Source organism: Ranitomeya imitator, chromosome 2 (genome assembly GCF_032444005.1).
Source record: "Ranitomeya imitator isolate aRanImi1 chromosome 2, aRanImi1.pri, whole genome shotgun sequence".
Lineage (NCBI taxonomy): Eukaryota > Metazoa > Chordata > Amphibia > Anura > Dendrobatidae > Ranitomeya > Ranitomeya imitator.
The window spans coordinates 286658378-286802556 of record NC_091283.1 but is presented as its reverse complement, the minus strand read 5'-3'; the positions used below and the strand labels follow the sequence as shown (position 1 = coordinate 286802556).

Sequence of the window (144179 nt, the reverse complement as noted above, 5' to 3'; positions counted from 1 at the left end):
GATGGAATGCTCTGTGGGCGTCACGTTGCATTTGCAGAGCCCCTGATGTGGCTTAACAGTAGAAACCCCCCACAAGTGACCCCATTTTGGAAACTAGACCCCCAAAGGAACTTATCTAGATGTGTGGTGAGCACTTTGAACCCCCAAGTGCTTCATAGAAGTTTATAATGCAGAGCCGTGAAAATAATAAATACGTTTTCTTTCCTCAAAAATAATTATTTAGCCCAGAATTTTTTATTTTCCCAAGGGTTACAGGAGAAATTGGACCCCAAAAGTTGTTGTCCAGTTTCTCCTGAGTACGCTGATACCCCATATGTGGGGGTAAACCACTGTTTGGGCACATGCCGAGGCTCGGAAGTGAAGTAGTGACGTTTTGAAATGCAGACTTTGATGGAATGCTCTGTGGGCGTCACGTTGCGTTTGCAGAGCCCCTGATGTGGCTTAACAGTAGAAACCTCCCACAAGTGACCCCATTTTGGAAACTAGACCCCCAAAGGAACTTATCTAGATGTGTGGTGAGCACTTTGAACCCCCAAGTGCTTCATAGAAGTTTATAATGCAGAGCCGTGAAAATAATAAATACGTTTTCTTTCCTCAAAAATAATTATTTAGCCCAGAATTTTTTAATTTTCCCAAGGGTAACAGGAGAAATTTGACCCCAATATTTGTTGTCCAGTTTCTCCTGAGTACGGTGATACCCCATATGTGGGGGTAAACTACTGTTTGGGCACATGCCGGGGCTCGGAATTGAAGTAGTGACGTTTTGAAATGCAGACTTTGATGGAATGCTCTGCGGGCGTCACGTTGCGTTTGCAGAGCCCCTGATGTGCCTAAACAGTAGAAACCCCCCACAAGTGACCCCATTTTGGAAACTAGACCCCGAAAGGAACTTATCTAGATGTGTGGTGAGCACTTTGAACCCCCAAGTGCTTCACAGAAGTTTATAATGCAGAGCTGTGAAAATAATAAATACGTTTTCTTTCCTCAAAAATAATTATTTAGCCCAGAATTTTTTATTTTCCCAAGGGTTACAGGAGAAATTGGACCCCAAAAGTTGTTGTCCAGTTTCTCCTGAGTACGCTGATACCCCATGTGTGGGGGTAAACCACTGTTTGGGCACACGTCGGGGCTCAGGAGGGAAGTAGTGACTTTTGAAATGCAGACTTTGATGGAATGGTCTGCGGGCGTCACATTGTGTTTGCAGAGCCCCTGGTGTGCCTAAACAGTAGAAACCCCCCACAAGTAACCCCATTTTAGAAACTAGACCCCCCAAGGAACTTATCTAGATATGTGGTGAGCACTTTGAACCCCCAAGTGCTTCACAGACGTTTACAACGCAGAGCCGTGAAAATAAAAAATCATTTTTCTTTCCTCAAAAATGATGTTTTAGCAAGCATTTTTTTAGATTCACAAGGGTAACAGGAGAAATTGGACCCCAGTAATTGTTGCGCAGTTTGTCCTGAGTATGCTGATACCCCATATGTGGGGGTAAACCACTGTTTGGGCACACGTCGGGGCTCGGAATTGAGGGAGCACCATTTGACTTTTTGAATACGAGATTGGCTGGAATCAATGGTGGTGCCATGTTGCGTTTGGAGACCCCTGATGTGCCTAAACAGTGGTAACCCCTCAATTCTAACTCCAACACTAACCCCCCCACACCCCTAACCACAACCCTAACCCCAACACACCCCTAACCCTAATCCCAACTGTAGCCATAACCCTAATCACAACACACCCCTAACCCTAATCACAACCCTAACCACAACCCTAATTCCAACCCTAGCCCTAAGGCTATGTGCCCACGTTGCGGATTCGTGTGAGATATTTCCGCACCATTTTTGAAAAATCCGCGGGTAAAAGGCACTGTGTTTTACCTGCGGATTTTCCGCGGATTTCCAGTGTTTTTTGTGCAGATTTCACCTGCGGATTCCTACTGAGGAACAGGTGTAAAACGCTGCGGAATCCGCACAAAGAATTGACATGCTGCGGAAAATACAACGCAGCGTTTCCACGCGGTATTTTCCGCACCATGGGCACAGCGGATTTGGTTTTTCATATGTTTACATGGTACTGTAAACCTGATGGAACACTGCTGCGAATCCGCAGCGGCCAATCCGCAGCCAAATCCGCACCGTGTGCACATAGCCTAATTCTAAAGGTATGTGCACACGCTGCGGAAAACGCTGCGGATCCGCAGCAGTTTCACATGAGTTTACAGTTCAATGTAAACCTACGGGAAACAAAAATCGCTGTACACATGCTGCAGAAAAACTGCACGGAAACGCAGCGGTTTACATTCCGCAGCATGTCACTTCTTTGTGCGGATTCCGCAGCAGTTTTACAACTGCTCCAATAGAAAATCGCAATTGTAAAACCGCAGTGAAATGCGCAGAAAAAAAACGCGGTAAATCCGCAGCGGTTTAGCACTGCGGATTTATCAAATCCGCAGCGGAAAAATCCGCAGAGGACCAGAATACGTGTGCACATACCGAAACCCTAGCCCTAACCCTAGCCCTAACCCTAGCCCTACCCCTAACCCTACCCCTAACCCTACCCCTAACCCTAACCCTAACCCTATTCTAACATTAGTGGAAAAAAACAATTTCTTTATTTTTTTATTGTCCCTACCTATGGGGGTGACAAAGGGGGGGGGGGTCATTTATTATTTTTTTTATTTTGATCACTGAGATATAATCTATCTCAGTGATCAAAATGCACTTTGGAACGAATCTGCCGGCCGGCAGATTCGGCGGGCGCACTGCGCATGCGCCCGCCATTTTGGAAGATGGCGGCGCCCAGGGAGAAGACGGACGGGACCCCGGCAGGATCGGTAAGTATGATAGGGTGGGGAGGGACCACGGGGGGGGTCGGAGCACGGGGGGGGGGGAATCGGAGTGCGGCAGGCGTGGAACAGAGCACGGGGGGCTGGAACGGAGCACGGGGGGGGTGGATCGGAGTGCAGGGGGGGTGATTGGAGCACGGGGGGGTGATTGGAGCACAGGGGGAGTGGACAAGAGCATGGGGGGGAGCGGAGCACTGGACGGAGGGGAGCCGGAGCAGTGTACCGGCCAGATCGGGGGGCTGGGGGGGCGATCGGTGTGGTGGGGTGGGGGCACATTAATTTTTCTAGCCATGGCCGATGATATTGCAGCATCGGCCATGGCTGGATTGTAATATTTCACCCGTTATAATAGGTGAAATATTACAAATCGCTCTGATTGGCAGTTTCACTTTCAACAGCCAATCAGAGCGATCGTAGCCACGAGGGGGTGAAGCCACCCCCCCTGGGCTAAACTACCACTCCCCCTGTCCCTGCAGATCGGGTGAAATTGGAGTTAACCCTTTCACCGGATCTGCAGGGACGCGATCTTTCCATGACGCCACATAGGCGTCATGGGTCGGATTGGCACCGACTTTCATGACGCCTACGTGGCGTCATGGGTCGGGAAGGGGTTAAAAACATTTAAATAAAAAAGTTATATACTCACCTTCCGTCGGTTCCCGTGTCCAGCCCAGGTGTTTACTGATGCTCCTCGTGACACTCCGGTCCCAAGAGTGCATTGCGGTCTCGTGAGATGATGACGTAGCGGTCTCGTCATCATCTCCCGAGACCGCAATGCATGGAGCGGAGCGTCGTGAGGAGCGGGAAAGGTGCAGGAAGGTTAGTATATAATGATTTTTTATTTTATTATTTTTAACAGATCTTTTTACTATTGATGCTGCATAGGCAGCATCAATAGTAAAAAGTTGGTCACACAGGGTTAATAGCAGCATTAACGGAGTGCGTTACACCACGGCATAACGCGGTCCATTAACGCTGCCATCAACCCTGTGTGAGCGCTGACTGGAGGGGAATATGGAGGGGGCACTGACTGCAGGGGAGTAGGGAGCAGCCATTTCGCGGCCGGACTGTGCCCGTCGCTGATTGGTCATGGCCGTTTGGCCATGACCAAGCAGCGACTTGGGATTTCTGTGACAGACAGACAGATGGAAGTGACCCTTAGACATTTATATAGTAGATATATATATATACTAGCTGTACTACCCGACTTCGCCTGGGTTAATAACTGCTGTTAGTAAAATAGAATGTTAACAAAAATTTATTCTGCACACAAAAAAAACAAAACAGATAGAAATGTAATTATTAAAGGGCAAAAACTAAGCTAATAGAAGCATTTCACAACATACAGTACAGACCAAAAGTTTGGACACACCTCATTTGAAGATTTTTCTGTATTTTCACGACTATGAAAATTGTGCATTCACACTGAGGGCATCAAAACTATGAATTAACATGTGGAATTATATACTTAACAAAAAAGTGTGAAGCAACAGAAATTATGTCTTATATTCTAGGTTCTTCAAAGTAGCCACCTTTTGCTTTGATGACTGCTTGAAGCTCATCAAGAGAATGCCAAGAGTGTGCAAAGCAGTCATCAAAGCAAAAGGTGGCTACTTTGAAGAACCTAGAATATAAGACATAATTTCAGTTGTTTCACACTTTTTTGTTAAGTATATAATTCCACATGTGTTAATTTATAGTTTTGATGCCTTCAGTGTGAATGTACAATTTTCATAGTCATGAAAATACAGAAATATCTTTAAATGAGGAGTGTCCAAACTTTTGGTTTGTACTGTATATTTCAACACCAGAGATAATCAACACAGATTTAACTAAATTGGCCAAGTAATGTAGAAGATTCACTTCCCTCTCCTCAGAAAGTTCATTGGCTCTTGAGGAATCAGCTCTTGTTTTCATGTCTGCAAGCCTAGCTTCCCTCTCCTCAGAAAGTTCATTGGCCCTTGAGGAAGCAGCTGTTGTTCTCATGTGTGTTAGCCTTGTTTCTCGGTCTTCACATTTCTCATTGGCCTGTAATATGTTACGCCGCCACTGCCGTCACCCGCTTCTCCCTGCTTTACTTACCTGTCCTCGGCGCCCCGGCGCGGCTCTGCTGCTGCAGCGTCCCTCCAGCGCTCGCTCCCGGCATCAGCTGATCGTCGGGTGCGCACGCGCGCCGTCTTCCGTTCTGCGCGTGCGCACCTCTAGTCTCTTCTATTCTGCCTGCCCGGTCCTCTCCGTGATCCTGGAGGACCCTCGCCACCCGGAAGTAAGCCTTTGCTCTGCTATTTCTTCCTGTCTCGTTCCTGCCTCTGTGCCTGCTGATCACTTGTGCTTTGCAAGTGCTCCTGGTCGCACATTATCTCTGTGCATCTTTTGTGCTCTGATCTTGTGTATTGTTTGTCTTTCCGCAGTCCAGCGTCTGAGGCTTTCATTCCTGCTCTTCCAGTCTCGTCTCCGTTCCTGCGTTTCCAGCCCTCCCTCTGTTTCCAGTGTTCCTGCGTCAGTCCTTGGTTTCCTGTAGTTCCTGTCTCGTCGTTGTTCCTGCGTTTCCAGCTCTCCTTCTGTTTCTTGCGGTATTTTGTTCCTTCTTGTCCCTGTCTCCCTGCGGTTCTCTTGGTCTTCCCCTCCTCTTTGGTCCTCCAGCTTCCGTGGCGATAGTCCCTTGCGTTCCTGCCCCTAACACTCCCTGTATAGGGGGTGGTCCACCTGGTCAGCTCGTCCGTAAGGGGTTCGTCGTCATGGTCTCAGTGGGTCCACCTCTTTCCCCGAGATTCCTCACAGTATCAGCAGGCCATGGACCCCGCTGGTGTCTCTTCCACCCAGAAGGAATTACTTTTCCTGCGGGAAAATCAGACCAGGATCATGTCTTTCCTTAAGAGCATGGAGTCTTGTCTTGCGGCCTTACAGTCATCCGATCCTGTTAACGCCACTCAGCTAGCCTCTCTCCAGCAGGAGCTCGGTCAACAGCGGGATACTCAATCCCATATTCTGAATTTCATGGCCTCAGTGGATGATCGGCTTAGCTCTCTCCAAAATGTCACTTCTGCCCCTGTCCAGGCCTCCGCTCCCCAACCATCGCCTCGTTTAGCCAGGCCTCCTCGGTATGGAGGGGAACCTAAACTCTGCCGCGGATTCCTTAATCAGTGTCAACTGCACTTTGAATTGTCTCCGCTACTCTACCCCACAGACCGGGCTAAAATTGCTTTTATAGTTTCTCATTTGGAGGGTGAGGCGCTGGCATGGGTTAATCCCCTTTGGGAACGAGTAGATCCGTTAGTCACCCAACTCGCACCATTCCTTGACACCTTTCGTAAAGTTTTTGACGAACCTGGTCGCCTGGTCTCTACTACTGAGTCTCTTTTCAACCTTCTTCAGGGGACCCTTTCTGTAGCCCAGTACGCCATCCGTTTTCGTACGCTGTCCTCTGATTTAGGTTGGAACAACGAGGCATTGGTGGGTGCTTTCTGGCGTGGTTTGTCCTCTCGGATTAAGGATGAGTTGGCAGGACGAGATACTCCCACCTCTCTGGATGATTTAATCTCTTTGGCTATACGCATAGATTTGCGCTTTCAGGAGCGCTCTCGTGAGCTTGTCAGAGAGAAGAAACCCCTCCGTCAGTCAACAACCTCTCGTGGATCTTCTTTTCCTCTAGTTAGCTCTGCTGTGTCCACTACCTCTCCTGAACCCATGCAAGTGGATCGCCTCAAGCCTGCTGATCAACGCCGCAAGGAGAGACTCGCTCAGGGTCTTTGTTTTTATTGCGGCAGTGCCTCTCACCTCCTACGTTCCTGTCCTATGAGGCTAGGAAACGCCTCCGCCTAGGGCAGGTAAGAGAGGTCTCCCTAGGTAGCTTTGATTCCTCTCCCCCCCTGATTTTGTCCGTTATTTTACATTTGGGTTCTCGTCGTTTTTCTCTAGACGCCTATGTTGATTCCGGTGCTGTGGGTAACTTTGTTCAACTTAGTAAATAAACTTGGGATACCCGTAAGACCTCTGGAGACTCCTAGACATATAGCTTTTGTTGATGGTCAGCTTTTGCGGGAGACCATCAATTTGGTCACGGACGAGGTTGAACTTCAGATTGGAGCCCTTCATCGTGAGAAATTGTTTTTTTGGGTTTTACCGTCTTTGTCTCATTCTTTTCTTTTAGGTCTTACCTCGCTAAGAGATCATGAGCCCACTCTGGATTGGCGTTCGGGGGATATTTTACGTTGGGGACAGTCTTGTCAGAACAGATGCCTACTCTCCGTCTCGCCACCCGGCTCCCCTCGAGCCTCTCCGGAACCTGTGAATATTCCTTCTGCCTATCACTCTTTTTCGGATGTGTTTAACAAAAAAGAGGCGGAGATCCTACCACCGCATCGCCCTTATAACTGTCCAATTGACCTGGTTCCTGGATTTACTCCTCCTAGAGGCCGCATTTATCCTCTATCGCCTGCTGAGACCCAAGCCATGTCAGATTACGTCCAAGAAAATCTGGCCAGAGGCTTCATTCGGAAGTCTTCTTCCCCTGCTGGAGCTGGCTTTTTCTTCGTTAAGAAGAAGGATGGGTCCCTTCGGCCATGCATTGACTACCGGGGCCTCAATGCCATTACGATTAAGAACAAGTACCCAGTTCCTCTTATTCCCGAGCTTTTTGACCGTCTACGTGGTGCACGAATCTTCACCAAGTTGGACCTATAACTTGGTCCGAATCCGTTCTGGTGACGAGTGGAAGACTGCGTTCAACACCAGGGACAGCCATTACGAATACCTAGTCATGCCCTTCGGGTTATGCAATGCACCCGCAGTCTTCCAGGAACTGGTGAATGACGTATTTCGGGAACTTCTTTACACCTGTGTAGGGATGTACTTGGACGATATTCTCGTGTTTTCTCCTGATCTGCCCTCCCATAGGAGAGATGTTCGATTAGTGCTTCAGCGTTTGAGAGAGAATCGGCTTTACGCAAAACTGGAGAAGTGCGTTTTTGAACAATCATCTCTACCTTTTCTGGGTTTTATTATTTCCGATGCAGGTCTGTGCATGGATCCAGGAAAAGTCTCCGTTGTTCTCAATTGGCCACGTCCGCTTGGTGTTAAGGCAATTCAGCGATTTCTTGGATTCGCCAACTACTATCGGCAGTTTATCCCGCACTTTTCTTCTCTGTCGGCCCCCATCTCCTCCATGATTCGTAAGGGTGCCAACCCTCATCAATGGACTTCTGAGGCCGAGGAGGCTTTTCTCTTAAACAAGCCTTTGCTTCCGCGCCCATACTTCAACATCCAGTAGCCAGTAAACCTTTCATCCTAGAGGTTGATGCTTCTGCTGTCGGTGCTGGAGCTGTGCTCTCCCAAAGGTCTTCTTCTGGTCATATTTTGCCCTGTGGTTTCTTTTCCAAGACCTTCTCCTCTTCTGAAAAGAATTATTCCATCGGAGATAAAGAACTATTGGCTATCAGATTGGCACTGGAGGAATGGCGGTATCTGCTAGAGGGAGCCTTACATCGCTTTGTGATCTACACGGACCACAAAAATCTAGCTTACATTCGTTCTGCACATAGACTGAATCCGCGACAGGCCAGATGGGCTTTGTTCTTCCTTAGGTTCGATTTTGAGCTTTGTTTCCTACCTGGAAGTAAAAACTCCTAAGCCGACGCTCTGTCTAGGTCTTTTCAGTCGGTGGATATGGAGGAGGGGCCTGCACACATCATTGATCCTGCCAGAATCATCACGGTTGCTCCGGTGTCTTTCTCATCTTTGCCTCCGGGTAAAACCTTTGTCGCAGTGGAGAACAGAAGACGTGTCTTACTGTGGGGCCATGCCTCCAAACTGGCTGGACATGTCGGTTTCAAGAAGACCCTTCGTTTGATCTCACGCTACTACTGGTGGTCTACTTTGCCTAAAGATGTCCGAAGTTTCGTCGCCTCCTGTCCTTCCTGTGCCAGGAATAAAATCCCCAGGCGATTACCTTATGGTCTTCTCCATCCTCTACCGGTACCTTCTTCTCCGTGGCAACATTTGTCTATGGATTTCATTACAGATTTGCTTCGTTCCTCTGGCTGCTCTTATTTTTGTGGTAATGGATCGTTTTTCTAAAATTGCTCATTTTATCGCCCTTCCTGGATTACCTTCTGCACCTGAGTTGGCGAGAATTTTCGTTCATCATGTCTTTCGTGTTCATGGACTTCCCCAACATATTGTTTCTGATCGAGGAACCCAGTTCATCGCTCGATTCTGGAGATCTCTCTGTAGATCTATGAACATCTCGCTTGATTTCTCTTCAGCTTACCACCCTCAAACCAACGGCCAAGTGGAGCGCACTAATAATGTAATGTAATAGATAAACCATTATTTCTTATTTTTAGGGACTCTATAGCGACGGGGTCTGTTCCGCAGGACTGGCGCATAGCAAATGTGGTGCCAATATTGAAAAAGGGCTCTAAAAGTGAACCTGGAAATTATAGGCCAATAAGTCTAACCTCTATTGTTGGTAAAATATTTGAAGGGTTTCTGAGGGATGTTATTCTGGATTATCTCAATGAGAATAACTGTTTAACTCCATATCAGCATGGGTTTTTGAGAAATCGCTCCTGTCAAACCAATCTAATCAGTTTTTATGAAGAGGTAAGCTATAGGCTGGACCACGGTGAGTCATTGGACGTGGTATATCTCGATTTTTCCAAAGCGTTTGATACCGTGCCGCACAAGAGGTTGGTACACAAAATGAGAATGCTTGGTCTGGGGGAAAATGTGTGTAAATGGGTTAGTAACTGGCTTAGTGATAGAAAGCAGAGGGTAGTTATAAATGGTATAGTCTCTAACTGGGTAGCTGTGACCAGTGGGGTGCCACAGGGGTCGGTATTGGGAACTGTTCTCTTCAACATATTCATTAATGATCTGGTAGAAGGTTTACACAGTAAAATATCGATATTTGCAGATGATACAAAACTATGTAAAGCAGTTAATACAAGAGAAGATAGTATTCTGCTACAGATGGATCTGGATAAGTTGGAAACTTGGGCTGAAAGGTGGCAGATGAGGTTTAACAATGATAAATGTAAGGTTATACACATGGGAAGAAGGAATCAATATTACCATTACACACTGAACGGGAAACCACTGGGTAAATCTGACAGGGAGAAGGACTTGGGGATCCTAGTTAATGATAAACTTACCTGGAGCAGCCAGTGCCAGGCAGCAGCTGCCAAGGCAAACAGGATCATGGGGTGCATTAACCCCTCTGTGACCTTAGACGTACTATCCCGTCGAGGTGCCCTGGGTTTATCTGACCCTGGACGGGATAGTACGTCATAGCGATCGGCAGCGCTCACGGGGGGAGCGCCGCCGATCGCGGCCGGGTGTCAGCTGCTTATCGCAGCTGACATCCGGCACTATGTGCCAGGAGCGGTCACGGACCGCCCCCGGCACATTAACCCCCGGCACACCGCGATCAAAGATGATTGCGATGTCCCTGCGGGCTTCCCTGAGCCCCCCGCAGCAACGCGATGCGATCGCGTTGCTGCAAGGGTCTTACCTCCCTCCCTCCCTACTCCAGGCTCGGATCGAAGATGGCCGCGGATCCGGGTCCTGCAGGGAGGGAGGTGGCTTCACAGAGCCTGCTCAGAGCAGGCACTGTGAAGCCTGAGGTGCTGCATGTCAAATCAGTGATCTGACAGAGTGCTGTGCAAACTGTCAGATCACTGATCTGTGATGTCCCCCCCTGGGACAAAGTAAAAAAGTTTAAAAAAAATTTCCAAATGTGTAAAAAAAAATTAAAAAAAATATTCCCATAAATACATTTCTTCAACTAAATAAAAAAAAAACAATAAAAGTGCACATATTTAGTATCGCCGCGTCCGTAACGACCCGACCTATAAAACTGGCCCATTATTTAACCCCTTCAGTAAACACCGTAAGAAAAAAAAAAAAACGAGGCAAAAAACAACGCTTTATTATCATACCGCCGAACAAAAAGTGGAATAACACGCGATCAAAAAGACAGATATAAATAACCATGGTACCGCTGAAAACGTCATCTTGTCCCGCAAAAAAACGAGCAGCCATACAGCATCATCAGCAAAAAAATAAAAAAGTTATAGTCCTGAGAATAAAGCGATGCAAAAATAATTATTTTTTCTGTAAAATAGTTTTTATCGTATAAAAGCGCCAAAACATAAAAAAATGATAGAAATGAGGTGTCGCTGTAATCGTACTGACCCGATGAATAAAACTGCTTTATCAATTTTACCAAACGTGGAACGGTATAAACGCCTCCCCCAAAAGAAATTCATGAATAGCTGGTTTTTGGTCATTCTTCCTCACAAAAATCGGAATAAAAAGCGATCAAAAAATGTCACGTGCCCGAAAATGTTACCAATAAAAACGTCAACTCGTCCCGCAAGAAACAAGACCTCACATGACTCTGTGGACCAAAATATGGAAAAATTATAGCTCTCAAAATGTGGTAACGCAAAAAATATTTTTTTGCAATAAAAAGCGTCTTTCAGTGTGTGACGGCTGCCAATCATAAAAACCCGCTAAAAAACTCGCTATAAAAGTAAATCAAACCCCCCTTCATCACCCCCTTAGTTAGGGAAAAATAAAAAAAAATGTATTTATTTCCATTTTCCCATTAGGGCTAGGGTTAGGGCAAGGGTTAGGGCTAGGGTTAGGATTAGGGCTAGGGTTAGGGCTAGGGTTAGGGCTAGGGTTAGGGCTAGGGTTAGGGTTGGGGCTACAGTTAGGGTTGGGGCTAAAGTTAGGGTTAGGGTTTAGATTACATTTACAGTTGAGAATAGGGTTGGGATTAGGGTTAGGGGTGTGTCAGGGTTAGAGGTGTGGTTAGGGTTACCGTTGGAATTAGGGTTAGGGGTGTGTTTGGATTAGGGTTTCAGTTATAATTGGGGGGTTTCCACTGTTTAGGCACATCAGGGGCTCTCCAAACACGACATGGCGTCCGATCTCAATTCCAGCCAATTCTGCGTTGAGAAAGTAAAACAGTGCTCCTTCCCTTCCGAGCTCTCCCGTGTGCCCAAACAGGGGTTTACCCCAATATATGGGGTATCAGCGTACTCAGGACAAATAGGACAACAACGTTTGTGGTCCAATTTCTCCTGTTACCCTTGGGAAAATACAAAACTGGGGGCTAAAAAATAATTTTTGTGGGAAAACAAAAAGATTTTTTATTTTCACGGCTCTGCGTTATAAACTGTAGTGAAACACTTGGGGGTTCAAAGTTCTCACAACACATCTAGATAAGTTAATTGAGGGGTCTAGTTTCCAATATGGGGTCACTTGTGGGGGGTTTCTACTGTTTAGGTACATTAGGGGCTCTGCAAACGCAATGTGACGCCTGCAGACCAATCCATCTAAGTCTGCATTCCAAATGATGCTCCTTCCCTTCCGAGCCCTCCCATGCGCCCAAACGGTGGTTCCCCCCCACATATCGGGTATCAGCGTACTCGGGACAAATTGAACAACAACATTTAGGGTCCAATTTCTCCTGCTACCCTTGGAAAAATACAAAACTGGGGGCTAAAATATAATTTTTGTGGAAAAAAAAATATTTTTTATTTGCACGGCTCTGCGTTATAAACTGTAGTGAAATACTTGGGGCTTCAAAGCTCTCACAACACATCTAGATGAGTCCCTTAGGGGGTCTACTTTCCAAAATGGTGTCACTTGTGGGGGGTTTCTACTGTTTAGGTACATTAGGGGCTCTGCAAACGCAATGTGACGCCTGCAGACCATTCCATCTAAGTCTGCATTCCAAATGGCGCTCCTTCCCTTCCGAGCCCTTCCATGCACCCAAACGGTGGTTCCCCCCCCCCCCACATATGGGGTATCAGCGTACTCAGGACAAATTGGACAACAACTTTTGGGGTCCAATTTCTCCTGTTACCCTAGGGAAAATACAAAACTGGGGGCTAAAAAATAATTTTTGTGGGAAAAAAATTTTGTTTTATTTTTATGGCTCTGCAGTATAAACTTCTGTGAAGCCCTTGGTGGGTCAAAGTGCTCATCACATATCCAGATAAGTTCCTTAGGGGGTCTACTTTCCAAAATGGTGTCACTTGTGGGGGGTTTCAATGTTTAGGCACATCAGTGGCTCTCCAAACGCAACATGGCGTCCCATCTCAATTCCTGTCAATTTTGCATTGAAAAGTCAAACGGCGCTCCTTCCTTTCCGAGCTCTCCCATGTGCCCAAACAGTGGTTTACCGCCACATATGGGGTATCAGAGTACTCAGGACAAATTGGACAACAACTTTTGGGGTCCATTTTCTCCTGTTACCCTTGGTAAAATAAAACAAATTGGAGCTGAAGTAAATTTTTTGTGAAAAAAAGTTAAATGTTCATTTTTATTTAAACATTCCAAAAATTCCTATTAAACACTTGAAGGGTTAATAAACTTCTTGAATGTGGTTTTGAGTACCTTGAGGGGTGCAGTTTTTAGAATGGTGCCACACTTGAGTATTTTCTATCATATAGACCCCTCAAAATGACTTCAAATGAGATGTGGTCCCTAAAAAAAAAATGGTGTTGTAAAAATGAGAAATTGCTGGTCAACTTTTAACCCTTATAACTCCCTAACAAAAAAAAATTTGGTTCCAAAATTATGCTGATGTAAAGTAGACATGTGGGAAATGTTACTTATTAAGTATTTTGTGTGACATATCTCTGTGATTTAATTGCATAAAAATTCAAAGTTTGAAAATTGCGAAATTTTCAAAATTTTCGCCAAATTTCCGTTTTTTTCACAAATAAACGCAGGTACTATCAAATAAATTTTACCACTATCATTAAGTACAATATGTCACGAGAAAACATTGTCAGATTCACCAGGATCCGTTGAAGCGTTCCAGAGTTATAACCTCATAAAGGGACAGTGGTCAGAATTGTAAAAATTGGCCTGGTCATTGACGTGCAAACCACCCTTGGGGGTAAAGGGGTTAAAAGAGCATTATACTGCCTCCGTACAAATCCCTAGTTAGACCGCACATGGAGTACTGTGTCCAGTTTTGGGCACCGGTGCTCAGGAAGGATATAATGGAACTAGAGAGAGTACAAAGGAGGACAACAAAATTAATAAAGGGGATGGGAGAACTACAATACCCAGATAGATTAGCGAAATTAGGATTATTTAGTCTAGAAAAAAGACGACTGAGGGGCGATCTAATAACCATGTATAAGTATATAAGGGGACAATACAAATATCTTGCTGAGGATCTGTTTATACCAAGGAAGGTGACGGGCACAAGGGGGCATTCTTTGCGTCTGGAAGAGAGAAAGTTTTTCCACCAACATAGAAGAGGATTCTTTACTGTTAGGGCAGTGAGAATCTGGAATTGCTTGCCTGAGGAGGTGGTGATGGCGAACTCAGTCGAGGGGTTCAAGAGAGGCCTGGATGTCTTCCTGGAGCAGAACAATATTGTATCATACAATTATTAGGTTCTGTAGAAGGGCATAGATCTGGGGATTTATTATGATGGAATATAGGCTGAACTGGATGGACAAATGTCTTTTTTCGGCCTTACTAACTATGTTACTATGTTACGCCGCTGCTGCCGTCACCCGCTTCTCCCTGCTTTACTTACCTGTCCTCGGCGCCCCGGCGCGGCTCTGCTGCTGCAGCGTCCCTCCTACAGCGCTCGCTCGAGGCGTCAGCTGATCGTCGGGTGCGCACGCGCGCCAGCTTCCGTTCTGCGCGTGCGCACCTCTAGTCTCTTCTATTCTGCCTGCCCAGTCCTCTCCGTGATCCTGGAGGACCCTCGCCACCCGGAAGTAAGCCTTTGCTCTGCTATTTCTTCCTGTCTCGTTCCTGCCTCTGTGCCTGCTGATCACTTGTGCTTTGCAAGTGCTCCTGGTCGCACATTATCTCTGTGCATCTTTTGTACTCTGATCTTATGTATTGTTTGTCTTTCCGCAGTCCAGCGTCTGAGGCTTTCGTTCCTGCACTTCCAGTCTCCTCTCCGTTCCTGCGTTTCCAGCCCTCCCTCTGTTTCCAGTGTTCCTGCGTCAGTCCTTGGTTTCCTGTAGTTCCTGTCTCGTCGTTGTTCCTGCGTTTCCAGCTCTCCTTCTGTTTATTGTGGTATTTTGTTCCTTCTTGTCCCTGTCTCTCTGCGGTTCTCTTGGTCTTCCCCTCCTCTTTGGTCCTCCAGCTTCCGTGGCGATAGTCCCTTGCGTTCCTGCCCCTAACACTCCCTGTATAGGGGGTGGTCCACCTGGTCAGCTCGTCCGTAAGGGGTTCGTCGTCACGGTCTCAGTGAGTCCACCTCTTTCCCTGAGATTCCTCACATAATGCAGCTTTTCTTTTCACACCAGTTGACATTCTTGCCATGGAATTCCTTTTCTTATGAGGCATTATTGTGGTAAAAATAGTCTGTAACTGGCAGTTTCTATATCCTCTCACATAGAGGTAATGTGACTGACATCAGCCTTTCCACCATCACACCCTGACTGACATGCTATTACCTCACACAAGCTTTGTTATACTGAGAATGTCCTTTGTTGCCTACATTAACCAATCAGAGCTCAGATTAATTAACTGTAGCAAAATAGAAGCTGAGCTGTGATTGGTTGCTATTGGCAACCTGATAAATCCCCAGCCAACAGGAAGCCCTCCCCCTGGCAATATAAGCTCACACATTCACATAATAGACAGGTCATGTGACTGACAGCTGCCGTATTTCCTTTATGGTACATTTGTTACTCTTATAGTTTGTCTGCTTATTAATCAGATTTTTATATGGATAATACCAGACTTGTGTGTGTTTTAGGGCGAGTTTCATGTGTCAAGTTGTGTGTGTTGAGTTGCATGTGGCGACATGCGTGTAGCGACTTTTGTGAGATGAGTTTTTTGTGGCGACATGTGTGTTGCCTGCAGCAACTTTTTGTGTGTCAAGTTGCATGTGACAGATTAGTATAGCAAGTTGTGTGCAGCAAGTTTTGCGCATGGCAAATTTTATGTGTGGTGCGTTTTGAGTATGTGCAAGTTTTGTGTGAGGCAACTTTTGCATGTGTTGCAGCTTTTGTGCATGTGGCAATTTTTCCACGTGTGCAAGTTTTGCGTGTGGCGAGTTTTCCAAGAGGTGAGTTTTGCACGTGTGGCGAGTTTGCGTGAGCCTAGTTTTGCATGTGGCGAGTTTTGCATGTGCCGAATTTTGCACGTGACGAGTTTTGAGTGGCGACTTTTGTGTTTTGACTTTTGTGTGGCGAGGTTGGTGTATGTGTGGTGAATGTGTGCTTAGGGTGGTATATGTGTTCAAGCACGTGGTAGTGTGTGGCGCATTTTGTGTGTGTGTTCATATCCCCGTGTGTGGTGAGTATCCCATGTCGGGGCCCCACCTTAGCAACTGTACGGTATATACTCTTTGGCGCCATCACTCTCATTCTTTAAGTCCCCCTTGTTCACATCTGGCAGCTGTCAATTTGCCTCTAACAATTTTCTTTTCACTTTACCCCATTATGTAGATAGGGCCAAAATTGTTTCGTGAATTGGAACGCGCGGGGTTGAAATTTTGCCTCACAACATAGCCTATGACACTCTCGGGGTCCAGACGTCTGACTGTGGAAAATTTTGTGGCTGTAGCTGCGATGGTGCAGATGCCAATCCCGGACATACACACATACATACATACATACATACATACATACACACATTCAGCTTTATATACAGTTATATGAAAAAGTTTGGGCACCCCTATTAATCTTAAGCTTAATGTTCTATAAAAATTGTTTTTTTTGCAACAGCTATTTCAGTTTCATATATCTAATAACTGTTGGACACAGTAATGTTTCTGCCTTGAAATGAAGTTTATTGTACTAACAGAAAATGTGCAATCTGCATTCTAACAAAATTTGACAGGTGCATAAGTATGGGCACCCTTATCATTTTCTGGTTTTAAATACTCCTACCTACTTTTTACTGAGTTACTAAAGCACTTTTTTTGGTTTTCTAACATCATTGAGCTTTGAACTTCATAGCCAGGTGTATGCAATCATGAGAAAAGCTACTTAAAGTGGCCATTTGCAAGTTGTTCTCCTGTTTGAATCTCCTCTGAAGAGTGGCATCATGGGCTCCTCAAAACAACTGTCTAATGATCTGAAAACAAAGATTATTCAACATAGTTGTTCAGGGGAAGGATACAAAAATCTGTCTCAGAGATTTAACCTGTCAATTTCCACTGTGAGGAACATAGTAAGGAAATGGAAGAACACAGGTACAGTTCTTGTTAATGCCAGAAGTGGCAGGCCAAGAAAAACATCAAAAAGGCAGAGAAGAAGAATGGTGAGATCAGTCAAGGACAATCCTCAGACCACCTCCAGAGAGCTGCAGCATCAACTTGCTGCAGATGGTGTCACTGTGCATCGGTCAACTATACAACGCACTTTGCACAAGGAGAAGCTGTATGGGAGAGTGATGCGAAAGAAGCCGTTTCTGCAAGCACGCCACAAACAGAGTCGGCTGAGGTATGCAAAAGCACATTTGGAGAAGCCAATATCTTTTTGGAAGAAGGTTGTCACGAGGCTACCGCGACAGAGAGGTTCCAGAGAACCGCAGCGCTCTGGGCCTCGTTCACACACAGTGAACAGAAGCTCTTCACCTGTATTCTGACCTAGCTGCTTTGTGCCAGCAGTGCAGGAGTTAACCTTATTGTTAGGTTGCTGAGAGCTGGGTCTCTCAGCTGAAGTGGATTTTGTAATCTGATCCTCTATATAGACCCAGTCCTGACTTCAGCTATTTTCAGTGATCAGTTCCACTGCCTGGCTTGGAGGTTGAAGAAGCGTAGTGTTGGTGTTGGAGGTTTATTTACAGAGATTGGTGTCTGCAGTTTTGGTTGCATGTTAAACCTGTTTTCCTTCCTAAGTTTATTCCTTCTCTTCCCTTCTCTGTGTTTCCTCTGTGGTTGTGTGAGCATTTGGTGAGTTTGAGACTTTTAGTTACCTTGTCTGTATACCCTGTTATTTGTTGTATTATTACACTGGTGCAGTCCACCTCCTTTGGGGGGAGAGGGGGCCCCTGATAGGGCCTGCACAGGAGACAGGGATACGCTGGCGGCTCGGGCCTCCTAACCATCATAGGTACCCCCGAGATAAGGGAAAGCCAGGGCCCCATTTAAGTGGTAGGGACAGGTGTAGGTTCCAGTACGCTGTCCTGCCCCTTTATCGCCGTTTACCGCGTGACAAAGGTCCTGTGGACTGAGGAAACCAAGATTGAGTTGTTTGGTCATACAAAAAGGCGTTATGCATGGCGGCCAAAAAACACAGCATTCCAAGAAAAACGCTTGCTACCCACAGGAAAATTTGGTGGAGGTTCCATCATGCTTTGGGACTGTGTGGCCAATGCCGGCACTGTGAATCTTGTTAAAGTTGAGGGACGCATGGATTCCTGTCAGTATCAGCAGATTCTTGATAATAATGTTCATGAATCAGTGACAAAGTTGAAGTTACGCAGGGGATGGATCTTTCAGCAAGACAATGATCCAAAACACTGCTCCAAATCTACTCAGGCATTCATGCAGAGGAACAATTACACTGTTCTGGAGTGGCCATCCCAGTCCCCAGACCTGAATATCATTGAATATCTGTGGGATCATTTGAAGACGACTGTCCATGCTCGGCGACCATCAAACTTAACTGAACTGGAATTGTTTTGTAAAGAGGAATGGTCAAAAAATGAAATACCTTCATCCAGGATCCAGGAACTCATTAAAAGCTACAGGAAGCGACTAGAGGCTGTTATTTTTGCAAAAGGAGGCTCTACTAAATATTAATGTCACTTTTCTGGTGGGGTGCCCATACTTATGCACCTGTCAAATTTTGTTTGAATGCAGATTGCACATTTTCTGTTAGTACAATAAACCTCATTTCAAGGCAGAAACATTACTGTGTCCAACAGTTATTAGATATATGAAACTGAAATAGCTGTTGCAAAAAAAACTATTAAAACATTAAGCTTAAGATTAATAGGGGTGCCCAAACTTTTTCATATAACTGTATTAGATATACAGTACTAGATTGTGGCCCGATTCTAACGCATTGGGTATTCTAGAATATGCATGTCCCAGTAGTATATGGACAATGATGATTCCAGAATTCGCGGCAGATTGTGCCCGTCGCTGATTGGTCGAGGCGATCTTTATGACATCATCGTCGCCATGGCAACCATTATGACATCATCGTCGTTGTGCCCGTTGCTGATTGGTCGAGGCCTGGCGGCCTCGACCAATCAGAGACGCGGGATATCTACGTCCTTTATGACATCATCGTCGCTGTGCTCGTCGCTGATTGGTCGAGGCCGCCAGGCCTCGACCAATCAGAGACGCGGGATTTCTACGTCGATGCTGTGCCGGTCTCTGATTGGTCGAGGCCTGGCGGCCTCGACCAATCAGAGAGCCGGGATTTCCAGGACAGACAGACAGACAGACAGAAAGACAGACAGACGGAAAAACCCTTAGACAATTATATATATAGATATATATATACTGTCACAATATTGTATGAAATATAATATGATTTTGTAGCTTGGCCTGTCAGACCCATGCTGCGGGCTAAAAAAAACCTTCTTTGTGTGTTTCTGAATGTGTGGGTAGAAGAGATTTTATTGCTTCCAGCTCTGGGAGCAAAGGAATTTTTACGATCAGTATAGCTGCATAGACAAAGGTACCAGCTGAAACTGGTCTGATCTCTCTTTTAAAACATGAGGCTCTTTGTCTTAATCTTGTAAGATTCTGGGCCAACGATTTGGGCTAGGAAAATAATAAGTACATATTGCTAAAGTCCATCGGCGCATCTATCAACCACTGTAAGCGTTAGCCTCTAATTCCAACAGGTAAAAAAGTACGGATTTCTCTGGAACTGTGTGTCCTACTAGCCCGAATTTAGTATCTATAGAGAGCAAATCTTAATACAAGATGGATGAGGGGTGTGTTATGACTCTGCCAGATTCTCCAGCGAAGATATGACAATCATAAGAATGGTTGGAGAAAACTGTACAGCTGAGGAAAGGGGAGGGTGATCTTAACTCAACCCCTTTACTGATGTCACAAGGCTGGAGTTTAAAAGTCTTTACACCTAACCCAGCCTGAATTCAGCAGAGATTTTACTTAAGGAGCTGTTTCTATCCAGACCTCCTGATGCACTGGGACATTTGGGGTCCCGCCTACCAGCATGGTTTTGCCTGACATGACCTGAGAACATGTGAGTTTTACCTTTTCTCATATAATCCCTTTATTTTATAATTGCTTGTACATATTTCCAATTGTCTCATATTGTAACATCTTTATATACCTTTGTAAACACTGCCTTAATCTTTTGGAGTAAAATATATAAATTACTAGTTTTGTTCTTCCTGCTCTAAAACTTACCCCAAGTCTTCTAAAGGGAATTACGCTACTGTTTTGGGTTAGCTTCAGACCCGTTAATCGAAGCTGGTGGCAGCTTACCGTGTGCTGTGCCTTTGGGAGTCGTTGTAGCAACGGCGGCGTTGATAATTACTGGTCCTGCCTGAGTGGGAGTAGTGATATCGCCTCGCTGCAGCGTGCCCAATAGCCAGTACATAGCAGGCAGCCTTACTGGCGACTAATTACCCTAGGTGCCGTACCTAGTCTGACCTGAGGGTGAGGGGGGCGCCAGAGAGCTGCAAGTTTTCAAGCGGAACTGTAAAGTGGGATATTCATAAATCCCTGCAGTTCGTGGTATATTGAAGAGCAGTGGGATACCTAAAATAAGCCCCTGCTGTAAATTAAAAGGTCAATAGCCTTGTGTGTGTTTTACCATCACATTGTAGCAGCGGAGGGATAACTAAGATAAGCCCCCTACACATGTGATAGCCGTCTGTTGGCCTAAAGTCACCCCGATCCGTGACGTAGGGGTGACGGTCACGGTGTGATCGTGACATATTGGTGGCAAAGCGGTGGGATATCTTAGAGCATTAGTGATTTGGTTTGAGTGATCATTCCTCTCACTAAAAGCTTGCAAAGTTCTTCCGAGAACTCTGCGCAAATAAATTTGGAGAACGAACTCAGTGTTTATAAGTCCTGAGACAATTGTGCGTACTGGTAATTATCCCTTCCCTTTCTCTTCGTTTTTCTGTCCTATCTTTTATTTGGCAACCATGGTTGTGCTGGGAGAAACCTTTTATAAGCAGCAGACCAAAGACACCCTTATTGCCTTATGCAGGTCACAGCACATTGACTTTGCAGGCAAAAACAAAGCCCAACTGGTCTCAGATCTGGTGTAATGGGAAGCCGATCTAGACCACTCTCAGAGCCCAGTGGCCGCAGAAGCCAGCACAAGCGAACATGGTGCTGCAACAGAGGTCCAACCATCGAATGCCGGCCCTATTAGCAATCAGGGCGAATTGGACCCCCACCTGCTGGCGGCCTTGGAAGAACTCCCCACTGATGACCATGATGGACATCTGCAGCTGATTCAGCAATACCGGCAGGAGGCCTGAGCCGAGAGGGAGGCTGAGAGCCGAGCGAGAGGCCCAGGCCCAGCGAGAACATGAACTGGAGATGCTCCGGCAAGGGGGGATGCCCTCCACCGCCCGGAGCCGTGAGCCCAGCAGCGCTCAGATACCGAAGCCCCGGCCCGATCACATTCCCGTTATGGAACAGGACGGGGACTTGGACACTTTTCTGCGGGCCTTTGAGAAAGCCTGCAGACAGTACCAGCTGCCTACAGATGAATGGGCCCGATACCTGACACCAGGGATGAGAGGCAAAGCTCTGGAAGCGTTTGCTGCCCTCTCTCAAGAACAAGATGGTGACTATGAGGCAATCAAGCAGGCCCTGATAGCCAAGTACCAGCTTACACCCGAGGAGTACCGTAGAAAGTTCCGGAACCTCCAACGTGGCCCACACGACAGCTACGGCGACGTGGTGCATGGACTCAGGACCCACGTGAACCAGTGGATCCAAGGACTGTCAGTGACCACCTTTGAGCAACTGGGAGACCTGATGATCAAAGACCCGTTCTTACATCTTTGCCCAGCTGAGGTGTGACAGTTCGCGATGGACAGAGAACCCAAAGACGTGACGAAAGCAGCGCAGATTGCCGATGCCTATGAGGCCAACCGTAGATCGGAAGTGCGGAAGCCAGTCCCCACCAGATGGAGAGGGGGTAAGCCTGCAACCAACGCCAGTACCCCTGCCAGCCAACACACCAGAGGTCCTGTCCCCGTGGCCAACAGCACCAGACCTACCACCGAACCTCGCCAGTGTTTCTTCTGCAAGCGGACTGGCCATATCAGTCCCTACTGCCCAGACAAGCAGAAAAAAACTCCAGCCAAGGCCCCAGGGCCTAACGCAGCAGTTCTTTTGGTGGGTGGGGTGGCTGGGAGGGTGTGTGACAACGTACAGCACGTCACTGTGGGAGGCCATGTTGCTACAGGCCTCAAGGACACCGGGGCTGAATGAACCCTCATCCGACTCGAACTGGCGGCCCCTCAAGAGATCATTCCGGGGAAAACCCTAACTGTCACTGGGATTGGGGGCATCAGCTGTTCCTTGCCAATGGCCCGGGTTTATATTGATTGGGGTGCCGGGAGCGGGGTGAAGGAAGTGGCGCTGTCTGATAATTTGCACACTGATGTTTTGTTGGGGACTGATTTGGGGAGGATGGTTGCATACTACGTTCCTGACACCCCTCCCCAATCTGCTAATGAGGGTAACGTTAACCCTGATGATGATGATGATGATGGGAAATTGCGTGTGATACCGGACCATGCTTTATCTTGTAATGATGCATCTAATAGCCATTTTTTCCCTAGGATTGATGGTAACATAGTAACATAGTTAGTAAGGCCGAAAAAAGACATTTGTCCATCCAAATGTTCTACCTGTGCCAACTGACCCTGATAATGATTTTTCTGCAAAGGTTAATGTGTCCATAGGTACAGGCGTGCTCAGCCACGTCGCTCTGTGGAGTGAGACGGCTGAGGAACCCTAGCAGGGGCAAGTGTCGGTGCTACAGGAAATGGGGAGAAGCATGGGAACCATGAGAAAGGTGATGCCATGAAATTGACCAGTGCCACAGAGGAAGGCAACAGGCCCATAAGTAGCACTGCCCCTGGAGTGTTGGGGGTGGATGGGGAGGTAGAGCCCATAGCAGCGTCGGCTGATGGGTCTGTAGAGATCCCCGGGGAGACAGCCTACGTAGTTGCTGTCACCCGCAGTCAGAGTGCCCGGAACGCAGATAACTGCCTGCCTTCCGGACCCTCCTCAGTCATCATTGTCACTGAACCAGAGGTGGACCCAGAGCAGGTCCAAGAGGGTTCCCGTGGGGAAGGGACCCTGACATCGCTTCTGGCTTCCCCTAGCCAGGAGTTTCAGGCTAGAGCGTTTGAGACAACTCGCCGAGACGCCCACCTCCGTGACTGAGAAGAAGAGGGTGTTCTGGGAATGAGGAAGGTTGTACCGGGAGTCAGTACCCGGGAAAATCGCAAAAGGAGTGGTTGAGGGTGTGATGAGGGAGCCGCCGCCATCTTGGACGGGCATACTAACAGAGATTGGCGTGACTCCATTTTGTCTCCTGGTCACAGGTCTGCAGAGATGAGTGCTCCTGGCCCCCACCTATTCTCATGAATAAAGTTCCTTTTAAGGTACCTTCACACATAACAATATTGTTAACGATATCGTTGCTTTTTGTGACGTAGCAACGATATCGTTAAGGAAATCGTTATGTGTGACAGCGACCAACGATCAGGCCCCTGCTGGGAGATCGTTGGTCGCTGAACAAAGTCCAGAACTTTATTTCGTCGCTGGATCTCCCGCTGACATCGCTGGATCGGCGTGTGTGACACCGATCCAGCGATGTCTTCACTGGTAACCAGGGTAAACATCGGGTTGCTAAGCGCAGGGCCGCGCTTAGTAACCCGATGTTTACCCTGGTTACCAGCGTAAAAGTAAAAAAACAAACAGTACATACTTACCTAACGCTGTCTGTCCCCGGGGCTGTGCTTCTCTGCACTCCTCCTGTACTGGCTGTGAGCACAGCGGCCGGAAAGCAGAGCGGTGACGTCACCGCTCTGCTTTCCGGCCGCTGTGCTCACAGCCAGTACAGGAGGAGTGCAGAGAAAGCACATCGCCGGGGACAGACAGCGTTAGGTAAGTATGTACTGTTTGTTTTTTTTACTTTTACGCTGGTAACCAGGGTAAACATCGGGTTACTAAGCGCGGCCCTGTGCTTAGTAACCCGATGTTTACCCTGGTTACCGGCATCGTTGGTCGCTGGAGAGCTGTCTGTGTGACAGCTCTCCAGCGACCAAACAGCGACGCTGCAGCGATCCGGATCGTTGTCGGTATCGCTGCAGCATCGCTTAATGTGAAGGGGCCTTTAGCATGGTAATGGAATTAAGCTCAGTGTAGGCAGAAGGTACTTCAAAGCTTAAGGTACCTTCACACATAACGATATTGTTAACGATATCGTTGCTATTTGTGACGTAGCAACGATATCGTTGATGAAATCGTTCTGTGTGACAGCGACCAACGATCAGGCCCCTGCTGGGAGATCGTTGGTCGCTGAGGAAAGTCCAGAACTTTATTTCGTCGCTGGACTCCCTGGAGACATCGCTGGATCGGCGTGTGTGACACCGATCCAGCGATGTCTTCACTGGTAACCAGGGTAAACATCGGGTAACTAAGCGCAGGGCCGCGCTTAGTAACCCGATGTTTACCCTGGTTACCATGCTAAAAGTAAAAAAAAAACAAACACTACATACTTACCTACCGCTGTCTGTCCTCCGGCGCTGTGCTCTGCTCTCCTCCTGTACTGTCTGTGAGCCGGAAAGCAGAGCGGTGACGTCACCGCTCTGCTTTCCGGCTCACAGACAGTACAGGAGGAGAGCAGAGAAGCAGAGCGCAGCGCTGGAGGACACACAGCTGTAGGTAAGTATGTAGTGTTTGTTTTTTTTTACTTTTAGCATGGTAACCAGGGTAAACATCAGGTTACTAAGCGCGGCCCTGCGCTTAGTTACCCGATGTTTACCCTGGTTACCGGCATCGTTGGTCGCTGGAGAGCGGTCTGTGTGACAGCTCTCCAGCGACCAAACAGCGACGCTGCAGCGATCCGGATCGTTGTCGGTATCGCTGCAGCGTCGCTTAATGTGAAGGGGCCTTTAATGAGGAAGCCACACCAGCAGGGGGCATGGAGATGCCTGAGGGATCAATTAAAGCATGCATGTCAGGTGGCTCCAGGAGCCTAAGTCTATTATCTGCCCAGCTGGACCGTCTCCGCCATGAAATTATGAATTATGGACGCGTCGTCTGAGGTACAGGCTCATAAAAAATATCCTCATGGCCCTGAAGAAATTTCGCATCTGACCATGCAACTCCCGGGTCTGTGAGAGTTATGAAACCTGAGATATGGAGATCAGCCTTCCACAGCGGCCGAATGGGTTCAGGTTTGATCCCTATACGACTGGCAAAACAAACCTCATGCGCTGGCACCGCCCGTGTACTGATCCGACCACCCTGAGAGCAGTTATTCCATATATTAGATATTGGGCACAGATTTTGCAGTTAAGCTGAGGGGTGGAGATTGCTAGCCCACCCAGTTACAGGGGGGGGCATAGAAGGTTTAAGAGCTGAGGACACTTGGAGAGTGGCGCTCACTCAACAGAAGAAGATGATGATAAACTAAGGAACAGGGTATGCCAGCCAGAGGGGAGCAAGCACACCCTTTCTGGGGGCTGCCCGGCAACTAAGTCTTGGACCTGCGTAATGCTGAGCCCCCCGGCTTCCACAAGCGACCTTCAACCTGGTAAATTGACCTCCAGCTGTATACCTTTAAGCCCTGTATTGTGATTGTTATATTTTACTCTGACTGTAATTCTTGATATATTTTGTCTGTCTATTGTAATTACCTAGTGCGCCCTTAAGGAAATTAAATCATAAATTAATTTTAGGCTGATCCTTTTACTCTGATTGCGAATCTTAGAATACCAAGCGTGGGTAACAGGGCAGTCTCCCCGGCGGCCATTTGCTCTAGGTGCAGTTCCCTTATTGACCTGAGAGACCAAGGGGGCGCAGGAGAGCTGTGCCTGTGTAGTGACGTCATGGATTGGTGACGTGGGAGGAACCTGGGTTTCCTTCACATTGGTGGTAGCGTGTGGGATCAGAGTAATAGTGTGCGTGGGACCCCTACTCCCAGACACTAAAGACTACCAGCAGTAACTTTCACTGTTGGGGTCTTAAGGTCAGCCCAGCACTAGACGGTCAGAGTGTGGATATAATAAGTTGGTCCAGTAATCCTGCCCGGACTGTAGCATTGCACTTAGAACCATGAGGACGGTAGTTGACTCTGAGATGGTGTAGGGTGAAGTATTACCAATACGCAAGTGAGGCATTGTACTATTAGCCTGTTACCCTCAGGATAGAGGGAAGCAAATTTGTTCAAGTTTGTGCCCTATGACACTCTATATGAGAAATCATGGACGTGTCCACAATACTGGGGTTCACCATATATACTAGGGCATTTGGTTCCAGCATTTCAATAGTCTAAGACTGAGTGTACCACACTCTGAGCCGTTGTCTCTTAGGTGGCTTTTGCGTACCCTATGGACCACTCTAGTCCACAATGAATGGTTTATATTTGTAACTAAGTGCATTGAAGTAATAGGGAGTATTACACTGAGTTCTCCTGTATCTAATAATATTATACAGTCGGGCATTGTTGTTATTATTAATATATACCATCATATATTATATGTAAATGGCTTGGATCTAATCTATTGTTCAATGTGGAACAAGTTTTAAATGTTTTTAATAGTGTGTATTGTCTGGTTTTTTCTTTGGTGTGTTAAATAAAATTTGAAATTTTCTTGAATACTATCTTTTTTGTCTTGTGGTGATCCTACAACTATATGCATGTACCTGTCTCTTCAATGGTTTCTGTAAAGACTACCAGCGGTAACTTTCACTGCTGGGGTCTTAAGGTCAGCCCAGCACTAGACGGTCAGAGTGTGGATATAATAAGTTGGGTACAAGGTCAGGGTTACAGCTGTGTCAGTAACCAGAGGTTCCAAAGATGGCGGATGGCACCAGGAGTGCAGTGAGGGGGCAGGCCAGTGCTATGGTCTATGAGGATGTGGTGGTGGACGATACTGTTCAAGGTGAGGGGGAGCTCAGCCCAGACTCCCAAAGGAGCCAGCCACCCGTGCTTAGTCCGGCAAGTCACTACCCACCACCTACCCGCCCCAGCCTGTCCACGTCAGAGGCCCTTGTTGCAGCGGCAGTGGCACGTCTCGAGGCGGGTAATGAAGACGCCTATATGAGACTCATGGCAGCTGCAGAGAAAGCAGCGGAGGCCGAGCGTGCAGAACGCCGTCAAGCAGCGGAGCGGGCAGAGAGAGCTGCAGAGTGGGCAGTGGAGCAAGCAGTGGCAGCAGAGCACCAGCACTGACTGGAGATGGCTCAACACGGGCTCCTGCTGGACGCCCCAGCACCACCAGAGTCCAGGGCTTCCAAAGTCCGGGCCGAGGACTTCCCTCTGCTTGAGAAGGATGGAGACCTGGATTCTTTCTTGCTGGCCTTTGAAAGGACCTGCCTTCAACACCATCTGGCCCCGGCTCAGTGGGCAAGATACTTGACCCCCCGTTTGAGGGGTAAGTCCCTGGAAGTTTTGGGGGACTTACCTGCTGGGGCGGAGCAGGACTTCAGCAGCATCAAGCAGGCCCTGATCCAGCACTACAACCTCACCCCGGAGTCCTGAGAGACCAAGGGGGCGCAGGAGAGCTGTGCCTGTGTAGTGACGTCATGGATTGGTGACGTGGGAGGAACCTGGGTTTCCTTCACATTGGTGGTAGCGTGTGGGATCAGAGTAATAGTGTGCGTGGGACCCCTACTCCCAGACACTAAAGACTACCAGCAGTAACTTTCACTGTTGGGGTCTTAAGGTCAGCCCAGCACTAGACGGTCAGAGTGTGGATATAATAAGTTGGTCCAGTAATCCTGCCCGGACTGTAGCATTGCACTTAGAACCATGAGGACGGTAGTTGACTCTGAGATGGTGTAGGGTGAAGTATTACCAATACGCAAGTGAGGCATTGTACTATTAGCCTGTTACCCTCAGGATAGAGGGAAGCAAATTTGTTCAAGTTTGTGCCCTATGACACTCTATATGAGAAATCATGGACGTGTCCACAATACTGGGGTTCACCATATATACTAGGGCATTTGGTTCCAGCATTTCAATAGTCTAAGACTGAGTGTACCACACTCTGAGCCGTTGTCTCTTAGGTGGCTTTTGCGTACCCTATGGACCACTCTAGTCCACAATGAATGGTTTATATTTGTAACTAAGTGCATTGAAGTAATAGGGAGTATTACACTGAGTTCTCCTGTATCTAATAATATTATACAGTCGGGCATTGTTGTTATTATTAATATATACCATCATATATTATATGTAAATGGCTTGCATCTAATCTATTGTTCAATGTGGAACAAGTTTTAAATGTTTTTAATAGTGTGTATTGTCTGGTTTTTTCTTTGGTGTGTTAAATAAAATTTGAAATTTTCTTGAATACTATCTTTTTTGTCTTGTGGTGATCCTACAACTATATGCATGTACCTGTCTCTTCAATGGTTTCTGTAAAGACTACCAGCGGTAACTTTCACTGCTGGGGTCTTAAGGTCAGCCCAGCACTAGACGGTCAGAGTGTGGATATAATAAGTTGGGTACAAGGTCAGGGTTACAGCTGTGTCAGTAACCAGAGGTTCCAAAGATGGCGGATGGCACCAGGAGTGCAGTGAGGGGGCAGGCCAGTGCTATGGTCTATGAGGATGTGGTGGTGGACGATACTGTTCAAGGTGAGGGGGAGCTCAGCCCAGACTCCCAAAGGAGCCAGCCACCCGTGCTTAGTCCGGCAAGTGACTACCCACCACCTACCCGCCCCAGCCTGTCCACGTCAGAGGCCCTTGTTGCAGCGGCAGTGGCACGTCTCGAGGCGGGTAATGAAGACGCCTATATGAGACTCATGGCAGCTGCAGAGAAAGCAGCGGAGGCCGAGCGTGCAGAACGCCGTCAAGCAGCGGAGCGGGCAGAGAGAGCTGCAGAGTGGGCAGTGGAGCAAGCAGTGGCAGCAGAGCACCAGCACTGACTGGAGATGGCTCAACACGGGCTCCTGCTGGACGCCCCAGCACCACCAGAGTCCAGGGCTTCCAAAGTCCGGGCCGAGGACTTCCCTCTGCTTGAGAAGGATGGAGACCTGGATTCTTTCTTGCTGGCCTTTGAAAGGACCTGCCTTCAACACCATCTGGCCCCGGCTCAGTGGGCAAGATACTTGACCCCCCGTTTGAGGGGTAAGTCCCTGGAAGTTTTGGGGGACTTACCTGCTGGGGCGGAGCAGGACTTCAGCAGCATCAAGCAGGCCCTGATCCAGCACTACAACCTCACCCCGGAGTCCTACCGCAAGAAGTTCCGGAGCCTGCAGTGGGGCCCAAAGGACACCTAGACCGACCACATGCGGGCGTTGCTGAGAGCTGCAGAGCAGTGAACCTCGGGTCTAGCGCTCACCACCCGCCAGGAGGTCCAGGAACTGTTCATCATGGAGCAGTTCTTGTGGAACTGCCCAGAGGACCTCCAGCAGTTCCTCCATGACCGGAAACCGAAGGGGGCTTCTGCTACAGCCGCCCTGGCAGACGAGTATGCCAATAACAGGGTGCCTGAGCCGAAGAAGCCTGCCAGCAGCACCTGGAGAGGGGGTAAGCCTAATCCTGTCCCTGTTTGCCCAGCCCCCAGAGTGCAAGCGGTGTACCCCCCTGCGGCCCTCTCCAGGCCAGGCGCAGAACCCAGACGTCATCACTGCAACCAGCTGGGACACTTCAAGGCTGTATGCCCCCCTGCGTCTTAGGGCCCCATCCCTGTCCCCGGAACCGTCCACTGTTTTATGTGTGGGAGGGGGTGGTGGGAGGTCCCTGGACAATTACCAACCCGTCACCATCGGCCGCTCAGCGGTCATGGGACTGCGGGACACAGGCGCTGAACGAACCCTGGTACGTCCTGAGGTGGTGTCCCCTCAAGATTTGGTACCGGGGAAAACCCTTTCCGTCTCTGGAATTGGAGGCGTGGAACCGGCGCTGCCTGTCGCCAAGGTGTTTTTGGACTGGGGCACCAGGAGGGGAATGCGGGAGGTGGGAGTAACGTCAAATATTCTTGCCAATGTATTACTTGGGACCGATTTGGGGCGGCTAGTGTCTGAGTATGTGGCCACTGAACCCCCAAGTTCAGCTCCCCAAGAATGTCATGACTCTTCTGTGAATGTTGATCTGTTGAATGTGCCTTCAACAGTGGAGGAGGGAGTGAAACCTGAGGGTAGTCCATGCACTGACACCACACACACAGGGCTCACAGGGAAGACAGGTGAGGAGACTGTAGGGGAGAGCTCAGAGGCCCCTAAGTGAATCCAGCCTGCTGTGTCTAGGGCCCCTGCAGGAAGAGGAACAGGCCATGGGGGGAGGGGGTGTTCCAGGAGAGGAGCCACCAAGTAAGACCCCAGGGCAGGAGTTCCCCAAACCCGGGATGTCAGGAGGGCGGGGAAGTCTGCCTGACCCGGCGACTTGGCCAGGAGCCGGGGGGAAGCAGGCGCTACCCGTGGGCACAGCGGTCGTGGCCGCTGTCACCAGGAGTGGGAGTGCCGGAGCCCAAGGAGCCTTGCAGAGGTCCGACGGCTTCCCCCTCTCTGACCAAGTGGCTGCCGAGTCAGATCCCGGGGAGCTGACAGCGGATGTGGCAGTGTCATCCAATCTCACCACATCAAGTCAGGGATTTCAGACAGCGTTGGAAGCTGACGCTAGCTTGAAAGCTCTCAAGAAGCAGGCGGCACAGCCTCCCGGGGAGTCAGACCGCAAGCGGGTGGTCTGGGACCAGGGACGGCTGTACCGGGTAATGGTCCAGCGGGGTTCACCGGAGGCGTGGCCCAGGGACCGACAGTTAGTGATACCCTATCCGTTCAAAGACAGAGGGAGGCAGAGACAGCATCAGAGAGAGAGAGGAGGGGGCAGAGACAGCCTACAGAGAGAGAGGAGGGAGCCAAGACAGCCTCAGAGAGAGACAGAGGAGGAGGCAGAGACAGCCTCAGAGAGAGGAGGGGGCAGAGCCAGCCTCAGAGAGAGAGGTGGGGGCAGAGACAGCCTCAGAGAGAGAGGAGGGGGCAGAGACAGCCTCAGAGAGAGAGAAGGGCAGAGACAGCCTCAGAGAGAGACAGAGGAGGAGGCAGAGACAGCCTCAGAGAGAGAGAGAGGGGGCAGAGACAGCCTCAGAGAGAGACAGAGGAGGAGGCAGAAACAGCCTCAGAGAGACAAAGGAGGGGGCAGAGACAGCCTCGGAGAGAGGAGGGGACAGAGACAGCCTCAGAGAGAGACAGAGGAGGAGGCAGAGACAGCCTCAGAGAGAGAGGAGGGGCAGAGTCAGCCTCGGAGAGAGAGGAGGGGGCAAAGACAGCCTCAGAGAGACAGAGGAGGGGGCAGAGACAGCCTCAGAGAGAGGGAGGACGCAGAGACAGCCTCAGAGAGAGACAGAAGAGGCAGAGACAGCCTCAGAGGGAGAGGAGGAGGCAGAGACAGCCTCAGAGAGAGGCAGAGGAAGAGGCAGCGACCATGGTAATGCTGATGGGTTGTCCCGGCAAGGAGAAGGTGCGGATGGGCGCATGGGGGAACACAGGAATGTGATGCCCCTAGCGCCCTCTAAAGCAGGGAGGTGTGATGAGGGAGCTGCTGCCATCTTGGACGGGCATACTAACAGAGATTGGCGTGACTCCATTTTGTCTCCTGGTCACAGGTCTGCAGAGATGAGTGCTCCTGGCCCCCACCTATTCTCATGAATAAAGTTCTTTTTAGCATGGTAATGGAATCAAGCTCAGTGTAGGCAGAAGGTACCACCCTGAGAGCAGTTATTCCATATATTAGATCTTGGGCACAGATTTTGCAGTTAAGCTGAGGGGTGGAGATTGCTAGCCCACCCAGTTACGGGGGGGGGGGGGGTTGGGGGGCATAGAAGGTTTAAGAGCTGAAGAGACTTGGAGAGTGGCACTCACTCAACAGAAGAAAATGATGATAAACTAAGAAACAGGGTATGCCAGCCAGAGGGGAGCAAGCACACGCTTTCTGGGGGCTGCCCGGCAACTAAGTCTTGGACCTGCGGAACGCTGAGCCCCACGGCTTCCACAAGCGACCTTCAACCTGGTAAATTGACCTCCAGCTGTATACCTTTAAGCCCTGTATTGTGATTGTTATATTTGACTCTGACTGTAATTCTTGGAAGATGACATACAGGCATATGCTATAAATAGGGGACATGACATACAGGTACATACTATATACAGGAGGAGATGACATACAGGTACATTCTATATACAGGAGTAGATGATACAGGTATATACTATATACAGGAGGAGATGACACAGATATATACTATATACAGGGGAGATGAAACACAGGTATATACTATATACAGGAGGAGATGAAATACAGGTATATACTATATACAGGGGAGATGACACACAGGTATATACTATATACAGGGGAGAGGACACACGTATATACTATATACAGGGGAGATGACACACAGGTATATACTATATACAGGAGGAGATGAAATACAGGTATATATTATATACAGGGGAGATGACACACAGGTATATATATATATACAGAGGAGAGGACACACAGGTATATACTATATACAGGGGAGATGACATACAGGTATATAGTATATACAGGAGGAGATGACACATATATACTATACACAGGCAGAGATGACACACAGGTATATACTATATACAGGGGAGATGACACAAGTACATACTATATACAGGAGATGACACACAGGTATATACTTTATAACGGAGAGATGACACACAGATATAAACTATATACAGGAGGATATGACACACAGGTATATGCTACATACAGGGGAGATGATACAGGTATATACTATATACTGGAGGAGATGACATACAGGTATATACTACATTCAATATTCAATGAAGCTTTATTGGCAGGACCAAATAAACATTAGTTTTGCCAAAGCATCTGTACAGTAGGGATTAGGGACTGTGGGGATAATGGGTGGGGATGATGGAAGGAGTACAGGGTGGGGGCTAAGGAAGTCCATGGCATATCATGGTTGCCTTTCTCGCAGTCTATGGCACGCGCTCACATACTGCGCTGCTATCTCCACTACGCTGTCTTCTTCCCCCAGCAGGATATATGTTTTCTCTTCCTCCTTCATGGAGCTGAAATTCGGGAAGAGATCGGAGAGTGTCCTGAAGTGAGTGTCCCTCACTGCTGAGTATTTGGGGCAGTGTAGCAGGAAGTGGGTCTCATCCTCCAGGGCCTCCAGGTCACAGTGTAGGCACAGTCTGTCTTTTCTGGGCTTGTAGCTCTGTCTGTGCCGGCCAACCTTGATGGCCAGATTGTGGGCACTGAGTCTATACCGGCTCAGGATCTGGTGGTCTCTGGGATGCGAGAGTTTCTCCAGATATGGAGTCAGTCTGTAGTCTCTCTGTAGACTCTGGTACATGGTCAGTTTCTGTGAGCTGCTGATCTCGTTCCTCCAGACACTGACATACTTCTCCTGTCCCTCCTCTACCATGTTCCTGATTGTGGCTTTTGTCAGGTTGTTTTGGTTGACGGTTCGGTCAGGTTGGGTTTGGGTTAGTTGTTTTGGGGGTCCTGGTTTGTGGGGACCACCTATATGTAGCATGGCTTTATGGTGGTGGGAGCTTGGGTTGCTACTCTGTATGTGAGTCTGGAAGGATAGCACCCTCTTCAGGACTGCTAGTTGCAGTGAGAATCTGCCCAGGTCAGCCCGACAGGCACTGTTGGTGGTGCTCCGATGGACATGGAGAAGGTGTTTACAGAATTCCAGGTGGAATATTTCTGTTGGACTGGAATCCCACTTTGACCAGTCTGGGTATGTGTGAGGGCCCCAAACTTCACTGCCGTACAGGAGGATTGGGGTGATTATGGCATCGAAGATTTTTAGCCAGACCCTCACTGGCGGCTTCAGATGGTAGAGTTTCGTTCGGATGGTATAGAAGGTTTTGCAGGCCTTGTCCTTCAGGGTCTCTATGGCTTGTTTGAAGCTCCCTGACTGGTGAATTTCCAAGCTCAGGTAGGTGTATTTGTCCATTTCTGTAAGAGCACAGTTGTTTAGCACAAATAGAATGTGCTGGTTCGGTCGTGGCTTTCTCTTCTGGAACACCATAATGTTGGTTTTCTTTGCATAGATCGGCAGTGCCCATGTGGAGCTGAATTTCTCCAGGATTTTCAGATTTTCTTGGAGACCTTTCTCAGTTGGTGACAGCAGCAGTATGTCATCTGCATACAGCAAGAATTTTACCTGGGCATCATGGAGTGTGAGACCCGGTGTCGGGGAAGATTCCAGAGCGGTGGCCAACTCATTAATCTAAATGTTGAAGAGCATTGGGCTTAGGGTGCAGCCCTGTAACTCCGCGGCTCTGCTGGAAATCAGCCGTTCTTCTACCATTCACGCTCACGCTGCAACTGTTCTCGATGTAGGAGCTTTTGATGACATTGTAGGTCTTTCCTCCTATTCCGCTCTCCAGCAGTTTCAGTAACAGGCCCGGGTGCCACACTGAGTCAAAAGCCTTTCTGAAATCCACAAAACAACTGTACATCTTCCCGTGCTTTGTGTTGTGGACGTGACTCTGAATGAGGCTGTGGAGGGTGGAGATGTGGTCGGTAGTGCAGTGGTTTGGCATGAATCCCGCTTGACTTTTGCTGGGGACGTTATGCTCGGTGAGGAAATTAAGGATCCTTTTGTTCAAGATGCTATTGAACAGTTTACCCAGGTTGCTGCTGACACATATTCCTCTATAGTTGGCAGGGTCTTACCTGTCCCCACTCTTGTGAATGGGTGAGATGAGGCTTTGATTCCAGGTACGAGGGAAGTAGCCAGCACTCAGCGCAATATTGAACAGTTTAACCATTGCTGCCTGTATTTCCGGTGGGCTGTATTTCAACATTTCTGGTGGGATTCCATCCATGCCACTGGCTTTTCTACACCTTATGGAAGAGATTCTCTCTGTAACTTCCTGAAGTGTGATTGGTGTATCCAGTGGGTTTTGAAAATTTTTGACTTTTTCTTCCGTAGCTTTTAGGTTTTCCGTTATGTTTTTCTGTTCTTGGTTTAGTTCTTCCTTCGGAATGTCTTTGTAGCGGTCTCTGAAGTACTGAAGCCTGATATTGCCATTTTGGATATGGATGATGTTTTTCTTGTTTTTTGTGTCCATGTGGTTCCATAGTTCCCAGAAGGAGCTGTCATGGAGGGCGTCTTGGAGTTGGTTAAGTTTGGTGGAGATGTAACTTTGTTTCTCCCTCTTGAGGATGGTTTTGTATTGCCTTTGTATGGTGTCGTAGGCATTCCTCAGACCCAGATGGTTGGGGTCTCTGTGTTTCTTGTTTGAAGCTGTTCTCAGGGTCTTCCATATGGCTTTACATTCTCTGTCGAACCAACCATTGGCCTGTTTTTCTTTTGGCCTTTTATTGTTAACTTTTTTAAGGTTGGACAGTTCGGCCATGGTGTAGAATATATTGTTGCGGTCTTTTGCAGCTTGGTTCACTCCTTCTTGGTTAGGCTTGTACTCGTAGTTGTAGAAATGGTGGAAACTTGAAACACGAAATTTGAACTGCATTACTGCACTAGAAATATGAAAAATGAGAGTGTTTAGCGCATAAAAATGGCCAATTTTATGTGTACCTGGTAGCCCCTTTACGGCATCTCTCTTATACCAGGTCCTAAACTTGTCTTACCTCGCTGAGAATAAACGTCTCCATCTGAATGGGTACATGTGAAACCTCTTCCTAGACTAAAATTCTCTCTCTCTGTGGAGGGGTATTGGAACCTGCTGTAATTAAAACACCTGTGGCTAGGAGGCGGAGTGCACGATCAGAAGGCCAAAGAATACATTTCAAAAACCTGACCGGCACATCAAAACATAGACTAAGTGTGAACAGGTGCTGAACCTAGAGTCGCCAACTCGTATATAGTTAAGTAAATAAGGCAGCACACTGCAGCGCTAGAACATGCAAACTTGAAACACGAAATTTGAACTGCATTACTGCACTAGAAATATGAAAAATGAGAGCGTTTAGCGCATAAAAATGGCCAATTTTATGTGTACCTGGTAGCCCCTTTACGGCATCTCTCTTATACCAGGTACTTAACTATATACGAGTTGGCGACTCTAGGTTCAGCACCTGTTCACACTTAGTCTATGTTTGGATGTGCCGATCAGGTTTTTGAAATGTAGAAGTGGTGGAGCATCTCCTGCATTCTGGGTCTGCTGGGAGCCTCTTGATATTTTATTGCCGACGTCTGGGACCATTTATAGGATGGGGGCAGGTTGAAGAGGCCGCTCTGCTGAGGCTTTTGTGCCAATGGTTTCTCTGTAGATTTTGTGTACAGAAGAAGTGTTGTTGTTCTGGATGGTGTGGCTGGATATAACCTTTCTTGGGAGCAGAGATGACAGAATAATTTTGCTGTCAGGGAATTTTAGTTGTGCCGTCCTTGCTAGTTGGGTCAGTTGTCCTGAGATCTGCTGGTGCTGGTCTGGAAGATTGTTTATGCCAGTGTGTATAATGATATGGCTTGGGTTATTAAACCGTGATTTATTGATGACCGCTGTCACCTGCTCAATAGTTGTACAGCTGATTTTATTGACCCTTTTTCCTGGGAATAGCCGCCGTGTATTCAGGTATTTCCCATTTGAGTCCATTATGAGGATGGTATCAGGACTGTGTAAGGTTGTGGATGGGTGATGTGGCTGCTGATGGGGGTCTGTGCTGGAGATTGTGCTAGTAGCAGGTTCTCTTCTCTCTTCTGTGGGTCTTATTTCTGTCTCCCTTTTATTAAACTCAGTTTCCTCCATATTGGGGTTATTCAGCCTCTCGTCCTCCTGGCCAGTGGAGGTCATGTCTTCTGCATCCATGTCCAAGGGTTGGTGTCTGTAACTTTTCTATCTCCTGCTTCAGTCTGGCATTTTCTTGCTGCAGTTCACACATTGCTGCTCTTATTTCCTGTAGAGCCGACCTGTATTCACATTTAAGTTTGTTTATCTCATTAATTGCTGGGTCATTAGCATTTCTGTCACCAGTGTTTCTCTGATGTTCTTCCTTAACTATACAAAGTCTCTTTCTAGTTGAGATAGACAGTCTCTGAGGGTCTGGGGTGAGAAGCATTGGGGGCAGTGGTGTCTATGGAGGTCTCTGTAGTGCTGCTGACACCAGAGGTGGCTGGGGTTTGTTGAATTTGTGAGTTTGGGCCTGGAGTTTAATATAAGGGAATCTGTCTTCAAATTGCTCCAGATTGTCCTCAGTCCCTTGTATCAGGACGGTGCCATTGTTATACAGAGTGATGGTAAGTGAGCTGCATTCATCATCTTCATGGTTTCTGACTCTGATCTGCCGGCCATTATTGATATCAGACTTGCTTGTATATTTATAATGTTTGCACAGGGCGGTTTGCCAGGCCAGGAGATGTTCTGTGAAGAATAACACATTGGTTTTTTTTTATCTTCCTCACTAGATGTAAAGTCAGCATAGAGGGTCTCTGGGTTTTCTTTAATTGTGGCAGTTTTTATGGTTTTCTTTGCTTGAATGCTCTTCTGCCCTTCTGACCCCCAGGAGGCTTGTGTCACCGGCTCTCTGCTATCTGCATTTAATTTGTACTGCTTGTTTTGATCCAAATTTACATTTTCCATTTTTATAATTGTAATCCTTATTTCTGATAGTTGTAAGTTCTAGCAAGTCTATGAGTGTGATGAGGCTGAGGATGGTCCTACCTGAGGGTGCTGTCCTCTGGATGCCAGACCTGGTGTTGTCTGCTGTCTGTCCGCCAGGAGATTCTTGTTTTTTCCTTTAAAACTTATTCATAAAGATCTTTAGTCCGGCTCAGTCCAGCTCACTTCTGTAATCCACAGGGATGAATTTTTCCAGGTTGTGTCCTAAAGTTTCCTCATTACAAGGTATAAAGTGATGAAAGTTCAGGAGCTCATGTTCAGTGCTGCTTACTCCTGGAATGGTGGGCAGGTATATACATACAGGTATATACTATATACAGAAGGAGATGACATACAGGTATATACAGGAGGAGATGGCACACAGGTATATACTATATACAGGGGAGATGACACAGGTATCTACTATATACAGGGGAGATGACACCAGGTATATACTATATACTGGGGAGATGACAGAGGTATACTATATACAGGAGGAGATGACACACTGGTATATATTATATACAGGGGAGATGACACACAGGTATATACTACATACAGGGTAGATGACATACAGGTATGTACTATATACAGGGGAGATGACATACAGGTATATACTATGTACAGGGTAGAGGACACAGGTATATACTATATACAAGGGAGATGACACACAGGTATATACTATATACAGGGGAGATGACATATAGGTATATACTATATACAGGGGAGATGACACAGGTACAGTATACTATATAGAGGAGATGACATACAGGTATATACTATATACAGGGGAGAGGACACACAGGTATATACTATATAAATGGAGGAGATGGCATACAGGTATATACTATACACAGGAGGAAATTACATACAGGTATATACTATTTACAGAATAGATTACACACAGATATATACTGTATACAGGGGAGAGGACACACAAATATACTATATACAGTAGGAGATGACACAGGTATATATTATATACAGTGGAGATGACACCGGTATATACTATATACAGGGGAGATGACACACAGGTATATACCATATACAGGGGAGATGACACACAGGTATATACTATATACAGGGGAGATGACACACGTACATAACATATACAGTAGGAGATGACATATAGGTATATACTATATACAGGAGATGACACAGGTATATACTATGTACAGGAGGAGATGACACAAGTATATACTGTAAACAGGCTGATTTGAGGTTGGAAGCATTTCACTACAAACCAATTCAAGACTATAGGTCACATCAGAAAGTCATAATTGGTAAAATGGACATAATATGCAAACATTGTCAAGCAGAGAGGTGTAACTTGGAATCGCCTGGTATGTGCTGCTCCAATGTCAGTCCGTTTGCCGCCTTTAGATCTACCTCCTGAACCACTTCTTTCATACATGTGAGGAACAACTCCCGAGTCCAAGCATTTTCTGAATTACATTAGGAGATACAATTCATCTTTCCAGATGACATCCTTTGGTACGACAGCTGGACCATAGGAAGCAGGATTTATGCAACTTTTAAAGGCCAGGGACAAATGTATCACAAAATCGGTTCAATACTTCCTGTAGCAAATGAAGATCCAAAGTTTTTACAAATGTATTTTTTGGGAGATGAACAAATGCAAGCTGATAGACATTGTGAAGCTATACTTGAGACAAGAGATTGTGTTGAATTTGCAAATATTTTTCCATCAGCACAATCAGTTAGTAAACCTTCTCAAAATAGCCTTAGAAAGAATGCCAAGTGCTGAATATCAGGGTGTAATAAGTGCACACAAGACAAGCGGTTGGCGAGCATGAAAGGGGATTTAGTTCTCCACTGATAACGAAGGAGCTATTGGTTGGACAGAACTTTCAAAGCCGAGATAGAATTATTCAGCGATGAAGCCACAATCTTCAACGTAGTGCAGAAACAGATAGATCATATGATGCTCTGCAATATCCGATAATATTGAGGAATGGCCAAGATGGTGATCACTACAATCTAACACAAACTGATCCCAAGACTGCTAGGCTAACCAATAAAGAATATCTAATGACCTCAGGTTAGCATCCTCAATAATCAGAACCTCCCACTCCCGTCTCCAAGACTTTACACGTGCTGCACCGATTCTTTGGAATGCACTTCCTAGGTTAATACGATTAATCCCCACAGTTTTAAGCGTACCCTAAAAACTCATTTGTTCAGACTGGCCTACCGCCTCAATGCATTAACCTAACGATCCCTGTGTGGCCTATTTATATAACAAAAAAAAAAAAAAAAACAGGTTCCTCGCATCATGTTCTAATTCACTTTATGCAGTTAATAGCCCTCTGTGTCTGTACTGCTACATACTTAGGCAGTTAACTGGTTCATGCAGCTTTACATGAACACCCGAGCCTTACACTATGGCCGGTCCGAATAACTAAAGCAATTGTTACCATCCACCTCTCGTGTCTCCCCTTTTCCTCATAGTCTGTAAGCTTGCAAGCAGGGCCCTCATTCCTCTTGGGATCTGTTTTGAACTGTATTTCTGCTATGCTGTAATGTCTATTGTCTGTACAAGTCCCCTCTATAATTTGTAAAGCGCTGCGGAATATGTTGGCGCTATATAAATAAAAATTATTATTATTATTAATATCAGCTATGGACTTTTATGCCTACAAAATAATGACCAGTCCTGGGTCTTCTAACCTCATTTTACAATGTAGCCAACTTCTTTCATTTAAGGGATGCTGCTGCTAATGATGGCAACGTAGATGACATTGGGCATATGTTTATTTTACTGGAAGTCCCAGATATATGCATGAGCATGCTCAGGACACCATGACACATGTTCGGATATATGGTCGCCCTGATTTGTTTATTATAGTTATGTGTAATCCAACGTGGCCAGAGATAAGGGAAGAGCTTCTGAATGGTCAGGGCCCCTCTGATCGACATCATGTAATAGCAAAACTCATGGACGTAATTACAAAGTGTTACATTTATGGTGAAAGTCCGTGTTGGATATATTCAATTGAGTGGCAAAAAAGAGGTCTTCCACATGATAATGCTAAACGATAAGATACGACCTGATCAAATGGACAGTGTTCTGCTGAGCTTCCAAATCCAGAAGAGGACCCATTAGTTTCTTAAAGTATTGTCTTCAAGAAATTACTTAAAGCATTGCAATGTAGATAATATAAAAAAAAAAAAAAACCTGACAAAAGGAGGGGGAGGGGAAGAGGAAGGGGAGAAAGGGAAATATTTGTACAAACAATGTAGGAGACACAAATATAGTAGAATAACTAAAAAATATCTGCAAAAATTGATAAAAAATGAGCAAGGGTGACCAAACTGTGTCAGACAATAAGGTGCAAGTGCAAAAAGTGGAAGCAGAGAGGAATAGCAGCACTGTTTTAAGAAAACTGTGCATAAAAAACATTAGTGAAAAATAATGCAGATAACAAATATTTAAGATTAGATAGGTAGTCAGCTGGCTGGGAATAATAAGGAAAAAATTCAGCTCAGCCCTGAGATGCTATTCCAGTCTGGGAGGAGCACAGCGTCCCCGCTGCTCTACAAGGCTGTAGTTGAATGAGGAAAATAGGGGTGGAACCAGCTCAACACACCGGAAAATGAAAAAAATCACAACATTTTTATTGAAAATCCTTTAGAAATAAAAGTGATGACAAAATGGGCATCTCAGACAACAAAGCAATAAAGAGGGGTGGTGTGTGATTTGTTCCCCCATTCACTATCCTGCATGCGAGGGCTCTATAACACCCTTGCCCAGCCAGTTGACTACCTATTGCAAACAATCCTTCATTTTCCCCCTCCATCTTTGCACTTGCACTTTATTTTGAGGCATGTCTACAATAGGATTGCTCGATCCGATCATGTAAAATTAGAATTATACCGATTTTCACTATGATCGGAATTCCGAATCCCGATTCCGATCTTTGAATGTGATCGGAAATCGGAAGTGCGTATTTTTTTTGCACAATGCTTGTGATTGACACATGAACCACCCAATGAAGAGCCTGTGAAGTGTGGGCACATCCTGAAATGCTTGTAGGCATTTTAACTCCTGGCATGGCTGTGATCAGGCATTATAATGTGGGCAGAGACTGTGTGTGCGGGGAAGATGTGCGTATCTGTGTGCGGGTGCCAAAATAACTTTAAATAAAATATTAATTTCTAGTACTTGGTTGAACACCTTTTGTTGGCAATGACTGCCTGAAGTCTTGAACTCATGGACATCACCAGACGCTGTGTTTCCTCCTTTTTGATGTTCTGCCAGGCCTTCACTACGGTGTTTTTCAGTTGCTCGTTGTTTGTGGGCCTTTCTGTCTGAAGTTTAGTCTTTAACAAGTGAAATGCATGCTCAATTGGGTTGAGATCAGGTGGCTGACTTGGCCATTCAAAAATATTCCACTTCTTTGCTTTAATAAACTCATGCGTTGCTTTGGCTTAATGTTTTGGGTCATTGTCCATCTGTAGTATGAAACGACGACCAATCAGTTTGGCTGCATTTGGCTGGATCTGAGCACACAGTATGTCTCTGAATACCTCAGAATTCATTTGGCTGCTTCTGTCCTGTGTCACATCATCAATAAACACTAGTGACCCAGTGCCACTGGCAACCATGCAATGCCCAAGCCATCACACTGCCTCCGCCGTGTTTTACAGATGATGTGGTATGCTTTGGATCATGAGCTGTACCACGCCTTCGCCATACTTTTCTCTTTCCATTATTCTGGTAGAGGTTGATCTTGGTTTCATCTGTCCAAAGAATGTTCTTCTAGAACTGTGCTGGCTTTTTTAGATGTTTTTAGCCTTTTTATTCTTGACGCTTATGAGTGGCTTGCACCGTGCAGTGAACCCTCTGTATTTACTTTCATGCAGTCTTCTCTTTATGGTAGATTTGGAAATTGATACGCCGACCTCCTGGAGAGTGTTGGTCACTTGGTTGGCTGTTGTGAAGGGGTTTCTCTTCACCATGGAGATTATTCTGCGATCATCCACCACTGCTGTCTTCCGTGGGCGACCAGGTCTTTTTGCATTGATGAGCTCACCAGTGCTTTGTTTCTTTCTCAGGATGTACCAAACTGTAGATTTTGCCACTCCTAATATTGTAGCAATTTCTCAGATGGGTTTTTTCTGTTTTTGCAGCTTAAGGATGGCTTGTTTCACCTGCATGGAGAGCTCCTTTGACCGCATGTTTACTTCACAGCAAAACCTTCCAAATGCAAGCACCACACCTAAAATCAACTCCAGGCCTTTTATCGGCTTAATTGAGAATGACATAACTAAGGGATTGCCCACACCTGTCCATGAAATAGCCTTGGAGTCAATTGTCCAATTACTTTTGGTCCCTTTAAAACAGGGTGGCACATGTTAAGGAGCTGAAACTCCTAAACCCTTCATCCAATCTTAATGTGCATACCCTCAAATGAAAGCTGAAAGTCTGAACTTCAACTGCATCTGAATTGTTGTTTAAAATTCATTGTGGTAATGTCTATAACCAAAATTAGAAAAATGTTGTCTCTGTCCAAATATATATGGACTTAACTGTATATACTATATACAGGGAAGAGGACACACAGGTATATACTATATACAGGGGAGATGACACACAGGTACATACTATATACAGGCCAAGATGACACACAGGTATATACTACATACAGAGATGACACAGGAATATACTATACACAGGAGGAGATGACACAGGTATATACTGTAAACAGGAGGAGAGTACACAGGTATATACTATATACAGGGGAGATTACACACAGGTATATATTATATACAGGGGAGATGACACACAGGTACATACTATATACAGTAGGAGATGACATACAGGTATATACTATATACAGGAAGAGATGACATACAGGTATATACTATACAGGGGAGATGACACACAGGTATATACTATATACAGTGGAGATGACACACGTACATACTATATACAGTAGGAGATTACATACAGGTATATACTATATACAGGAGGAGATGACACAGGTATATACTATGTATAGGAGATGACACAGGTATATACTATATACCGGGGAGATAACACAGGTATATACTATATGTATGGGGAAGACATACAGGTATATACAATATACAGGGGAGAGGACACAGGCATATACTATATAGAAGGGAGATGACATACAGGTATATACTATAAACAGATGACATACAGGTATATACTATAAACAGGAGATGACATACAGGTATATACTATAAACAGGAGATGACATACAGGTATATACTATATACAGGGGAGATAACACACAGGTATATACTGTATACAGGAGGAGATGACACAGATATATACTATATAGGGGGATGACATGAAAATGTCCGCATATGACATATGCGATGTGTGTAAAGATGTAGGCAGGCTGATTTGAGGTTGGAAGCATTTCACTACAAACCAATTCAAAACTATAGGTCACACCAGAAAGTCATAATTGGTAAAATGGACATAATATGCAAACATTGTCAAGCAGAGAGGTGTAACTTGGAATCGCCTGGTATGTGCTGCTCCAATGTCAGTCCGTTTGCCACCTTTAGATCTACCTCCTGAACCACTTCTTTCATACATGTCAGGAACAACTCCCGAGTCCAAGCATTTTCTGAAGAACATTAGGAGATACAATTCATCTTTCCAGATGACATCCTTTGGTACGACAGCTGGACCCCAGGAAGCAGGATTTATGCAACTTTTAAAGGCCAGTGACAAATGTATCACAAAATCAGTTCAATACTTCCTGTAGCAAATGAAGATCCAAAGTTTTTACAAATTTATTTTTTGGGAGATGAGCAAATGCAAGCTGATAGACATTGTGAAGCTATACTTGAGACAAGAAAAGAGATTGTGTTGAATTTGCAAAGATTTTTCCATCAGCACAATCAGTTAGTAAACCTTCTCAAAATAGCCTTAGAAAGAATGCCAAGTGCTGATATCAGGGTGTAATAAGAGCACACAAGACACCGGTTGGCGAGCATGAAAGGGGATTTACTTTTCCACTGATAACGAAGGAGCTATTGGTTGGACAGAACTTTCAAAGCCGAGATAGAGTTAATCAGCGATGAAGCCACAATCTTCAACGTAGTGCAGAAACAGATAGATCATATGATGCTCTGCAATATCCGATAATATTGAGGAATGGCCAAGATGGTGATCACTACAATCTAACACAAACTGATCCCTAGACTGCTAGGCTAACCAATAAAGAATATCAGCTATGGACTTTTATGCCTACAAAATAATGACCAGTCCTGGGTCTTCTAACCTCATTTTACAATGTAGCCAACTTCTTCATCAATGTATAGTTGATATGTATGCCAAGGTGGAAACTGAGCGTCTTCTGTACATACGATTGAACCAACAAAACCTTAGAGTGGATGAATACATTCATTTAAGGGATGCTGCTAATAATGGCAACGTAGCTGACATTGGGCGTATGTTTAATTTACTGGAAGTCCCAGACATATGCATGAGCATGCTGAGGACGCCATGACATATGTTCGGATATATGGTCACCCTGATTTGTTTATTATAGTTACATGCAGGGCCGGCTCCAGGTTTTCGAGGGCCCCGGGCGAAAGAGTCTCAGTGGGCCCCCCACCCCTTTAACACATACCCCGATTTATGATGCACAGATACGGCAGAGAAATGTATAGTACAATGCCAGATTTCACTTCTTACATGAGTGACAGCTATTGTAGATTCTGCAGTGTATATATACAGGAGGAAAGGTGCTGTGCAGTGTATATATACAGGAGAGGTGCTTTTCTGTTTTGAGTTTTTCTGTGAAACAAAGACTTTTCTACATAAACAACGTTGTTTGGTTTTGCGGCCCCGACAGATCTGTGCTACAAAGTAACAGGCGGCTCGGGAATTAATGAGGGACCTGATGCTGAATCCTTTCCACAAACCCTAATGACCCAATTAGTGCCCCGTCATTAGAAGCTCATTAAACGCCTCCTTGTCCCGAGCAGTCATGTACAGTATGGGGGGATCCTGCAGCCCACCCCCTGACTGCTCCATACCATACACTGCCCTCTGTCGCTCTCACTATTATCCTGTGCATTTCTCCGTCATCGTTACCCCATGTTACACTTGTCACCCCCCACTACAGAGTAGCAGGGCAGCCAATGTCACCCCGTCCCCGGACCCTAATGGCAGCAGGAAATGTCTGCTCCTCTATTGGGTTGGAACCTGATTTAATCAAGGAATAATGTGGATTTGTTGCCGGTGGCTGCAGGGGAAGGGTTAAGTGATGCCATGTCCTTGGTGGGAGCAGTGGCAGCTGCTGGGACCTGGACAGAGACAACCAATGTTGCTGTGACTGCACAGTGTGACCTGGAGGAGAGAAGCTGAGACTCTGGAGCAGAAATCACCTACATGCCAGCACTGGGCAGAGTCCCTCCAGTCACCAACCTGGGTCCACGGGGCCCCAACCTACAGCCCACAGCTCAGTTTTATCCATGGCAGCAGCTCCCCTTCCTCCTGGCATCTGGTTAACCCCACTTATGCGGGTCGGATTGTTATCTTTAAGGTTCAGCAATAACCTTCATACAGATGGGAAGGGGTTAAGCTTCTTCCTACCCCACTGGTGCAGGTTTGGTGCAGCATGCATGTATTCTGGGTGAGCTGGGTGGCTGCAGGCTGCACCCCACCAGCTGCTCCTCCAGACATCACCCACACTTTTAGGCAGCGGAGACAGACAGCAGCAGACTGAGCCACAACTGCAACCACTGCTGGATACCATAGCACTCACTCAGGCACTGGTAGGACGGAGCTCCTCCAGAATCTGCCTGATAAACTTCAGCACTGTCTGCAGCCACCCAGGGGGGAGAGCAGAGAACTTGCTCTCTCCGCCCACAATGTCACACTGGCTGCCTTCTGTTAACCCCTATGTGTGCCTGCCTGGCTGCACTGACTGAGTGAGAAGATGCTTGTGTCAGAGCTGGCACATAGGGGTTAAGAGAACGCAGCCAGCAGTGACTTTGTGGGGGGAGAGAGCATGTTATCTCCTGCTCTGCTCTCCCAGCTGTATCTATGACAGCATTAGTGGGCCCCCCTCTCTCCCCAGGGCCCCGGCATTTGCCCGCTGTGCCGGGTGCTGACGCCGGCCCTGGTTACATGTAATCCAACGTGGCCAGAGATAAGGGAAGAGCTTTTGAATGGTCAGGACCCCTCTGATCGACATCATGTAATAGCAAAAACTCATGGACGTAATTACAAAGTGTTACATTTATGGTGAAAGTCCGTGTTGGATATATTCAATTGAGTGTCAAAAAAGAGGTCTTCCACATGATATTGCTAAAGGATAAGATACGACCTGATCAAATGGACAGTGTTATTTCTGCTGAGCTTCCAAACCCAGAAGAGGACCCGTTAGTTTCAAAAAGTTTTGTCTTCAAGAAATTACTTAAAGCATTGCAATGTAGATAATATAAAAAAAAAAAAAACCTGACAAAAGGAGGGGGAGGGGAAGAGGAAGGGGAGAAAGGGAAATATTTGTACAAACAATGTAGGAGACACAAATATAGTAGAACTAGATGGTGGCCCAATTCTAACGCATCGGGTATTCTAGAATATGCATGTCCACGTAGTATATTGCCCAGTGACGTATTATATTGTCCAGCCACGTAGTATACAGCAGAGCCACGTAGTATATTGCCCAGTCACGTAGTATATTGCCCAGCCACATAGTATACAGCAGAGCCACGTAGTATATTGCCCAGTCACGTAGTATATTGCCCAGTGATGTAGTATACAGCACAGAGCCACATAGTATATTGTCCAGTCACGTAGTATATTGGCCAGCCACGTAGTATGTTGCCCAGCCACGTAGTATGTTGCCCAGCCACGTAGTATGTTGCCCAGCTACGTATGTCACAGGTTAAAAAATAAAAATACTCACCTTCGGATCCGAGGGCTGCCGCCATCTTCCGTTCCCAGGATGCATTGCAAAATTACCCAGATGACTTAGCGGTCTCACGAGGCCGCTAAGTCTTCTGGGTAATTTCGCAATGCATCGCCGGGAATGGAAGATGGCGGCCGGCTCTGCGGACAACGGAAGGCGAGTATAGCAGGTTTTTTGATTTTTTATTATTAACATTATATTTTTTACTATTGATGCTGCATATGCAGCATCAATAGTAAAAAGTTGGGGACACACAGGGTTAATAGCGGCGGTAAGGGAGTGCGTTACACCGCGGGCCGTTACCAATGCCATTAACCATGTGTGAGCGGTGAGTGGAGGGGATTACGGAGCGGGCGCCGGGCAGTGAGTGCAGGGGAGTAGGGGAGGGAATAATCAGACTGTGGTCGTCGCTGATTGGTTGCGGCAGCCATGATAGGCAGCTGCCGAGACCAATCAGCAAATGAATAACCGTGACAGAAGGACAGACAGACGGAAGTGACCCATTAGACAATTGTGTATATAGATAACTAAAAAATATCTGGAACCAGCTCAACACACCGGAAAATGAAAAAAATCACAACATTTTTATTGAAAATCCTTTACAAATAAAAGTGATGAGAAAATGGGCATCTCAGACAACAAAGCAATAAAGAGGGGTGGTGTGTAATTTGTTCCCCCATTCACTATCCTGCATGCGAGGGCTCTATAACACCCTTGCCCAGCCAGTTGACTACCTATTGCAAACAATCCTTCATTTTCCCCCTCCATCGTTGCACTTGCGCTTTATTTTGAGACATGTCTACAATAGGATTGCTCGATCCGATCATGTAAGATTGGAATTATACCAATTTTCACTATGATCGGAATTCCGAATCCCGATTCCGATCTTTGAATGTGATCGGAAATCGGAAGTGCGTTTTTTTTTTTTGCACGATGCTTGTGATTGACACATGAACCACCCAATGAAGAGCCTGTGAAATGTGGGCACATCCTGAAACGCTTGTAGGCATTTTAACTCCTGGCATGGCTGTGATCAGGCACTATAATGTGGGCAGAGACTGTGTGTGCGGGGAAGATGTGTGTCTGTGTGCGGGTGTTCGTGTGTCTGCGGCGATCGCGAGGGTCTGCGGGAATCACAGGGCTGTCGGGCATCTGTGCGGGGCTGCTGGGGGTCTGCGCCGGGCTTTTGGGGGTCTGTGGCGGGCTGTCGGGGGTCTGCACCAGGCTGTCGGGGGTCTGTGCCAGGCTGTCATGGGTCTGCGCCAGGCTGTGGGGGGTCTCTGCCAGACTGTGGGGGCCTATGCCGGGCTGTGGGGGGTCCTTAGGGGTGTGTGCACGTGCAGGCATCGCCTGATGGGACTACAAGTCCCATCGGGCTATGCTTGCTACAGTGACAGTGATTGACACATTAGCCAATGATGGGACAGTAGTAGTCCCATCATCCGGCTAATGTGTTGAATGTAAAATTAAAAAAAAAAAAACACGAACATACAACAGAACATACGACATATGACAGAACATACAACATATGACAGAACATACAACATATAACAGAACATACAACATATAACAGAACATACAACAGTACATACAACATATGCCAGAACATACGACACAACATACAACACACCATACAACATGACAGTACATACAACAACATGCAACATATGACAGTACATACAACATATGACAGTACATACAACATATGACAGTACATACAACATATGACAGTACATACAAAATAAAACATATGGAAGAACATACAACAGAACATACAACATGTAATATACATATATAGACATACATGTACAATACATACATACAGTACATTCATATATTACATACAATACATACATACAGTTCATATAACATAGAGTACAAACTCACCATCACTTTTACTTTGCTCCCCGAAGCCAGTGTCACCTGTAAAAATATTAAAATAACAAACAAACAATGTACTCCCTGATCCGCAGAAATCCACGAGTGTCCCTCGACGATCTCCCGTGGAGAGCAGCAGCATCAGCTGACGCGACCGCTCTCTAGGGGCTCCAGGAATACAATGACAGGAGGGAGGTATCCTTCCGCACTGTATTCCTCCGCCACTGTAAAAAATAGTCCCTAGTCTCACTTTTGGCACTGCTGTGTGAGAAAGTTCCCACGCAGCAATGGCATAGAGACCCTGTACTGAGGTAACCTCTTCAGTGATGCACTGCAGGAGCCATTGTCTCCTGTCAGTGTGTCACTGGAGGTCCTATAGAGCAGTGACATCACCCGATGTCACTGTTCTATAGGGGAGATCGTCATGGGACACTCATTATTAATTGGACTACGGTGGACAGGTAGTATACGGTTTATTATTTTACATTTTTTGCAGGTGATCGAGTATGGTAAGTATGGTTGAATTAAGAATAATAAAATACTTTTTTCTGGCTGTGTCTTTATTTTTTAACTCTTTCACTACTCTAGGATTAATAATGGATAGGTGTCTTATTGACGCCTCTCCATTATTAACCCCGCTTAATGTCACCTTACAATAGCAAGCTGACATTAACCCCTTATTACCCCATATCCCACCGCTGCAGGGGAGTGGGAAGAGAGGGGCTAAGTGCCACTTCTGGGGCGGCTGCGGACTGGTATTTGTATCCGGGGGGAGGGCAATATCCATGGCCCGTCTCTAGGCTATGAATATCAGCCCGTAGCTGTCTGCGTAGCCTTTCTGGCTATAAAATATAGAGGGGCCCCACGTAATTTTTTTGGGGGTCCCCCTATTTTAATAGCCAGCAAAGGCTACGCAGACAGCTGTGGGCTGATATTCATAGCCTGGAAAGGGGCCATGGGTATTACCCCCTTCGCAGGCTACAAATATCGGCCCCCGGCCGTCGGGATTCCCCCTCTGGCGCAGAAATTGCGCGGGAGGCCACACATTTATTTCCCATTTTTTTCTTTATGTTCATTAATCAACATTGGCCTATCTATGGATATATCTATCTATAGATATATTTATAGATAGATATATATATCCATATATCTATCTGGCTAATTTCACACATCAGGTTTTTGCCATCAGGCACAATCCGGCGAGTTTTGAAAAAACAAGCAATACCAGCAAGCAAAAAAGAAAAGGGCACACAGCAACAAGTGACCGCAAAAAGTACAGCCAAGAAGCAACAAAGAGTGGTGGTGGTGGGAGACTCACTACTGAGAGGCACAGAAGCAGACCGGACATAACCGCAAGAGAAGTATGCTGCCTTCCAGGTGCGATAATCAAGGACGTGACCGATAGGATACCAAAGCTCTTCAGCTCCAAGGACGTCCACCCATTTCTTCTGATACATGTTGGCACCAATGACACGGCAAGGAAAGACCTACCGACAATCTGCAAGGACTTTGAAGAGTTGGGGAAGAAAGTAAAGGAACTGGATGCACAGGTAGTTTTTTCTTCTATCCTTCCAGTAGACGGGCATGGCACCAGGAGATGGAACAGGATCCTTGATGCGAACAACTGGCTAAGACGATGGTGCAGACAACAAGGATTCGGATTCCTGGACCACCGTGTGAATTACTTGTACGATGGACTCCTCGCCAGAGACAGACTACACCTCAACAAACCTGGGAAACACACATTTGCCAGAAGACTCGCTACACTCATCAGGAGGGCGTTAAACTAGAAGAAGAGGGGATGGGAAGAAAAACATTAGACTCGAACAAAGAAGACCCAGGAAAACATACTCAGAAGGGAGGTAAGAACATTTCTAAAACAATCCACAGCGAGGAGATTGGAACAAAACAAAATCCTCTAAACTGCATGCTCGCAAACGCCAGAAGCCTGACAAACAAGATGGAAGAACTAGAAGCAGAAATATCTACAGGTAACTTTGACATAGTGGGAATAACCGAGACATGGTTAGATGAAAGCTATGACTGGGCAGTTAACTTACAGGGTTACAGTCTGTTTAGAAAGGATCGTAAAAATTGGAGAGGAGGAGGGGTTTGTCTCTATGTAAAGTCTTGTCTAAAGTCCACTTTAAGGGAGGATATTAGTGAAGGGAATGAGGATGTCGAGTCCATATGGGTCGAAATTCATGGAGGGAAAAATGGTAACAAAATTCTCATTGGGGTCTGTTACAAACCCCCAAATATAACAGAAATCATGGAAAGTCTACTTCTAAAGCAGATAGATGAAGCTGCAACCCATAATGAGGTCCTGGTTATGGGGGACTTTAACTACCCGGATATTAACTGGGAAACAGAAACCTGTGAAACCCATAAAGGCAACAGGTTTCTGCTAATAACCAAGAAAAATTATCTTTCACAATTGGTGCAGAATCCAACCAGAGGAGCAGCACTTTTAGACCTAATACTATCTAATAGACCTGACAGAATAACAAATCTCCAGGTGGTCGGGCATCTAGGAAATAGCGACCACAATATTGTACAGTTTCACCTGTCTTTCACTAGGGGGATTTGTCAGGGAGTCACAAAAACACTGAACTTTAGGAAGGCAAAGTTTGACCAGCTTAGAGATGCCCTTAATCTGGTAGACTGGGACAATATCCTCAGAAATAAGAATACAGATAATAAATGGAAAATGTTTAAGAACATCCTAAATAGGCACTGTAAGCGGTTTATACCTTGTGGGAATAAAAGGACTAGAAATAGGAAAAACCCAATGTGGCTAAACAAAGAAGTAAGACAGGCAATTCACAGTAAAAAGAAAGCATTTGCACTACTAAAGCAGGATGGCACCATTGAAGCTCTATAAAACTATAGGGAGAAAAATACTTTATCTAAAAAACTAATTAAAGCTGCCAAAAAGGAAACAGAGAAGCACATTGCTAAGGAGAGTAAAACTAATGCCAAACTGTTCTTCAACTATATCAATAGTAAAAGAATAAAAACTGAAAATGTAGGCGCCTTAAAAAATAGTGAGGAAAGAATGGTTGTAGATGACGAGGAAAAAGCTAACATATTAAACACCTTCTTCTCCACGGTATTCACGGTGGAAAATGAAATGCTAGGTAAAATCCCAAGAAACAATGAAAACCCTATATTAAGGGTCACCAATCTAACCCAGGAAGAGGTGCAAAAACGGCTAAATAAGATTAAAATAGATAAATCTCCGGGTCCGGATGGCATACACCCACGAGTACTAAGAGAACTAAGTAATGTAATAGATAAACCATTATTTCTTATTTTTAGGGACTCTATAGCGACGGGGTCTGTTCCGCAGGACTGGCGCATAGCAAATGTGGTGCCAATATTCAAAAAGGGCTCTAAAAGTGAACCTGGAAATTATAGGCCAGTAAGTCTAACCTCTATTGTTGGTAAAATATTTGAAGGGTTTCTGAGGGATGTTATTCTGGATTATCTCAATGAGAATAACTGTTTAACTCCATATCAGCATGGGTTTATGAGAAATCGCTCCTGTCAAACCAATCTAATCAGTTTTTATGAAGAGGTAAGCTATAGGCTGGACCACGGTGAGTCATTGGACGTGGTATATCTCGATTTTTCCAAAGCGTTTGATACCGTGCCGCACAAGAGGTTGGTACACAAAATGAGAATGCTTGGTCTGGGGGAAAATGTGTGTAAATGGGTTAGTAACTGGCTTAGTGATAGAAAGCAGAGGGTGGTTATAAATGGTATAGTCTCTAACTGGTTCGCTGTGACCAGTGGGGTACCGCAGGGGTCGGTATTGGGACCTGTTCTCTTCAACATATTCATTAATGATCTGGTAGAAGGTTTACACAGTAAAATATCGATATTTGCAGATGATACAAAACTATGTAAAGCAGTTAATACGAGAAGATAGTATTCTGCTACAGATGGATCTGGATAAGTTGGAAACTTGGGCTGAAAGGTGGCAGATGAGGTTTAACAATGATAAATGTAAGGTTATACACATGGGAAGAAGGAATCAATATCACCATTACACACTGAACGGGAAACCACTGGGTAAATCTGACAGGGAGAAGGACTTGGGGATCCTAGTTAATGATAAACTTACCTGGAGCAGCCAGTGCCAGGCAGCAGCTGCCAAGGCAAACAGGATCATGGGGTGCATTAAAAGAGGTCTGGATACACATGATGAGAGCATTATACTGCCTCTGTATAACTCCCTAGTTAGACCGCACATGGAGTACTGTGTCCAGTTTTGGGCACCGGTGCTCAGGAAGGATATAATGGAACTAGAGAGAGTACAAAGGAGGGAACAAAATTAATAAAGGGGATGGGAGATCTACAATACCCAGGTAGATTAGCGAAATTAGGATTATTTAGTCTAGAAAAAAGACGACTGAGGGGCGATCTAATAACCATGTATAAGTATATAAGGGGACAATACAAATATCTCGCTGAGGATGTTTATACCAAGGAAGGTGACGGGCACAAGGGGGCATTCTTTGCGTGTGGAGGAGAGAAGGTTTTTCCACCAACATAGAAGAGGATTCTTTACTGTTAGGGCAGTGAGAATCTGGAATTGCTTGCCTGAGGAGGTGGTGATGGCGAACTCAGTCGAGGGGTTCAAGAGAAGGCCTGGATGTCTTCCTGGAGCAGAACAATATTGTATCATACAATTATTAGGTTCTGTAGAAGGACGTAGATCTGGGGATTTATTATGATGGAATATAGGCTGAACTGGATGGACAAATGTCTTTTTTCGGCCGTACTAACTATGTTACTATGTTACTATCCATTTTTTCTCATAGAGTTGTATTAGCGCCTGATTGCGCCTGATGGCCACGTTTCATCCGGTTTTGCCGGATCCGTCAAAAAAGCTGTTTCCGCCGGGCGGAAAACACATACAGAGGAACGGTTTTTCTGTTGGCGAAAAAACGTGTGAAACTGAGATGTGAAATGATGAATCCGGCCTCCGAATCAGTTTATTCATGCATGTTTCCATTCAAATCATGCACATTTTCCGTTTATTTATTTCCATTATTATTTGATTTCTCTGGCTCTGCTGCCTCCGATTACCAATTCTACATGTTATTTTGGCATTTTTAGTCATTTAGAAAACACCACAATGTAAAATAGGTGTTTTAGGAATTCTGATTTTTTTATCCCCATTGACTTCAATGAGGAACGGAAATTGGAATTCCCGATCGCCGATTTTTAGGGTGATCGATCAACCCTAATTGTGGTGTTTTCTAAATGACTAAAAACGCCAAAATAACATGTAGAATTGGTAATCGGAGGCAGCGGAGCCAGAGAAATCAAATAATAATGGAAAGAAATAAATGGAAAATATGCTTGATTTCAATGGAAACATGCATGAAAAAACGGAATCGGAGGCCGGATTCATCATTTCACATCTGAGTTTCATACGGCAAAAAACGGATGAAACGTGGCCATCAGGTGCAATCCGGCGCTAATACAACTCTGAGAAAAAACGGATCCAGCAGAAAAAAACCCCAGATCTTTTCTTTCAAAACTCGCCGGATTGTGCCTGACGGCAAAAACCTGATGTGTGAAATTAGCCAGATAGATATATGGATAGATATATCCATCTATAAATATATCTATAGATAGATATATCCATAGATAGGCCGCTGTTGATTAATGAACATAAAGAAAAAAATGGCGTGGGCTCTTGCGCAATTTTCTGCGCCAGAGGGGAAAAGCTGATGGCCGGGGGCCGATATTTGTAGCCTAGGAAAGGGGTAGTACCCATGGCCCCTTTCCAGGCTATGAATATCAGCCCACAGCTGTCTGCGTAGCCTTTACTGGCTATTAAAATAGGGGGACCCCAAAAAATGATGTGGGGTCCCCCTATATTTTATAGCCAGAAAGGCTACGCAGACAGCTGCGGGCTGATATTCATAGCCTAGAGAGGGGCCATGGATATTGGCCCCCCGACTACAAATACCAGTCCGCAGCCGCCCCAGAAATGGTGCATCTGTAAGATGCACCAATTCTGGCACTTAGCCCCTCTCTTCCCACTCCCCTGTAGCAGTGGGATATGGGGGTAATAAGGGGTTAATGTCACCATGCTATTGTAAGGTGACATTAAGCCGGGTTAATAATGGAGAGGTGTCAATAAGACGCCTATCCAATATTAATCCTAGAGTAGTGAAAGAGTTAAAAAATAAAAAAAGAGACAGCCATAAAAAAGTATTTTATTATTCTTAATTTAACCATACTTGCCATACTCGATCACCTGCAAAAAACGTAAAATAAACCATATACTACCTGTCCGCCGTAGTCCATTTAATAACGAGTGTCCCACGACGATGTCCCCTATAGAACAGTGACATCACCTGATGTCACTGCTCTATAGGACCTCCAGTGACACACTGACAGGAGACAATGGCTCCTGCAGTGCATCACTGAAGAGGTTACCTCAGTTCAGGGACTCACTTTATGCCATTGCTGCGTGGGAACTTTCTCACACAGCAGTGCCAAAAGTGAGGCTAAGGACTATTTTTTACAGTGGCGGAGGAATACAGTGCGGAAGGATACCTCCCTCCCGTCATTGTATTCCTGTAGCCCCTAGAGAGCGGTCGCATCAGCTGATGCTGCTGCTCTCCACAGGAGATCGTTGTGGGACACTCGTGGATTTCTGCGGATCAGGGAGTATATTGTTTGTTTGTTATTTTAATATTTTTTACAGGTGACACTGGTGTCGGGGAGCAAAGTGACAAGTGATGGTATGTACTCTATGTAATATGAACTGTATGTCTGTATGTATGTATTGTATGTACTGTAATGTATGAATGTACTGTATGTATGTATTGTATGTCTATATGTATGTATGTTCTGTCATGTCGTATGTACTGTCATATGTTGTATATTTTATGCACTGTCATATGTTGTATGTTCTCTCATATGTAGTATGTTCTGTTGTATGTTCGTGTTTTGTTTTTTTTACATTCAACACATTAGCTGGATGATGGGACTACTATTGTCCCATCATTGGTTAAAGTGTCAATCACTGTCACTGTAGCAGGAATAGCCCGATGGGACTTGTAGTCCCAACGGACAATGCCTGCATGCGCACACACCCCCAAGGACCCCCCACAACCCGACAAAGACCCCCCACAGCCCAGCACAGACCCCCGACAGCCTGGCAAAAAAAACCCACAGCCCGGCACAGACCCCCCACAGCCTGGCGCAGACCCCCAACAGCCTGGCGCAGACCCCCAACAGCCAGGCGCAGACCCTGACAGCCCCGCACAGACACACATCTTCCCCGCACAGTCTCCGTCCACATTATAGTGCCTGATCACAGCCAATCACAGTCATGCCAGTAGTTAAAATGCCTACTAGCGTTTCCGGATGTGCCCACACTTCAAAGCCCACAATGTAAAATAGGCGTTTTAGGAATTCCGATTTTTTATCCCCATTGACTTCAATGAGGATCGGAAATCGGAATTCTCGATCGCCGATTTTCAAGTGTGATCGGACCGATCCTTTCCGATCCGATTTTTCGGGTGATCGATCAACCCTAGTCCTCGCTCATCCAAATCCATTTCTACCCTGTGTCTCCCCCACTGTGTCCCAGGCATACCTCATTTATATGTTAAAGTCTTTTGAGCTATACCCTGTTATCTGAGGCTTTGTCATGGTAGGTGTACTGAAATCGTCAGGCCAAATAGATAAGGTATCTGTCTAACTTTTACATGATACCATCTCATGGGAACAAGTCCATTCACTTGGTTCATCTTTGAAGATAAATGTAAAGTGTACTCTAAATGTAAATTACCGGGTCATTTACATTCACTTTGCTTAGACTGACCATTTGGACAATTAACATGTGGCTGGACAAGTTTTCAATTAGATTTCTGTGGACACCATTGAAAATACATATATATATATGTATGTATGTATGTATGTATGTATATATATATATATATATATATATATATATATATATGCGTAGAGAGACGAATGAAAGTGGCACTCACCCGAGTGTTGCTGCGTGAAGATGTCCTTTTATTCAAAGAAATACATGGACATACAAGCGGTGGAGCAGCGGCTGGTAGCGGTTAGGGTGCGGGAGGAAAGTGCAGGACGACGGCCGTTTCGCGCGACTGCGCTTCCACGGGTCCAGGTGAGGGAATCAAAGACGTCATATCCTTTTAAAAGGACTTAATGACTAAACGTGAACAGGTGCATATTAAAAACAATTGCAAAGTCCCTCTTAACAAAACATTGATAAGTACATAAGATGTAATAGACAACATTCGCTTATATATTTCTTTTCTGACATAGACTTTTTACGTTCCAGAGTATGATTTCATAGAAAAACAGTCATATCTAGTTTGTCGTTTAAACCCATTGGTCCTTGTGCGTTTGTTTTGATAATCCACCTGGCTTCGCGCTGTAATAGCAGCTTACTGCGATCGCCTCCATTGGGTGGATTATTGACTATTTCTAGTCCAGCAAAACGCAACACATTGGGGTTAGAATTATATGTATCATTTATGTGTTGAATGAAACGAGGGCAGCCTTTGCCCGAACTTATGGAGTTATAATGTTCCCTAAACCTATGGAACATGGGACGTATGGTTTTGCCTATGTAGAAGAACTGGCACGGGCAGATTATAATATAAACAACGAACTGAGATTTACAGGTGATCAGTTGTCTGGCTACATGATGAATGGAGCCAATGTGAATCGTTTTATCCAACAGTCTTAAATGACAAAATTTGCAGTTACCGCACTTATAGTTACCACTAGGTTGTGATTTACTTAGCCAATCGCTATTATTTGTGACGGTAAGACGATTTTTAACAAGAAGATCTCCCAGATTTTTAGTACGCTTATATGCGAAGATGGGGTGAGATATTAATGTCGGGGTCAGATCCCTATCGCTTTTTAATATATGCCAATTTTTGTTGATGGCTGCGTAAATTGCTTTGTCCATCGGGCTGTGTGTGAATGTAAACACAAATCTCCTATTGTCTTCCTTTTTTCTTTTATTAAATTCTTTGGATTTATTGCGGTTTTTTAACAGACTCTGTTGTGTCAATTTTTTTACTCTATTCTCGGCTTTTGTTAGAATTTCGAGAGGGTATTTCCTTGTTATTAAGTCTGTCTTTAAATTCGCTATTTGTTTGTTAAATGACTCGTTGTTATTATTTATTTTCCTATAGCGAACCATTTGACTATAAGGTATACTCTGTTTGGTATGGAGTGGATGAGCACTATTAAAGTGCAACAAATTATTTACTGCTGTTAATTTTTTGTGTACACTAGTATTGATTCTCCCTTCGGTGATTTCTAATTTTACATCTAGAAATTCTAGCGTTTTATCACCGAAATTAGCGGTGAATTGCATGTTTTCCTTATTAGTAGTATTTAGATGTCTGACGAAATTGTCGAACTCGTCTTTTAGACCGTCCCATACGATAAACACGTCGTCGGCGAATCTTAGGTATGTGCGGATGTGTTTTAAATACGGGTTAGTGGAAGCGGTTCGTCTCTCTACGCATTTACAGCAGTATCTGACTTTATGTGATGCACCTCCCGATAATTGCTAATTCTGAGCTGTGCCACCTAGTGTCCTAAATTGAATCCAGCGTGTAAGAAGATTTTCTATGTAAGCTAATATACCTAGTGCCTTCTGACTTTTCTTTTTTGCATGAGATTATATATATATATATATATATATATATATATATATATATATACACACACATATACACTAATAACAAAACCAATCAATATATCTATCATTCGTATTAATTGGAGTGTTGAAATCATATTAAAAATATATAATACAAAACAGAGCCCCAGGAAAGCGAGTGACAATGCCACTGGAACAGCACTGGCATGGAAGGTGAATATGATTTCTTTTATTTTAACAAGGGAAACATGAGGACAACCCCTTTAAGAAAATACAATTTCCACTTAAAACATTTCCCACATTAAGAGCATGAAAAAGACTTCTCCCCTGTGTGAGTTCTTTGGTGTTTAACAAGATGTGATTTCCGGTTAAAACATTTCCCACATTCTGAACAGGAAAAAGGCTTCTCCCCTGTGTGAATTCTCTTGTGCTTAAGCAAATCTGATTTATCGTTAAAACATTTCTTACATTCTGAACAGGAAAAAGGCTTCTCCCCTGTGTGAATTCTCTTGTGCTTAAGCAAATCTGATTTATCGTTAAAACATTTCTTACATTCTGAACAGGAAAAAGGCTTTTCCCCCGTGTGAGTTCTTTGGTGTATAACAAGATGTGATTTTATGTTAAAACATTTCCCACATTCTGAACAGGAAAAAGGCTTCTCCCCTGTGTGAGTTCTTTGGTGTATAACAAGTTGTGATGTATGACTAAAACATTTCCCACATTCTGAACAGGAAAAAGGCTTCTCCCCCGTGTGAGTTCTTTGGTGTATAACAAGATGCGTTTTCTGGTTAAAACATTTCCCACATTCTGAACAGGAAAAAGGCTTCTCCCCTGTGTGAGTTCTTTGGTGTATAACAAGTTGTGATTTCTTGTTAAAAGATTTCCCACAATCTGAACATGAAAAGGGCTTATCCCCTGTGTGGGTTCTCTGGTGATTAAGCAAATCTGATTTATTGTTAAAACATTTCCCACATGCTGAACAGGAAAACGGCTTCTCCCCTGTGTGAGTTCTTTGGTGTATAACAAGATGTGATTTCCGGGTAAAACATTTCCCACATTCTGAACAGGAAAACGGCTTCTCCCCTGTGTGAGTTCTTTGGTGTATAACAAGATGTGATTTCCGGTTAAAACATTTCCCACATTCTGAACAGGAAAACGGCTTCTCCCCTGTGTGAGTTCTTTGGTATATAACAAGAGGTGATTTCTGGTTAAAACATTTCCCACATTCTGGACATGAAAAAGGCTTCTCCCCTGTGTGGATTCTCTGGTGCTTAAGGAAATCCGATTTCTGGATAAAACATTTCCCACACTTTGAACAAGAAAATCTGCTCTCTGCTGTGTGAAGGGTTTGATGTTTAAGAAAAGACTTTTCAAAGGGAAAGCTATTTCCATATTCTGAAGGTGAAAACGGCTTCTTTGATTTAGGAGCAGTTTGTTTTTTAATGCTTATTTTGTGACTTTGATTTTCTTTAGTAGTCGGTAATGAATCAGAAGACAGGACCTGTTTCAAAGGGTCAGATGACAGATATTGGCTGTGAAGGGATGATGGTATATCTGGCATAATGACATTCACTTCAGTTGTATCCTGTGTGATCTCAAGATCATCGTATTTAAAAATTGAAGATGCCAGCTGCCCCTCTGATCTCCTCCTGGTACAGTAATCTGCTAAGAATAAAACCAATTATTATTTTTCAATGAAATATCCTCAAACATAGTTTAAGTAGAAATGTTCAAAAATATTGTCATCCCTGTTATCAGGGATTTTTGTGCACTCACCGAAAAATCCTTTTCTTCGAGCCACTCATTGGGAGAAACAGGACCATGGGTGTTATGTTGCTACTATTAGGAGGTTGATACTAAGTAGACACAAAAAGATTAGCTCCTCCTCTGCAGTATACACCACACAAACTGGCTCCAGCCAAGCCAGTTCTGTGGCAAAGCAGTAGGAAAACAAGAAAAGTATATTAGAGTATACCAACGTCAAACCAAAAAGCATACTCAAGCTGTTATGCCAACAGGGTGGGTGCTGTGTCCCCCAATGAGTGGCTCAGAGAAAAGGATTTTACAATGAGTACACAAAAATCCCTGTTTCTCCTTCACCTCATTGGGGGACACAGGACCATGGGATGTCATAAAGCATTACCTGGGTAGGTAAACCGACAGGATAGACCAAACCTCACTCACCAGCCGCCTAGAGATCTTTTATCGCCGCCTGCAAGATTAGTCTTCCAAGGCTCGCATCTGCGGAGGCCGGAGTGTGGATGTTGTAATGCTTCTAGAACGTGGGCAGACTGGACCAAGTCGCAGCCTTGTAAACCTGATCTGGCGACGCCTGGTGTCAAATGGCCCCCACCGAACGAGTGGAGTGTGCCTTAATCCCTGCTGGGATAGGCCTGTTTCTGACACGGTAAGACTCGAATAGCCAAGCGGATCCACCTGGCTATTGTGGACTTAGAGGCGGCAAGTCACTTTCTATGCCCCTCAGGAAAGATGAATAAGGTGTCCATCTTACGGAAGAATGCCGTCCGTGAGACGTACCTTCTGAGAGCCCTCACCAGATCCAGAGTGTGAAGAGTCTTCTCAAAACGGTGTATTGGTGTTGGGCAAAACAGGGGCAGGACAATGTCCTCGTTAAGGTGAATGGAAGAGACCACCTTGGGCAAGAAAGACACAGACGGCCTGAGAACTACCTTATCCTGGTGAAAAATAGGAGCTCGACAGGATAGGATACCCACCCGATTGACATCACCGCGATGAGAAAGACAGCCTACCATGAAAGGTGGGTGAGAGACATCCTGCAGCGGTTCAAAAGGGGACCTCTGTAGAACATCCAGAACCAGGTTAATGTCCCAGGGATCCAAAGGCATTCTATAGGGGGATACCAAAATTGAGACCCCCTGAATGAAGGTCTTCACCTGCAGTTTGGAAGTGATCCTGCACTTGAACAAAACAGATAAGGCAGAAATATGACCTTTGAGGGAACTAAGCACTATTGCCGAGTCCAGACCAGCCTGAAGAAATTCCAGAATGGCCGGAATGGAGAAAGTGAGAGGAGAACGACCGCAGTCCCTGCACCATGCGAAAAATGATTTTCAGGTACGGAGATAAATGCGCAGGGATACAGATCAATTCCTTCTGTTTCAATATTTTTACCCTGTCCCCTCCTCTCCTCCGCATAGGGACCCCATCAATGACTAAATCTCAACTGATTCACTGATTTAGATGATTAGGATGTCTATACAGAGGGTGTGTTTTGAGATAGTGTATCTAACCTCTGGTGCACATACTCTGTGCACATACTGTGATGTTTTCTTATGTTATTTAAGTGTATTTAATAAAGGCTGTTTCTTGATGGTGATTGGTGCTTACCCAGCTCCACAATATATAAGGTGGCCATTTGTACTTCTCTGTATACTTGACAAAGACCTGGTTTTGGTCGAAACGTTGTATGTGTTGATGGCAGAATAAAGAACTTTTTACTTTTTCACCTGGATTGGATGCTGCTCGCCTTTCTTTAGTTGTGAGTATCTGTCCAAATTGGGTCTATGGACTTTGGAGCGTGCATCCTGATCATCTGAAGTGCTGTCAGTTGTTGCCTTTTTCGTGTGCCATCAGATCGACATCTGGATTCCTCCAGCGATGACAAACCTGCTGGAAGATCTCCAGATGCAGTGACCTCTCCCCCGAAGCGACACCCTGGTGGCTGAGGAAGTCTGACGCCCAGTTTTCCACACCTGGGATGTGAACTGCTGAGATGACCGAGTGGTTCCTCTCAGCCCAACGGACAATGTGCTTCACATCGCACATTACTGCCCTGCTGCGGGTGCCCCCCTGATGGTTGATATATGCCACAGTTGTGGCATTGTCTGATTGTATGCGGATGGGGTGATCTCCTAGGAGGTGATGGAACCTTCACAGGGAGAACAGATTTGCCCAGATGTCCAGAATGTTGGTTGGGAGAAGTGCCTACCGAGGAGACCAGCGTCCCTGGGCAGTGTGATGTCGAAAGACAGCCCACCCAGCCCAGAAGACTGGCATTGGTGGTGACCACCAGCTATTGGACCAAAAGGAAAGATTTCCCTTGGGTGAGGGATGACCGCCACATCCACCACCTGAGCGCCTGCTTGACTCGCGGGGACAAGCGGCATAGCCAGTCGAGAGAGAATGGGTTCCTGTCCAAGGCTGCTAGAAGTGCATGCTGTAGAGGCCAAAGATGCAACTGGGTGAAAGGAACAGCTTCCATTGTTGCTACCATCTTTCCCAGGACCCCCATGCTGAATCAGTTGGAGTGATGACGTGGGCGACAAAGTGCCCGGGCTTCCTGCTGAAGGGCTAAGACCTTGTCTTGAGTGAGAATTGCCAACCCTCGGGAGGTGTCCAGGGTCATTCTGCTGATCTGGAACAGGGTAAGATTTGTTTAAGTTTATCAGCCAACCCAGGTGAGAAAGTGTCTGAAGTGATACGGACACCATCCGCCCATGCTTGGAAAGATGGGCCCTTGACTAGGAGGTCATCTTGGTATGGCAGAATGACCCCCCAGAGAGTGCAGAATCGACATGACTGCCAAGACCTTTGTGAACACTCTGGGAGCGGTGGCAAGGCCAAATGGCAAAGTTGTAAATTGGAAATGTTCCTCAAGGACGGCAAAGCGCAGAAACCTTTGGGGAGATAAAAAAAATAGAAAATAAAAAAAAATAAATCGGGATATGCAGGTAAGCATCCCGGATGTCGACGGCTTCCAGGAACTCCCCTTTCTCCATTGAAGTGATGACAGAACGGAGGGATTCCATCCTGAAGTGCCGGACTTTGAAAAACTTGTTTAGGAGCTTCAGGTCCAGAATGGGCAGCACCGACCTGACCTTCTTCAGAACCACGAATAAGTTAGAGAAGAATTCCGCGAACTTCTCATTTTCTGGAACCAAAATAATGACTCAGTTTTGGCGTAGACAATCGATGGCTTGGTAGAAGGACCGTGCCTCTGTTTTGGGGGGACAAGAGGGGGAAAAACCATGCTGAAGGGTGGGAAGAAAATTATATTGTGTAACCGGAAGACACCAGGTCCCTGACCCATTCATTGTGAACAACGGAGAGCCAGGTATGGCAAAATAGGAGTAGACGGCCGCCTACTCTGCTGGTGTTGACTAGGTAATGCCTCGAGTTATTACGCTGAGAATCTATGGGATCTGGCTCCCTTAGATCTGAATTGTTTGGGACGGTTCTTCCACAACTGATTGGACGTGTATGAAACCTGGGGACCCCTGTCTCCACGGGAGGAGTGCCCCGAACCAGAAGAGGTAGCTGTATTGGACAAAACGGGATTGCTGTGAAAGGATAGGAAACGCGTCTGCTGTTGCAGACAAAATGGAGATCTAGTCCTCTGCTGGAGAGGAATTTACTTTTTCCTCCTGTGGTGTCCGAGATAATGACCACTCTGGAAAGGCAAGATGTTAGGGATTTTTTTAGAGGCAGAGTCCGCTCGCCATTCCCTGAGCCACAATGCTTGTCTAATGGAGATGGCGTTTGCAGCCGCAAGAGTGGCACAGTTAGCTGAGTCCAGGGAAGCATGCACCAAATAGTCCCGGGCTAAGGAGATCTGGTTTGCCAGATCCATTGCCTACAAGGGATGTTCACTATCCTGAATGATTCTGGTCAGGGTATCTGCCCAAGAGACCAGAGCTTTAGCTACCAATTTTGCAGCAAAAGAGGGAGAGAGTGCCAAGCCCGACGCTTCAAAAACTGAACAGGCAAGATTCTCTGATGGTTCATGGGATCTTTTATGGAAGAACCATCTGGCAAGGATTAGAGGGTTTTGGTGGACAGGCACGATACCAGTGGGTCAAATGGAGGAGATTCGTCCCATTCCTTCCACAGGTCCAATGAAAATGGATAACTCGCTTCCAGCGGCTTTTGACATGCGAAGAGTTTGTCCGGTCGCTCCCTATGCTGCCAAACTATGTCCTGAAATTCGGGATGGTTGGAAAAAACCCTATGAGCGCATTTGGTCCTCGTGAAGAACACCTTGTGATCCAGGATGGAATTAGAGTCCTTGTCAATCTTCAAAGTCTGGTTGACGGCCCCAATGATACTATCCACCTTCGCCTGATAATCTGGAGAATCTAGATCAAGCGGCATATCGGTATCGGACTCAGAGTCCTGATTACTACGAACCCCGGGTGAGGGGGAGCGGGAAACAGAGCTCATGGGTGCCGAGGTGCGAGAGGATCTGGGAGACGTGCTTTGGATCCGTTTCCTAGATGCTTGTGGATTTTTTGACTGAGAACAGACCCTGCTGGCTGATGGTTCCTGTGAGGTAGAAGAACCTTCTAAGACAGGCAAATACACCGACCCGTGGCGGGATCTTGAAGGGACTAATTGCTTTAGTCAGAGAAACCATGGACTGTGACAGTGACAAAGCCCACTCAGGGGGACTAGGTACACTGGGTTTGGTGGCGGTGGAAGGCTCCTGTGTGCACTAGGGATCACAGGCCTTGCAGAGTGGCGTACTCTGTCTCCGTGGTAACGCAGACTGGCAGGTGGTACAAGAGGTGAAAAGCACTATGTTTTGTTAGCCTTTTTTGGATGTCTTAGAGAGTGACATGGTATACCCCAGAATGTCCCTGATTCCGCGGATATGCTCCAATAGGGATGATAGTGTGTTGTAAGGCCCAGTGACTATTACAGAGAAGGGCTAATGAGTTGTATATGGCGCAGCCCAGAGATCTTACCCCGATCTGGGTGCCCTTAGTGAGCGGTCCTCCCGTTGAGGTACAGGCACGCTGTACGAGAAGGGAGCCGGCCTATTGCAAGAGTCCACTGTCTGAATTACAGAGGGACCATTGGGAGTGCAACCGTGTGTGACCAGGCTTCACGTGTGGGTATGTGGCTGGTGGGGAAAGATGGCCGCCGATAATTGCACGGGGAAGTCTCGCCATGTGCAAGACGCGCCAAGAGGGCGGATATGGTGCCGTGATGTCAAAATGGGGTGGCGTTTCATGTTGTGGCCTAAATTTTGTACGCCGGCTGGAAAGCGCCCAAGGGAAAGGGGAGACCATGGTGATAACACTTAAATTGCTGTGGCAGGAGCGCTCCACCGATGCCATCGCACACGCTGTACCACATCTCGGACCCACACTTACCGGCTGTGTGCATCCCGGTATGGACCTGCCGCAGCACAGGACCTGGACTGTGGAAGCGATCCTGCCGTACAGGTCAGCTTCAGCTTGGACGGTGCAGGGAGCCCTCCATCCACGATCCCTTTGACAAAGAGGAATAGAGGTACCCTCCGCCTTCCTTCCTTCGCCACTGTTCTTTTAGTGGCGATGCAGTGGGGGCCGCACGGATGCCATAAGAGCATCCAAGAGGTTAACTCCCTGAGGATGGGTCAGGGTAGTTGGTCTGGCACTAAAAGCGGAAAGGGACTGGATGCAGAGGGGAGTACATGGAGGTGACACTCCATGTTCCCATCTGTTGTAGGTGTAGGGAGAACGGTGCCCTGAAGGGAACTGTCTCCCCTAAAAAATCTCAAGCATGCCGTAGAAAACGATGCAGGAGGGGGTACGTGGATGCGACACTTCACGTTCCCGCCTGTTGTAGGTTTGGGAAGAGCGGAGCCCTCAAGGGATACGTCGCCCCTGTAAGGCTATGTCCACACGTAAGAAAAGACGGCAGAATTTTCTGCACAAAATCCGCAGCCCCTAGCAGAATCCGCAGCCGCAGATTTACAGTGGTTTTTATGCACATTTTGCACGGTTTATATGCGGAATTGCTGCGGATTTTCTGCGGTTTTCGCCACTGCGGAATTTTAATATGGAGGGGTGCAGAAACGCTGCAGATCCGCACAAAAGTGACTTGCACTTCTTTGAAATCTGCAGCAATTCCGCACTGATTTTTCCGCACCATGTGCACAGCTTTTTTTTCCCATTAACTAACATTGTACTGTACATCACAGTGCAGATCTGCAGCGTTTCTGCGTGGCAAAATCCGCTGCGGATCCGCAGCAAATCCGCATCGTGTGCACATACCCTAATACTTTGAAGATGTTGAAGATAAAAATAAAAATAAAATAAGAAAGCTATAGATGTGGTCTGAAGATCAGAACACATATGCCTCCTACTGACACTAAACTTGAACTGGTTCAGCTGGAGTCAGTGTGTGCGGTGTATACTGCGAGGAGGAGATATTCTTTTTGTGTCTACTTAGTGGCAGCTTCCTAGTGGCAGCAGCATTACACACATGGCCCAGAGTCCCTCAATGAGGCGAAGGAGAAATGGCAAGTTATGTAAAAAAAAAAATTTGAATTATTCACCCCCCAAAAAAAACAGTTCATAATCTAATAGAAAACCTCATGGCATGAACGAGTGGAGAGTGGTGTTCAACTCTTTGTTCATACTGCCTCCCAAATATGGAATAAAACAAGCCACCAAACAATGTTATGTAGACAAAAATAATACAAATGAAAAGTTCTACTCATCTTATAAAAAAAACAAGTCCCCACTCAGGTCCATCATCTGTCAATGGAAAAACAGAGGTTTCTACATTATTACTGGCTTGAAAAGCAACAACGCTTCCATAAACCAATCTAGCAAAATCAGCTCTCCCAAAGTCAAATTTCCTCCTCGCTTCTGAGTCTTGCAGTGTGCCCAAACCACATTTAGCATCCATGTATTTGGCATTACTATAGTGAGAAGAACACACTTAATTTATAGTGCATGTGTCTTCTGGAGCACAATCTGGGAACTATGTGTTGGGTAATAATATTGTATATTTTCAATGTATAACTCTTCAACATCAACTGAGCACTAGTTACCGGAAAGTGGCTGTGGAGTCAAAATAGTGACTACTCCTACAGATTAATTCACTGAGGGTTATACTGTCCAAAACGGAGTCACTTTATGGGGATTTCTACTGCTCTGGTTTTCTGACATTTTGTCATATTAGGGATTCTACAAATGCTGTGTCCGATCTTCTCTGGGATCAGCTCCTAGGACGTCTGCTTATTCATTCTGTAGGCGGCGCACGTAATGGAGGAGACATCAGAACCAGAAGCTCTGGGGGGCGCAGACTCTGTACAGAAGGTGCCTGCAACCTGTGATACTATCCATTCTGGCAGAGGTACCATTCATTCTAGCAGTTTGGGTGTGTACGCTGTCCAGCTAGAGTAATCTGCCCCACTGGAAAGCACCACACCCTAATAAAGCTTGAAACATATTGCCGGAAGCTGTGAGATACAGGCTTGTTCTCCTCAGGTTCAGTCCTCTATACCCAGCTCCCAGCTTGTGTATTTGTTTCCTGTTGTGACCCCGGCCTGTTTTCTGACTACTCTTGTGTCTTCTGATTCTATGTTTTATCTTCCCTTCTGGTTGTGGCCAGACTACCTGACTATTCTTCATGCCATCTCATACTAGGAAAGAAAGTATCAATGTGGCCCAAGCCTAGCAGTGTGTAAGTCCAGATGTAAAGGGGTTAAAAGAAGATAAAGGATGATTGGCAAAACTGTGACTATAGACAATAACACATCTACTGAAATAGTCAAGCTGAACAGTCTTTTTCAGTATATAAAAAAAGAGTAACTAATGGTAAAACCTCTTTGGGGTAATTAGAGGTCTCAGTGGCTCTTAGCAATTGTAAACTATCGTAAAGGCCAATATTTTCTATCACATTAACCCCTTCATGACCCAGCCTATTTTTACCTTAAAGACCTTGCCGTTTTTTGCAATTCTGACCAGTGTCCCTTTATGAGGTAATAACTCAGGAACGCTTCAACGGATCTGAGATTGTTTTTTCGTGACATATTGGGCTTCAGAATTTTTATTCTGTTAAACCAGAGAGATATGTGACACAAAATAGTTAATAAATAACATTTCCCACATGTTTACTTTACATCAGCACAATTTTGGAAACAAAATTGTTTTTTGTTAGGAAGTTATAAGGGTTAAAATTTGACCAGCGATTTGTCATTTTTACAACGAAATTTACAAAACCATTTTTTTTAGGGACCACCTCACATTTGAAGTCAGTTTGAGGGGTCTATATGGCTGAAAATACCCAAAAGTGACACCATTCTAAAAACTGCACCCCTCAAGGTACTCAAAACCACATTCAAGAAGTTTATTAACCCTTCAGGTGCTTCACAGCAGCAGAAGCAACATGGAAGGAAAAAATGAACATTTAACTTTTTAGTCACAAAAATTATCTTTTAGCAACAATTTTTTTATTTTCCCAATGGTAAAAGGAGAAGCTGAACCACGAAAGTTGTTGTCCAATTTGTCCTGAGTACGCTGATACCTCATATGTGGGGGTAAACCACTGTTTGGGCGCACGGCAGGGCTTGGAAGGGAAGAGCGCCATTTGACTTTTTGAATCAAAAATTGGCTCCACTCTTTAGCGGACACCATGTCACGTTTGGAGAGCCCCCGTGTGCCTAAAAATTGGAGCTCCCCCACAAGTGACCCCATTTTGGAAACTAGACGCCCCAAGGAACTTATCTAGATGCATAGTGAGCACTTTGAACCCCCAGGTGCTTCACAAATTGATCCGTAAAAATGAAAAAGTACTTTTTTTCACAAAAAAATTCTTTTAGCCTCAATTTTTTCATTTTCACATGGGCAACAGGATAAAATGGATCCTAAAATGTGTTGGGCAATTTCTCCTGAGTACACCAATACCTCACATGTGTGGGTAAACCACTGTTTGGGCACATGGTAAGGCTCGGAAGGGAAGGAGCGCCATTTGACTTTTTGAATGAAAAATTATTTCCATCGTTAGCGGACACCATGTCGCGTTTGGATAGCTCCTGTGTGCCTAAACATTGGCGCTCCCCCACAAGTGACCCCATTTTGGAAACTAGACCCCCCCCAAGGAACTTATTTAGATGCCTAGTGAGCACTTTAAACCCCCAGGTGCTTCACATAAGTTTATAACGCAGAGCCATGAAAATAAAAAATAATTTTTCTTTCCTCAAAAATGATTTTTTAGCCTGGAATTTCCTATTTTGCCAAGGATAATAGGAGAAATTGGACCCCAAATATTGTTGTCCAGTTTGTCCTGAGTACGCTGATACCCCATATGTGGGGGTAAACCACTGTTTGGGCGCACGGCAGGGCTCGGAATGGATGGCACGCCATTTGGCTTTTTAAATGGAAAATTAGCTCCAATCATTAGCGGACACCATGTCACGTTTGGAGAGCCCCTGTGTGCCTAAACATTGGAGATCCCCCAGAAATGACACCATTTTGGAAACTAGACCCCCAAAGGAACTAATCTAGATGTGTGGTGAGGACTTTGAACCCCCAAGTGCTTCACAGAAGTTTATAACGCAGAGCCATGAAAATAAAAATAAAAAAATATTTTCTCAAAAATGATCTTTTAGTCTGCAATTTTTTATTTTCCCAAGGGTAACAGGAGAAATTTGACCCCAAAAGTTGTTGTCCAGTTTCTCCTGAGTACGCAGATACCCCATATGTGGGGGTAAATCACTGTTTGGGAACATGCCGGGGCTCGGAAGTGAAGTAGTGACGTTTTGAAATGCAGACTTTGATGGAATGCTCTGTGGGCGTCACGTTGCGTTTGCAGAGCCGCTGATGTGGCTTAACAGTAGAAACCCCCCACAAGTGACCCCATTTTGGAAACTAGACCCCCAAAGGAACTTATCTAGATGTGTGGTGAGCACTTTGAACCCCCAAGTGCTTCATAGAAGTTTATAATGCAGAGCCGTGAAAATAATAAATACGTTTTCTTTCCTCAAAAATAATTATTTAGCCCAAAATTTTTTAATTTTCCCAAGGGTAACAGGAGAAATTTGACCCCAATATTTGTTGTCCAGTTTCTCCTGAGTACGGTGATACCCCATATGTGGGGGTAAACTACTGTTTGGGCACATGCCGGGGCTTGGAATTGAAGTAGTGACGTTTTGAAATGCAGACTTTGATGGAATGCTCTGCGGGCGTCACATTGCGTTTGCAGAGCCCCTGATGTGCCTAAACAGTAGAAACCCCCCACAAGTGACCCCATTTTGGAAACTAGACCCCCCAAGGAACTTATCTAGATATGTGGTGAGCACTTTGAACCCCCAAGTGCTTCACAGACGTTTACAACGCAGAGCCGTGAAAATAAAAAATCATTTTTCTTTCCTCAAAAATTATGTTTTAGCAAGCATTTTTTTAGATTCACAAGGGTAACAGGAGAAATTGGACCCCAGTAATTGTTGCGCAGTTTGTCCTGAGTATGCTGGTACCCCATATGTGGGGGTAAACCACTGTTTGGGCACACGTCGGGGCTCGGAAGTGAGGGAGCACCATTTGACTTTTTGAATACGAGATTGGCTAGAATCAATGGTGGCGCCATGTTGCGTTTGGAGACCCCTGATGTGCCTAAACAGTGGTAACCCCTCAATTCTACCTCCAACACTAACCCCAACACACCCCTAACCCTAATCCCAACTGTAGCCATAATCCTAATCACAACCCTAGCCCCAACACACCCCTAACCACAACACTAAACCCAACACACCCCTAACCCTAACCACAACCCTAACCCTAAGGCTATGTGCCCACGTTGCGGATTCGTGTGAGATATTTCCGCACCATTTTTGAAAAATCCGCGGGTAAAAGGCACTGCGTTTTACCTGCGGATTTTCCGCGGATTTCCAGTGTTTTTTGTGCGGATTTCACCTGCAGATTCCTATTGAGGAACAGGTGTAAAACGCTGCGGAATCCGCACAAAGAATTGACTGTTGTGAATTCTGTGGCTGAATTCACTCCTGTGGTCACAAGTGGTACTGCAGCTTCTGAGCTTCCTCCCTCAGGTGTTCTGGTGAGCTCGTTAGCTGCTTCGTTACTTAACTCCACCTGATGCTGCTATCCATGCTCCTTGTCAATGTTCCAGTGTTGGATCTGAGCTTCTCCTGATTGTTCCTGTGACCTGCTGCTCTGTATAGCTAAGTGCTTTTTTGCTATTTTGTTGCTTTTTTTCTGTCCAGCTTGTCTTTTGTTTTGCTGGAAGCTCTGAGACGCAAAGGGTGTACCGCCGTGCCGTTAGTTCGGCACGGTGGGTCTTTTTTGCCCCCTTTGCGTGGTTTTTGCTTTAGGGTTTTTTGTAGACTGCAAAGTTCGCTTTACTGTCCTCGCTCTGTCTAAGATTATCGGGCCCCACTTTGCTGAATCTATTTCATCCCTACGTTTTGTCTTTTCATCTTACTCACAGTCATTATATGTGGGGGGCTGCCTTTTCCTTTGGGGTATTTCTCTGGGGGCAAGTCAGGCCTGTTTTTCTATCTTCAGGCTAGCTAGTTTCTTAGGCTGTGCCGAGTTGCATAGGTAGTTGTTAGGCGCAATCCACAGCCGCTTTTAGTTGTGTTTAGGATAGGATCAGGTGTGCAGTCTACAGAGTTTCCACGTCTCAGAGCTCGTTCTTTTGTTTTTGGGTATTTGTCAGATCACTGTGTGCGCTCTGATCGCTAGGCACACTGTGTCTCTGGATTGCCTTCATAACACCTTTCATTAGCAGACATAACAATTGACATGCTGCGGAAAATACAACGCAGCGTTTCCGCGCGGTATTTTCCGCACCATGGGCACAGCGGATTTGGTTTTTCATATGTTTACATGGTACTGTAAACCTGATGGAACACTGCTGCGAATCCGCAGCGGCCAATCCGCAGCCAAATCCGCACCGTGTGCACATAGCCTAATTCTAAAGGTATGTGCACACGCTGCAGAAAACGCTGCGGATCCGCAGCAGTTTCCCATGAGTTTACAGTTCAATGTAAACCTATGGGAAACAAAAATCGCTGTACACATGCTGCGGAAAAACTGCACGGAAACGCAGCGGTTTACATTCCGCAGCATGTCACTTCTTTGTGCGGATTCCGCAGCGGTTTTACAACTGCTCCAATAGAAAATCGCAATTGTAAAACCGCAGTGAAATGCGCAGAAAAAAACGCGGTAAATCCGCCATAAATCCGCAGCGGTTTAGCACTGCGGATTTATCAAATCCGCAGCGGAAAAATCCGCAGAGGACCAGAATACGTGTGCACATACCGAAACCCTAACCCTAGCCCTAACCCTACCCCTAACCCTACCCCTATTCTAACATTAGTGGAAAAAAAAAAATTTCTTTACTTTTTTATTGTCCCTACCTATGGGGGTGACAAAGGGGGGGGGGGTCATTTATTATTTTTTTTATTTTGATCACTGAGATATAATCTATCTCAGTGATCAAAATGCACTTTGGAACGAATCTGCCGGCCGATTCGGCGGGCGCACTGCGCATGCGCCCGCCATTTTGGAAGATAGCGGCGCCCAGGGAGAAGACGGACGGGACCCCGGCTGGATCGGTAAGTATGATGGGGTGGGGGGGGACGACGGGGGGGGATCGGAGCGCGGGAGGGGTGGAACGGAGCACGGGGGGCGTGGAATGGAGCACGGGGGGCTGGAATGGAGCACGGGGGGGTGGAACGGAGCACGGGGGGGTGGATCGGAGAGCAGGGGGGTGATTGGAGCACGGGGGGGTGATTGGAGCACGGGGGGAGCGGACAAGAGCACGGGGGGAGCGGAGCACTGGACGGAGGGGAGCCGGAGCAGTGTACCGGGGGCGATCGATGGGGTGGGGTGGGGGCACACTAGTATTTCCAGCCATGGCCGATGATATTTCAGCATCGGCCATGGCTGGATTGTAATATTTCACCCGTTATAATAGGTGAAATATTACAAATCGCTCTGATTGGCAGTTTCACTTTCAACAGCCAATCAGAGCGATCGTAGCCACGAGGGGGTGAAGCCACCCCCCCTGGGCTAAACTACCACTCCCCCTGTCCCTGCAGATCGGGTGAAATGGGAGTTAACCCTTTCACCCGATCTGCAGGGACGCGATCTTTCCATGACGCCACATAGGCGTCATGGGTCGGATTGGCACCGACTTTCATGACGCCTACGTGGCGTCATGGGTCGGGAAGGGGTTAATTTCAACAAAAAATATACTTTTAAATAGATCTATTGATAAGGCTGTGTGCGCACGTTGCGTATTTGCTTGCAGAAATTTCTGCAAGGTTTCTGCATCTCTTTGCAGAAAAACGCAGCTGACAATACGTGCAGTTTTTAGGCATTTTTTGCATGCGTTTTTGTGAATCCAAAGAGCTAAATCAAGATATATTAAAAAAAATAATAATAATTGTGATGTCTTCCTTGTTCAGCCTCTTTAATATTAAACAAAGACACACACACACCAGCCTATGTAGGAGTATTAACAAGGAGCTGACAAGCAGCGGACGCTGCGTCTCTCCAGGCACGTGCACACATTCAGGTCCCTCGGCTTGTTTACCAATGGGGTTTTTGCCCTTTAAAGGGAACCTGTCACCTGAATTTGGCAGGACCAGTTTTTGGTCATATGGGCGGAGTTTTCGGGTGTTTGATTCACCCTTTCCTTACTCGCTGGCTGCAATATTGGATTGAAGTTCATTCTATGTCCTCCGTAGTACACGCCTGCGCAAGGTTTGTGCAGATTGCCTGCGGGTAAGGGAAGGGTGAATCAAACACCCGAAAACTCCGCCCATATGACCAAAAACTGGCCCCGCCAAATTCAGGTGACAGGTTCCCTTTAAAGGGAAAAAAAAAACCATTGGTAAACAAGCCCGCCAAATTCAGGTGACAGGTTCCCTTTAAACGCCCCACACTCTTGTGAAAGTGACCATACCGACACGTGCCTCACTAAAAATCCACAGGATTCCCATGAATCCCTAACACTCCTGTATAGTTTGTAATTGATAAAGGCCAAATGCGGCCGAAATGTTTTGCCTTGCCTACATTAACCCCTTTCTGACCTCGGACGGGATAGTACGTCCGAGGTCAGATCCCCTGCTTTGATGCAGGGCTCCGCGGTGAGCCCGCATCAAAGCCGGGACATGTCAGCTGTTTTGAACAGCTGACATGTGCCCGCAATAGGTGCGGGCAGAATCGCGATCTGCCCGCACCTATTAACTAGTTAAATGCCGCTGTCAATCGCAGACAGCGGCATTTAACTACCGCATCCGGCCGGGCGGCCGGAAATGACGTCATCGCCGACCCCCGTCACATGATCGGGGGTCGGCGATGCGTCTCCATTGTAACCATAGAGGTCCTAGAGACCTCTATGGTTACTGATGACCAGTGGCTGTGAGCGCCACCCTGTGGTCGGCGCTCACAGCACACCTCCATTTCTGCTACATAGCAGCGATCAGCAGATCGCTGCTATGTAGCAGAGCCGATCGCGTTGTGCCTGCTTCTAGCCTCCCATGGAGGCTATTGAAGCATGGCAAAAGTAAAAAAAAAAAAGTAAAAAAAAATGTGAAAAAAATAAAAAAAATACAAAAGTTTAAATCACCCCCCTTTCGCCCCAATCAAAATAAATCAATTAAAAAAAAAATCAAATCTACACATATTTGGTATCGCCGCGCTCAGAATCGCCCGATCTATCAACTAAAAAAAAAGCAATAACCTGATCGCTAAACGGCGTAGCGAGAAAAAAATTCTAAACGCCAGAATTACGTTTTTTAGGTCGCCGCGACATTGCATTAAAATGCAATAACGGGCGATCAAAAGAACGTATCTGCACCAAAATGCTATCATTAAAAACGTCATCTCGGCACGCAAAAAATAAGCCCTCAACCGACCCCAGATCACGAAAAATGGAGACGCTACGAGTATCGGAAAATGGCGCAATTTTTTATTTTTTTTTTTAGCAAAGTTTGGAATTTTTTTTCACCACCTAGATAAAAAATAACCTAGTCATGTTTGGTGTCTATGAACTCGTACTGACCTGGAGAATCATAATGTCAAGTCAGTTTTAGTATTTAGTGAACCTAGCAAAAAAGCCAAACAAAAAACAAGTGTGGGATTGCACTTTTTTTTGCAATTTCACCGCACTTGGAATTTTTTTCCCGTTTTCTAGTACACGACATGCTAAAACCAATGATGTCGTTCAAAAGTACAACTCGTCCCGCAAAAAATAAGCCCTCACATGGCCAAATTGACGGAAAAATAAAAAAGTTATGGCTCTGGGAAGGAGGGGAGTGAAAAACGAACACGGAAAAATGAAAAATCCCATGGTCATGAAGGGGTTAAAAGTCAAAAAATTCATCTTTAAGTTGTGTCTAGTTTATTTTTATTACTTCATGGTGTGGGATCCTACTACAGCACCTTCCTTAGTAGTGCACACGGTTCTCTATTATGTAGGAGTATTAACATAATTAACTTACGTATGCTGTAACAAAAAAATCAATTGTCCGAAATATGCGTGAAATGCAATATCTGTTTATGTTTCTAAATATTTTTTTAGAAATTACATGGGCTCCCGCATAATTTTTATAACCAGCAGAGGGAAAGGCCTCTTTCACACTTCAGTTTTGTTTCTGTCAAAATGCGCCGTTTTGTGAAAAAAACGGATCCAGCTAATTTGCCCTCTGTATCCGTCTTTTTCTCATAGACTTGTATTAGAGACGGATTACGAGGCATGTCCTCACATTTCGTCCGTCGTGCGCAGGATCCGTCAGAATTTGCTTATTCTTCGTCTGAAAAAAAACGTACAAAGGAATGTTTGTCTGCGATAAAAAAAAGTACAACGACGGATCCAGCGGCGTACGTCGTTGGCTAGAATGGAAGCCTATGGACTCAGGATCCGTCGCTGTCCGTTAAATGACGGAATCCAGAGCTGGATTCGTTTTTTTTACACTGAGCATGCTCCAAATCTGTATTTAGTAGCCAACTGGCCAGACACCCCCAAATCTATATAAATCTGCCATGTCGCTTCATTCCTAAATGCGCCAGCAAGAAGCCATCCAGAGTCCTGCCAACCAGCCTGCCAAAGGCCTGCCAGCCAGCCAGCAAAAAGCCTGCCAGCCAGCCACAGTCCTGTCAGCCAGCCAGTAAGAGGCCTGCCAGCCAGAGGCCTGCCAGCCAGCGTGAGGCCTGCCAGCATGTGTGCAGCAACTGTGTGTGTTTGTGTGTGAATGTGCAGCTGTGGTTGTGTAATGTTTTTAATACTGTAATGTATTTCCAACAAAGTAGTGTGGCGTGTGCCTGTGTGTGCAGCGTTTGTGTGAGTGCCGCGTGTGTGGCGCGTATGTGTGTAATGGCGGTGTGTGTGTGAGTGCTGCGTGTCTGTGTGCCCATTTTTGTTTTACTTCTTCACATGTATTTCAAACACAGTTCTGCGGTGTGTGTCTGTATGGCGTGTTGCGTGTGTGATGGCGGTGTGTTTGTATGTGCGGAATGTGTGTGCAGAGAGTGTTCCTTTTTTTGAAAAAAAAAAATTGCATTTAATGAACTTGTATTTAAACTAAAGAGAAGTATAGCTCCTACTTGTTTTTGTTAAAAAAAAAAATCAAAAAATTTTTTCCAATAACTGTACGTAGTATCATTTCACCAAGGTAAATTTTACAGTGTGGTTTATGAAAAACAGGAAAACACAACATGCAATACAGAGTTGGTTGAGGGTCTATTTCTTTAAATAAAAGGTGTATGAAAATGTGGATAGCAGAAAGCATTAACCTACTTACCGGTAGCGGCATTTTTCGGAGGCCCATGACAGCACCACGAGAGAGGGGATCCGCCCTTCAGGAACAGGAAACCTACAGATACAAAATCGGCGGCACCTCTCCCATGCATCAGTTGTATTTCAGAGCCTGAGAGGACTACCGCGGTTAGTGGCACACAAATATACATTATATACAAAAATATCCTGTTGCATTGTAACTAGATACCACATGTGAGATCTATATATCTCATTATATATATATATACATACATATATACATACTTTAGGACGTGCAACCCCCACGTGAAAAAGGGAGGGAACTAAGGGTGCTGTCATGGGCCTCCGAAAAATGCCGCTACCGGTAAGTAGCTTAATGTTTTATTCGGACTCCCATGACAGCACCACGAGAGATTTACAGAGATATAAGCTACCTTAGGGAGGGACTATAGCTTGTAGCACCCTTAACCCGAAGGTGAGATCAGAGGAGAACCCCAAGTCCAACCAATATTGCTTAAAAAAGGTGGAAGGGGATGACCACGTGGCTGCCTTAGGCTACGTTCACATTTGCGTTCTGCCGGGCTGCGTCGGGCGCAGCCGCGGCGACGCATGCGCCATGCGCCCCTATATTTAACATGGGGGCGCATGGACATGCGTTTGCATGCGTTTTGCGATGCATGCGTTTTTTTGCCGCTTGAGGATTACTCTATCTTGTAAGAACGCTGTAAAAGGGCTGAGTCTGGAAAGCGCCTGGATGTCTCCTACCGTACGAGCAGATGTTATTGCTACCAGAAAAGCTGTTTAAAGGGATAACATCTTAATTGAGGCTGAATGTAAGGGTTCAAAGGGTTCCCTAGTCATGGCTGAAAGGACTAGGTTGCGATCCCAAGGTACCGACCTATTCTTGTGTATGGGTCTAGCCCTACTAGATGCCTTAATAAACCTTGAAACCCAATAGTTATTAGCAATGTTACAAGAAAACAGGGCCCCTAGGGCTGAGACTTGTACTTTTAGCGTACTTGTGGATAGATTTAGCTCCAAACCCTTTTGCAGAAATTCTAAGATCTGATTTATGGGTATTCCTTCATCAATATTAAAATCTGACGAGGCCAGGAACTTTTTCCAGGTTCTAGAGTAGATCTTTGTTGTTGTTTTCTACTCTTCAGAAGGGTATCTACTAAATTTGGGGAGAAACCTCTGTCTCTTAGTAATGACCTCTCAAACTCCATGCCGTTAAATGGAGTCCCTTCTCTTGTGGATGGCTGATTGGACCCTGGTAGAGTAAGTCCGGAATGGAATGTCTGGAAGCACCCAAGGGTCATCTACCGACATGGTCCTGAGCCAAGCGAACCAGGCCCTTCTGGGCCAGAATGGGGCAATCAGTATGACTCTTGCCTGATCCTCCCTGATCCCTGGTGGCAAAGAGGTCCACCTCTGGTAGACCTCACTTGCGGACAATGTGATCGAAGATGTTTCTGTTCAGAGACCATTCCCCTTGTCTTAAGGTATTGCTTAGAAAGTCTGCCTTTACATTTTCCTTCCCTCTGTACCACCTGCCACGCCAGAGAGGCAACGGGAGAGTAGGGAGGTTAATAAGTGGCTCAAGAATTGGTGTAGGAAGGAGGATTTTGGGTTCCTTCAGAACTGGGCCGACTTCTCAGTTGGCTACAGGCTCTACGCTAGGGACGGACTGCATCTCAATAGGGAAGGTGCAGCTGTGCTGGGGGAGAAATGGCTAGAAGGTTGGAGGAGTGTTTAAACTAGAAATTGGGGGAGAGGGTATTCATTTTATAGGAGGGGAAGATAGTGCAGATAGAGACCTGGGCACAAATAAGGAAGTTGGGGGTGGCGTGGCATGGGGGGTTGGGTTAGAACAGTTAATAATTTAAGAAAGAATAGAGGTACAGAGAGGAACATCAAGTGCATGTATACTAATGCTAGAAGCCTCGCCAACAAAATGGACGAATTAGAATTAATGTTGTTGGAGCATAATTATGACATGGTGGGAATATCTGAAACATGGCTGGATGAGAGCCATGACTGGGCTGTTAACTTGCAGGGCTATAGCCTTTTCAAAAATGACCGTACAGATAAGAGAGGGGGAGGGGTGTGTCTGTATGTAAAATCGTCCTTAAAACTCATTCGGCATGATAATATAGATGAATTTAATGAACATGTAGAGTCCCTGTGGGTGGAGATAAGGGGAGGGGGGAAAATAATAAATTACTGATAGGGGTTTGTTATAAATCTCCAAAAATAATGGAAGCAATGGAGAATATCCTCGTAAAGCAAATAGATGAAGCTGCGACTCAAGGAGAAGTCATTATTATGGGGGACTTCAACTACTCTGAAATAGATTGGGGAACAGAAACCTGCAGTTCCAGCAAAGGTAATCGGTTTTTGACAACTATGAGAGACAATTACCTTTTACAACTGGTTCAGGACCCAACAAGAAGGGGTGCACTGCTAGACCTAATATTAACCAAGAGGCCAGACCGCATATCAAAAATAAGGGTTGGGGGTCACTTGGGGAATAGTAATCACAAAATAATAAGTTTTCATGTATCCTTTAATAAGATGTGTAGTAGAGGGGTTACACGGACACTAAACTTCAGGAGGGCAAATTTCCAACGGATGAGAGAGGATCTTGGTGCAATTAACTGGAACGATATCCTGAGACAAAAATACACAAAGAAAATGGGAGATGTTTATTAGCATCCTGGATAGGACCTGTGCACAGTATATACCGTATGGGAATAAATATACCAGAAATAGGAGGAAACCGCTATGGCTAAATATTGCTCTAAGGTGCGCAATAACTGACAAAAAGAAAGCATTTAGAGAATTAAAGGAAGTAGGTAGTGATGAGGCATTAAATAAATACAGAAAATTAAATAAAGTCTGTAAAAAGCAAATCAAGGCAGCATAGATTGAGACACAGAGACTCATTGCCAGAGAGAGTAAAAATAATCCCAAAATATTCTTTAACTACGTAAATAGTAAGAAACTAAAAAATGATAGTGTTGGCCCCCTTAAAAATAGTCTGGGTGAAATTTTGGATGAGGATGAGGAAAAAGCCAATATGCTAAATGACTTTTTTTCAATCAGTATTTACAAAGGAAATCCCATGGCAGACAATATGATCAGTAATAACAAAAATTTCACATTAAGTGTCACCTGCTTAACCCAGCAGGAAGTACAGCGGCGTCTAAAAATCACTAAAATTGACAAATCTCCAGGCCCAGATGGGATACACCCCCGAGTACTGCAGGAATTAAGTACAGTCATTGATAGACCATTATTTTTAATCTTTAAAGAGTCCATAATAACAGGGTCTGTACCACAGGACTGGCGTATAGCAAATGTGGTGCCAATATTCAAAAAGGGGACAAAAACTGAACTCGGAAATTATAGGCCAGTAAGCTTAACCTCTACTGTGGGTAAAATCCTGGAAGGCATTCTAAGGGATGCTATACTGGAGGATCTGAAGAGGAATAACCTCATGACCCAGTATCAGCACGGGTTTACTAGGGACCGTTCATTTCAGACTAATCTGATCAGCTTCTATGAAGAGGAAAGTTCCGGACTGGACCAAGGGAACCCAGTAGATGTAGTGTATAGGTACTTTTCAAAAGCTTTTGATACGGTGCCACACAAAAGGTTGATACATAACATGAGAATAATGGGGATAGGGGAAAATATGTGTTAGTGGGTTAAGAGCTGGTTCAGGGATAGGAAACAAAGGGTGGTTATTAATGGAACACACTCGGGCTGGGTCGCGGTTAGCAGTGGGGTACCACAGGGGTCAGTATTGGGCCCTCTTCTTTTTAACATATTTATTAATGACCTTGTAGGGGGCATTCAGAGTAGAATTTCAATATTTACAGCTATTCTTTGTATTATGCTGCTTGCAAGTACTTTCCGTTTCAGGAAAGCATCCACTAAATATTTACAGCTGACACTAAACTCTGCAGGGTAATCAATACAGAGGAGGACAATTTTATATTACAGGATGATTTATGTAAACTAGAAGCTTGGGCTGATAAATGGCAAATGAGCTTTAATGGGGATAAATGTAAGGTCATGCACTTGGGTAGAAGTAATAAGATATATAACTATGTGCTTAATTCTAAAACTCTGGACAAAACCGTCAATAAAAAAGACCTGGGAGTATGGGTGGATGACAAACTCATATTCAGTGGCCAGTGTCAGGCAGCTGCTACAAAGGCAAATAAAATAATGGGATGCATTAAAAGAGGCATAGCTGCTCATGAGGAGAACATAATTTTACCTCTATACAAGTCACTTGTTCGACCACACTTAGAATACTGTGCACAATTCTGGACTCCGGTGTATAAGAAAGACATAGCTGAACTGGAGCAGGTGCAGAGAAGAGCGACCAAGGTTATTAGAGGACTGGGGGGTCTGCAATACCAAGATAGGTTATTACACTTGGGGCTATTTAGTTTGGAAAAACGAAGACTAAGGGGTGATCTTATTTTAATGTATAAATATATGAGGGGACAGTACAAAGACCTTTCTGATGATCTTTTTAATCATAGACCTGAGACAGGGACAAGGGGGCATCCTCTACATCTGGAGGAAAGAAGGTTTAAGCATAATAACAGACGCGGATTCTTTACTGTAAGAGCAGTGAGACTATGGAACTCTCTGCCATATGATGTTGTAATGAGTGATTCGTTACTTAAATTTAAGAGGGGACTGGATACCTTTCTGGAAAAGTATAATGTTACAGGATATGTACACTAGATTCCTTGATAGGGCGTTGATCCAGGAAACTAGTCCGATTGCCGTATGTGGAGTCGGGAAAGCAATTTTTTTTGCCTTCCTCTGGATCAACAAGTTAGGGCATGTTAGGTTAGGCTATGGGTTGAACTAGATTGACTTAAAGTCTTCCTTCAACCTTAATAACTATGTACCTATGTACCTATGATATGCAGCGCAGTTAAAGATAGAAAATGTCTTTCTGCTGTTTGAAATAGGCGATCCGCCACTTGCATCAGAGATTCGGAATGCGTTCCACTTTAGTGATTTACGTAGGCCACAGCCACCTGGTTGTCCGAGGATCTTGACATGGTGACCCTGTAGATATACAAGGAGTTTCTTAACTGAAAGTTCAATTGCCATTAACTCTCTTTGATTGAAAGAAACTGATGTTTGAGAGTCCCATAGACCCTGAACTACAATGTCACTCATGTGTATCCCCCACCGCTAGGGGCTAGCATCTGTGGTTATTACACGAGTCACATGTGTCACCCAGGGAACACCTGCCGATAATTTGTCCTCATTTAGCCACCATCTAAGAGATGTAAGGGTTGCTGGACTTAATATCACCTGACCCTGCAAGGACCCTTGTAAGGCCCTGTCATTAACCAGTATCTCTGACTGTAAAGGTCTGGTGTGAAATTGAGCCCAACAGACAGCGGGAATACATAAAGTCAGGGATCCTAACAGCGACATAGCTTGTGTAAGGGTCATGGAGGGTTTTATCAATCGCCTTTGACACCTGTTGTTGAATATGCAATAACTTATCCGGCAGAAGACGACACTGTTGGGCCTCCGAATCTAATAGTAGCCCTAGGAATCTCTGAATTTTTAGGGGCTGTAACCGGGATTTCTCATTTCTCGTTCTTACTTGATGGTCTGCTGAATTCCCCACTATAAGGAAATCATCTAGATAAGGAATAGCGAGAATATTAGATTCTCGTGAGTGCACCATGACCTCAGCAACTATTTTTGTAAACACCCTAGGCGCTGCTGATAGACCGAAGGGAAGAACTCTGAACTGAAAATGGCGAACTATTCCTCCCATAAGAACCGCTACCCTTAGGAATCTTTGGAAGTCTTCATGGATAGGTACATGATAGTATGCATCTTTTAAATCTACAACTACCATGAAAGTGTTTGAACAGCATCTTTATTGTTGAACTGATTGATTCCATCTTAAAGGTTTTATTAACCAGAAACTCATTAAGGGACTTAAGGTTTATAATGGTTCTAAACGAATTGTCTGGTTTTTGAATTAGAAATAGAGGAGAGTAGAACCCTCATCCTCTCTCTGATTCTGGAACTTCAATCAGAACTTTTTTAAGGCATAAACTTACAACCTCCGCTTCCAAAGCTGTTTGTTCAAGGGGGGAAGAACGCAAGGGAGTTAATTTAAACTTATCTCGAGGCAGGTGACTAAACTCAAGTCTCAGTCCATCCGATATTATGCCTTGCACCCAATCACTATTCGTGATTTCTGACCATGCTGAAGAAAGCTGACAATCTCCTTCACACAGGGATTGCTAATCATTGGTCTGGTTTCTTACGTTCTTTTGAGGAACGGTGGAACATATAGCCCGTACCTCTTCTGCGTCTATCCTCCCATCTAAAATTGTCTCTAGAGGGTGATGATACGCTCTTCCCTCCCCGACCAAATCTCCTTCTGTTGAAAGGACTACGGTAGGATGCTGATGATAAATTAGGGAATTTTTTCTTGTCATCTCCTGCTTTTTCTAGCAACTCATCCAAAGTTGGGCCGAAGACATATTCCCCTTTTGCATGGGATAGCACAGAGTTTTGATCTTGATTGAATGTCTCCTGACCAGCACTTCAAACATAAGGCTCTCAGAGCCGCGTTGGAGAATCCTGTTTCCCTGGCCGCAATTTTAACCGAATCAACTGAAGCATCCGACAGGAAGGCAGTGGCCTCTTGAATTACTGGTAGACCATTCAGAATTATATCTCTGGAAGCGCCCTCTTTAAGCTGGGACTCCAACTGATCTAGCCAGACCATTAAGGATCTAGCCGTACAGGTTGCAGCTACTGCCAGTCTCAGAGATCCGGCCGCCATTTCCCAGGTACCCTTAAAGAAGATGTCTGCCTTCCTATCAAGAGGATCCTTAAGGGTCCCCATGTCCTCAAATGGTAGTGAGGCTTTCTTTGATGCTTTTGCCACTGTAGCATCTAATTTAGGGGCCTTGTCCCAGGTATCAACAGCTGGATTGTCAAAGGGGTATCTGCGCTTCAATGCTGGTGGTAAACAGCCTTTCTTTTCAGGCTTTTTCCACTTCCGGAGAAATAGTTCCTGAATCTTGTCGTTCAACGGAAAAGACCTACGTTTTCTTTGATCTAATCCGCTGAACATCATCTCTTGTTTGGAAGGTTGCGCTTTAGGCTCTTCTATGCCCATTGTACCTCTGACTGATTTTACTAGTTTGTCTACCCGGTCCAGAGGCAGACAGAATCAGCCAGAGTCTTCTACTGATGAAGAGGAAACAGAGCCATAGGAACCCTCTTCTCTTTCTTCCTCCGAAGAATCAGAGTTCAAGGGGGCCTTACACTTTGACCCTCCCGCCTGGGATAGGGACCTCAGGGATTCCCTTACTTCAACACACGGATCATTTCCGTTAAGTTAGCCGCATTTATAGATTCTTCTGCTACCTGGGGGAGGACAATAAAGATGATATCTTCTATCTGACATATCACTCCACACCCACCCCTCCTGCAGACCTCACCGTCTGATGTATACAGGGGGTGCATAATTTTTTGGGATAAGAATCTGGTAAGGGGACTCCACAGAGGGCGCATACCTTATGTTTCCTTTTGCTCATACTTTTCTTCCCCTAAAATGACAAAGTACACTGTGTTCCAAATTATTATGCAAATTGGATTTAAGTGTCATAAAGATTTAATTGTTTTGTTTTTCAAATAAACTTGTGGATGGTATTGTGTCTCAGGGCTCAATAGATAACTGAAATCAATCTTAAACACATGTGATTAGTTTTCCAGGTGATTATAATTAAAGGAAAACTACTTAAAAATGATGTTCTACATTATTAAGCAGGCCAAAGGTTTCAAGCAATATGAGAAATAAAAAGGATCTCTCTGCCGCTGAAAAGCGTTAAATAGTGCAATGCCTTGGACAAGGTATGAAAAAATTAGATACTTCACAAAAACTTTGTGATCATCATACTGTGAAGAGATTTGTGACTGAAACAGAGCACAGGCAGAGTTCATGCAGATAAAGGCATAATGAGGAAGATTTCTGCCAGACAAATTCATTGGATTAAGAGAGCAGATGCCAAAATACCATTACAAAGCAGCAAACAGTTATTTGAAGCTGCTGGTGCCTCTGGAGTCCCTCAGACCTCAAGGTGTATGATCCTTCAAAGGCTTGCTGTGGTGCATAAACCTACTATTCGGCCACCCCTAAACAGTGTTCATGAGCAGAAACAGTTGCAGTGGGCCCAGACATACATGAAGACTAATTTTCAAACAGTCTTGTTTACTGATGAGTGTCGAGCAACCCTGGATGGTCCAGATGGATGGAGTAGTGGATGGTTGGTGGATGGCCACCATGTTGCAACAAGGCTGCGACGTCAGCAAGGAGGTGGAGAAATCATGTTTTGGGCCGGAATCATGTGGAAACAGCTGGTGGGGCCCTTTAAGGCTCCTGAAGATGTGAAAATGATGTCTGTAAAGTAAATAGCGTTTCTGACTCACAACTTTCTTCCATGGTCTAAAAGCAGAAACGTGCCTTCAGGAGCAAAATCATCTTCATGCATGACAATGCCCCATCTCATGCTGCAAATAATACCTCTGAGTCATTGGATGCTATGGGCATAAAAGGAGATAAACTCATGGTGTGGCCACCATCTTCACCTGACCTCAATCCTATAGAAAATGGAGTATCATCCAGCACAAGATCAATGAGGGTGGGAGGCAGTTCACATGAACACAGCAGCTCTGGGAAGCTATTCTGACTTCATGCAAAGACGTACAAGCAGAAACTCTCCAAAAACTCAAGAATGCAAGAATTGTGAATGTGATATCAAAGAAGGGGTACTATGTAATGTAACTTGGCCTGCTAGGATGTTTTGGAGTTAAATAGCTTTTTTGTTCAGTGAATGTGACCTCCTAATGCTGCAAATTCCACAAATGAGCATTTTCAGTTCTTTAAAACATATCAAATGTTTAGAAATTCTACTGTGCCTAATAATTTGGAACAGTGCATTTTGAGTTTTTATTCATTTTGGAGATTATACTGTTATCATTGGGAGGTTTCTTCAATAAAATTCGATGTATACTCTAACGGTGAGGACTTTTATTAGACCGACTGTCATTTGCACCGACCATTTAGGAAAATCCGAGAAAAATGTTATCTGCATAATAATTTGGAACATAGTGTATAAGGGAGCCTGCGTCACTGAGTGAACATTCATGTAGATTACTTACCAGTGCCCACCGAAAAAAGGTACCGGAATGCGAGGGGGTTCTTTCCCAGTCAATGCTCTCGATCCTTGCCTGTATGAGCTCTTATGACTGGACTGGTCACTCCTGACATGCTCCTTTTTCTTGGGCTTTTGTCACACTTCATCCAGCAGCTGAGGCTGCCGATCACCATCACTCTCCATGATGAAATGAGGCCAAAGCAGGGTTCTGAATCTGACACCTGCTTAAAAATCCCCCTCGATTCCGGTCAGCAGATTGCCTCCCGCTGTCCCCATTGATCCACCCAATCCAGGATGCAGCTGGGAGGTCAGAAGGCCCGCGTTGAACCCGGCGTTCAGGATCCGGTGGACGCCGCCATCTTGGATTGACTGCGCATGCGCAGCAACCCGGAAGCGCTCGCCGGCTCCGCCCCCGACATCACCGCGCCTTGAAATGCTCCAGCTCACACAGAGCAGTGCAGGATGCCGGACGCGGTGGAGACAGGAATCCTCCGGACTCTGCTCCCTGCTGAAAAACGCCACAGACGTGCAGCCCAGCCAGGACCTGGCGTCTCCAGGAACTCCCGCACCAACCGAGATAGGAGACCCCCGCTACCTGATTCGGCCGGCCTGGGATCCTTAGGATTCATCTGTAGGATCCTGTCCCTACAATAACAGGAAACCAACTGATGCATGGGAGAGGTGCCGCCCTTTTTGTATCTGTAGGTTTCCTGTTCCTGAAGGGGCGGATACCCTCTCTCGTGGTGCTGTCATGAGAGTCCAAATAAATTGAGTATTTAAAATTTTAAAAAGGGATTTTTAAAAATAGCCTGTGGGCAATAGATTTTCAAGTGGGGGTTTAGGGTTTTCAAGTTTGAAGGAGGGTATTGTTTGCAAAGTTTAGTTTTTTTTTTTTGGGGGGGTAAGGGTTTGCCAGCTTGTGCATCGCGCATATTATGGAAGGAGGATATCGTGTAGCCGATCGTGTAGTGCATGCTTCTAGCCTCCTATGGAGGCTATTGAAGCATGCCAAAATTTAAAAAAAGTGTTTAAAAATATAAAAAAATAAAAAAAATATACAAAAGTTCAAATCACCCCCCTTTCGCCCCCATCAAAATAAAACAATAGAAAAAAAAACATACCTACACATATTTGGTATCACCGCGTTCAGAATCGCCCAATCTATCCTTAAAAGCAAAGGATTAACCTGATCGCTAAATGGCGTTGCGAGAAAAAAATCAAAACGCCAAAATTACGTTATTTTGATCGCCGCGACATTGCATTAAAATGCAATAACGGGTGATCAAAAGAACGTATCTGCACCAAAATGGTATCAGTAAAAACTCCAGCTCGGCATGCAAAAAATAAGCCCTCACCCGACCCCAGATCACGAAAATTGGAGACGCTACGGGTATCAAAAAATGGCGCAATTTTTATTTTATTTTTTAGCAAACTTTGGAATTTTTTTTTACCACTTAAAGAGAACCTAGACATGTTTGGTGTCTATGAACTCGTAATGACCTGGAAAATCATAATGGCAGGTTAGTTTTAGCATTTGGTGAACCTAGCAAAAAAGCCAAGCAAAAAACAAGTGTGAGATTGCACTTTTTTTCCAATTTCATCGCACTTGGAATTTTTTCCCCCCGTTTTCTGTTGCACGGCATGGTAAAACCAATGGTATCGTTCAAAAGTACATCTCGTCCCGCAAAAAATAAGCCCTCACATGGCCAAATTGACGGAAAAATAAAAAAAGTTATGGCTCTGGGAAGGAGAGCGAAAAACAAAAACGAAAAAGCTCCGGGTGTGAAGGGGTTAACAGTCTTCACAGTGTGCTCCCGACTCAGATGGCTAGGAGGGGGGTCTTGATGTGGACCGCCTCATCGAAGAGGTACGCGAGCGGGAGCCGCTGGGGAACATGGGTGACCGCAGCCAAGCAGATCAATTTATCACCCGTTGGCTCTGGGAGCAAGTATGCTTTATCGTTGTGGACAAATGGGAAAACCTTGAACCTAGGCAGCAGACTCAAGCGCGTAAGTATTCACATTTCAGCAATTTAGGTTGCAGGATGGAATGTGTTGTAACCAAAATGTGTTTTTTCACTTTACAGGTGAAAGGGTAATGATGCGGTCACTCAGGGAACGCTTCAAGAGGGAGTTCAATAAGAAGATGCAGGCCCCGAGTGGATTGGGAAGATGCAGGAGCCAATACAAATACGGACGAGTCCTGTCGTTCCTCCAGTTGACGATGGTTAGCAGAAGGTAAAAATTCCACAGGCCATTTATGAAGTCACAATGTTTACCTGTCTAACTTTATTTTTGGGTTTCAGCCAAGGCTATGCAATATCAATATATTAATTTTTGTTTTTATTTTCTTTCACAGCACCATCTGCAGTACTCGAGAGCCTGCTGCTGAGTTGGACCCCTCTGGAGCGATCCCACAGGAGTCCGCCACCGAGGACCACGTCGATAGACCCACCCATCTTACCCTTCATCTGACCCGTTCCTCACATCTGATCCCTCTGGCCCCATCCACCAGCGATGGAGCATCATGTCAAACTTTGTCACATGAAGCTGCTGGTGACGAGTTAGCTTTCCCTTTACCACACCCCTCTGACACTGCCGCCACTGTTATGACCTGGTGGTTAGGACAACAATGGACCTGGTGGTTAAGAGCACACAAAATGACCTGATAGTTTCTAACAACATGGGACGAGCTCTGAGACGTGGGAACTCTGCTGACCGCAATCCCTAATCTTATCACACCACACTAGAAATAGCCGTGGATCGCTCCTGACCAGACCTAGGTGCCTCGGCACAGCCTAAGAAACTAGCTAGCCCTGAAGATAGAAGAATAAGCCTACCTTGCCTCAGAGAAAATTCCCCAAAGGAAAAGGCAGCCCCCCACATATAATGACTGTGAGTAAAGATGAAAATACAAACACAGAGATGAAATAGATTTAGCAAAGTGAGGCCCGACTTACTGAATAGACCGAGGATAGGAAAGATAGCTTTGCAGTCAGCACAAAAACCTACAAAAGACCACGCAGAGGGCGCAAAAAGACCCTCCGCACCGACTAACGGTACGGAGGTGCTCCCTCTGCGTCCCAGAGCTTCCAGCAAGCAAGAACAAACCAAAATAGCAAGCTGGACAGAAAAAATAGCAAACAAAAGAAACACAAGCAGAACTTAGCTTATGCAGGGAAATCAGGCTACAATAACGATCCAGGAGAGAGCAAGACAAATACTGGAACATTGACTGGAGGCCAGGAGCAAAGCACTAGGTGGAGTTAAATAGAGCAGCACCTAACGACTTAACCTCGTCACCTGTGGACGGAAACTCAGAAACCGCAGCCCCACTCACATCCACCAGAGGAAGCCCAAGGACAGAACCAGCCGAAGTACCATTCATGACCACAGGAGGGAGCTTGCCAACAGAACTCACAACAGTACCCCCCCCCCCCTTGAGGAGGGGTCACCGAACCCTCACCAGAGCCCCCAGGCCGACCAGGACGAGCCAAATGAAAGGCACAAACCAGATCGGCAGCATGAACATCGGAGGCAAAAACCCAGGAATTATCTTCCTGACCATACCCTTTCCACTTAACCAGGTACTGGAGTTTCCGTCTCGAAATACGAGAATCGAAAATCTTCTCCACCACATACTCCAACTCCCCCTCAACCAAAACCGGGGCAGGAGGATCAACGGATGGAACCACAGGCGCCACGTATCTCCGCAACAATGACCTATGGAATACATTATGGATGGAAAAAGAAGCTGGAAGGGTCAAACGAAACGACACAGGATTAAGAACCTCAGAAATCCTATACGGACCAATGAAACGAGGCTTAAACTTAGGAGAGGAAACCTTCATAGGAATATAACGAGATGACAACCAAACCAAATCCCCAACACGAAGTCGGGGACCCACACAGCGCCGGCGGTTAGCGAAACGTTGAGCCTTCTCCTGGGACAATGTCAAATTGTCTACCACATGAGTCCAAATCTGCTGCAACCTATCCACCACAGTATCCACACCAGGACAGTCCGAAGACTCAACCTGCCCTGAAGAGAAACGAGGATGGAAACCGGAATTGCAGAAAAACGGCGAAACCAAAGTAGCCGAGCTGGCCCGATTATTAAGGGCGAACTCAGCCAAAGGCAAAAATGACACCCAATCATCCTGATCAGCAGAAACAAAGCATCTCAGATATGCTTCCAAAGTCTGATTGGTTCATTCAGTCTGGCCATTAGTCTGAGGATGGAAAGCCGAGGAAAAAGACAAATCAATGCCCATCCTAGCACAAAAGGCTCGCCAAAACCTCGAAACAAACTGGGAACCTCTGTCCAAAACGATGTTCTCCGGAATGCCATGTAAACGAACCACATGCTGGAAAAACAATGGCACCAAATCAGAGGAGGAAGGCAATTTAGCCAAGGGTACCAAATGGACCATCTTAGAGAAGCGATCACAAACCACCCAAATGACCGACATCTTTTGAGAGACAGGGAGATCCGAAATAAAATCCATAGAGATATGTGTCCAGGGCCTCTTCGGAACAGGCAAGGGCAAAAGCAACCCACTGGCACGAGAACAGCAGGGCTTAGCCCGAGCACAAGTCCCACAGGACTGCACAAAAGAACGCACATCCTGCGACAGAGACGGCCACCAAAAGGATCTAGCCACCAAATCTCTGGTACCAAAGATTCCAGGATGACCAGCCAACACCGAACAATGAACCTCAGAGATAACTTTACTCGTCCATTTATCAGGGACAAACAGTTTCTCCGCTGGGCAACGGTCAGGTCTATTAGCCTGAAATTTTTGCAGCACCCGCCGCAAATCAGGGGAGATGGCAGACAAAATTACCCCATCTTTGAGAATACCCGCCGGCTCCGGCAAACCCGAAGAGTCGGGCACAAAACTCCTAGACAGGGCATCAGCCTTCACATTCTTAGAGCCAGGAAGGTACGAAACCACAAAGTCAAAACGGGAGAAAAACAGCGACCAACGAGCCTGTCTAGGATTCAACTGTTTGGCAGACTCGAGATAAGTCAAATTTTTGTGATCAGTCAAGACCACCACGCGATGCTTAGCTCAAGCCAATGACGCCACTCCTCGAATGCCCACTTCATGGCCAGCAACTCTCGATTGCCAACATCATAATTACGCTCAGCAGGTGAAAACTTCCTGGAAAAGAAGGCACATGGTTTCATCACCGAGCCATCAGAACTTCTTTGCAACAAAACAGCCCCTGCTCCAATCTCAGAAGCATCCACCTCGACCTGAAACGGGAGCGAAACATCTGGCTGGCACAACACACGGGCAGAAGAAAAACGACGCTTCAACTCCTGAAAAGCTTCCACAGCAGCAGAAGACCAATTGACCACATCAGCACCCTTCTTGGTTAAATCGGTCAACGGTTTAGCAATACTAGAAAAATTATGAATGAAGCGACGATAAAAATTAGCAAAGCCCAGGAACTTTTGCAGACTCTTCAGAGATGTCGGCTGAGTCCAATCATAAATGGCCTGGACTTTAACAGGGTCCATCTCGATAGTAGAAGGGGAAAAAATGAAACCCAAAAATGAAACCTTCTGAACTCCAAAGAGACACTTAGACCCTTTCACAAACAAAGAATTCGCATGCAGGACCTGGAACACCATTCTGACCTGCTTTATGTGAGACTCCCAATCATCCGAGAAGACCAAAATATCATCCAAGTATACAATCAGGAATTTATCCAGGTACTCTCGGAAGATGTCATGCATAAAGGACTGAAATACTGATGGAGCATTGGTAAGCCCGAATGGCATAACCAGGTACTCAAAATGGCCCTCGGGCGTATTAAATGCTGTTTTCCATTCATCGCCCTGTTTAATACGCACAAGATTATACGCACCACGAAGATCTATCTTGGTGAACCAACTAGCCCCCTTAATCCGAGCAAACAAATCAGACCGCAGCAGCAAGGGGTACTGAAATTTGACCGTGATTTTATTACGAAGGTGGTAATCAATACAAGGTCTCAACGAACCATCCTGCTTGGCCACAAAAAAGAACCCCGCTCCCAATGGCGACGACGACGGGCGAATATGACACTTCTCCAAGGATTCCTTTACATAACTCCGCATAGCGGCGTGCTCAGGCACAGACAGATTGAACAGTCGACCTTTAGGAAACTTACTACCAGGAATCAAATCGATAGCACAATCGCAATCCCTTTGCGGAGGTAGGGCACTGGATCTGGGCTCATCAAACACATCCCGGTAATCCGACAAGAACTCTGGAACCTCAGAAGGGGTGGATGATGAAATAGACAGAAATGGATCATCATTATGTACCCCCTGACAACCCCAGCTGGACACAGACATAGATTTCCAATCCAATACTGGGTTATGGACCTGTAGCCATGGCAACCCCAAACGACCACATCATGCACATTATGCAACACCAAAAAGCGAATATCCTCCTGATGCGCAGGAGCCATGCACATGGTCAGATGGGTCCAATACTGAGGCTTATTCTTGGCCAAAGGCGTAGCATCAATTCCTCTCAATAGAATAGGATACTGCAAGGGCTCCAAGAAAAAACCACAGCGCCTAGCATACTCCAAGTCCATCAAATTCAGGGCAGCGCCTGAATCCACAAATGCCATGACAGAATAGGACGACAAAGAGCAAATCAAAGTAATGGACAAAAGAAATTTCGACTGTACCGTACCAATGGTGGCAGACCTAGCGAAACGCTTAGTGCGCTTAGGACAATCGGAGATATCACATTGCATAGGATATGGTTTATGCTCAGATAATACCGCCAAATGGTGCAGTTTTACGCTCACGTAAGCGCCGATCGATCTGAATGGCCAAAGACATAGACTCATTCAGACCAGCAGGCATGGGAAATCCCACCATGACATCCTTAAGGGCTTCAGAGAGACCCTTTCTGAAAATTGCTGCCAGAGCACATTCATTCCACTGAGTGAGCACAGACCACTTTCTAACCTTCTGACAATATATCTCTACCTCATCCTGACCCTGACACAGAGCCAGCAAGATTTTCTCTGCTTGATCCACTGAATTTGGTTCATCTTAGAGCAATCCGAGCGCCAGAAAAAACGCATCAATATCACGCAATGCAGGGTCTCCTGGCGCAAGGAAAAATGCCCAGTCTTGAGGGTCACCACGCAATAAGGAAATAACGATCTTTACCTGTTGAACTGGGTCACCAGAGGAGCGGGGTTTCAAAGCTAGGAACAGTTTACAATTATTTTTGAAATTCAGAAACTTAGCTCTATCTCCAGAAAAAAAAATCAGGAATAGGAATTTTAGGTTCTAACATAGGATTCTGAACCACAAAGTCTTGAATGTTTTGTACTCTTGCAGTGAGATGATCCACACAAGAGGACAGACCTTTAATGTCAATCACTACACCTGTGTCCTGCACCACCCAAATGTCTAGGGGAAAAGAAAGACAAAACACAGTGCAAAGAAAAAAAAATGGTCTCAGAACTTCTCTTTTCCCTCTATTGAGAAGCATTAGTACTTTGGGCCTCCAGTACTGTTATGACCTGGTGGTTAGGACAACAATGGACCTGGTGGTTAAGAGCACACAAAATGACCTGATAGTTTCTAATAACATGGGACGAGCTCTGAGACGTGGGAACTCTGCTGACCACAATCCCTAATCCTATCACACCACACTAGAAATAGCCGTGGAGCGCTCCTGACCAGACCTAGGCCCCTCGGCACAGCCTAAGAAACTAGCTAGCCCTGAAGATAGAAGAACAAGCCTACCTTGCCTCAGAGAAAATTCCCCAAAGGAAAAGGCAGCCCCCCACATATAATGACTGTGAGTAAAGATGAAAATACAAACACAGAGATGAAATAGATTTAGCAAAGTGAGGCCCGACTTACTGAATAGACCGAGGATAGGAAAGATAGCTTTGCAGTCAGCACAAAAACCTACAAAAGACCACGCAGAGGGCTCAAAAAGACCCTCCGCACGACTAACGGTACGGAGGTGCTCCCTCTGCGTCCCAGAGCTTCCAGCAAGCAAGAACAAACCAAAATAGCAAGCTGGACAGAAAAAATAGCAAACAAATAAAACACAAGCAGAACTTAGCTTATGCAGGGAAATCAGGCCACAATAACGATCCAGGAGAGAGCAAGACCAATACTGGAACATTGACTGGAGGCCAGGAGCAAAGCACTAGGTGGAGTTAAATAGAGCAGCACCTAACGACTTAACCTCGTCACCTGTGGACGGAAACTCAGAAGCCGCAGCCCCACTCACATCCACCAGAGGAAGCCCAAGGACAGAACCAGCCGAAGTACCATTCATGACCACAGGAGGGAGCTTGCCAACAGAATTCACAACACGCCACCTCTAGAACACCTGTAGTTTCTAGGTGGCAGCGCCAGAGGGTGCAGGAAAAGAGCTATGCGCCCGTGTTCTTGCATTTGAATGCAGTCTACCAGAACTCGATCAAACTTTTGGCAGAGCAAATGACTGCTGGGTTCAACATGTTTAATAAAAGCATCCTTTAACTCAGCAGTCGTCTAGATAGGATGCATTCAGATGCAAGTCGGTTGCAGTTTTCTTTTTTTTTTTTTTTTTTTCTTCTTCAGGCAGTACTCGCACACATGGAAAATCTAACTCCTGACCAGCAGATACATGTATTGCATGGCTGCCATGTTGCCCTAGCGCAGGCCCCTTCACCTACCCTGGTAGTTTTTCCCACACATCCCCCCCCAGCCACTGCCCCTGCTACCAATCCTTCCTAGTACCAAAATCCTTCTGCAATAAGTTTGGTACTCCAAACATACATTATATAAAAACACAAACATAACAAATCATGTCATCCTGCCATTCAACTCTTCCTTGAGGTGACAAAGTAATCGGCAAATTTGTCCCTCATTCTGGAAACTGCTACGAAAAAGCCGGATTACTTAACAGTAATGCTCTTTTAATGAGTCCACAACAGCACCCACATGAGAGAGGGGATCCGCCCATAGGAACAGGAAACCTACAGAATAAAAGGAGGCGGTCCCCCTCTCCTCCTCAGTTTAGTTTTCAGAGTACGAGAGGAACCGCAAGGTTTTAGTTCAATTCAACTCAGTAAATGTGAAAATAACTTAAATACTCTATACAAATATCTATCTACCCGTTAAAAAAGAAGAAACCGTGTATAACTAGAGTTGGTAGTGAATGGGTGTTGTGGTGGACTCCTTAAAAGAGCATTACCGGTAAGTAATCCGGCTTTTTATCCTTCGCCACGACAGCACCCACATGAGAGAGAACCGTCACCTGGGTGGGACAATTGTGCTAAGGACAGCTCTACCAAAAGTCAAGTCAGAAGACATAGATAGATCAAGTCTATAATGGTTGTAAAAAGTGGATGGTGTTGACCATGTGGCGGCCTTACATATTAAATCAATCGGCACGTCTGCTTTCTCCGCCCAAGAGGATGCTATGGCTTGTGCCGAATGTGCTTTTATGCCCTCTGGAGGAACTTCGCCTTTTGACGAATAAGCTAAGCAGATAGCTTCTCTAATCAACCGGGATAAGGTAGCTTTTGTGACCCAACGTCCTTTCCTGTGGCCCTGAAAGGAGACAGACAGAGCCCTACTCTGCCTCCAGGCCTGTGATCTTTCTACATAGGCCAGGATGGCCCTTTTAACATCTAAGGTATGGAACTTTTGTTGTTCTGGAGTTACTGGAGTATTAAAAAAAGAAGGGAGAAACATTTCTTGTGACCTATGATAGCTAGATGCGACGTTAGGAAGGTATGAGGGGTCTGGTTTAAGGACTACCCGATCTTGGAAGACTAACAAGAAGGGTGGGTCTACGCAGAGGGCCTGGATATCGCTAACCCTTCTAGCCGATGTTAAGGCTACTAATAGAGCTACTTTATATGTTAATATATTTAAGGGTATAGAATCCAGTGGTTCAAATGGGGAATTAGTTAAGGCCTCAAGGACTAGGTTTAAATCCCATGGTGGTAAACGGGGAATGTGGACCGGGTTACTCCACTCACATGCCTTTATAAATCTGGCGACCCATCTATCTCCTGCTAAATTGCACCCATACAGGGCCCCCAATGATGAGACCTGCACTCTTAAGGTGTTCACTGATAAACCCAGTTCTCGACCATTTTGTAAAAATTCTAGGATGGGTACAAATGGAGCCTGTCTAGGGAAAGGTTCCGTATGAAAATTTAAGAATTTTTTCCACACTCTACTGTATATTAGTGTAGTAGATTTTTTCTACTCAGCAAAAGAGTGTTTACAAGATCCTCAGAAAAGCCTCTTGAACTTAATAGCTGCCTCTCAAATTCCACGCCGTCAAGTGAAGTCCTTTCACTTGCGGATGGAAGAATGGTCCTTGAGATAGTAGCTTCCAGTCTGACGGAAGAATCCACATGTCGCATAGAGACATGGCTTGGAGACAAGAGAACCACGGTCTCTTCGGCCAAAAGGGAGCAATAAGCATCACCCTTGCTTTTTCCCTCCTGGTCTTTCTGAGCATCAGTGGAATTAGTGTCATCGGGGGAAAGGCATACGCTAGATCAAACTTCCAGGGATGCTGAAGTGAGCCCAACATGTCCGGATGATCCATCATGTTCAAGGAAGCAAACCTTTGGACTTGTCTGTTCTCTCTGGTAGCGAACAAGTCTATTTGTGGAGTACCCCATAATTTTGTTATCTTCTTGAATATAAGTTTGTTGAGAGTCCATTCTCCTTGTCGCAGCATGTTTCGGCTGAGAAAGTCTGCTTTTGTGTTTTCTACACCTTTGATGTGAAGGGCTGTTAGAGATGAAAGATGGGCTTCTGCTAATTTGAAAATATCTGTTGCTACAGACATCAGATTTTCTGATCGCGTACCCCCTTGACGGTTCACGTATGCCACTGTAGTGGAATTGTCTGACAAAATTCTTACATGTGTTCCTCGAATCTGTGGGAGAAAATGATTTAAAGCATACTCAACCGCTTTTAACTCTATCCAATTAGAAGAGTAGACTGACTCTGCCGGATTCCAGAGATTTTGAGCTAAACTATCCCCCATGTGGGCTCCCCAACCCGAGGGGCTAGCGTCAGCAGTGATTATTTTGGAAGGCTCTATTATCCAGGGTACTCCTTTAGATAGGTGATCTAAATCTAACCACCAGGCCAGGGACTTTACTACATTTTGGGAAAGCATTAAGCTACTTACTGGTAGTGGCATTTTTCGGAGGCCCATGACAGCACTACGAGAGAGGGGATCCGCCCTTCAGGAACAGGAAACCTACAGATACAAAAGGGCAGCACCTCTCGCCATGCATCAGTTGTATTTCAGAGCCTGAGAGGACTACCGCGGTTAGTGGCACACAAATATACATTATATACAGTTTATATACAAAAACAATCCATCATATCGAACTAGATACCACACGTGAGATCTATCTATCTCATTAAATATACTATAGGAAGTGCAACCCCCACGTGAATAGGGAGGGAACTAAGGGTGCTGTCATGGGCCTCCGAAAAATGCCGCTACCAGTAAGTAGCTTAATGCTTTATTCGGACTCCCATGACAGCACTACGAGAGAATTACAGAGATGTAAAACTACCTTAGGGAGGGACTATAGCCTGTAGCACCTTTAACCCGAAGGTGAGATCAGAAGAGAACCCCAAGTCCAACCTATAGTGCTTGAAAAAGGTGGAAGGGGACGACCACGTAGCTGCCTTACATATCTGGTCGATCGAAACTCCAGATCTTTCCGCCCAGGATGTAGCCATGGCCCGGGTGGAATGTGCCCTCAGATTCTGCGGAACTGGACCTCCACCTGCAGTATAAGCCAGAGAGATAGCCTCCCTAATCCACTTCGCTAACGTGCACTTTGACACTCTAAGACCTTTCCTGGAACCTTGGAAGGATAGAAACAATGCATCCTCTCTCTTCCAAGCATCAGTGACTGAGATATATTCTAAGGCTGTGTTCACACGTTGCGGTTTTTTCCCGTTTTTTCCCAATAAAAACGCTATAAAAATGCATAAAAACCGCATACAATAAGCATCCCATCATTTAGAATGAATTCCGGATGTTTTGTGCACATGATGCGTTTTTTTCCGCATAAAAAACGCATACCGCACAAAATCCGGACATGCTCTATCTTTTTGCGGTTTTTCTGCGGATTTCCCACTCCAAAATGAATTGGGAAGTGTCTGGAAAAAAACGCGGAAAAAACGCGGCAAAAACGCGTCAAAACCGCGGCAAAAACGCACGCGGTTTTCTTGTGGATTTCATGCAGAAAATGTCCGGAATTCTCAGGAATTTTCTGCATGAATTCCTGAACGTGTGCACATAGCCTAAAAGACATCTCCTAACATCTAATGTATGGAGTAGCTCCTCTTTAGGATTAGAGGGATTAGGGAGAAATGACGGTAAGACTATCTCCTGAGATCTGTGAAAATCTGAGGCCACCTTTGGTAAATAAGCTGGATCCGGTCTGAGGACTACTCTGTCCTGTAGAAACTCTGTATAAGGGGAAAGCCTAGAAAGAGCCTGTATGTTTCCTACCCTACGAGCAGATGTAATTGCCACCAAAAATGCTGTTTTGAGGGATAGTAATTTAAGTGAGGCTGAATGTAATTTGTCAAATGGTTCTTTAGTCAAGGCTGAAAGGACTAGGTTGAGATCCCAAGGCATTGACCTATTCCTGTGTATAGGTCTGGATCTACTAGATGCTTTGATGAACCTGGATACCCAATAATTACCAGCAATGTTACAAGAAAATAGGGCCCCTAGGGCTGAGACTTGTACTTTTAGCATACTTGTGGATAGATTTAGCTCTAGCCCTCTCTGCAGGAATTCTAGAATCTGGTTGATTGGTATACCCCCTTCAATATTAAAATTTGAAGAGGCCAGAAACTTCCTCCATGTTCTAGAGTAGATCTTAGTTGTTATGAGTTTCCTACTCTTCATAAGTGTTTCAATTAGATTTGGAGAAAATCCTCTGTTTTTGAACAGTGACCTCTCAAAAACTATGCCGTCAAATGGAGACCCTTTACTTGTGGATGGTTGATCGGACCTTGATGAAGTAAGTCCGGAATGTCCGGAAGTACCCAGGGGTCTTCCACAGACATGGTCCTGAGCCAGGAAAACCAAGCCCTTCTGGGCCAGAATGGAGCGATTAGTAGGATTCTCGCTTGATCCTCCCTTATCTTTCTGACCACCAGAGGCAACAGGCTAAAGGTACCTTCACACTCAGCGACGCTGCAGCGATACCGACAACGATGTTGATCGCTGCAGCGTCGCTGTTTGATCGCTGGAGAGCTGTCACACAGACCGCTCTCCAGTGACCAACGATCCCGAAGTCCCCGGGTAACCAGGGTAAACATCGGGTTACTAAGCGCAGGGCCGCGCTTAGTAACCCGATGTTTACCCTGGTTACCAGCGTAAAAGTAAAAAAAAACAAACACTACATACTTACCTACCGCTGTCTGTCCCCGACGCTCTGCTTCTCTGCACTCCTCCTGCACTGGCTGTGAGCACAGCGGCTGGAAAGCAGAGCGGTGACGTCACCGCTCTGCTTTCCGGCTGACCGACGCTCACAGCCAGTGCAGGAGGAGTGCAGAGAAGCAGAGCGCCGGGGACAGACAGCGGTAGGTAAGTATGTAGTGTTTGTTTTTTTTACTTTTACGCTAGTAACCATTGTAAACATCGGGTTACTAAGCGCGGCCCTGCGCTTAGTAACCCGATGTTTACCCTGGTTACCAGTGAAGACATCGCTGGATCGGTGTCACACACGCCGAACCAGCGATGTCTGCAGGGAGTCCAGCGACTAAATAAAGTTCTGGACTTTCCTCAGCGACCAACGATCTCCCAGCAGGGGCCTGATCGTTGGTCGCTGTCACACATAACGATTTCCTTAACGATATCGTTGCTACGTCACAAAAAGCAACTATATCGTTAACGATATCGTTATGTGTGAAGGTACCTTTAGCGGGGGAAACGCATAAGCCAACCGGAAATCCCATCTGATCAGGAAGGCATCCACTGCCAGCGGATATTCTCTGGGATTCAAGGAACAGAATTTTTTCGTTTTTCTGTTGACCTTGGTGGCAAATAAGTCCACCTCTGGATGACCCCACCTGCGGACAATCTGGTTGAAGATTTTTGTGTTCAGAGACCATTCTCCTTGTCTTAAGGTGTTTCGACTTAGAAAGTCTGCTCTTATATTCTCCTTCCCTTTTATATGTTCTGCGGTTAAAGATAGAAAATGGTTTTCTGCTATCTGGAGCAGGCGATCCGCTACTTCCATCAGGGACTCGGAGCGTGTTCCACCTTGGTGATTCATGTAGGCCACTGCCACCTGGTTGTCGGAGAGGATTTTGACATGGTGACCCTGTAGATATACGAGGAGTTCCTTAATTGAGAATTCAATTGCCATCAACTCCTTCTGATTGGAAGAGGCTGATATTTGGGGGTCCCATAGACCCTGAACTACAACGTCACCCATGTGTGCCCCCCACCCCATGGGGCTGGCGTCCGTTGTGATTACCCGAGTCACCTGTGTCACCCAGGGAACTCCTGCTGACAGATTGTCTTCCTCTAACCACCATCTACGAGATGCAAGAACCACTGGACTCAATGTCATCTGACCCTGCAAGGAACCCTGTAAGGCTCTATCATAATGCAGTACGTCAAACTGTAAAGGCCTGGAGTGGAACTGGCCCAACGAACGGCGGGAATATAGGAAGTTAGGGAACCTAACAAAGACATAGCCTGTCTAAGGGTCATGGTTGGTTTATTGATTGTTTTTAACACCTGTTGTTGGATATGAAATAGTTTATCAGGTGGAAGACAGCATTGTTGGGACTCGGAATTTAACAGCAGCCCTAGGAATCTCTGGGTTTTTAGGGGTTGTAAACGGGATTTTTCAAAATTTATGATCCAGCCCAGATTTTCTAGTTTAGATATAGCTGTTTTTACCTGAGCAAGGCAATGGTCTGCCGAGTTTCCAACTATCAGGAAATCATCCAGATAAGGGATGAGGATATCGGATTCACGTAAGTGCGCCATGACCTCCGCAACTACTTTAGTAAATACCGGGGAGATGCTGAGAGGCCGAAGGGAAGGGCTCTAAATTGAAAATGGCGAACAATACCTCCCATAGACACCGCCACTCGTAGAAACCTCTGGAAGTTTCCATGGATAGGAACATGATAGTATGCATCCTTTAAGTCCACAACTACCATGAAGCAGTGTTTGAACAACATTTTTATTGCAGAGCTGATTGACTCCATTTTAAATGTGGTATTAACCAGGTACTCATTAAGGGATTTAAGATTAATAATAGTCCTAAATGACTTGTCTGGTTTTTGAATCAGAAATAGAGGAGAGTAGAATCCTCTTCCTCTTTCTGACTCCGGAACCTCAATCAGCACATTTTTAAGGCATAAAGTCACGACCTCTGTCTCTAAAGCCGTCTGCTCAATAGTGGAGGAACGTAAGGGGGTTAGCATAAATTTATCCCGAGGCCAGTGAATAAATTCCAGTTTCAGACCTTCCGATATAATACCTCGGACCCAGTCACTATTTGTGATGTTAGTCCATGCGGAAGAGAAGGCTGACAATCTCCCTCCCACAGGGATTGCTAGTCATTGGTCTGGTTTCTTACGTTCTTTTGAGGAACAGCGAAACATGTAACCCATACCTCTCCTGCGTCTATCCTCCCATCTAAAATTCTCTCTAGAGGGTGAGGATGCGCGCTTCCTTCCACGACCAAATCTCCTCCTGTTGAATAGACGCCGGTAAGAAGCTGATGACAAATTAGGGAATTTCTTCTTATCATCCCCAGCCTTTTCAAGCAGCTCATCCAAGGTTGGCCCAAAGAGATATTCCCCTTTACATGGGATAGCGCATAACTTGGATCTTGACTGAATATCCCCCGACCAACACTTCAACCATAAGGCTCTACGAGCCGTGTTGGAGAGTCCTGCTGCTCTGGCCGCCATTCTGACCGAATCCACCGATGCGTCCGACAGGAAAGCCGCAGCATCCTGAATCACTGGAAGCGCACTTAGAATAGAATTTCTGGAAGCGCCTTCTTTAAGCTGGGATTCCAACTGTTCCAGCCAGACCATTAGGGACCTGGCCGTACATGTCGCAGCCACTGCTGGTCTCAAGGATCCGGCTGCCATCTCCCAGGTACCTTTAAGGAAGATAAGAAACCAAAGAAGAAGAAAAGCACCATAAGAACCAGTATCTTAAATATAAAATAAATTTTATTAAACCCAAAAAGAATTTTTATAAAAACAGAACACAACAGGAGCACAAGACAGATGACAGGGAACACACCACACAGGGTGGCAACATGGTGTCCACCAGGCAAACCGTAATATGTATCAGAAACAGATAGCCATAATAAACCTTGAAAGTGTATACCCAATAGAAAGCAACAGTGCACAGTATATGGGAGTGCTTAAATAAGTACTAAATGTATAAAACACCAGCAAGGGATAACTGTGTCCGAAGAAAGGGACATGCACAGATGAACAATTGAGTAAAAAGAGGTTTACCTGTGGAGACCACGATGCCACCCACCCCAACGCGCGTTTCGGCGACGTGCCTTCTTCTGGGGGTATGGCATCATGGATAACAGGCAGAGATATAAAGGCTGAAACAGCCAATCCAAACCGCCGTAATAAAAGGACCCATATGCCGGCGCATGCGCCGGCCGCATCCAGGAAGCAGAGCGACACCGAGGGCGTCAAGCGAGGCCAAGACCCACGTCACCAGACCCGCCCACGTGAGGTCACATGAGCGGAGGAGATGGCAAAGATCCAGCCAAAGCAGAGAAGACGCCGTCAGCATCGCCCGGCAACAGAGCGCCGGCGCGCATGCGCACTGGGTCAGGTAAGTATGTGTAAAAGCGGCATACAAACACAGTGTTATTAACTCTGCAAAAACCTATGTAAGGAAATAGAAACAGATACCATCTATTGCGGGCACATGAACGAACAGGACCAATGGAGAATACCATACAAGGAGCTACAGAGGCTATTAAAGTGCAAAGTGCGATGTGGCATAACTAAATAGTGCAATACAGATAAGATGAATAAATAGCAATACAAAATATACATATTTAAAACGGCAATAGCTGCCATAGCCAATAACAATATGTGTAAGAGGTTTTGGAAACAGCAAATAAACAGTGAAAAAACAGTACATAATAAAAATACACAGTAATTACAGCAATAAAACACTGAATATATAAAGAAAAGTGCACTCGTCTCCATAAGAAAATTGGTATTCCGCATGGTCTGGAGAAAAGGTACAACGCCTAATGCCCACAATGATAAACGATCCCAAAGGACCTAAAATTAAAAGATAAAAAACATAAAAAAAGTTAATAGGGAAAACGCAAAAAGAAGATGCCAATTAAAAAGTGTAACCCTGATGATCAAAGGAATGGGGCAAAACTAAGTGTTTCATTAAGGCCCAATGGGTGAAGTGTCTGGAGTCTCCATATCCATCGCGCTTCCAGTTGAGTTATAGTCTTTCGTGCAGGAGTTAAACAATAATGATCGAAACATTCATTTGACTTACAAATATGATTTTTCCCGTATTGATTTCCTAGATGTCCTGGTGGAGAGGAGTGTGGACGGTCTTCTTTTGACCAACGTTTTCCGTAAAGAGACAGCTGTAAATGCAGTGTTGCATGCTTCATCATCCCACCCACCCCATGTGATAAGAGCGGTTCCTACTGGACAATTTCTACAATTAAAAAGAATATGTACTACTAATGAATCTTTTGAAGTTCAAGCTGAGGATTTGAAAAATCGTTTTGTGGATCGCGGTTATAGTAAAAGGAGTATCAAAAAAGCGTATAACAGGGCCAAGCATTCAGACCGGCAGCAACTCCTCTTCTCGTCCAAACCAATCAAGTTTACAAATCAGGTTAGACTCGTCACACAATATCATTCGCGGTGGGGGGAGATGACGGATATTCTGGCCAGACATTGGCCTGTTTTACTTGCTGATCCTGTCCTTAAACAGTACCTGCCCTCCCATCCATCTGTCACGGCACGCAGATCTAAAAATTTAGGGGATCATCTTGTCAGGAGCTATTTCCAACCGGCACCTCCTCCGCCACTTTTTTCTAGTGGCTCTAAAAACAATCGCCCTCGTTGGGGTTGTAAACCGTGTGGCAATTGTATTGCGTGCCCAAACATTGATTCTGTCACTCATTTCTTAGCATCAGATGGCCGTGAATTCACTATCACACATACCATTAATTGTTTGACTACAATGGTGGTATACCATGGGACATGCCCTTGTAATAAAATATATATTGGGCTTACAACACGTGCCCTTAAAATTAGGGCACGTGAACATGTCCGTGACATCTTGGCGGCTGCCAAGGTGGACAATGTGGAGTGTCTAAAAACCATTCCAAGACACTTTAGATTACATCATTCTTGTGATCCTTCTGGTTTTAGGATCAAGGGCATTGACCACCTTTTGACTAAATTTGCGTGGTGGTGATCTGAGTCGCCTTTTGGCGCAGAAGGAAGCGCGATGGATATGGAGACTCCAGACACTTCACCCATTGGGCCTTAATGAAACACTTAGTTTTGCCCCATTCCTTTGATCATCAGGGTTACACTTTTTAATTGGCATCTTCTTTTGGCATTTTCCCTATTAACTTTTTTTATGTTTTTTATCTTTTAATTTTAGGTCTTTTGGGATCGTTTATCATTGTGGGCATTAGGCGTTGTACCTTTTCTCCAGACCATGCGGAATACCAATTTTCTTATGGAGACGAGTGCACTTTTCTTTATATATTCAGTGTTTTATTGCTGTAATTACTGTGTATTTTTATTATGTACTGTTTTTTCACTGTTTATTTGCTGTTTCCAAAACCTCTTACACATATTGTTATTGGCTATGGCAGCTATTGCCGTTTTAAATATGTATATTTTGTATTGCTATTTATTAATCTTATCTGTATTGCACTATTTAGTTATGCCACATCGCACTTTAATAGCCTCTGTAGCTCCTTGTATGGTATTCTCCATTGGTCCTGTTCGTTCATGTGCCCGCAATAGATGGTATCTGTTTCTATTTCCTTACATGGGTTTTTGCAGAGTTAATAACACTGTGTTTGTATGCCGCTTTTACACATACTTACCTGACCCAGTGCGCATGCGCGCCGGCGCTCTGTTGCCGGGCGATGCTGACGGCGTCTTCTCTGCTTTGGCTGGATCCTTGCCATCTCCTCCGCTCATGTGACCTCACGTGGGCGGGTCTGGTGACGTGGGTCTTGGCCTCGCTTGACGCCCTCGGTGTCGCTCTGCTTCCTGGATGCGGCCGACGGCGCATGCGCCGGCATATGGGTCCTTTTATTACGGCGGTTTGGATTGGCTGTTTCAGCCGTTATATCTCTGCCTGTTATCCATGATGCCATACCCCCGGAAGAAGGCACGTCGCCGAAACGCGCGTTGGGGTGGGTGGCATCGTGGTCTCCACAGGTAAACCTCTTTTTACTCAATTGTTCATCTGTGCATGTCCCTTTCTTCGGACACAGTTATCCCTTGCTGGTGTTTTATACATTTAGTACTTATTTAAGCACTCCCATAGACTGCGCACTGTTGCTTTCTATTGGGTATACACTTTCAAGGTTTATTATGGCTATCTGTTTCTGATACATATTACGGTTTGCCTGGTGGACACCATGTTGCCACCCTGTGTGGTGTGTTCCCTGTCATCTGTCTTGTGCTCCTGTTGTGTTTTTTTTTTTTTTTATTCAAATAAATTTTTATTAAGAATAACAAGATAAATGACATGTTACTTTCTCATTTTCAATACAAAGCTTTTTTCCCCCCCTTCAAACATTGTTGTGTTCTGTTTTTATAAAAATTCTTTTTGGGTTTAATAAAATTTATTTTATATTTAAGATACTGGTTCTTATGGTGCTTTTCTTCTTCTTTGGTTTCTTATATTTATATGCACTGGACCTTTTGATTTACATCCTGGTACCCTTTTCATTTTAGTGTGGGTGCTTCATTTATTTAGGATTAACCTTTAAGGAAGATATCCGCCTTCCTGTCAAGAGGGTCTTTAAGGGATCCCATGTCCTCAAAAGGTAATGCGGCTTTCTTCGATGCCTTCGCCACCGCAGCATCTAATTTATCCACAGCCGCATCCTCAAAGGGATACCTGCGCCTTAAAGCTGGTGGCAATGAACCTTTCTTCTCCGGTTTTTTCCATTCCCGGAGAATCAGGTCTTGAATTTTATCATTCACCGGGAAGGATCTGCGTTTCTTGTGTTCCAAGCCGCTGAGCATTAGCTCCTGACGGGAAAGCTGCGTCCTAGGTTCTTCTAAGCCCATCGTACCTCTGACCGACTTAACTAATTTATCCACCCGGTCCAGAGGCAGACAGAATCGGCCAGAGTCCTCTTCTGATGACGAGGAAGAGAGAATTGAGCCATAAGAACCTTCCTCCTTATCTTCCTCCGAAGAATCAGAGATCACCGAAGCTCTCTGTTTAGAACTTCCCACCTGGGACAGAGACCGCAGGGATTCCTTAACTTCCATACGGATCATCTCCTTTAGACTAGCCGTAGAAGCAGATTCCTCCGCTACCTAGGGGAGGACAATAAGGGTGATAACATCTATCTAGCCTGATGTCACTCAACCCCTCCACTCCTGTAGACCTCACCGTCTGTTGTATACAGGAGGCGCACAATTTTTTAGGGTAAGAATCTGGTAAAGGGACTTCACACAGGGCACACTCCTTATGTTTCGACTTTGCACTTCTCTTCCCCTAGAATGACAAAGTATAAGGGGCCCGCGTCACTGAGTGAACATTCACGTAGATCACTTACCAGTGTACGCCAAAGAAAAAGGTACCGGAACACGAGGGGGCTCCTTGCCAGTCGAAGCTCTAGATCCTTGCCTGGACGAGCTTTTACGGCTGGACTGGTCACTTCTGATATGCTCCTTTCCCACGGCTTCCTGCCGCACTTTATCCAGAAGCTGAGGCTGCTGCTCACCATCATCTGCCATGATGAAGCTGTGGCCAAAAGCAGGGTTCTATCGCCAACACCTGCTTATATCCCCCTGTATTCCGGTCATCAGCCCGCCTGGCGTCCTCCCCATTGGCTCCTGATGATCAGGCTGCAGCTGGGAGGTCAGCGGTGGCAAATGCAGAAAACCGGCGTCCGGACCCATGGGCACCGCCATTTTGGAACGACTGCGCATGCGCAGCAATCACGTGAACCGGAAGCGCCCGCTGACTCCACCCCCGGCACCACAGCGTTCCGGAAACGCTCAGAGAGCGATGCAGGACGCCGGGGATGCCCAGCAGCGCTCCGGACGGCGCTCCACTTCCGACGCCGCAACTACACCACCGCACCTCACCGCCGCTGCATGACCCAGGGGGGAGATTAATACTTACCAAACGCCGGGGCTTCTTGGAGACAAGGAATCCACCGGACCCTGCTCCCTGCTGCCAACGCCACTGACGTGCAGTCCAGCCTGGACCACCGTGGCGTCTCCAGGGATTTCCGCACTGGCCGAGGTAGGAGACACCCCCGCTACCAGATTCGACCGGCCGGCCTGGGCTTCCTCACGAGATGTGATCTGTAGGATCCTGTCCCTCCAGGAACAGGAAACCAACTGATGCATGGGGAGGGGTGCCGCCCTTCTGTAGGTTTCCTGTTCTTGAAGGGCGGATCCCCTCTCTCGTAGTGCTGTCATGGGAGTCCGAATAAAGAGTTAATTTACTTTGTAGATGGCCCTGCGAGCTTTCCTGAACATATAAAATTTCATATTGTAATGGTCTAATATGATACTGGGCCCAAGGGACTGCTGGAATACACAAAGTTAGGGATCCCAGTAAGGACATAGCCTCCCTTAGTGACATGTTCGGATTTTTTATTGCCAATGTCACTTTTGATTGTATAGTCAATTTCTTTGACTGTAGGAGGAAGTACCTCTGACTTACAGAGTCTAGATGGAGTCCTAGGAATGACAAAATCGTATTCGATAAACGATTTTTACACTAAGAGACAGAATTTCCTACTACTAGAAAATCATCTAGGTAGGGTATTATTAGAGTATCCTGTTGGCGCAGGTAAGCCATCACCTCTAGCATTACTTTTGTAAAGACGCGAGGAGCCACTGAAAGACCAAAGGGCATTGCCACATATTGGAAGTGACGAACCTGTCCTGCTATGTTGACCGCTACCCTCAGGTACCGCTAGTATTTGGTGTGTATGGGTAGATGATACCGGTTGTTACTTACCGGTAATAGGATATTACAGAGTCCACGACAGCACCCACTACGAGAGAGGGGATCCGCCCACCATCAGGACAGGAACCTACAGGTTAAAAAGGGGCGGTCCCCCTCGCCTCTCCAGTGTGTGTTCCAGAGTACAAGGGATACCGCCAATGAATTAGTACATGATCACCATTTCTTAAGCAACACTAAATACCATCACCTCTACAGAGTGAAAAACTAAACAGCACACCTTCCAAAGAGTGCAGGAAACTAGTGCTTAATTACAGGGGGGAATGTGCGGCTGCTGTCGTGGACTCTGTAAAATCCTATTACTGGTATGTAATAACCGGTTTTCCTATCGGCACGACAGTACCCACTACGAGAGACTTTCAGAGACTATTTATCTGGGAGGGACTACAGCACTAAGTACTGAACGCCCAAAGTTTAGGCTGGAATTGGCTGATAGATCAAGGCGATAGTGTTTAAAAAAAGGTGGAAGGAGATGACCACGTTGCTGCCTTACATATATCAATGGGAACAAATGCCTTCTCTGCCCAGGATGAGACCATAGCTCGAGTGGAATGGGCCTTGATGCCTTTTGATGGTGTTTCCCCTTTGGCGGAATAGGCAAGACATATCGCATCTCTGATCCATCTGGCGATAGAACCTTTTGTGACACTCGAACCTTTCTTTTGACTCTGGAAAGAAACAAACATAGCCCTACTCTGCCTCCAGCTTCGTGTCCTATTTAAATACTCTAATACTGCCCTTTTAACATCTAGAGAATGCCATTTCTGCTCTTCTGCTGTGACTGGATTATCGTAAAAGGAGGGTAAATATATCTCCTGACTTCTATGAAACCTAGAAGCTACCTTTGGTAAGTATGCTGGGTCTGGTTTCAAAACAATTTTATCCTGAAAGACCATTAGATAGGTAGTATCTATTGATAACGCTTGGATATCACTAACCCGTCTAGCAGAAGTTAAGGCTAACAGAAGGGCTGCCTTTAGGGTTAAAATCCTAATTGAGGCAGAATCTAATGGTTCGAAAGGGGGATGTGATGACGCATCTAACACCAAGTTTAGATCCCATGGCGGCAATCTGGCAATATGAACTGGGTTACTCAGCTCAGTAGCTGTAATAAACCTAGAAATCCATGTATTTTCCACCACATTGCTATTATATAGGGCTCCTAAAGCTGACATTTGAACCCTAAGAGTATTAACTGCCAACCCCAATTCTCGGCCTTTCAGCAAGAAGTCCAGAATAACCGGAATTGGAACATGGTCTGTCAGAGGATGCTGATGAAATGCAAGAAATTTTTTCCAGACCTCAGAATACATTTTTGTCGTAACCTCCTTTCGGCTATTTAACAAGGTAGATATTAAGGCTTCTGAAAATCCTCTCCATTTTAGTAACTCCCTCTCAAGTTCCACGCCGTTAAATGAGGACTCTCCATATTGTGATGACAAAATGGACCTTGAGAAAGGAGCCCCGGACTCACAGGTAACACCCAAGGATCGGTTACTGACATCGCTCTGAGTAGAGAAAACCATGGTCTCTTGGGCCAGAAGGGTGCAGTTAGAACTACTCTCGCCTTCTCCTACCTGATCTTCCTGAGAACTAGAGGAATCAAGCACATTGAGGGAAACGCATATGCTAGCGGAAAATCCCAACGGATCTGAAGGGAGTCTACTATGCATGGTCTGTCTGCTACCTGAAGCGATGCTAACTTCCTGATCTGTCTGTTTTTCCTTGTAGCAAACAGATCTATAACTGGTAATCCCCAGGGCCTATTTGTCTGAATATTTGACGGTCCAGAGACCATTCCTCCTGGCGTAGGCAATGTCAGCTGAGATAGTATGCTTCCACATGGAGTTCCCCTTTTATGTGAACTGCTGAAAGGGAAAGGAAGTGAGTTTCAGCTAAAGTGAGAATCTCTGCAGTGGTGGACATTAAAGATTGTGATCTTGTCCCTCCTTGATAGTTAGGCCACTAATGTCATATTGTCGGTCTGTACCTGTACATGTGTACCCCGCAGGTATGGTAGCAAGTGAAGGAGTGATTATGTGACTGCTGCGAGTTCTTTCAGGTTTGAGGAACTTTGGGATTCTAGGATTGACCACCTCCCTTGGGCCAGAACATCCCCCATGTGAGCTCCCCAACCAAATGGGCTGGCATCGGTTGTGACTACGTCGTCCGGAATGATTCCCCATTGAACCCTTTTGACAAATGGTACATGTCCAGCCACCACTTTAGGTCATAGAGAGAAGCAGTTGATAGCCAAAGATTTCCACTTAGGCGACCTTGAAACTTTCTTTCTGCCTCGAGAGTTTCGGTCGGATTGCAGTACCCGAGTATGGGATTGAGCCCATTGAACAGCCGGTATACATGATGTCAATGACCCCAGCAGAGACATTGCGTCTCTTAATGTTAGAACTGGATTTTTCATCACTACCCTGACTTTGTGAATAATCCTTTGTTTTTTGTCTTCTAGTAGAAAACATGACTGATCCTCCCAGTTCAGCAGAATACCGAGGAAAACTTGACACATTGAGGGTTCTAGTTTTTACTTTTTTAGGTTGATCAACCAACCAAGGTCCTAAAGTACGGCATATACACACCTGACACAGCTTTTTAACATAGCTGTCTGGCAAAGGTACTGTGCATAATGCACACTGCTTGTGTTTAGTTTTTTCAGTTTTTTTAACCTAAAACAAAGCACAAGAAAAACGGAACACATCAGCTACCACGTGTAGATCACACACTCACCCAAGGCTGATCAAAGGAGTACCGGTTCCGGAGGAGGTGAATTGCCACGTGACGTCGGGGTGTCTGAACTCTGCCACCACTCTGTAGCACAGCGCTGCCGCTCCTTGAACGGCTACTACCGCTCTTTCTGTGCTGCTCAGGCACCTCCGCCTGAAGGTGCTCTGCGTCCCCCACAGAGGACATCTTGCCGCTTCCTGGACGAGCGCCTGAGTAGCGCCACGCTCACGCAACCCAGGGCGGCCTTCCCCGACCCCTGGAATCGCGACATCCATATGGCCAGACGAGGGGGGTCTGCGAGCAGTACACCCCCGATGCTGCTTCCAGTGCCCGGTGATAAAAGATGCCTATTTTTCCAATCGCCACGACAGCCCCCACTACGAGAGAGGGGATCCGCTCACCATCAGGACAGGAACCTACAGGTTAAGGCTGCCGTCACACTGGCAGTATTTGGTCAGTATTTTACATCAGTATTTGTAAGCCAAAACCAGGAGTGGAACAATTAGAGGAAAAGTAAAATAGAAACATATGCACCACTTCTTATCACCCACTCCTGGTTTTGGCTTACAAATACTGATGTAAAATACTGACCAAATACTGCTAGTGTGACGGCAGCCTTAACCTGTAGGTTCCTGTCCTGATGGTGGGCAGATCCCCTCTCTCGTAGTGGGTGCTGTCATGGCGATAGGAAAAATAGGCATCTTTTAGGTATATTCCCGCCATCACAATCTAGGAAAAAAAAGTTTGATAGTAGAACCAATGGATTCCATCTTAAAGGTACAGTTACATAAAAAGGAATTTAATTTTTTGAGATTAATGATGCTTTCGGAATGAACCGTCCGGTTTACTGATCAAGAATAAAGGGGAATAAAACCCCCTTCCTTCCTGACCCTTGGGAACTTCTATCAAAACTTTTTTTGAATAGTAAAGACAGGATTTCCAATTCGAGAGCCTTTTGTTGTTCTGGTCTTCTAGACCAGGGGTCCCCAACTCCAGTCCTCAAGGCCCACCAACATGTCATGTTTTCAGGATTTCCTTAGTCTTGCCCAGGTAATAATTGCATCACCTGTGCAATGCAAAGGAAATCCTGAAAACATGACCTGTTGGTGGGCCTTGAGGACTGGAGTTGGGGACCCCTGTTCTAGACGATGTTACTATAAATGAATCCCAAGGGATTCGATCAAATTCTAATTTTAACCCGAACTCTATGATGCTTGATGTTATTAGCTGCCATTTCCGGAAAAAATATTTTAGTCTACCACCAACTTGAGAATTAGCAGTATTTGTTACACCTTGCGTTATAGGATCCACTAAACAATGCACCTTTTTGCTTTGTGTCCTTCGCGATCTCTTTGAGTCTCAAAATTTTATTTCTGATAAGGTGGCGTCTTCTAAAGACTCTCCTGTAAGAAGAGATTCATTAGGAAATCCCTTCTTTAGCTCTCCTGCTTTGGTTAGGAGATCGTCCAATGTCTTTCCAAAAAGAAACTCACACTGGCACAGGATTGCACAAAGTTTTGCTTTTGACTGTGTGTCCCCCCTTCCAGCTCTTTAGCCAGAGTGCTCGCCGGGCTGTGTTTACTAGATCGGCTGACCTGGCAGCTAAACGTAGTGAGTCTGCTGATGCATCTGCTAGGAATGCTACAGCTTCCTTTATTAGAGGGATTGTCGGCAGAATTTTCTCTCTGGAAGTTTTACCTCTAACCTGATCTTCGAGCTGATCCACCCAAACTAGTAATGATCTGGCGGTACATGTACTAGATATGGCAGGTTTGAATGCCCCCATGTTGGCCTCCCATGATCTTTTTAACAAGCTTTCTACTTTACGGTCTAAAGGGTCTGGTAAGACACCTGAATCCTCCACCAGCAACACGGATTGTTTTAATGTGGAAGCAACCGCAGCATCCACCTTAGGCACTTTGGACCAGGAATTTAGTTCCTCATCACTAAAAGGGATAGCGTCTTTTAGAGGATGATGGTAAAAAAACCTCACAGGTTCTGCTTATCCCATTCCTTCTTTATTAATTCTTTAATAGTTGAAATTACTGGAAAGGTTCTCCGTTTTTTCTGGGCCAACCCAGCAAACATTATGTCCTGTGCAGATTTTGACCCCTTTGTATCAGGGCATCCCATTGTACTTCTGACGGATTTTAAAACACCTATATGTATCCTACATACAGACCATGAAGGGAACAGCAGCTACAAACACCAAATAAAGCATCCTTCACACAGGGCCAATAAAATCCAAATATACTTTATTAACAATGGTTTAAAAATAGTAAACGATAACAGGTAAAAAACCACAGCACAACCACAGTGCTGTGCTGTGGTTTTTTTACCTGCTTTCTTTGGTGTTCTGACAGATTTTATTAGATTATCTATGCTACCATCTGGTAGACAAAGACCACCTTCAGTTTCAGATGAACTTGACTGGGACCTTGAATTGTCCGAGGATTTTTCCTGCATGTCGTCTGAAACTGAGTCTACTGGTGAAAGGGATCTGCTCAGAAGGTGTGTACTGGAACCACCGGTGTGCCCGAAAACCTGCATTTCTTCCCGAATTCTAGCTCTTACATCCACTGATGTCATGACCCTTTCTTCCTGTAAGGTTCGACTGATGCATTCGGGGCATAATCTTTTCATATATGAATCCGGGAGGAGTTGTGTGCATAGGGCACATTCCTTATGTTTGGACTTTGGGTGTTCATTTCTTAGTCTAAAAGAAGGGACATAGGAGGAATAGATCAGCATATAGGAGGAGGATTTTAACACTCACCCAGTGAAGCTGAAAGGTACCGGTTCTGGAGGCGGAGTTTTAGGTAGATCGTCCTTAACATTCCTATGTCTGACAGTGGACCGCTTCTCTGTGGGGCGACCAACGCTTTTAGTGCTGCTTCTGGCGCTTCCCTCCTTGCTGGGAGGACGCTGTTCTGCCGCAGGTAGGTGCACTTCGAGGGCTGGTGAAGCCACACTGACACACACCGGCTCCGACGGCGGCACCATTTTTTTTAAAATCTGGCGCCACATCTCCTGCCTCCCCGGACCCAACCCGGAAGTGCTCCAGCTACTTCCGGGTTAGACGCACCGCTCTCCTCACCGCGTGGCAGCCGATGCTCTGAAAAGCCGGCTGCTGCAGCGCGCGCGCCCTCATGGAGCCAGGTGGCCTATTCCAGACTCGGACCATGGATCGGTGGACAGACGATGGGGGGAGGCTGCAAGCAGGGGCTTCCCCATCGCTGCATCTGGTACCGCAACCCCTGCTGTTCCCACAGATACCACGAAGGCGGATGCTTCTGGCCCAGGAATTCTCTTCTACTGCAGGCAACTTGGGATTCCTATAGGAACAGGAAACCTAAACTGAGGAGGAGAGGGGGACCGCCTCCTTTTATTCTGTAGGTTTCCTGTTCCTATGGGCGGATCGCCTCTCTCATGTGGGTGCTGTCGTGGCGAAGGGTGAAAGTTATATTTTGATAGTCACGCAAGGTGGTTTCAGAATGATTTTCCTCCATGGCTAACCTGTTCCTTGAATAGGACAAAATTGTGCAGCACCACAGAAGCCTTCACCACCTCATCCACAATCTGTTTTCAGTTTGATAGCGGTCAATAGAACTCGCCATTTTGCAGTTAAAATCCTGAAGGCACACTCGTGTTAAGAGATAAATAAATAAATAAATACTATTTTCTTTTGCAACAATCCACTACTTGCTTATGGCTTTAGCAGGTGTGGTGAAAGTTGGAAGGCTTCATCACCAACACACAAATGGCATTGGTGGGCCAGAGGTTCCAGGGAGTGGTCTTGGAGGTAGAAAATGAAATGTGTCTACGTATAAACGACGCCCCATAGCAGACATTTTAAAAACCTGCGAATCATAGGCTATTAATATCTGCCCTCAGTCACTGGCTTTCACACTCTGACGGAGAAAATTGCGGAGCCCACGCCAATTTTTTCCGGGATTTAACCCTTTAATTTAAAGCGCTAATATCTAGCGCTGAAATAATATATATATGCCATGCCATGACAGGCAGCTGCCGAGACCAATCAGCGTTACATAACCGTTACAGACAGACAGACGGACAGATGGAAGTACCCCTTAGAAAATTATATAGTAGATTATATATATATATAGTTAGGTCCATATATATTTGGACAGAGACAACATTTTTCTAATTTTGGTTATAGACATTACCACAATGAATTTTAAACAAAACAATTCCGGTGCAGTTGAAGGTCAGACTTTCAGCTTTCATTTGAGGGTGTCCACATTAAAATTGGATGAAGGGTTTAGGAGTTTCAGCTCCTTAACATGTGCCACCTTGTTTTTAAAAGGACCAAAAGTAATTGGACAGATTCAATAATTTTTAAATAAAATGCTCATTTTTAGTACTTGGTTGAAAACCCTTTGTTGGCAATGACTGCCTGAAGTCTTGAACTCATGGACATCACCGGATGCTATGTGTCCTCCTTTTTGATGCTCTACCAGGCATTCACTGCGGTGGTTTTCAGTTGTTGTTTGTTTGTGGGCCTTTCTGTCTGAAGTTTAGTCTTTGACAAGTGAAATGCATGCTCAATTGGGTTGAGATCAGGTGACTGACTTGGCCATTCAAAAATATTGCACTTCTTTGCTTTAATAAACTCCTGGGTTGCTTTGGCTTTATGTTTTGGGTCATTGTCCATCTGTAGTATGAAACGACGACAAATCAGTTTGGCTGCATTAGGCTGGATCTGAGCACACAGTATGGCTCTGAATTCCTCAGAATTAATTCGGCTGCTTCTGTCCTGTGTCACATCATCAATAAACACTAGTGACCCAGTGCCACTGGCAGCCATGCATGCCCAAGCCATCACACTGCCTCCGCCGTGTTTTACAGATGATGTGGTATGCTTTGGATCATGAGCTGTACCGCGCCTTCGCCATACTGTTCTCTTTCCATCATTCTTGTAGAGGTTGATTTTGGCTTCATCTGTCCAAAGAATGTTCTTCCAGAACTGTGCTGGCTTTTTTTAGATGCTTTTTAGCAAAGTCCACTCTAGCCTTTTTATTCTTGATGCTTTAGAGTGGCTTGCACCGTGCAGTGAACCCTCTGTATTTACTTTCACGCAGTCTTCTCTTTATGGTAGATTTGGATATTGATATGCCTACCTCCTGGAGAGTGCTGTTCACTTGGTTGGCAGTTGTGAAGGGGTTTCTCTTCACCATGGAGATAATTCTGCGATCATCCACCACTGTTGTGTTCCGTGGGCGCCCAGGTCTTTTTGCATTGATGAGTTCACCAGTGCTTTCTTTCTTTCTCAGGATGTACCAAACTGTAGATTTTGCCACTCCTAATATTGTAGCAATTTCTCGGATGGGTTTTTTCTGTTTTCGCAGTTTAAGGATGGCTTGTTTCACCTGCATGGAGAGCTCCTTTGACCGCATGTTTACTTCACAGCAAAACCTTCCAAATGCAAGCATCACACCTCGAATCAACTCCAGGCCTTTTATCTGCTTAATTGAGAATGACATAGCGAAGGGATTGCCCATACCTGTCCATGAAATGGCCTTGGAGTCAATTGTCCAATTACTTTTGGTCCCTTTAAAAACAGGGTGGCACATGTTAAGGAGCTGACATTCCTAAACCCTTCATCCAATTTTAATGTGGATACCCTCAAATGAAAGCTGTAAGTCTGATCTTCAACTGCATCTGAACTGTTTTGTTTAAAATTCATTGTGGTAATGTCTATAACCAAAATTAGAAAAATGTTATCTCTGTCCAAATATATATGGACCTAACTGTATATATATATATATATATATATATATATATATATATATATATATATATATATATATATATATATATATATATATGTTTTTAAGAATATTTGAGCCGATGGATCCATGATATGTCCAGCCTGCGAGGAAAAAAAAAAAATAAAATAAAAAATAAATAAAAATCGCCGTACGGAAGCCATACTGATGACACACGGATACATTTGTGCATTAAAAAAAAAGAAAAAAAAAAAAAAAAAATCGCATCTACGCATTGAATACGGAACAGTGTTTAAAAAATTTTGGTTCCAAAAAACCTCCAAAATTGTGCTGATGCAACGTAGACATGTGGGAAATGTTATTACCGTATATACTCGAGTATAAGCCGAGATTTTCAGCCCATTTTTTGGGGGCTGAAAGTCCCCCTCTCGGCTTATACTCTAGTCATAACCGGGGCTCGGCAGGGGAGGGGGAGGTGTAATTATACTCACCTGCTCTTGGCGCGGTGCAGTCCCTGCTTCTTCCAGCGCTGCATATTCTTCCTGTAGTGAGGGTCACATGGTACCGCTCATTACAGTAATGAATATGCGGCTCCACCTCCCATAGAGGTGGAGCCACATATTCATTACTGTAATGAGCGGTAACGGTGACCGCTCAGTACAGGAAGAATATGCAGCGCCGGGAGAAGCAGGGACTGCACCGCGCCAGGAGCAGGTAAGTATATGGGGAGGGGGAGCGCAGCGCTGCACGATATTTACCTGCTCCTCGTTCGGGTACGGCTCCGTCATCAGCGTCCTTTGGCTGTGACGCTCAGGTCAGAGGGCGCAATGACGTTGTCAGTGCGCGCCCTCTGCTCAACGTCAGTGCTGAGGACGGAGCCGTACCCGAACGAGGAGCAGGTGAAAGTGCCGGGGTCCTGAACGACGGAGAGGTGAGTATGTGATTTTTTTTTTTTTATCGCAGCTACAGCATATGGGGCAAGTGATTGTATGGAGCATCTTATGGGGCCATAACGATTGTGCAGCATTATAATGGGGCAAGTGACTGTATGGAGCATCTTATGGGCCATAACTATTGTGCAGCATTATAATGGGGCAAGTGACTGTACGGAAGATCTTATGGGGCCATAACACTTGTGCAGCACTATATGGGGCAAATGACTGTATGAAGCATCTTATGGGGCCATAACGTTTGTGCAGCATTATATGGGGCAAGTGTCTGTATGGAGCATCTTATGGGGCCCTTATTACCCTTTATGCAGGATTATATGTGGCATATTTTAATATGGAGCATCTAATGGGGCCCATCATGAACTGTATGGAGCATTATATGGGGCTCCTGATTCAATATGGATATTCAAAAAACACTTAACCTACTGATGTCTCAATTAATTTTACTTTTATTGTTATCTATTTTTACTTTTGACATTTACCGGTAGCTGCTGCATTTTCCACCCTAGGCTTATACTCGAGTCATTAAGTTTTCCCAGTTTTTTGTGGCAAAATTAGGGGGGTGGGGGGGTCGGCTTATACTTGAGTATAAACGGTAACTATTTTGTGCGATTTGATTTTTATGTCCTTAAATCACAGAGTCATAAGTTTCAAAATTATTGCCAAATTTACATTTTTCTCGCAAATAAACACAAGTCATATCGAAGAAATTTTACCACTATCATGAAGTACAATATGTCACAAGAAAACAAATCTCAGAATCACCGGGATCCGTTGAAGTGTTCCAGAGTTATAACCTCAAAGTGACAGTGGTCAGAATTGTAAAAATTGGCCCGGTCACGATGGCCCAGGCATGAAAGGGTTAACTCAACACTACAAAAACGATTAAACAACAACCACAAGACTGATTTCATCACCAGGTATCAATGTAAACAGTATAACGGCGCTGACCTGACACTGTCTGTAGGTTACTGTGCACAATCCTGCTGACAGGTTCACTTTAAATTTTTGGATCTTAGGCATTTTGAAGAGGAGATAGAGAGCTTTTTTAAGACTATCAGTTACACACTCACATAACTGAGGCATAGAATAAAAAAACGTTACATCCCCAACAACAATGTATGTACGAGGGGAGAACTCCAACACTAAACCGGAGTTGTACTCATTTATGGTGGACCATTGGAGCTACTATGAGACCTGAGCAGAAGAGTAGAGAAAGTATTAGCGCCCCCATTTCAGGAGAGATTGTGCAGTAATCTGAATTCCTTAGGATTATAAACATAATGTAATTTAGGACGTGGAGTGAATCCATGAAACCAGAGCTCGAGCCAACACATCTCCTGTAGGCGTGAATAAATGTATATTACAGCCATCAGCCACGAACAGCTTAGAGATAAATCATGGCACAGGTGTAATGTTTTTTATGTAGTTTATCACAATCCTGTTTGAAGTTAGTCAGTTTTAAAAGAAATTGAAAAGTCAGGATAAAGGGAAACTCTGCTGTTATTGTTCTGAAATTCACACTTGGCCTCACTGCACATTCAATGTTGTCGATCATAAAAGCGAAGTTTGGCCAGAAAGACTGGACCTGGTCTTGTAGGGACCATATGATCACATTCAGCAGCACAGGAGGGAGAGGAGGTAGATTCATCCAATAAGATACCAGGGTTCTAGGAAGCCAACAGCATCATTACCCTCCGCTTTCCCTTACAGGCCCATCATTATATTTTTCTTCAAGTTTTTCTAACTTGTCAGCACATTCTACGTACGCTGTCATTTGGCTTTGTAGTTTACAGATCTGGGCAGGTTACGGTCAGAGTCTTCTAGTCCCAGGGGGTAGGTGGATCCTTCAGGTTGTAAGTTCTATAGAAAAGGGCTTTCAATGCCCAAAGTAATTTGTGCAGTTTTGGGTGGAGCTGAATGTTGTGGTCTAGGGGCAAAATGGTGATCATGGTAATACGGCCGGACTACACCATCGATAAAGCAGCCACAGCCGGTGACTGAGAAGAATCTGTGACTTCTCTGCATTTAGTGGTCACTACTCACCTGGGTAGTCATATGTAGGAATCTCCTCTTTACACCACTCATCACCCCTCACATATGTCTCTGTAGTATTAATATGGGTCAGATCTTCAGCCTGAAACAAATATTGTAAAAGTCACAGATACAGTAGATGGAGAAGTCACATCTATGATCAGCTCTAATCCTGCCATCTCCACCGTTATCATTACACAAGAATAAAAAATATAATACTGGTGGATAAAACAAGACTGAGCACAAGACCTTCACAGCCGTCTACACATCATAGGGGAGATCTCACGACACCTTCTCTCCATCTACCTGATGATCCTGAGGAACATTGGAATCTTCCTGTTTACAGTCCTGTAGAAGAAGAGGACGGGGACATCTCTCTGGTGTTGTCATCTTGCTGGATAGATCTGGAGGAAACACAAACAGGAACTGAATTCATTCTTTACATACAGATAATTATAGGCCGTGTGTATTTAGTCCTGTCTATTACCTGGTGATGTGAGGGGCTGGGGATCCTCCTTCATGACCTCCTTGTACACATCTTTATGTCCTTCTAAATACTCCCACTCCTCCATGGAGAAATACACGGCGACATCCTGACACCTTATAGGAACCTGACACATACAATGATATCGTCATCCCCCGATCCCTTTATAGCGTTACTGTATAATGTCCCAGCATTTCCAGCAGTGTCACCTCTCCAGTCAGCAGCTCAATCATCTTGTATGTGAGTTCTAGGATCTTCTGGTCATTGATGTCCTCATGTATCAGGGGGTGAGGTGGAGGCCCTGTGATTGGGCTCAGGGGTCTTCCCCATCCCTCAGACACAGGGTCCTGACAGCGTTCACTAGAGGTCTTCTTCACTACTGTGTAATCCTGGTTATGGAGAGACACAATAATAAATCTCACTACAGACATTTCCAGAGTCCTCACCTCTCCAGTTCTGTCCATCTGTTATTCCCATAGATAAGAATGATGTAATGTGATGTCATCAGAATCTCTCACCTCTCCAGTAAGACGGAAGAGGATCTCTAGGGTGAGGTGTAATATCCTCTCCGCCATCTTGTCTCTGTCCATATCCATCTTTGATGGGTAAATCAGGAAAATTCTCTTATATAGAAGATCTTCACTGAGAGGATCCAATATTGTAGAGACCTGAATGAGAAGATGAGATGATGTAACATCATAAAATCCTGTGTAATAATGCAATTACTGGAGATAATAAGGGAAACATATGAGGAGATTTATTATTTTACAGTATTTAGTTTCCTTCTTTACATCTACTAATAAAACCTATATATTTAGGCCACAGACAACAAGCAGTTTCTTCCTCGGAGTCGGCAGCTGAATACGTTCCTCATAGACTCATCTTCCATAACGCTAATTCTCGTCTCATTTACCGACACTGGAATCGCCATTAAGCTACTTTCACACTAGCGTCGTGTGACGGCCATCGCAATGCGTCATTTTGGAGAAAAAAAACGCATCCTGCAAAGTTGCCACCAGGATGCAGTTTTTGCTCCATAGACTTGCATTAGCGACGCATGGCCACACGTTGCATCCGTTGTGCGATGGATGCGTCGTGTTTTGGCGGACCATCAACATAAAAAAAGTTACATGTAAAAAATTTTTGTGCGTTGCGTCCGCCATTTCCGAACGCGCATGCACGGCTGGAACTCCGCCCCCTCGTCTCCGGACATTACAATGGGGCAGCGGATGCGTTGTAAAACTGCATCCGCTGCCCACGTTGTATATTAGCACACCATCCGTCGGGCCGACGGTTTGCGACGGCCCCGTACCGACGGACAAATGTGAAAGTAGCCTTAGCAATACTGCAGGAGATATTCATTACACGGAACAGGAGAAATAACTACTTCATGATGAGGACGACATCTTCATCTTCTACTACGGCTCTAGAAACATATTTGTCCAGAGTCCGTCACTGACTCCATCACCACCGGCCTCTATATGAAGGTTTCCCGTCTTCTCCGCACTGTAATCTTCAATCACATTAGATCTCAGGTCTGATTCACACACAGAAGTCTGAGGCTTTTATAAGAGATTGTTGGTAAGAACCAAGACAGGAGATATATGAGGCCAATGTCTCCATGTAGTTTCTTTTTCTCGGGATATGATGGTTTTTCTTTGGTAGTTTCCCCCCATTAGAAGGGACACCTGTGGATATTGGGGTCTTTACCTGCTACAGTCCTGGTGGGATTTACTCGGTAAAGTGGACGTTGTACAAATATCACCATCAATTACCCTCAGACTGAAGGAACATCGCTCTTCTATTCGGATCTATGGATCCAGGATGAAATCCACTGCGGCCCCTGCAAGAAAAGGAGGAGAAAGAGAAGAAGTTGGAGGAGACCACCGTGGCCTGAGATTTCTACGGCTGCTCTGTGCGCACAGGACCTGTGATGAGGTCACAGGTGGGGAGGAGTCAGGGGTCACATGATCAGGGGTCTCAGTGTATGCAGGACTCTGCTGTGCTGGTTGTCATGGTGCTGGATGAGAGGAAGTTAATGTGTGGGGTCAGGAGGGGTTTAGGGTGTGTGCACAGGATGCGGAAACGCAGCGGTTTACATTCCGCAGCATGTCACTTCTTTCTGCAGATTCCGCAGCGGTTTTACAGCTGCTCCTATAGAAAACCGCAGTTGTAAAACCGCTGTAAATCCACGATAAATCTGCAGCAAAAACGCAGCCTTTTTGCCCTGCAGATTAATCAAATCCGCTGCATTGGACCATTCTAGGTGTACACATAGCCTTACAGTGTGGATGTAGAAGAGCCGTGTGTGTATGAGGTGTACGGAGCAGAGCCGTGTGTACAAGGTGTACGGAGCGGAGCCGTGTGTGTACGAGGTGTACGGAGCGGAGCAGTGTGTGCGACGTGTACGGAGCTGAGCCGTGTATATGAGGTGTATGAAGCAGAGCCGTGTGTACGAGGTGTACGGAGCAGAGCCATGTGTACGAGGTGTACGGAGCAGAGCCATGTGTACGAGGTGTACGGAGCAGAGCCGTGTGTGTACGAGGTGTACGGAGCGGAGCCGTGTGTGTATGAGGTGTGCGGAGCGGAGCCGTGTGTGTATGAGGTGTACGGAGCAGAGCCGTGTGTACGAGGTGTATGGAGCGGAGCTGTGTGTGTATGAGGTGTACGGAGCAGAGCCGTGTGTACGAGGTGTATGGAGCGGAGCGGTGTGTATATGAGGTGTACGGAGCAGAGCCATGTGTACGAGGTGTACGGAGCAGAGCCATGTGTACGAGGTGTACGGAGCAGAGCCATGTGTACGAGGTGTACGGAGCAGAGTCATGTGTACGAGGTGTACGGAGCAGAGCCGTGTGTGTACGAGGTGTACGGAGCGGAGCCGTGTGTGTATGAGGTGTGCGGAGCGGAGCCGTGTGTGTATGAGGTGTACGGAGCGGAGCCGTGTGTGTACGAGGTGTACGGAGCGGAGCCGTGTGTGTATGAGGTGTACGGAGCAGAGCCGTGTGTACGAGGTGTATGGAGCGGAGCTGTGTGTGTATGAGGTGTACGGAGCAGAGCCGTGTGTACAAGGTGTACGGAGCAGAGCCGTGTGTACGAGGTGTACGGAGCAGAGCTATGTGTGTACAAGGTGTATGGAGCGGAGCCGTGTGTGTACGAGGTGTACGGAGCGGAGCCGTGTGTGTACGAGGTGTATGGAGCGGAGCCGTGTGTGTACGAGGTGTACGGAGTGGAGCCGGGTGTGTACGAGATGTATGGAGCGGAGCTGTGTGTGTACAAGGTGTACGGAGCAGAGCCGTGTGTACGAGATGTATGGAGCGGAGCAGTGTGTGCGACATGTACGGAGCTGAGCCGTGTGTACGAGGTGTATGGAGCGGAGCTGTGTGTGTATGAGGTGTACGGAGCAGAGCCGTGTGTACAAGGTGTACGGAGCAGAGCCGTGTGTACGAGGTGTACGGAGCAGAGCCGTGTGTGTACAAGGTGTGCGGAGCGGAGCCGTGTGTGTATGAGGTGTACGGAGCAGAGCCGTGTGTACGGAGCAGAGCCGTGTGTACGAGGTGTATGGAGCGGAGCTGTGTGTGTATGAGGTGTACGGAGCAGAGCCGTGTGTACAAGGTGTACGGAGCAGAGCCGTGTGTACGAGGTGTACGGACCAGAGCCGTGTGTGTACAAGGTGTATGGAGCGGAGCCGTGTGTGTACGAGGTGTACGGAGCGGAGCCGTGTGTACGAGGTGTACGGAGCAGAGCCATGTGTACGAGGTGTACGGAGCAGAGCCGTGTGTGTACGAGGTGTACGGAGCGGAGCCGTGTGTGTATGAGGTGTGCGGAGCGGAGCCGTGTGTGTATGAGGTGTACGGAGCGGAGCCGTGTGTGTACGAGGTGTACGGAGCGGAGCCGTGTGTGTATGAGGTGTACGGAGCAGAGCCGTGTGTACGAGGTGTATGGAGCGGAGCTGTGTGTGTATGAGGTGTACGGAGCAGAGCCGTGTGTACAAGGTGTACGGAGCAGAGCCGTGTGTACGAGGTGTACGGAGCAGAGCTATGTGTGTACAAGGTGTATGGAGCGGAGCCGTGTGTGTACGAGGTGTACGGAGCGGAGCCGTGTGTGTACGAGGTGTATGGAGCGGAGCCGTGTGTGTACGAGGTGTACGGAGTGGAGCCGGGTGTGTACGAGATGTATGGAGCGGAGCTGTGTGTGTACAAGGTGTACGGAGCAGAGCCGTGTGTACGAGATGTATGGAGCGGAGCAGTGTGTGCAACGTGTACGGAGCTGAGCCGTGTGTACGAGGTGTATGGAGCGGAGCTGTGTGTGTATGAGGTGTACGGAGCAGAGCCGTGTGTACAAGGTGTACGGAGCAGAGCCGTGTGTACGAGGTGTACGGAGCAGAGCCGTGTGTGTACAAGGTGTGCGGAGCGGAGCCGTGTGTGTATGAGGTGTACGGAGCAGAGCCGTGTGTACGGAGCAGAGCCGTGTGTACGAGGTGTATGGAGCGGAGCTGTGTGTGTATGAGGTGTACGGAGCAGAGCCGTGTGTACAAGGTGTACGGAGCAGAGCCGTGTGTACGAGGTGTACGGACCAGAGCCGTGTGTGTACAAGGTGTATGGAGCGGAGCCGTGTGTGTACGAGGTGTACGGAGCGGAGCCGTGTGTGTACGAGGTGTACGGAGCAGAGCCGTGTGTACGAGGTGTACGGAGCAGAGCCGTGTGTGTACGAGGTGTATGGAGCGGAGCCGTGTGTGTGAGGTGTACGGAGCGGAGCCGTGTGTGTACGAGGTGTACGGAGCGGAGCCGTGTGTGTACGAGATGTATGGAGCGGAGCAGTGTGTGCGACGTGTATGGAGCAGAGCCGTGTGTACAAGGTGTACGGAGCGGAGCCGTGTGTGTATGAGGTGCACGGAGCGGAGCCGTGTGTGTACGAGGTGTATGGAGCAGAGCCATGTGTACGAGGTGTACGGAGCAGAGCCGTGTGTGTACGAGGTGTACGGAGCGGAGCCGTGTGTGTGAGGTGTACGGAGCGGAGCCGTGTGTGTACGAGGTGTACGGAGCGGAGCCGTGTGTGTACGAGGTGTACGGAGCGGAGCCGTGTGTGTACGAGATGTATGGAGCGGAGCAGTGTGTGCGACGTGTACGGAGCTGAGCCGTGTGTACGAGGTGTATGGAGCAGAGCCGTGTGTACAAGGTGTACGGAGCGGAGCCGTGTGTGTATGAGGTGTACGGAGCGGAGCCATGTGTGTACGAGGTGTACGGAGCGGAGCAGTGTGTGCGACGTGTACGGAGCTGAGCCGTGTATATGAGGTGTATGGAGCAGAGCCGTGTGTACGAGGTGTATGGAGCAGAGCCGTGTGTACGAGGTGTACGGAGCAGAGCCGTGTGTACGAGGTGTACGGAGGAGAGCCGTGTGTACGAGGTGTACGGAGCAGAGCCGTGTGTACGAGGTGAACGGAGCAGAGCCGTGTGTGTACGAGGTGTACGGAGCGGAGCCGTGTGTGTATGAGGTGTACGGAGCGGAGCCGTGTGTGTATGAGGTGTACGGAGCAGAGCCGTGTGTACGGAGCAGAGCCGTGTGTACGAGGTGTATGGAGCGGAGCTCTGTGTGTATGAGGTGTATGGAGCGGAGCCGTGTGTGTATGAGGTGTATGGAGCTCAGTCGTGTGTGTACAAATTGTACGGAGCAGTCGTGTGTATGAGGTGTATGGAGGGGAGCCGTGTGTGTGAGGTGTACGGAGCGGAGCCGTGTGTGTACGAGGTGTACGGAGCTGAGCCGTGTGTGTACGAGGTGTATGGAGCAGAGCAGTGTGTACGACGTGTACGGAGCTGAGCCATGTGTACGAGGTGTACGGAGCAGAGCCGTGTGCACGAGGTGTACGGAGCAGAGCCGTGTGTACGAGGTGTACGGAGCAGAGCCGTGTGTACAAGGTGTACGGAGCAGAGCCGTGTGTGTACGGAGCGGAGCCGTGTGTGTATGAGGTGTATGGAGCAGAGCCATGTGTACTAGATGTATGGAGCGGAACCGTGTGTGTATGAGGTGTATGGAGTGGAGCCGTGTGTGTATGAGGTGTACGGAGCGGAGCAGTGTGTGTACGAGGTGTACGGAGCGGAGCAGTGTGTGTATGGGGTGTACGGAGCAGAACCGTGTGTGTATGAGGTTTACGGAGTGGAGCCGTGTGTGTACAAGGTGTACGGAGCGGAGCAGTGTGTGCGACGTGTACGGAGCTGGGCCGTGTGTATGAGGTGTACGTAGCAGAGCCGTGTGTGCGAAGTGTACGGAGCAGAGCCGTGTGTACGAGGTGTACGGAGCAGAGCCATGTGTACGAGGTGTACGGAGCAGAGCCGTGTGTACGAGTTGTACGGAGCAGAGCTGTGTGTATGAGGTGTACTGAGCGGAGCCGTGTGTGTATGAGGTGTACGGAGCGGAGCCATGTGTGTACGAGGTGTACGGAGCGGAGCCATGTGTGTACGAGGTGTACGGAGCAGAGCAGTGTGTGCGACGTGTACGGAGCTGAGCCGTGTGTACGAGGTGTATGGAGCAGAGCCGTGTGTACGAGGTGTACAGAGCAGAGCCGTGTGTACGAGGTGTACGGAGCAGAGCCGTGTGTGTACGAGGTGTACGGAGCGGAGCCGTGTGTGTATGAGGTGTACGGAGCAGAGCCGTGTGTACGAGGTGTACGGAGCAGAGCCGTGTGTACGAGGTGTACGGAGCAGAGCCATGTGTGTACGAGGTCTACAGAGCAGAGCCGTGTGTGTATGAGGTGTATGGAGCAGAGCCGTGTGTATGAGGTGTATGGAGCGGAGCTACATGTGTACAAGCTGTACGGAGCGGATCCGTGTGTGTACGAAGTGTATGGAGCGGAGCCGTGTGTGTACGAGGTGTGCGGAGCCATGTGCGAGGTGTACGGAGCAGAGCCGGGCATGTACTGAGCGGAGCCCTGTTTGTATGGGGTCCTGTGTACTGACCAACCATATACCCAGAGCTTCGGTCGCAGACCCCTCTGTGCACGCTGTATACACCTGTATACCGCCAGCTTTGGTCACAGACCCCCCGTGTACGCTGTATCCACCCGTATCCCCCCAGCTTCGGTCGCAGACCCCTCTGTGTACACTGTATACACCCATATACCCCCAGCTTCATTCGCAAACCCCTCTGTGTACGCTGTATACACCCATATACCCCCAGCTTCGGTCGCAGACCCCTCTGTGCACACTGTATACACCCGTATACCGCCAGCTTCGGTCACAGACCCCCCTGTGTATGCTGTATCCACCTGTATCCCCTCAGCTTTGGTCGCAGACTCCTGTGTGCACACCATATACACCCATATACCCCCAGCTTCGGTCACAGACCCCCCATGTGTACGCTGTATACACCCGTACACCCTCAGCTTTGTTCGCAGACCCCTATTTGTGCACTGTATACACCCGTATATCCCCAGCTTTGGTCACAGACCCCTCTGTGTACACTGTATACACCCGTACACCCCCAGCTTTGTTCGCAGACCCCTATTTGTGCACTGTATACACCCGTATATCCCCAGCTTTGGTCACAGACCCCTCTGTGTACGCTGTATTCACCCGTATACCCCCAGCTTCGTTCGCTGACCCCTCTGTGTACACTGTATACACCCGTATACCCCCAGCTTTGGTCACAGATCCCTCTGTGTATGCTGTATACACCCGTATACCACCAGCTTCGTTCGCAGACCCCACTGTGTACGCTGTATATACCCCTAAACCCCTAGCTTTGGTCACAGACCCCTCTGTGTACATTGTATACACCCGTATACCCCCAGCTTCGTTCACAAACCCCTCTTTTTACGCTGTATACACCCAGCTTTGTTCGCAAACCCCTCTGTGTACACTGTATACACCCGTATACCCCCAGCTTTGGTCACAGACCCCTCTGTGTACGCTGTATACACCCGTATACCCCCAGCTTCGTTCGCTGATCCCTCTGTGTACACTGTATACACCCATATACCCCCAGCTTTGGTCACAGACCCCTCTGTGTACACTGTATACACCCGTATACCCCCAGCTTTGGTCACAGACCGCTCTGTGTATGCTGTATACCCCCGTATACCCCCAGCTTCGCCCACAGACCCCTCTGTGTACTCTGTATACACCAGTATACCCCCAGTTTCGCTCACAGACCCCTGACTCTCTATCCCCCTGTAGAACTGACCCCGGACACACACGATAACACTGCGGCCATCGGCCTCTCATCCCTCGCACATACACTGATAACATAAGATGGAGTCAGACGAATCCCCCTACAAAAGGTGAAAACAAAGTCATTACTACAGGACTGTATGAGAAAGGGATTTATTCTACAAGAAACGCTGGGGCCACAAATGATAGTCCTGTGTAAGAACTATGGAGATAGCCCCAGGAAGAGGACGCGAGAAAAAGATGAAGAGGAGGAAGTCAATGACATGGTGGCCCCCAGGCGTCAACGTGGGAACACTCCAGCCCAGCGCGAGAACTCAGTGGAGGGAGAAGACCCAAGCCCATCAGGCCCACTGTCGCAAGAGGGGCCCGATGTTCAGCCCCTGGGCAGCGGGTTGGACATGGCCGAGGTCCGACGGCTGGTCTCCTGCTGGAGAAGCGCTTGGAGGGGGGCGAGACCCACGTCGCTGTCGGCTACGGTCTTCCCCTGTGCAGATGAGACCGACTATGGGGGAGCTTTCCCTCAAGTGGATACCAGCCCTGGCCGTGCTGCGGGAATTCGCCTGCATCCGGCATCCGCCCAGTCTCCTGCTGTGGCTGCGGGAGACCCGACCGCCCTGCTACCTAATAAACTTCTTGAATGTGGTTTTGAGAACCTTGAGGGGTGTAGTTTTTAGAATGGTGTCACACTTCGTTATTTTCTATCATATAGACCCCTCAAAATGACTTCAAATGTGATGTGGTCCCTAAAAAAAAATGGTGTTGTAAAAATGAGAAATTGCTGGTCAACTTTAAACCCTTATAACTCCCTAACAACAAAAAAATTTGTTTCCAAAATTGTGCTGATGTAAGGTAGACATGTAGGAAATGTTATTTATTAACTATTTTTCGTGACATATCTCTCTGATTTAAGGGCATAAAAATACAAAGTTTGAAAATTGCAAAATTTTAAACATTTTCGCCAAATTTCCATTTTTTTTCATAAATGATCGCAAGTAATATTGAAGAAATGTTACCACTAACATGAAGTATAATATGTCACGAAAAAAACAATCTCAGAATTAGCGGGATCCGTTGAAGCGTTCCAGAGTTATAACCTCATAAAGTGACAGTGGTCAGAATTGTAAAAATTGGCTCAGTCATTAAGTTCCAAATTGGCTCTGTCACTAAGGGGTTAAAGGAACATTGTAATCATGGACGGTGAATGGTTCCCGAACTGTCCTCTGTAAATAGTTTGCACCTTCTTAAGGGTGCTCTCTACTGGTTTTACAAGTAAGAAGACTTTGCGAAGAAACTGTTCCTGATGACAACGTGAAAGTTTCTATGGTCTTAAAAGTTTATTACTGACTTGTTGATTGTTTGCACTACCTCAGAAAAGACTAGTTTTTCTCTTAAAGGGAATATTCGGTTGTTACACCTTAATAATGTTTACGTAGCTGATAATATATATCTAGATAGTGATAGAATGTTTATGACATACTTCAGATAAAAGTAATTTTTTAGGGAAAAAAATGCAGTAGACCCACAGGGGTAGACAGAAAGTCCTGCATGTTAAGAAGAAGAATATAGAAAATGTTAAAATTGCACATTAAGGGTTACTGATATTATACCCTTAGAGGGTACTTGCACTTAGTAGATAGGATACCTGTATGGGTAATTGTATTTCATAGTAAGTTAGTAATTGTTCTCTGTAATAATATGCATAATGTGAATATGTTTTTGTTTGCAACGTTCAAGTGTTCTCACCTCTCATAAAGGGAAGCACTGTTAAGTTATTTGTCTAAAGCATTTCAAAAATGTTGCATGTCTTTTGCTAACCTGTAATTGTTGTGTTCTTTTCCCAGCCCCGGAGTGCTGGATTTAACGGGAAAGGGGGGGGGGGGGGGGAGTGCAGCGCCCCAGGGTCCTGGTTGTTGCAGTAATGTCGTTCTTCCACCAGGGGGGAGCGATGTTACGTCTGATGGCACCAAAGAAGTTCACCCTGCCAGGTATCACAGTCACACACGCACTTCACACACCGGCCACCAGGGGGAACTAAGGGTTCTATCTATTAGGCCATTCCTCGCACTTGGGTAAAACTGGGGGTTTGGTTAGGAAGTTGGGCAGAGTCAGTAGAAGTTTGGAAGAGAAGGAGTAAGGAGGAGGAGAGGAGAGGAGCAGACTGGGCTCGGCCCAGGAAGGAAAGAAGGACACGGAGCTGTGCCTGCAACCCATGCGGCAGACTCCTAAGAAAGGACAAGAAAGGAAGTGTGCCGTAGTGAGTGAGCACAGAAGTCGTAGCAACAGGAGTAAAACACCAGTGGGAGACCAGCTAGGAGCAGGCTGCCTCCCACTGAGCGTAGAGCCGATAGCCGGAACACCGAGGGAGTAATAGACTTTATGCTTTACTTCAGAGACCGGCAGGACAGTCAATTCCAAGTTGGCTGCCCGACCTAAGAAGCTAAGCAGACAAGGTGGAAACGTGGAGGAGCGACACTAGGGTCCTTATAAAATAGCCTCAGGCCACCACCGTCATACGGTTTTGTCCTATCCTTCTGGGGGACGGAGAGAAGAGTAACAAGAGTGAGGACCCTATGGCGTAGTAGGGACCTACTACGTTACTGTGCGCAAGGGGTAGGCTACTGATTTCCACCTGGATAAGAGGACTCTGGAATCGCCATCAGGCCGGCCGGACTCTGCCTACCCTGTCATCCGGCACCCTGGACTGTGGATGCTGAAGCCTTCAGAAAAGGTAAAGAGACTGCAACCATTGTGTCCTTGTTATTCACTGCGCTGTTATGGACCTGGTGGTTAGGAGCACCCGGAACGACCTGATAGTTAAACTGCACAGGACAAGCTCTGGGAAGTGGGAGCTCTGCTGACCGAACCCCTAAACCTATCACACACACTAGAAATAGCCGTGGATTGCTCCTGACGCTCCCTATGCAACTCGTCACAGCCTAAGAGCTAACTAGCCCTAAAGATAGAAAATAAAGCCTACCTTGCCTCAGAGAAATTCCCCAAAGGAAAAGGCAGCCCCCCACATATATTGACAGTGAGTAAGATGAAAGTCACAAACACAGAGATGAAATAGGTATCAGCAAAGGGAGGCCCGACTTACTAAACAGACAGAGGATAGGAAAGGCATATTTGCGGTCAGCACAAAAAACTACAAAAAACCACGCAGAGTGTGCAAAAAGACCTCCGCACCGACTCACGGTGCGGAGGTGCCACTCTGCATCCCAGAGCTACCAGCTAGCAAGGCAAAATCATACTAGCAAGCTGGACAAGAAAATAATGAACAAATAACTAACTAGCAGGGACTTAGCTTCTCCTGGAGTAGACAGGTAACCAGAAAGGTCCAGGAGCGAACTGAACCAGTACAAGGACATTGACAGCTGGCATGGAGTAACGATCTGAGTGGAGTTAAATAGAGCAGCCAGCTGAAGAAAAACTTAAGTCACCTGTGGAAGGAACCTCAGTAGCAGCAGCCCCACTCACAGCCACCAGAGGGAGTCCATGGACAGAACTCGCTGAAGTACCATTCATGACCACAGGAGGGAGTTCGATAACAGAATTCACAACAGTACCCCCCCTTGAGGAGGGGTCACCGAACCCTCACCAGAGCCCCCAGGCCGACCAGGATGAGCCAAATGAAAGGCACGAACTAGATCGGCAGCATGAACATCAGAGGAAAAAAACCCAGGAATTATCTTCCTTACCATAACCCTTTCACTTGACCAGGTACTGGAGTTTCCGTCTCGAAATACGAGAATCCAAAATCTTCTCCACCACATACTCCAACTCCCCCTCAACCAACACTGGGGCAGGAGGATCAACGGAGGGAACCATAGGCGCCACGTATCTCCGCAACAACGACCTATGGAACACATTATGGATGGCAAAAGAAGCTGGAACGGCCAAACGAAATGACACAGGATTGAGAACTTCAGAAATCTTATACGGACAAATGAAACGAGGCTTAAACTTAGGAGAGGAAACCTTCATAGGAACATAACGAGACGACAACCAAACCAAATCCTCAACACGAAGTCGGGGACCAACACAGCGCCGGCGGTTAGCGAAACGTTGAGCCTTCTCCTGGGACAATGTCAAATTGTCCACCACATGAGTCCAAATCTGCTGCAACCTGTCCACCACAGTATCCACACCAGTACAGTCCGAAGGCTCAACCTGCCCTGAAGAGAAACGAGGATGGAAACCAGAATTACAGAAAAAAGGCGAAACCAAAGTAGCCGAGCTGGCCCGATTATTAAGGGCGAACTCAGACAAAGGCAAAAAGGACACCCAATCATCCTGATCAGCAGAAACAAAGCATCTCAGATATGTTTCCAAAGTCTGATTAGTTTGTTCGGTTTGGCCATTTGTCTGGGGATGGAAAGCCGAAGAAAAAGACAAATCAATGCCCATCCTAGCACAAAAGGACCGCCAAAACCTCAAAACAAACTGGGAACCTCTGTCTGAGACGATGTTCTCCGGAATGCCATGCAAACGAACCACATGCTGGAAAAACAATGGCACCAAATCAGAGGAGGAACGCAATTTAGACAAGGGTACCAAATGGACCATCTTAGAGAAGCGATCACAAACCACCCAAATGACCAACATCCTTTGAGAAACAGGGAGATCTGAAATAAAATCCATAGAAATATGCGTCCAGGGCCTCTTCGGGACAGGCAAGGGCAAAAGCAACCCACTGGCACGAGAACAGCAGGGCATAGCCCGAGCACAAGTCCCACAGGACTGCACAAAAGAACGCACATCCCGCGACAAAGAAGGCCACAAAAAGGATCTAGCCATCAAATCTCTGGTACCAAAGATTCCAGGATGACCAGCCAACACCGAACAATGAACCTCAGAGATAACTCTACTAGTCCATCTATCAGGGACAAACAGTTTCTCCGCTGGACAACGATCAGGTCTATCAGCCTGAAACTTCTGCAGCACCCGCCGCAAATTAGGGGAGATGGCAGACAAAATTACCCCCTCTTTGAGAATACCCGCCGGCTCAGGAACACCCGGAGAGTCAGGCACAAAACTCCTTGACAGGGCATCAGCCTTCACATTCTTAGAGCCCGGAAGGTACGAAACCACAAAATCAAAACGGGAGAAAAACAGCGACCATCGAGCCTGTCTAGGATTCAACCGTTTGGCAGACTCGAGATAAGTAAAATTCTTGTGATCCGTCAAGACCACCACGCGATGCTTGGCTCCTTCCAGCCAATGTCGCCACTCCTCGAATGCCCACTTCATGGCCAACAATTCTCGATTGCCAACATCATAATTGCGCTCAGCAGGCGAGAACTTTCTAGAGAAGAAGGCACATGGTTTCATCACCGAGCCATCAGAACTTCTTTGCGACAAAACAGCCCCTGCTCCAATTTCAGAAGCATCAACCTCGACCTGAAACGGGAGCGAAACATCTGGCTGGCACAACACAGGGGCAGAAGAAAAACGACGCTTCAACTCCCGAAAAGCCTCTACGGCCGCAGAAGACCAATTGACCACATCAGCACCTTTCTTGGTCAAATCAGTCAACGGTTTAACAACACTAGAAAAATTAGCGATGAAGCGACGATAAAAATTAGCAAAGCCCAGGAACTTCTGCAGGCTCTTCACAGATGTCGGCTGAGTCCAATCATAAATGGCGTGAACTTTAACAGGGTCCATCTCGATAGTAGAAGGGGAAAAAATGAAACCCAAAAATGAAACCCTCTGAACTCCAAAGAGACACTTTGACCCCTTCACAAACAAGGAATTCGCACGAAGGACCTGGAACACCATTCTGACCTGCTTTACATGAGACTCCCAATCATTCGAAAAGACCAAAATATCATCCAAATATACAATCAGGAATCTATCCAGGTACTCTCGGAAGATGTCATGCATAAAGGACTGAAATACTGATGGAGCATTAGAAAGCCCGAATTGCATAACCAGGTACTCAAAATGGCCCTCGGGCGTATTAAATGCTGTTTTCCATTCATCGCCCTGTTTAATACGCACAAGATTATACGCCCCTCGAAGATCTATTTTGGTGAGCCAACTAGCCCCCTTAATTCGAGCAAACAAATCAGACAGCAGCGGCAAAGGGTACTGAAATTTGACTGTGATCTTATTAAGAAGGCGGTAATCAATACAAGGTCTCAAAGAACCATCCTTCTTGGCCACAAAAAAGAACCCTGCTCCCAACGGTGATGACGACGGGCAAATATGACCTTTCTCCAAGGATTCCTTTATATAACTCCGCATAGCGGCGTGCTCTGGCACAGATAAATTGAACAGTCGGCCCTTAGGAAACTTACTACCAGGAATCAAATTAATAGCACAATCGCAATCCCTATGAGGAGGTAGGGCACTGGATTTGGGCTCATCAAATACATCCCCGTAATCCGACAAAAACTCAGGGACTCCAGAAGGAGTGGAAGACGAAATTGACAGCAATGGAACATCACCGTGTACCCCCTGACAACCCCAGCTGGACACAGACATAGATTTCCAATCCAATACTGGATTATGGACCTGCAGCCATGGCAACCCCAAAACGACCACATCATGCAGATTACGCAACACCAAAAAGCGAATATCCTCCTGATGTGCAGGAGCCATGCACATGGTCAATTGAGTCCAATATTGAGGCTTATTCTTGGCCAAAGGCGTAGCATCAATTCCTCTCAATGGAATAGGATACTGCAAAGGCTCCAAGAAAAAACCACAGCGCCTAGCAAACTCCAAGTCCATCAAATTCAGGGCAGTGCCTGAATCCACAAATGCCATAACAGAATAGGATGACAAAGAGCAAATCAGAGTAACGGACAAAAGAAATTTAGACTGTACCGTACCAATGGTGGCAGATCTAGCGAACCGCTTAGTGCGCTTAGGACAATCGGAGATCGCATGAGTGGAATCACCACAGTAAAAACACAGCCCATTCCGACGTCTGTGTTCTTGCCGTTCAGCTCTGGTCAAGGTCCTATCACATTGCATAGGCTCAGGCCTATGCTCAGAGAATACCGCCAAATGGTGCACAGCTTTGCGCTCACGCAAGCGCCGATCGATCTGAATGGCCAAGGACATAGACCCACTCAGACCAGCAGGCATGGGAAATCCCACCATGACATCCTTAAGGGCTTCAGAAAGACCCTTTCTGAAAATTGCCGCCAGGGCACATTCATTCCACTGAGTAAGCACAGACCACTTTCTAAACTTCTGACAATATACCTCCGCTTCATCCTAACCCTGACAAAAAGCAAGCAAGATTTTCTCTGCCTGATCCACTGAATTAGGTTCATCATAAAGCAATCCAAGCGCCAGAAAAAACGCATCTACATCACGCAATGTAGGATCTCCTGGCGCAAGGGAAAATGCCCAGTCTTGAGGGTCGCCACGTAACAAAGAAATAATGATCTTTACTTGATGAACGGGGTCACCAGAAGAGCGGGGTTTAAAAGCAAGAAACAGTTTACAATTATTTTTGAAATTCAGGAACTTAGATCTATCCCCAGAGAACAAATCAGGAATTGGAATCCTAGGCTCTGACATCGGATTCTGAACCACAAAATCTTGAATGTTTTGTACCCTTGCAGTGAGATGATCCACACAAGAGGACAAACTTTGAATGTCCATATCTACACCTGTGTCCTGAACCACCTAGAGGTAAAGGGGAAAAGAAAGACAAAACACACTGCAGAGAAAAAAAAATGGTCTCAGAACTTCTCTTATCCCTCTATTGAGATGCATTAACACTTTGGGCCAGCTGTACTGTTATGGACCTGGTGGTTAGGAGCACCCGGAACGACCTGATAGTTAAACTGCACAGGACAAGCTCTGGGAAGTGGGAGCTCTGCTGACCGCAATCCCTAAACCTATCACACACACTAGAAATAGCCGTGGATTGCTCCTAACGCTCCCTATGCAACTCGTCACAGCCTAAGAGCTAACTAGCCCTAAAGATAGAAAATAAAGCCTACCTTGCCTAAGAGAAATTCCTCAAAGGAAAAGGCAGCCCCCCACATATATTGACAGTGAGTAAGATGAAAGTCACAAACACAGAGATGAAATAGGTATCAGCAAAGGGAGGCCCGACTTACTAAACAGACAGAGGATAGGAAAGGCATATTTGCGGTCAGCACAAAAAACTACAAAAAACCACGCAGAGTGTGAAAAAAGACCTCCGCACCGACTCACGGTGCGGAGGTGCCACTCTGCATCCCAGAGCTACCAGCTAGCAAGGCAAAATCATAATAGCAAGCTGGACAAGAAAATAATGAACAAATAATTAACTAGCAGGGACTTAGCTTCTACTGGAGTAGAAAGGTAACCAGAAAGGTCCAGGAGCGAACTGAACCAGTACAAGGACATTGACAGCTGGCATGGAGTTTTTCCAAAGCGTTTGATACCGTGCCGCACAAGAGGTTGGTACACAAAATGAGAATGCTTGGTCTGGGGGAAAATGTGTGTAAATGGGTTAGTAACTGGCTTAGAGATAGAAAGCAGAGGGTGGTTATAAATGGTATAGTCTCTAACTGGGTCGCTGTGACCAGTGGGGTACCGCAGGGGTCAGTATTGGGACCTGTTCTCTTCAACATATTCATTAATGATCTGGTAGAAGGTTTACACAGTAAAATATCGATATTTGCAGATGATACAAAACTATGTAAAGCAGTTAATACAAGAGAAGATAGTATTCTGCTACAGATGGATCTGGATAAGTTGGAAACTTGGGCTGAAAGGTGGCAGATGAGGTTTATCAATGATAAATGTAAGGTTATACACATGGGAAGAAGTAATCAATCTCACCATTACACACTGAATGGGAAACCACTGGGTAAATCTGACAGGGAGAAGGACTTGGGGATCCTAGTTAATGATAAACTTACCTGGAGCAGCCAGTGCCAGGCAGCAGCTGCCAAGGCAAACAGGATCATGGGGTGCATTAAAAGAGGTCTGGATACACATGATGAGAGCATTATACTGCCTCTGTACAAATCCCTAGTTAGACCGCACATGGAGTACTGTGTCCAGTTTTGGGCACCGGTGCTCAGGAAGGATATAATGGAACTAGAGAGAGTACAAAGGAGGGCAACAAAATTAATAAAGGGGATGGGAGAACTACAATACCCAGATAGATTAGCGAAATTAGGATTATTTAGTCTAGAAAAAAGACGACTGAGGGGCGATCTAATAACCATGTATAAGTATATAAGGGGACAATACAAATATCTCGCTGAGGATCTGTTTATACCAAGGAAGGTGACGGGCACAAGGGGGCATTCTTTGCGTCTGGAGGAGAGAAGGTTTTTCAACCAACATAGAAGAGGATTCTTTACTGTTAGGGCAGTGAGAATCTGGAATTGCTTGCCTGAGGAGGTGGTGATGGCGAACTCAGTCGAGGGGTTCAAGAGAGGCCTGGATGTCTTCCAGGAGCAGAACAATATTGTATCATACAATTATTAGGTTCTGTAGAAGGACGTAGATCTGGGTATTTATTATGATGGAATATAGGCTGAACTGGATGGACAAATGTCTTTTTTCGGCCTTACTAACTATGTTACTATGTTACTATGGAGTAACGATCTGAGTGGAGTTAAATAGAGCAGCCAGCTGAAGAAAAACTTAAGTCACCTGTGGAAGGAACCTCAGAAGCAGCAGCCCCACTCACAGCCACCAGAGGGAGTCCATGGACAGAACTCGCCGAAGTACCATTCATGACCACAGGAGGGAGTTCGATAACAGATTTCACAACACTGCGCCTTGCACCACCCACCATCAACATCTACACTTCTGGGAAGCCCTGGGGATATACTTCACCTGTGGGAAGGTATACCATCTAGCTGCCATTCCATCACCCCAGCGGACCCCTAAGCAGCGTCGGTCACCCTGACCGAATACCACAGGTGGCGTCACAAACACAACCGTTATCTACAAACTATTTGAACTCAATATTCCATTTGGGCGCCCCTTATCTTGGGGCCACGGTCCGGGTCGGGCCACCGTGACATCCCAGCTGAGGGAACTGAAGGACCTGGTACCGAGTACCCCATTGCCCTTACGTGGGGGCGCGCCGCATAAGAACTATGGAGGTCGCGCTATTCTTCTGTATAATGAGGCATGGCACTGGGGCCGGAATATGAGACCTTGTCTGATCTCTGTGTCCTGTGTAAGAACTATGGAGATCGCGCAATTCTTCTGTATAATGGGGCATGGTGCTGGGGCTGAATATGAGACCTTGTCTGATCTGTGTCCTGTGCAAGAACTATGGAGATCACACTATTCTTCTGTATAATGGGGCATGGCGCTGGGGCCTGAATATGAGACCTTGTCTGATCTCTGTGTCCTGTGTAAGAACTATGGAGATCAGGCTATTCTTCTGTATAATGGGGCATGGCGCTGGGGATGGAATATGAGACCTTGTCTGATCTCTGTGTCCTGTGTAAGAACTATAGAAATAGCGCTATTCTTCTGTATAATGGGGCATGGTGCTGGGGCCTGAATATGAGACCTTGTCTGATCTCTGTGTCCTGTGTAAGGACTATGGAGATCGCGCTATTCTTCTGTATAATGGGGCATGGTGCTGGGGCTGGAATATGAGACCTTGTCTGATCTCTGTGTCCTGTGTAAGAACTATGGAGATCGCGCTATTCTTCTGTATAATGGGGCATGGTGCTGGGGCCTGAATATGAGACCTTGTCTGATCTCTGTGTCCTGTGTAAGAACTGTGGAGATAGCGCTATTCTTCTGTATAATGGGGCATGGCGCTGGGGCCTGAATATGAGACCTTGTCTGATCTCTGTGTCCTGTGTAAGAACTATGGAGATAGCGCTATTCTTCTGTATAATGGGGCATGGCGCTGGGGCCTGAATATGAGACCTTGTCTGATCTGTGTGTCCTGTGTAAGAACTATGGAGATAGCGCTATCCTTCTGTATAATGGGGCATGGTGCTGGGACCTGAATATGAGACCTTGTCTGATCTCTGAGTCCTGTGTAAGAACTATGGAGATAGCGCTATTCTTCTGTATAATGGGGCATGGTGCTGGAGTCTGAATATGAGACCTTGTCTGATCTCTGTGTCCTGTGTAAGAACTATGGAGATCGCGCTATTCTTCTGTATAATGGGGCATGGCGCTGGGGCCTGAATATGAGACCTTGTCTGATCTCTGTGTCCTGTGTAAGAACTATGGAGACAGCGCTATTCTTCTGTATAATGGGGCATGGCGCTGGGGCCTGAATATGAGACCTTGTCTGATCTCTTTGTCTTGTGTAAGAACTATGGAGATCGCGCTATTCTTCTGTATAATGGGGGATGGTGCTGGGGCCTGAATATGAGACCTTGTCTGATCTCTGTGTCCTGTGTAAGAACTATGGAGATAGCGCTATTCTTCTGTATAATAGGGCATGGCGCTGGGGCCTGAATATGAGACCTTGTCTGATCTCTGTGTCCTGTGTAAGAACTATGGAGATCGCGCTATTCTTCTGTATAATGGGGCATGGCGCTGGGGCCTGAATATGAGACCTTGTCTGATCTCTGTGTCCTGTGTAAGAACTATGGAGATCGCGCTATTCTTCTGTATAATGGGGCATGGCGCTGGGGCCTGAATATGAGACCTTGTCTGATCTCTGTGTCCTGTGTAAGAACTATGGAGATAGCGCTATTCCTCTGTATAATGGGGCATGGCGCTGGGGCCTGAATATGAGACCTTGTCTGATCTCTGTGTCCTGTGTAAGAACTATGGAGATAGCGCTATTCTTCTGTATAATAGAGCATGGCGCTGGGGCCTGAATATGAGACCTTGTCTGATCTCTGTGTCCTGTGTAAGAACTATGGAGATAGCGCTATTCTTCTGTATAATGGGGCATGGCGCTGGGGCCTGAATATGAGACCTTGTCTGATCTGTGTGTCCTGTGTAAGAACTATGGAGATAGCGCTATTCTTCTGTATAATGGGGCATGGCGCTGGGGCCTGAATATGAGACCTTGTCTGATCTGTGTCCTGTGTAAGAACTATGGAGATAGCGCTATTCTTCTGTATAATGGGGCATGGTGCTGGGGCCTGAATATGAGACCTTGTCTGATCTCTGTGTCCTGTGTAAGGACTATGGAGATCGTGCTATTCTTCTGTATAATGGGGCATGGCGCTGGGGCCTGAATATGAGACCTTGTCTGATCTCTGTGTGCTGTGTAAGAACTATGGAGATCGCGCTATTCTTCTGTATAATGGGGCATGGTGCTGGGGCCTGAATATGAGACCTTGTCTGATCTCTGTGTCTTGTGTAAGGACTATGGAGATCGCGCTATTCTTCTGTATAATGGGGCATGGTGCTGGGGCCTGAATATGAGACCTTGTCTGATCTCTGTGTCCTGTGTAAGAACTATGGAGATCGCGCTATTCTTCTGTATAATGGGGCATGGCGCTGGGGCCTGAATATGAGACCTTGTCTGATCTCTGTGTCCTGTGTAAGAACTATGGAGATCGCGCTATTCTTCTGTATAATTGGGCATGGCGCTGGGGCCTGAATATGAGACCTTGTCTGATCTCTGTGTCCTGTGTAAGAACTATGGAGATCGCGCTATTCTTCTGTATAATTGGGCATGGCGCTGGGGCCTGAATATGAGACCTTGTCTGATCTCTGTGTCCTGTGTAAGAACTATGGAGATCGCGCTATTCTTCTTTATAATGGGGCATGGTGCTGGGGTCTGAATATGAGACCTTGTCTGATCTGTGTGTCCTGTGTAAGAACTATGGAGGTAGCGCTATCCTTCTGTATAATGGGGCATGGTGCTGGAGTCTGAATATGAGACCTTTTCTGATCTCTGTGTCCTGTGTAAGAACTATGGAGATAGCGCTATTCTTCTGTATAATGGGGAATGGCGCTGGGGCCTAAATATGAAACCTTGTCTGATCTCTGTGTTCAGTGTAAGAACTATGGATATAGCGCTATTCTCCTGTATAATTGGGCATGGCGCTGGGGCCTGAATATGAGACCTTGTCTGATCTCTGTGTCCTGTGTAAGAACTATGGAGATCGCGCTATTCTTCTGTATAATGGGGAATGGCGCTGGGGCCTGAATATGAGATCTTGTCTGATCTGTGTGTCCTGTGTAAGAACTATGGAGATCGCGCTATTCTTCTGTATAATGGGGCATGGCGCTGGGGCCTGAATATGAGACCTTGTCTGATCTCTGTGTCCAGTGTAAGAACTATGGAGATCGCGCTATTCTTCTGTATAATGGGGCATGGCGCTGGGGCCTGAATATGAGACCTTGTCTGATCTCTGTGTCCTGTGTAAGAACTGTGGAGATCGCGCTATTCTTCTGTATAATGGGGCATGGCGCTGGGGCCTGAATATGAGACCTTGTCTGATCTCTGTGTCCTGTGTAAGAACTATGGAGATCGCGCTATTCTTCTGTATAATGGGGCATGGCGCTGGGGCCTGAATATGAGACCTTGTCTGATCTCTGTGTCCTGTGTAAGAACTATGGAGATCGCGCTATTCTTCTGTATAATGGAGCATGGCGCTGGGGAGGGAATATGAGACCTTGTCTGATCTCTGTGTGCTGTGTAAGAACTATGGAGATCGCGCTATTCTTCTGTATAATGGGGCATGGCACTGGGGCCTGAATATGAGACCTTGTCTGATCTCTGTGTCCTGTGTAAGAACTGTGGAGATCGCGCTATTCTTCTGTATAATGGGGCATGGCGCTGGGGCCTGAATATGAGACCTTGTCTGATCTCTGTGTCCTGTGTAAGAACTATGGAGATCGCGCTATTCTTCTGTATAATGGGGCATGGTGCTGGGGCCTAAATATGAAACCTTGTCTGATCTCTGTGTTCAGTGTAAGAACTATGGAGATCGGGCTATTCTTCTGTATAATAGAGCATGGCGCTGGGGCCTGAATATGAGACCTTGTCTGATCTCTGTGTCCTGTGTAAGAACTGTGGAGATTGCGCTATTCTTCTGTATAATGGGGCATGGCGCTGGGGCCTGAATATGAGACCTTGTCTGATCTCTGTGTCCTGTGTAAGAACTATGGAGATCGCGCTATTCTTCTGTATAATGGGGAATGGCGCTGGGGCCTAAATATGAAACCTTGTCTGATCTCTGTGTTCAGTGTAAGAACTATGGATATAGCGCTATTCTCCTGTATAATTGGGCATGGCGCTGGGGCCTGAATATGAGACCTTGTCTGATCTCTGTGTCCTGTGTAAGAACTATGGAGATCGCGCTATTCTTCTGTATAATGGGGCATGGCGCTGGGGCCTGAATATGAGATCTTGTCTGATCTGTGTGTCCTGTGTAAGAACTATGGAGATAGCGCTATTCTTCTGTATAATGGGGCATGGCGCTGGGGCCTGAATATGAGACCTTGTCTGATCTCTGTGTCCTGTGTAAGATCTATGGAGATAGCGCTATTCTTCTGTATAATGGGGCATGGCGCTGGGGCCTGAATATGAGACCTTGTCTGATCTCTGTGTCCTGTGTAAGAACTATAGATATCGCGCTATTCTTCTGTATAATGGGGCATGGCGCTGGGGCCTGAATATGAGACCTGGTCTGATCTCTGTGTCCTGTGTAAGAACTATGGAGATCGCGCTATTCTTCTGTATAATGGGGCATGGCGCTGGGGCCTGAATATGAGACCTTGTCTGATCTCTGTGTCCTGTGTAAGATCTATGGAGATAGCGCTATTTTTCTGTATAATGGAGCATGGCGCTGGGGCCTGAATATGAGACCTTGTCTGATCTGTGTGTCCTGTGTAAGAACTATGGAGATCGCGCTATTCTTCTGTATAATGGGGCATGGTGCTGGGGCCTGAATATGAGACCTTGTCTGATCTCTGTGTCCTGTGTAAGATCTATGGAGATAGCGCTATTTTTCTGTATAATGGAGCATGGCACTGGGGCCTGAATATGAGACCTTGTCTGATCTCTGTGTCCTGTGTAAGAACTATGGAGATCGCGCTATTCTT

The 144179-nt window shown here is 46.1% G+C and overlaps 1 protein-coding gene across 2 annotated transcripts; it reads right to left on the bottom strand.

Moving 5' to 3' along the window:
- Positions 1 to 59283: 59283 nt before the first annotated feature.
- Positions 59284 to 122972, bottom strand: LOC138663199 (oocyte zinc finger protein XlCOF22-like). 2 transcript variants are annotated; one of them, XM_069749355.1, is made up of 7 exons: positions 122764 to 122972; positions 121572 to 121721; positions 121263 to 121442; positions 121057 to 121180; positions 120876 to 120973; positions 120582 to 120672; positions 59284 to 60736 (listed from the first exon to the last, which is right to left on the bottom strand). In XM_069749355.1, exons 2-7 carry the CDS (start codon positions 121647 to 121649, stop codon positions 59376 to 59378), a joined length of 1932 nt encoding a protein of 643 aa, XP_069605456.1. In that variant the 5' UTR covers positions 121650 to 121721; positions 122764 to 122972; the 3' UTR covers positions 59284 to 59375. The 2 variants fall into 2 exon arrangements, with proteins under 2 accessions (XP_069605456.1, XP_069605457.1); XM_069749356.1 differs by having other exon boundaries at positions 122829 to 122972.
- Positions 122973 to 144179: the final 21207 nt, after the last annotated feature.

Excerpts from the sequence above, each read along its gene's own strand:
- LOC138663199 (XM_069749355.1), bottom strand. The coding sequence starts at position 121,649 with ATGGATATGGACAGAGACAAGATGGCGGAGAGGATATTACACCTCACC. Across the intron at positions 121,181-121,262 it reads TTGAGCTGCTGACTGGAGAG|GTTCCTATAAGGTGTCAGGA; the intron begins GTGACACTGCTG and ends TGTATGTGTCAG. Across the intron at positions 120,673-120,875 it reads ATGTTCCTCAGGATCATCAG|GCTGAAGATCTGACCCATAT; the intron begins GTAGATGGAGAG and ends TATTTGTTTCAG.